We start from the raw sequence: 144,179 nt of genomic DNA on the forward strand, positions 1-144,179 counted from the left end.
CTCGAGTGTGTGGTTCCCGCTCTTCAATAGGGCCACCACACAAGTCTTACAAAGCAACTACAGTCAGTCGTCGATCATGAGAGCGAGAATAATAATATGTTGCAATGTTTATTGATATGAAAGCATAAAGCAATGAACATTCTATATTTCTGTTTTTTTTTCAGATCTGGAATTTATCGGCTAAATACTGACATGTATTACCCATACAAAACAGTCTAAATATTATCAACTCGGCAATTTAATTAACATAGATATCAGTCTTTATTGTTTTCAATACATTTTTATAAACTTCCACGTTTTTTATTACACATTTTATTGTTTGTTCTTTATGATTTACCAGTAACTCGGGTTATCATTGGCAGCTTTTATATCTCAGTGTTGGACATACGACTCTCTCAATTTATGCTATTCACCTCTTTCCCGTGCTAGACTTTTGTCGTCCTTCTTAACCCATCTGACCTTCTGATGTCCTATGCTTCGCTTGCCTTTTATAGGCTACTCTGTAAGCGTTGTACTCCACCTATCGTCCAGTATATCCAGCCCAATTCAATTTCAATTCCCGTACGTTTACAGTAACATTGATTTGGAGAATTTCTGATCTTTGTTAGTGAAATTCAAGTAGCATTAGACAGATATTTACATTGCGCTCCTTTTGCAATAAAGCACTATGGGTAACATACCAATACACAATTATGTAATTTTTTGTTAATGTTTCTTGTGTTGTTTTCTCCTATATATCATCGTGCACGTAGACTATCCATTGCACGTTATATTCTACCAGTGTACCAAATTTCATGACAATCCGTCACAGACTTTCGCATTTATGATATTAGCACGATTGTACTGGACGTAAAGTTGTAATTACGTGGCATATAATAGTAGTTGACACATCAAAGGTATTATTGCAAAGGTATTGTTTTATCAATCATCAGTTGTTTTTGCGGTGGCGTGATAAGATTGAAATCTAGAATCGTGAATATTATAAATAGTGATCGATCTAATGATTTGGTTGAATTGGCAGTGGGAAGTAAAATTGGTGGAAATGAAGTACACTCTTGCTTTGCTGTTTGTTTCTTTGGGTAAGTATTTTCGTAATGTAAATCTATTCATAAAACAAACTTTAAAATCGTAACATTATTTTAATATTGAATTTAAAATAAAATAATTTAAATCTTGCAATCATGCGAATACATGACTTTGGTTACTTTGTCAGCATCAAGAAGTATTTCGCAAAAGTATCAAGATTCACTTACTTCATTATGTAACTTTATCCATAACACCTATGTCAGATAGCATTCTGCGTATTCTTGTCAGTCAGAATACATAGATAGTGAAAGTACTTCTCAATTCGATATTTGTTATCTAGCTTACACAGCCCATGCTGTGCCCATCCAAGAAGCGACAGCACACTACCAAAGACACATCCAGTTCCCTGGAGATGATGGTCTGATGCATGATGTAGATTTGGAAGACGAGGTCGATGAGGAGTTACTTGTGGGCATTGCTGAACGTAACGCCTACTATTTGTTCACCAGGTAATTTCAATGATAGATTTTGTTTTCACCACTCTAACACGATTTCATTTGATCAGACTAAAGTTAATGGTTGTAAGGAATTCTCCCTTTGGTTCGAGATTAAAACCTTTTGTATATTTACTCCAGTTCAGACATTTTTTCTATTATTGTAATATCAAAGATAAGTATCATAGTATATTATAAAATAATTATATTCCAGACTCAACCCTGACTCCGCTCAAACTTTGGTCATCAACGACGCTGATTCCATCAGAAACTCAAACTTCAACCCAGCCCATAATACCGTAGTGGTTGTTCATGGCTGGCTTGGAAACCAGAACACCGGCATCAACGGCAGAATCCGAGATGGTATGTTTAGTAAATTTCTCCTGTGCCATTTGTTTATACACTGAGTCATCTGATTGCTGTCAGATGAAAAAACACATTAATCGACTTCGCTATGTTCCTCAGTGTGTTTATGATATTAAACTCTTAGTTATCGATAATAGTGATCATTATGTCAGAAAAAAACTACAATATAATTTTTCGTTATAATATTCGAAATATTATAATGGTCATCAACAAGAAGAAAAATGTTTGGCTGTTTCTTTGAGATAGATATATTCAGATTTAATGTAGCAATACTTGTATTATTTCAGCCTATCTTGGTAAGGGTGATGCCAACGTGATTGTTCTTGACTGGAGACGTCTGGCAAGGTCTAACTATGTCACCGCCGTCCGTGGTGTCCCAATTGTGGGCGTGGGATTGGGGCAGTTCGTCCGTTACCTTGTCGGTGTCACTGGAGCTAGCTACGATAGGATCCATCTAGTTGGCTTCAGCTTGGGTGGTCATTTAGTTGGTAACGCTGGAAGGGAATTGGAAGGAAGAGTAGCCCGGATTACAGGTTAGTCCTTTTTATTATTTTATACATATTTTTTCTCTCTATACATAGTAAGTTCATTCATACATGGGGTATCTAAAATGTAATTGCAATTTATCAATATATGACTCGTTCGCAACCCAGATAATTGAAATCAAGATCTTGATACGAGTAAATATAATCACGCCTGTTTCACGCGATGAAGGTCGGACACTATGAACTAACAAAGACTCTAAAATATATATTATTCATATGAAATATCCCTTCTGGACTACCTGAGTTGAATTCCAAAAGTGTCCATTTCCGAAAATCATGGCACATTTTTTTGAACAATGTCTATTTTATATTTCTACTTCTATTTATTATTGTCTATTTATATTTATATTTTTTTCTTTCAGCTCTAGACCCCGCTGGTCCCTTATGGGTCTTCAACTCCAACCGTATCAATTCAAACGACGGTAGATACGTTGAGGGTATTCACACTAATGGCGCACTCATCGGTCTCGGCTACGGCTCTGCCATAGGTCACGTGGATTTTTTCCCCAACGGAGGCGAATCCCAACCTGGCTGTCTCACCCCGATCTGCGACCACAACCGTGCCTGGGAATTCTTTGCCTCCACTGTATCTTACAACCATTTGGTTGGCAGAGAATGCTCAAACTCTCTCCAGATTAGTCTTAACACGTGCCGCGGGAATCAGTTCCCGATGGGCAATGACCATATGGATAAACACGGGTACGTTCATGCTGGAAACATTTTTTTTAAAATTTTGAATTGTAAAGAGAGCACTTAATAGCAATTGACAAGAACTACACCTAGTGTAGGTTTTTAAAAAATTTCTTTCATCAATTACTTTCTTTAGATTAATAGCGTTACTTGATTAACCTACTGAGACGTGAAGTTTATAAAAGTTTTTTTTTATTCAGAAAATTAAAAATTATTCGTTTTAGTCCTAATAGTACGATATAACTTGTTCGCGGGGGTGTTATGTTCTCAAACCACTTCCCGTTTTTACTTCGTTTCGCAGCATCTAGTTTTCGGAGCAACGATTTCGGAAACCAAATTAAAAACTATTTTAAAATTGGAGATATATAATGACTGTTCATACATTACAAGATAACCTATATAACTAATTGCATAACATTATTTTCAGGTCTGGAAGATACCGTGTCAACACCAAAAGGCGATACCCTTACTAAGCAACAATAAATAAATTGAACTGGAAATAAAAATGAATGAATTTAAATTAATATAAATTTGACTGGAAGCAATCCCTTTCTGGGATAAGTCTGCCTTTGTACTCATCTATTTCTTTATTTTACTTCTTTCTCTGTTTGAGTTTTCTTTCGGCAAAAAAGAGTTTACAAACAACAAACAATATATATTTCTCAATATTATGAATTTGTTTTATTTATCATCAGTTGTCACGAAGCTATACGATAATACCGGGAAAATGATAATTAGTCTTGAAAATTAGTCAGCTTACCAAACAACTCACTGATACACTATTTTTCTATGTTAGGTCTAGTCTAGGTATCCGTAGAAATAGTAAATTATTATTAACGTTCTTGGCGTTTATACATACGCCCATATTCAATCTAGTGCACGGCACCCGTAAGGCTTTCCCTGTAGATGTAGATATGGTGATATAATTTTATATAATTATTATAACTTTGTTGCATTACCTAAGTATTCTTAGTAAAAGTTCAAAGTTGGTCTCTCTTACAGTTGAGCATTGGGTCATACGGAGAACGCTATGTGGGTGCAAAGAAATAATAATAACATAACTCTTTCAAAATACAATTACATGTAATACATATTATATACATAATATACGAACACGTATATCGTGGATTTTGTGACAATTGTTATTAGATGTTAAACTATTCTCATCTAGTCAGAGATGCTCTCGAACTTTAGATATGAAAAATTAGGGCATTCTGTTCTATTTTATTTTCTAAGAGTTTACCAAAAGGTAATACATAGAGAAATAGTAAATTATATACCAACAGTAAATAATTTAATACGAGGTGAAACTATTCTCATTCGCCTATGGCTCGGCCAATTACTTCGTATTACTTCGTAATTACGTCACTTATAAGCTGATTAGACGAAAATTTTACGTTTTAATTTTATAGATCCAGAGGCAAAATATAAGACGTTTGTTAACCCGGAGCAGAGTTTTCCCCAAAGGATGTAGAAGAAGAGGTAAAACAAAATAGCAAAGCCTGTACTTTCAGCTAATGACAATACAGCATCTTTCATAACAAGTCTTGGAACGAGATATAGATAATCTTTATGGCTTCCAAACTGCTCAATAATACAGCTGACATATATTGATCTACTTTCTAATTTTTCGTTTCTAAATAAAACATGAAATTCACGCGGTCGTAGCTGCGAGAAAATGCTCTCACCATTCCGAAGTGAATTGTAAAAAAATGCAGGAGGTTCTACTAGATCCAATAAGCCAAATTAAATAGCTCTCCATGAATATAAAATACATACAAAATATTAAATGTATTGGAAAAGATATGAGAAACATTTTTATAATCAATATGATTATCAAAATTAATTATCTGATAACGATAAAGACTGAATTGTGTGTGTGTACATGCTTATGATACGAACTATATCACGCGATATTCTGACATCGTGAGATATAAATGTCTAGCCGCCATCTGAACACTTTGCAAATTTTCCTTTATAGGTCAATTTTATCAGAAACAGTTGTGGTCCAGTAGTTGATCTTATTGATGTGGTATTAGATTTTTTTAAGAAAAACGAAAGAAGCTACGATTACAATGTATTAGAAGTTTGTATGCACAAAATTATTTTATTTATTTATCAATATATGTACACAAGAAACTTAAAATATAGATTACATTATAAAAGGGAGTACAAGGGTGCTACTTATTTTAAATAAAATCTTTTATTCTTTATTATATACTACTAGCTTTTGCGGCTTCGCCCGCGTTAATGTCGATCCCTCATCGTACCCTTAACTACGTGTACCTATGCAAAATTTCATGAAGTTCGGTTGAGTAGCTGAAGCATGTTATAAATAAACAAACTTACTTTCGCATTTATAATATTAGTAAGGATAAGGATATATTTTTTAACCCATTCCATCCCATTGCTGGGCAAAGGTCTCGCCCAACTTTTTTACAAGCCGCCATTTTGTTTATACATTGGACACCTGGACGTTGAAGTAATGATTTGCGAACCTTTAAGAAATGAACTTAATATTAATAATCACACTTTTATGATATAAATTTAATGGTACCATATCATACAAATATAAATGAAAGTAAGATAATACAAGAATCGTCATATTTACGTCGCACATATGTTAGAATTGCTATATTACCAAACGAAAATTGTTTATTTTATAGCCATCCCTCTCTTATCTAAGCGTTTGTATCCTGAGCCTGTTGAATCCTGAGCCGACAAGCCAGCTGGAACCCGGGCAATTTTCCAATTGGTTGCTCTCAGTTTTTTATATGATTATACATATTTACAGCCATAACTAATATAGCAAGGTCAAATTTTTTATTGACATAGACGTCGCATCAATACAGACGTGAATGCAACCTCGTTTATCTGAGCGTTTTCCCGGTGACTTCCACGGCAATTGAACGTCAAAGCCGCAGGGTCTGCTTTTCTACGTTTTCACCTTTACTTCGCACATTTGTCGGCATTCCTAGTTGTTAGAAGCCGCCACTGCAATAGGGTAGTCAACATCTAATGAAATTAGATATTTTACCATGTGTCAAAAAAATTAATATGTAGGGCTTGTATAACTGCGTGGCTTGTAGGAACAAGTGACGCAAATCTTGGAGTCAAAAAGCCTTTCAATATACTTTGAAGAGAACTAAAAAATTCTAAAATAATATTTCTTAATGTAAATGCATTAACATATACATACACATATTAGTGCATTTTATTTTAACCACAGGCAACTGCCCTATTGTTTCTAAAACATTTCAAGATATTCTAAAATATTCCAAAATTTATGTCAAGATTATGTATCCGATTTCAAGAGCTTTTATTGGTTTTGTGCCAATTAAGTGACATTGCAATTCTAAATTATGTACATAAACATTTTATATGCGATTATACAAATCCGTATTTTGTTTGTGCAGATAATTGATAAGATTAAAAGATAGAATTAAAAGAAATATAAATAGCGATCGATCTTCTAAACGCCACAGTGGGTAAAAGATTAGTAATTATGAAGTTGACTCTTGCTTTGCTGTTTGTTTCTTTGGGTATGTATTTTTAAATCTATTTTCCATGAAAACAAATACTTTATTGCATTTTTGTATGAAAATATTTAAGTATAATTTTGATTATTTACTAAGTTTAATGATAATGACTTTGACACAGGAATGTTTGTGACCTCTAGTCTCGATATGCTAGGAAATATCCTTGACGTACGAACTATAATACAATTTATATATATTCTGTGTTGATTTGTCTAAGGAGATCGTAACAGAGGATGACTGAGCAATGGGGGCATGCCTCTAAGACACCATGCGCTGCTGTCACCTTCACCGCCTTTCAGCTCCATCTATGCACATAAAATAACCACTTATCTTTTCCTAGCTTACACAGCCTATGCTGTACCCATTGAAGAATCAGTCACCTACCCCAGACATATGCAATTCCCTGGAGGCGATGGTGTGATGCATGACATTGATTTGGATGGAGAGGTCGATGAAGAGTTGCTGATTGGCATTGCTGAACGCAATGTCTACATTTTGTTCACAAGGTTAGATCATATCATAAATACAATAAGTACAATATTTTTAGTGTTCAAGTCTATCTATATTTAAGTCTTTATACCTTGTAACTTAGCTCTAGAGCAGGCAAAATAATATAATTATTTCATGTTTAAGTGATAACTTGTAACCATAGATAAAAGAAATATAATGCTCGTAACTGTTTTTCTGAATAAATAAATTTTATTGGCAGAACATAAATGTTAAAATTCACAAAACTTGCCCATTTGCTGAAATATTTGCAAGTGTTAAATGCATTTTTTTAGTAATATTATATTAATTGTTATTAAATTAATAGTGGCAATGGTTTTCTAACATATTTCAATATGTTCAGACTCAATCCTACTGCTGGCCAAACTTTAGTCATCAACGACGCGGATTCCATCAGAAACTCCAATTTCAACCCTGCTCACAATACTGTGGTGATCTCCCACGGCTGGCTCAGTAACCAGAACACTGGAATCAACGGCCTAATCCGTGATGGTAACTATGTTTTTAAATTTACCTATATTAGAAGATAAATAGCAATTCTTGTCTTTGCAAATTCTTGAAGTCAACATTTTACAAAAGTGTTATTTTTTAAAGACCCTTCAAATGTGCTTTATCGGTTTTAACGGTATTTCTTCTAAATTCGTCTAATTTGAAAAAATTAAGTCACTTTTACTGTCAATTGATAAACCGTATGTTAGATATTTAGCATAATTAAAAGAAAAATATACATCCGGTTCTATAAAAGCCAGACTTCAAAAATAATCGAATTCAAAAGAATTGAATATTAAAAAGAAATATAATTATTCCAGCTTACCTCAACAAGGGAGATACCAACGTGATTGTCCTCGACTGGAGACGCCTAGCTATATCCAACTATGTTACTGCTGTACGAGGAGTACCCATCGTGGGTGTAGGCTTGGGGCAGTTCATTCGTTACCTGGTCGGTGTCACTGGTGCTAGCTATGACACCATCCACTTGGTTGGCTTCAGCTTGGGCGCTCATCTAGTCGGCAATGCTGGTCGGGAATTGGAAGGAAGATTAGCTCGTATTACTGGTTAGCAATGATTTATTATTTATTTTAAAGAAGTAATTAATACAAACAGATTAATCATGATTTATTACTGAACAACTAAGTTATCACAGTATAATTTTTGTAATTTTACAAAATTGTAATTAGTTTCTTTATCATTTAATCTATGAGAGATGTATGCATACTGTCTATATCAGTATATAAATGCGAAATTCTATCTTACTTTCACGCCTAAACGAATAGATATACCTAGTTACTGACCTGAGATCAAATAGTCTATTTGACGTCAGGGACCGGGGAGACAATGTCTAGCAAAAAGATATGAGCGAAAATATACATCTCTGGATTAAGATTTTAATAATTTTCATGTTAACGCCTGGTACTCGCGTTAGATGGAATGAACTGCCATGATCCTACTAAATCTCTATAGGTTAAATGGCTCATTAAAATGACTTAATTGAGTTATAAATGGAGTAATGTATTGAATGCGTTTATATTTAAGTAGCTATTCTATTCTAATCATGATTTATTGCAGCTAATACACAAACTATTTCTTCTTTATTTTCTGTTATGTTTTTAATTGTCCTCTTATATATGTTATTTAGTATATATGATTGTGTTAAAAATAAATAAATAATCTATTTACTTGTTTCTAGCTCTTGACCCCGCTGGTCCCCTATGGGTCTTCAACTCCAATCGCGTTAACTCAAAAGACGCGAAATATGTCGAGGGCATCCACACCAACGGCGGTCTCATCGGTCTCGGTTACGGTTCTCCCGTGGGTCACGTGGATTTCTTCCCCAACGGTGGGAGCTCCCAACCCAGCTGCCTCACCCCCATCTGTGACCACAACCGCGCCTGGGAACTCTTCGCTGCGTCTGTCAGCTACAATCATTTGATTGGCAGGAAGTGCTCGAATGATATCCAGATTACTCTGAACTCATGCCGTGGAGGCACATTCCCAATGGGCAACGACGACTTGCATAAACAAGGGTGGGTTTACACAGATATTTATTCTTCTTCTCAGTCTTTTATACCACACACACTTTTTAAATGATACCATCTTTGTCAGTCTTGGGCAATTTCCATCCCCCTTTTATCTGTTATAATTTATTTTAATAACAATTCTAATCGAGAAGGCAAGAATTGTATTTCAAGAATTTATTTACTACACCGATAATATCAGAGCATAGCTATTTTATATAATAGGAACAAAGGCGAACAAGAAAATGAGCAAACGGCGGTCTTATCGCTGTAAGTGATAATTGATTTTGGCAGAAAGATTAAAATTAATTCATTACCATTGTATGGTTATCAATCTTATGATAATACTATTAAATGTATATAAATAGCCACACACGAATTCACGCGGAACCTGGTATGCGTGTAGTCAAAGACATTCAAACATAGGCTTCTATTTTTGTATTTGAAATCAACCCCTAAAATTCTATAATAGGGGGTGAAAGTTTGTATGAAGCTCACGTTGAAAAGACGAACAAAAACGAATTAATTGGCTATCACACAAAAACATCGGTCCTAGAAATTATAATCGGACATGGGTAAAAACATTAATCACAAACAATATAATTATGCTGTCAGAAGTAACTATTCTAAGCTCACAAATTCGCGGGTAAACAGCTAGTGTCCATTATAATTTAAATTTTGTAAGTCAAAACAATATGTAAAATTCGGCTGTTATTTTATAGCCGGCCAATTCATTTTCCTTGGGAATGCTATCTTTACCCATCAACTGCCAAGACTGTATCCCGTAGTCGCCTCTTATGACATCCACGAGATGATAATGGAAACATATTTTCATCATATTTAAATATAGTACACAGTACCTATGTTTATTCAGAAAAATGTTTCCCTATTTAGAAATACCAAGTTTATTTGTTAGACCAATTAAAAAACATCCGGCTTTCAATATTCATTTCGCTACAACTTTTGAACGGCTAAACCGATATATATTTACATATCTAGGAACCACCGCATAAAAATTAGCTATCGAATAAAAAAATACGCATCTAAATCGGTTCACCCGTTCAGCTTCGGTGACACGTACACAGACAGACAGACAGACACAATTAGCGGTCAAAATTATAAAACCCTCTTCTGCGTCGGGTGTTAAAAATATGGAAAATATATTTTGTATTAATATTTATCTTTTTCACTTTCAGATCAGGAAAATACCGCGCTAACACCAGCGGCAAATACCCCTTCTAAGCGATACAAATAAATACTCAAATTTATAATTATATATTTCATTTATTTAAAATCATCATCATAGTATCATGCTAAGTATATGATACAATCAAAATTTGTTTTTACTTTCATTTGTGCTTTATCATTCTGAAGTTGTATTAAGTACAGGAATTTTTGTTTTCATGATAACTAGTGTAAAAACAGTTAATAACTGAAACTTTCCACCAGAATGTAAATGAGCTAGCTATGTCTGTACGTAGGAGATATTAAAGAAAAATAAATATGAGGGGTCGACTAATAGAACCCAAAACATTTTTATTTATTTTTTGTCTATCTGTCTGTGCATTTGTTTGCGCATCACGCAAAAACAGCTAGATGGAATTTGATGCGGTTTTCACAGTTGTATAGTATATGGTCTATCTTAAAATCTGGTATAGGTTCCAACGCGATAAGTTGCTTGGAACCCGAGATATTGACAAAAGTTAGTTCCGACCTTATGCACGTAATAAACGCGGGCGAAGCCGCGGGATAAAAGCTAGTCATGAATAAACTTATTGTTTACCTCTGATTTCATCGGGTGCACCTAAAAATACTTTGATATTCATATAGTGCATACTACAGTTTTAGGTACGTAGTTACCAACCTACATGCCGTAAGTGTTTTATACATAACAATAAATAAATTTGAAATACATACTTTTTATTAAATATACATATTAAAAGCAAAGTTCACGCGATAATTGCATAAGTAAGCGCAAATTTATATTGCATTCGATTCAGATGGTTTGTAGACAGTTTTCAGTATCGTAAAATATGACCACGAAGTGCTGATTATCTGGAAAAACAATACAAATATTAGTATGACTAATACATAATATTCCCATTTTACAGGGCGGTTTGATAAGTCCATGACTTAAGGTTAAATAAAAACTTTTTTCTTAATTTTTTTTTCACAATTGGTAACTCATAACAAAGTTCTTTTTTTGATGTTCTTTTTTCAAACTTGGCGCGAATATAAACTTTTTAGAATCAAAAAGGTTAGGTGGATAACTTTTGAATAGGTAGTTGTATCACACCACAAAGGATAAATATTTTATTATTTACCTTAGAGAAGCTGCCATAAGAAATCGTAGAAAATTTATAAGCTGTCAACTTTTGCGGTTTGTGAGCTCTGTAAAAATAAAAAAATAAATATTAAAAGAATCAGAGTTCAAAATGAATGTATTTATTGGTATGCATTATTTATTCTTTAGAAAGTCATAATAAATATTACTCACTGCATTAAAATAGTCTACAAAAGTATAAATCATTTTAATTATTTTCCAAATAAGGAGAACGTGCTTTTATTTAAATTATACAAAGCTGCCAAAATCATATAAATGAATGCCGAATGTAATAAACCACAGTACCTGGTTATTATGATTAAAATAAATTTTCTAGTCTTTGCATCAAATTTGTACCATTCACAGGAAAAAGCAGCGTCACCAATATTTTGACTCTGAAATTGTAGAAAATTAAATGTTAAAATATCTATTAAAATTCTGTTTCGCTAATTATAAAATGACGACAAATCAATAGATAAAACTAAATTAATACTGATTAATTTAAATTAAAACTAAATAAAGAAATATACTATAGTTACCTCTCGTATAAGATTTTCGCCGAAAACACTCATCATTAATATTTGAAGTAATACGGATGACAAAAATAACACACATCCTGGAATTTGAGTTAAACTCCCCATCTGCAAAATTATCCTACTATTATTATAAAATAATGATATGTGTCAGTATATAGATTATTTTTTATCCAGAAATTTCTACGGCATGTCCCAATGCGCAGCAAGTAAAAATATTGAATTATTTTCATGATTCTCATGATTTTTCAGGTTATAGGTGAAGTAGGAGTAATAACTTTTGCCCACTTACCTAGCAATGAAATTGACTGTATTTTTTCTCTAAACATATCAAAAAGTAAATGGTATAAGTATGACTACATAATTAAATATAATCACATAATATCACAAGAAGTCTAAACAGTAATGGGTTCAGTGTAGTTATTCCTACTAGCGGTCCGCTCCGGCTTCGTTTGGGCAAAACTATAATGTTAAGTAGCTTATGTCACTTCTGGAGATTACGTCTATCTTTGTACCAAATTTCTTCAAAATAGTAGTTTTTGAGTTTACTCATAGTGACTTCTGAAGATTACGTCTATCTTTGTGCCAAATTTCTTCAAAATAAGTCTAGTAATTTTTGAGTTTACTCATAACAAACAAAAAACAAAAATACAAATCTTTTCTCTTTATAATATTAGTTTGGATTGTGGGAAGAATGGCTCATAATTCACTCACACAATCTATATTATGAAGTCTATACGAGTATGATACCAGAATTAACCTAAATGTACTTTCTGGGTAACTTAGAAAAATCCGTGGTAACTAGGTATATAAATACGTACAGTCAAATTAAAACCAAGGGCGCAAATTTCAACGGACCCCACTAAAACGTTGAAGAGATTTGGTAAGTTGAAAATGTCTTCCAGTTCTTCGGAAAGCCTTAAACAAAACGATATTATTATTATGAAACGACTAAAACAACATGGTGGATGTGAAACAAGCTGAAAGGTCAGGTTAATCAAGGAAGCTTTGCAAAAAATGTGTACATACAAAACATTTAATGCCAGTAAAATTGTATCAATAAGTATACTTTACAATATTTAGTTTGAAAAATGAAATTAACTTACCGTATAATGTGCTGATGTTGCATAATAATATTTTTGACATTTGTCACGTTGTTTTTGTTGATTTTCAACAATTCCTTGGAAAGGATAGTAAAATTATTGCAAATTTGTGAAGATAGGATGCAATACAAGACATCGACAGTGGTAAAATATAAAACGCAGATAAAACCTGAAAAAAAAAACATTGTCTGAATGCGTTTTACCCATTTAGATTTTTTTCATCACCATCTAATTTATATCTACATAGAATAAAACTGTAAGTGGGCTGTCTGTACATAGGAGATATTCTAATATCTAAATCTAGCTAAATCATTATGAGGTGTCTTTGTAGGACTAATAGAAGCGAATAACAATATCTTATGATTGGGCACACGATATAAACGCGTACGAATCTCCGGGCAAAATCTAGTATGTAGATTAAATGTGCCTTACATTAAGGTGCATAATATTTGAATCGAAAAAATAAATAAGTATATTTTCTAAAAACCACTCACCACATAAAACAGAGTGAATATATATCACCAACCACGTTGCCCATGTATCTGTTCTGAATGGAACTATAACTTGATATGGTAATTTATAATTTACCTTTTGTGTCGTGATATAGTCATACAAAATAAAAATCGGCGTGGAAAAGTTATATACCGATACCAACACAACATTTAATACAAAGAAATATTTACTCAAAGTCGATACAACCTTCATGTTACCACTTATTACATCCTTCTTTTCTTTATCGTTTATTATATTCACGTATAAAACCTTTAAACTTTGCGTGAGACTAAATATTTTTTTCCTCTTAACTGTCAGACACACCATTTTTAATAGTGATAAAATTCCTATGCAACTGCACGGTGCAAGCTGTGTTATCACAAGCAAATCTTCGGTTGATATTTTAGACAGGATAAATAATACTTCTTCTGTGGCCATTAGTACAAGACTTATATACATGATGAAGTATCTTATATAAATTTTGGGGTCGTCATAAGGTATTCCGAGAAGCCAGAAGTTGTATTTTATTTGTTTTAAAAGATCATCGTATGACGGTACATCCATTTTATGTTGCTGTAAATGCTTGTTTAAATAACAATTTGATACGACTCGCAATTCTCGATAAAATAAAAATATTTTTCGGTATCCAATCGTTTTTAAATTCTGCTTGTTATTTTATACTAAATATTTGATTTTACATGTCGTCGGCGTAAACCAGTTATCAGTGAAATTGTACGTTTACAATGGTTATTAAAACTTAGTAATAACACGAATGTTACAATTCTTTTATTTTTACCTGTAAATAGTAATTTTAATTAATTATAACATGTAACTTGTAAATAGAATTCTTAAAATGTATGTATAACTCTTCCGTTACTGAGTGACTAACTGACAACCTACAGCCGAAACTTTTATATGAAAGTCTTACACCGCTGAAGTTAGTGACTTGAAAATTTGTATTTTTGTTGTTACAATAAATTAATGAATACGTGTTTCAGATTTTTCGTAAAATTAACCCTCAACCCCTTCAAAAGGGGGGGGTGAAAGATTGTATGGGACTTAATACAAATTTCAAGATAAATAGCTAAAAATTGGTAAACACAATCTCTGTAGTAAATTTAAAAATATGTACATATTTGTAAAATAAGCGAAGAAAAAGCGCTGTCGCGTTCATTAAAAGGCGCGATATTACCAAATTTGTTGCGGGTGAAGCCGCGGGTAAAAGCTAGTATAACATAAAATCCCAGCGCTTAAAACTTTGTTTTATACAAAATATTTGAATCTTCATTATTATTAGAGCCAGTAATTATCCACAATGAAATATGATAATGACTCTAAGATAATATACTTCAATACTTTCCCATTTTACTAATTTAACAATAATACTTTTGTAATTGCGAAATCTTGGGATAAGTCCGCCTTTATATGGATATCTTTTTTATATATCTCTCTATACCTATGTATTTTCATTGTACAATAAAAAAGTTTACATACTACTTAGCTGTTGAACGTGTTTGCTTAGATAATCTAAGAGATACTTCGACATAGATAAAAAAAGACAATATAATCACACCTGTAGGTTTTCTTTCGAAAAGGAGTAAAGATCTTATCCATCAAACAGACATGTGATCTCTGGTAATGCGGGCTAAAATATAGTTCGAACAAGAGCTGGTTGTGTACTTTACACTATTGGAACGGCTTATATAGCCCAGTCTACCTTTGATCTTTGATTTGAAAGCTGTGACAATTTCATTGATGAAATTACAGGTGTGAGAGGGCTGACATTCGCTCTCTTTGATTTTACTTGTATATCGTTTGAGGACGACATAATTTATAAGCCCGTTTGGGTATCTGGTAAATGACAGGATTTAATATTAATTATTTATATTGATTGAATATTGTATTTGTGATTGTATTGTATATCATAATGTACTTTTACCATATTTTGTAAAACTGTCATCCACAATCAAGTAAATAATTGATTGATTGATTTATTTATATATACGGTTAAACTAGTTTGCTTGTGATTTTGTAAGCGACTAAAAATACATTTTTTCCGCTCCTGTGGAATATCGAAAAATTCTCTTAGTTCTCTCCTAGTCACAGATTTTCTTGCTTGCTTGTCAGCTTTAGAAAGGACAAGAGACGATTAAAAAAACACAAAATCATTTATTTCAGGCATTGCAATGCAATTTTTTTTTTTACATATTATTAAATTAATCAAATATCAGCGATGGGATTTTTTTTTATAAATAATTAATTATAATTTTATCTCGATTATATTGAAATTGATTGTAATTAAAAATCGAACAAAATGCACAATTCGTTGATTTTATTCGATCTCACATCGGATTACACAGTTAATTTCAGATTAAGAACAAAATGTAACAACATTCGGATCTGAACACGTAAATGCATTTAAATTCCGCGTACATTGCATTTGCAGTCAAATTTAAGCATTTCCGATCCACACTCTGATATAAATGTATGACTGCAATGCAGAAAGATTGCGCAAGTAGCTAGCTCAGGTGGTCCTAACCTCCCACTTGAGTAATGACAGCTATAAAGAAACCGCTCGACGAATTACCCTGCTGACTTTTTTCATGTCGAGCACAAGAAAAAGTTCGTTTTATATGTAAATGTAAGAATAAGTAATAGGCTTAGAGATTGAACACGTTGAATCTACCAAAAGGTTTATTAAATTATGCGTATGTTTATATTATTAGGATAATAGGAAGGTTTCCCACGCATCAGATTTTTTTATGCAATATAACATAGTCGAGTTTTAATAATAATCCAAAATTCTCTTTCTTATTATTCCTACCATTAAGAAAAATTTTGATCAAATTCGTTTTGTTATTGGATGGAACTAAGGTACAGCTATTGTTTTATGACCATTAGAACCGTGAATTTTCTAAGAAAAAACATTATATGGCCTAATTATTTTAAATTGAAATGAACACAAAAGTCATTTTAACAGCTCGTTATAACTGTGCCTTATCTAGTATTCAACAAAGCAGAAAGTCGCAAGACGGAACTGCATTTAGCCCCATTACTCCAGTTGAACTAGCGAGAAAATAACGTTCTGTTCAGTTCGACTATAAAACTTTGAGATCTATAATGTCGTTTGTAAGTTCTGTAACGTTACATTAAACATGTTTAATTTTTTTTGTCTAATTTATGACCTGTAAAATCGGTCATCGAAAGCTATAGATTTTTCAAATCCATTCTTTTAAAAGCTAACACTAGAGTCAGATTAATCGCCTAAAGGCATCTGACATGATTTTTACGTCTGCCTACCGCGATCTAGTGACAAGTAGTGCCATACACACTAAAACGAAATAGGTAGTCTACCAGTGTGCAAGTATCCTCACGATGTTTTCCTTCACCGGAAGCAAGTAGACTGCCTATTTAGTTTTAGTGTGTATTTAGTTTTAGTGGTGGCCTATGAAAACTATTATTGTACATGAGTCGGATTGGTGTACAAACTCATGAGATACGAGTAGGATTCGAACCTGGAATCTTTCGGTTCACGTGAGCGTTTTAAGCGCTGGTCCACCACCGCTTCCAATTTAGTCAAAAACTCAATTCCAAAATTAAAGCATTATTTGCTTTTGTATACCACTTCAGATAAAAAGCCCATTTAGTTCCCATTCAAATATTCTCTAATAACATTGATGTGATCATAAATTCATAGAATTTGAAAAATCGAAAAAGGCGCTCTGCATTTTTAGATATTAACTATCGTAATATGAATTGCCTGTTCATGTGACACTCGTAAACACGTTGGCACATTAAATTTAATTTTCAGTCTAGTTTTCGGAAGTTTTCCTAAGTACCTACCATATGGTAGCTACTTCAGTCAATTGCTTCAGGTATTGCCGGTTATAACGGTATTTAAACAATTAATCATCATCAGGTACAAATTAATATTATATTTAAAAAAAACTGAATATAATGACACAGAATATAACCACACAAATTATGTTAGCCCCAAGGTTCGAGACTTATGGGACACTTACTCAACGTGACTATAGTTCATAGATATATAGTATATATAGATAAAGATCGAAGGTCCAGGTCAATCTAAAAAACATCATTTTCCATCTTAACCTGGCCTAATAGTACATAGTAATTTATCACTAAGCTAGACAAACTACTGTAATTTTGTTATGACCATTGCTGAGAAGAAATCCTGAAAGAGACTCATTTAAACAGTAGCAGTGATCTCACACTCATCTTGCCAGAATAAATACCCTTTTCGTACATGAGCGCTTCGCTGCCAGTCGGTACCAATAATTTAGCAAAGGTTCTTTTTCACTTTGAAAAAAAAATGGCAGAAAACGAATAGGAGAGTCATCTTATCATAGTAGGTATCCAGTTAAGTAATCGATTCTGTGAAAGAATCGCTGATTTTGCTGTAAACGGCGGCGCGGGTATACCGCGGCGCCCACTTATTCATAGTTAAGTGTCGGAGCCATTTTTCATTTGAAATTAGGTTCGATAATATAATATATTGTTTAGATATTGATATCTCGGATTGCCGAATATATGTCCTTTTGCATTGCATAAGGTTAGGACAGTCGGGTAAGATAAAACCTACAGCCAATGTAAGAACTTACTATAGTCGTGTCAGATGCATTTAGGTAACTTGAATAAAATTTGTCATCGGTGCTAGCAATTAACACACTCGAAAAGAAGAAGAAGTAACTTATTACCGCAGGGCCGTCAGATTTATCTGCCCTTGACTGTACATACCTACTTATGTAAGTTCAGCGAAATCATATTAAACCTTGACATGTTTTTAACATCTTGAAGGTAATATAAATAATTAACATTTTCGCGGACGAAATAATATTCAATTGTTATAACTCCTATGGTAGTCTTGTGTGGATCCACAATACATATTTTTTTATAAATATTTTTTTATTTAATGTAACACACGATGCAGCAGTAATAGATGGTTATCTCTAATTTACATTATTTTATGGCCAAAATTTCATTTCAAATAAATTATGTCACTGTTTTAATTACCGAAGAGAATTCGATTAAATTCAGTAAGCTGACGTAATAAATTTATAATATTAACATGCATATACACTTATTTTCAGCCATACGCACTTATTTTATTTAATCTAACCCTCAGGTTAAAGTTAAGCGGCGCTACCTACTCTTAGAATAAATAATAGATCAATATTTATTATTTTTTTGTCTTTACCATAACGAAACAGAAAACACCAAGACTATTTATTACTAGGCGTATTGCAAGCATGAAATACCCTCGCAATATTCTCCACTATGAATCAGCTTGAAAAATGCAGCACATACAAAGTTTATGCAAAGTGGTATAATGGTAGGAGTTTAATCGTCTGAACAAACATACGGCAGAGCCTCTTCTTTATAATATATGACGTGTAATACTTCAACGGCTTTATATTCGCCTAAAGTTGCGTCGAGTGGAAACATGAAAATAGCCGCCTTCGCATTTTAATACGTATATACATATAGTTACATCGTCCCGTCCCGGCTTCACTCAGGTAAAACCATAATAAAAAAGTATTTTAAGAAAGACAAGAATTAGTTGTCTGTCATTAAAATAGTGTTTTAGTTAGATATACTGTGTTAATATCAGTTTTATGTATGATTGATTTTGGAAATGATTTCCTCAAGAAAATTAGTGTATAATTTTGTACATATGTGTATAATTTTTAAGGAGAATTCTGTGGCCCTGGATGATATTTCAAAAGAACTGAATCCTAAAAACACAAGAGTTATCATCTATTTTCCATCTTTTAATAAGTTCAATATACGCACATTCTAGGAATTTTTCATATACCTTATTTGTTGTATTAGCATAATATTCGCCAGACATATAGTAATATATTATATGGGCTTATACTTATTAAAATATATTTTTAGATTACCGAGAAGAAAACACTACCATAGGCTAGCAAACACGCTCACAAATTGAGTGTCTAAATAATTTGGGAGTACGTTCATAGTACCTATTCTAGACAATTCAATTTCACCGAAAGCACAGTCTAGTTAGAGTAAAAATTACTTTATGGTGTCGACGCGGTAGGATCGCATTGCATAAGGAAGAAGATTATACTGTGATAATCTGCGGAGCAATATCAAAAGCGAGGATTGCACATAGGTATTATGCAAAATTTCCGATAAGAGAGCCGTTCAAGCCGCCAGCTATACTGTAGAATTAATATATGCAACACTATTACATAGTGACGTTGAGTACACGTTTTATACCTTACTGCGTTTGTAATAACAAACGCAGAAATCTTCACCGTTCAAACTAGTATAATTATACAAGTTTGAACGGATATTTTGGATATTTTGGATTGGCTTTCGTGAATATTTTGGAAGATTTGCCCTGTATTATTAGGTAAAAAAATCCATCAATATATCAGAAATGAAATGTTGATAAAGCGATATTTAATAAAATATAAAAATGTCCTTTTTTGGTCGCGGTTATCGTAATATATAAACTAATTATATTTAGTAAACTAAATACTAATTAGTAACTAATATAATTTGTAAAATAAATTGGAAAGCTTTTTAACTATAATGTTAATATCATTGTTATAAGAATGTTTTCATCTCAATATTATTTTAGAAATTTACAGATTATCAACAAATACGTAATGGTGAGAAATTCATACGAAATATTTATCAGTGACTTGCAATTTATTGGGAGTTTCCATTCGGAATTTCGATGGGTATCTGGAGGTATGGAGTTTACATCAATTTGTGGTACCTTGCGGTTTGTTACGTAACGGCAGGAATTTGAATAGAAGTTATCTTCTAATCGATATTCCACGAGTATATCTACCGGGAAATTCCTGCCTACCTTCATCAGATCTTATGATCTGATACAGTGACTGTGTCTCTATAATTTTTTGGTTCCGTACCACTAAAGCCAAAGCGGAACCATAAGATCATTCTATAAAGATCATTTCGGTGTCCGTCCTTTCTACTGTATAAATTTCGTAGGAAGCGTAATTGTATCAGGTTAAAGTTTATTTTTTATATTATATTAAATATGTATTGATTATATGAAAACGAGATCAAAATATACAGAGTATACATGTGATCTTTTTCTGTAGGTACCTACTCGTAGCCAGAGAAAACTATCTTTATATATATCTTTCATTTCGCTACAAGAAAGAGTGATTAATATTAGAAATATACGAGAAGAATCAGAATAGAGCGATAATATCTTTTGTCTCTCATCGCGTGCCCAGTTTTACAACGCCCAATCTTCCGCTTTGTATGAGATGGGCCGGCAAGTTGTATGAAAATGTTCTATCCCATTTGGCTACACTTGCACTTCGTCTTTAGTTTTATTTGTCTATAAAATATTTTTATTTTTTGCGAATGATCTAAATTAGTTTAAGAAATACGTGCATTAATTGTTCTTGTTAAGTTTAAATACTGAAAAGGCTTAGTGAACTGAAAGACGGTAATCAGCGTTTTAGGCGAATAAACATTTATGCGAGCAATAAAAACTTCCCACGTTATCTCGAGTGGAAGCCGAGTAGCACGTAAGAGCTTTTACTTCCAGCCGCTGGATATAGCAACTGAATACACTTTTTATAGCATCCGCTTTATTTACACTTAATAAACTTAAAAAATATATATAGGGTATCGTAAAACTAAGTGTCCGACCAAACCGGAACGACGAATGAAATAGTGACTTTATTTTTAGTGTTTGACTTTACTTTTATACAGTTAATAAACGTGATTTCATTCGCATTTCGCATTGGTTGGCTTGGCGATAGTTTCGGAAAAATTGGCTGAAACCGTAGTTAAGGCTGATTACATGACTGAAATATATTTTTTTTCTACACCAGTACAGGGTTGATTGTCGGTGTAGTGTTTGCTTACTACAGGTAAGTCGCATTCCTTTATGCTTTGAAAACATATACTCATACAAGAAATTAAAACCATTATTAACACAATTTAATACAAGGCCTTTATTATGATTTCAATAAATTAATTATCCAACTAAGAATATCTGTCTGGTGGTCTGTAAATTGTCTTTAGTATAGAAAAGTACGACCAAGACTTGCTTATTAACTGAAATAAAAAAAAAAATAAGGTTCTTCATTAATTATAAAATATTTCACAAAGAAAGAAAGACAATGTATTTTAACTTTATATATAGTTAAAATAAAATATAGTAGGCCTACAATTAAAAAAAAATAAAAACAACTTACAGTCGTGAAGCTCGCAAATGATATTTTTGAAAATTTATACGTTGTTAAATGCTGTGATTTCTGCGATCTGAAACATATTTAAATTAAATTAAACGGTGTACAAGTTAAACAAGAATTAAGTTAAAATAAATAACGTTACCTCAAAATTAAAACATGAATCATTTTTTTTGAATTCCCATCCATATTATACCAGTTACACTGAAAAGCCGCGTCTCCCACTCTCCTGCTCTGAATACAAATAGGATCAAATTATTGTACGGTTTCTAAAAAACGATTTATTAAAATTTAAGTACATTTTAACAATCTTGCACTATACCTCTGACATAATATTTTCTCCGAAATAGCTCATCATTAGTAGCTGTAGCAGGATTGAGCTTAATAAAAAAACTGACTGCGGAATTTGTGACCAAGTGCCCATCTAAAAAGACAAACATATTCAGCTAATTATTATATGTAAGTATTATAGTTCACATAATTAGATTTGAAAAAAAAAATGCTTACTTACCATTATAGTGAATCCGAGGAAACATATCTGAAGCGATCCTAATAACACGTTCAACAAATTTGGCACATCAAAAATGTCGTCTAATATTTCGGATAATCTAAAAATTTTACGTAAAAGTACATATCAAAATTATGATGGATTATTACGGTATCCTTCTGTTTGTTATGCTTTGTAAACTAATCGGCTGATTTTGATTAATATTGATAAAGATATTGCCAGAAATCGGAGGACAAACATAGGTTACCGTTTTAATGAGAAAGTAATGAAATTCATTCATAAATAATGTGTCATTGTATTACCTGATTATGTGTTGATGACACCTTGTTAAATCTTTTAAAGTCTCCATACATCTAGTACCACATGTTTTCTTTAACCTGTCACTAAGTATTGTGAAGTTGATGAACACTGTAGTGCTTAGAAGGAAATAAGCTGAATCAAATGAGACGAATAGTAAGACGCAATATAAACCTGAAATATTATAAACAATATGAATGAAAAAAATAGATTCTATTGAAGCAATTAAAAGCTATTAGCGAACCAGCACGGCTTCGCAAGGTCTGATTAGTCATTTTGTATGTTTAACCTTTTGTTGATCATTTGTCTAAACAACAGTGAAAATTGCGAGAAAAAGTGAAAAATCGTTGCATGGTTTAAAAAGTAAGCTTAGAAACAGACAAGCGACTTTGTATCATATGTACAGTCAACAGCACATAAACCTACACAATTTCATTGCAAACTCGTCATTTCATCGCAAAGTTCATACAGGGTAACTCGACGTGCTGTTGACTGTACTATCTAGCTTTATGACAAATACTCTAGTAATGAACTAATTGATTTCTGCGTAATATAATAGTACCTAATGTAATTTGTAAGTCTCATATATTATATTAATTAAAATTGGCTTGGTAAATCGATTTTTCATATCCAGCTACTGAGCATACAGGCCGAGACACGAGGCTATCAAATAATTATGAAACTTTTTTACACAAAAATAAAGGCTTTTGCCAATGGTGTAAAACAATGAGTGCCTAATGGCCGATTTTACCCCCAATACATGACATAGCATATTCCACCAGCCAAGGTAACCACCAATCCATCTCACAAGGCATCGCCACTGGAAATGGAACATCAAAAATCACCTCTCTTCTTCTCACATATACATAGACCATCAAAAATAAAGACGAAGTATTATAAACACAAATTAAAATCAGATTTAATACTGTCAAAGATTTTGTTAGTCTTTTTATAAACACCATTTCATTGCGCACTAAATTAATCTTCGTTTCATCTTCCAATATATTTTTGTAAGTATCTTGTAGACATAATGTTAGTTCATTGATTTCTTTCTTTTTAACAAATAGAACAGTGACTTTTGCAAACGTTGTAATACAAGTGCATGTACACGGTAACACTTGTGTTATTTTGAGAAAATTGTCGAATGATGCATTAGCCAGAAAATATATCACTTCCTGCAAAGCTACTATTGTCAGAATAGTCATGCCAATGTAAAATCTATAGCGTATTTTCGTGTTTTCGTAACTGATTCCAACAAACCATAGTTTTGTTTTAATTTGATGAAGAAGATCGTCGAAATTCGGAATCTCCATTACATGGTCAGTTGGAGAAGTATTGTAATTTCTGTTAGTTGTCTTTGGAGCCATAACACCGAATAATGCTGAAATATCTAATGGCTTTTGTGTAAGTTGTGTTTGCTGACTGTACCGTCAGAAACGCAATTTAATATTGCTTTATGGTAATCAAGTTCTTGAGTTTATATTCTAACGTCCCGTCCCGGCTTCGTTCGGGTAGTACTATAATAAACTATACAAGTAAATCTTTCTCAGGAATCACACTATCTATTGGTGAAAACCGCATTAAAATCCGGTTTTGAGTTTATTGCGAACAGACGCACACAGACAGATGCGGCAAAGGACTTTGTTTTTATTATGTAAGGATAGTATAAGATATAATATGTATTTTATTGAGTGTGATATGGTGTGTATGTCCGACTTCAGTTTATTTATTTATAATGTAAAACTGAAATTTAATAATGTTTTAAACATCGGCGGATATGTCTGAAAATTTGGATGTAGTGATGAGATGTGTGAAGTATGCCATGTGTTTACAAGAAGATCATGTATTTATTAAATAAATTATAAAATAATAGTTTTGTTGACGCTATCGCACGTATTACATAGTATTGGCCGATGGTATCAAGTACAGCAAAGCAGTTAATGTCAACAAAATTTATCTATTTCGCGGTATTATAAACACCTACTGTTTACTGTTTGTTCGAGCACGCGACAATTACTTGTTCTATATTAAATTGACATCATTTTTATGTGAAAAACTTTTTTTGGAACAAAATAGTTATAGGCCAGTAATATTTTTTTTTAATTCTCCCTGTTTTTTTCAATGCCCCCTTACGAGAGGCAGGCAATACTGCGTCGACAGAATAAAATTAAATCGCTGCTAGGTCGTCGCATTTTGTATATTACTAGCTTTTGCCCGCGGCTTCACCCACATGATTTTCATAGTAAATTCTCGTTCATTCTTTAAGAAAAATGATGAACATGTTTACCAATTTTCAGCTTTTTATTTTGAAATTTGTATTAAGTTCCATACAATCTTTCACCCCACTTACTATCACTTTTGAAGGGGTTGACGATTAATGTTCAGAAAAATCTGAAATACGTTTTCATTAATTTGTTGTAAACAACCAAAATCCAAATTTTCAAGTCACTAATTTCAACGATGTAGATCTTTTATATAAATAATCATATAAACTTTAATATAGGTAAATAAAAGTTTTTCACCCCTTTCACCCCCTTCGGGGTAGAATTTCCAAAAATCCTCTCCTAGTGTTCACCTACACTCTCCAGGAAATCTACATGCCAGATTTCACCTTCCTACGCCCAGTAGTTTCGGCCATACGTTGTCTGTCAGTCAGTCAGTCACTCAGTAACGGAAGAGTTTTATTTATATAGATTGTCAAATAATGGCTGCAAAACTGGACGGTATCCTAATGTTAATCTGTGTTTTACAACACAACTACGTAACTATCTACGATGAAATTATTTTATCGTAATTGTACCTATATTACCTATCTTCAATTTATGTACTTAACATTTACATCCCCAAAGGCACTCAAACTTCTCAATTAAGCCGTGCACTGACAGTAATATAGATTAATATGTGGGAGAAGCTAATAATCGTATATTATGACATTCGTAGTCTCAGGTGGCTAAGGTAGCCCGATTTAAGTTATGGCCACATAAAATAGAATTCTCGACGTATCGTTCACTCGCACTCGGAACTAGTGACAACCAATATTAGGAATCCATCTTTGGACTTTTTAAACGGCCCAAATTCAGCCCAATAGGTAACCGGAATCAATTTTAATTTTGATACACCTTTGATGCATCTCCCAAATGTAGAATAGAATATATAAATACAGATCATCGATGAAAAAAATCACTTTATTATCCATAGTATATCTCAAGATATAACAAAAAATAATTCACCTTTTTCGTCGATTTTTGGACTATTCTGTCCCCATACGTACCTTATGACATCGTCAGCAAGAAAGCCGACTCTACCCTAAAGTACGATCGCATATACATATAGATTAACTCAGGCTCAAACACAAGGTAGAAGTAGCAAAATGTGTATTATTGCATACTAGCGGCTCATTCCGGCTACGCTCGAATAAAATCATAATAAATTATACACGTGAAGGAATCTTCCACAGGAATCACACGTGAAAACCGTACTAAAATCCCTCCCGTAGTTTATATACGTTTATCGCGTTCATACAGCGTAGACCCAACAGGTAGATCTCTATTCATCTCTTTTCATCATTTCAATATGGATTTTTATGAATTCACGTAAGTTATATAATAAATCTGTGGTTCATATGAGGCACTGGCGTTTTTATAAGCGGCCGACCGTTGCCCATACGTCGTCAACCAATGGTTATGGTTGTGGTTGTGGTCATTGATTTCGCCCACCTCGCCATTTTGGCACTTTGGCACTAGTAGTAGATAGTAGGTAGTTTTCCTCTCATTTTTTTTATAAGCTTTTATTTAACTTGCAATGTAATATGTGTCCCTATTTCTCGAGTGAAATCTTGGAACTCAATTTTAAAGCAGATATCTTCAACAGATTGTGGTAAAATGTTGTACACACGTTAAGTTTGGATGACATTGTGTTATTGTGATAAGCATGACCTGATGATGCACCCAGGTACGCCTTCAGAGGTACCCCTCAACGGACATGATTCTTTGTCGTACATTGAATGTAATAAAGATCTCTCTGACAACAATAAATGTTAGTGGCAAAAATTATATTTTCGTAAAAAAATTAAGTTCAGATCAAATATTGTATACGCAGGGTATAGTCAACAACATATTTATATTAATTAGAAGCACTTTACCACACCACTTCACATTTTTTTTGTAATTTTGTGCTATAAACTTTTTAAATAAATCCCTATGAAAAATACTAGAAAGAGCAACATTATTTTTGAGATATATTTCTTCCATCTGAAATACATAGTACACCTATGAATTTCGTACTTGGATTTATACTAAACAAATCGGCTAAGTCAACGAGATTGCACCGTGGGGAGCTGAACTATTCGCTACAATTCACTAAAACGGCCAATCTGGGCCAATGGGGCTCAGCTGGCCAATGCTTCAGGTCAGGGTTGGATTAACTATTTACTGAAGCGCTCTTTTTTTACGTTTATCTGTCTAATTTCTTTGTTTACTACTTTGTTTCTACTAGATTCTACCTACTCTAAAGGTTAGTTGCAACAGTCAACTTTGACGTTAACTTTAACCTGCGCAGAAAAATATAGTGTTACGACATTTTAAACGACAGCGAAAAATTGGTTAAAGTTAACATCAAAATTGACTGGAAACACTTAAGGTGAGTTGTGCCATCAAATTTGACGTTGACTTTACGCCAGCGCGCGGCTGACGTTTATTTGTGTTTCTCTGCGTACGTCAAAGTTGACGGTGTAAACCACCCTTATTTTGTCCTACTACAAGATTCAAACAGAATGTCAGAAGCAAAAGATAAAAAACATGTTAAAAATATAAGCATGGAGAAGATTGTAATAAGTAATCATAATACTGATCAAATTACGCCAATAAAAAGTTTCCAGCGCAAAACTCGTTCTTATAATGACAAAGATGACGAAATAATGAACAAAATTTACAAACTGCCTTCCGAAAAGCAATTCAACGCACGACAAGAACTTTTCGATCGCATTATAAAACTCTTTCAATCAGTTAACAGAAGTTCATAAAAATTCGTCGAATTTTTCACGGCTCCGAAACTTTCTGAGTTCACGAAGCTATTTCGGATGTCAGTATCACGCCATCTTTATACGCTGTGGTATTGTCGAATTGTCAGAACCCCTGCCACCATTCTCAGGTGTATTCAATGACTTCGATTATCCGTTTACAAAAGTCTGGAGCTCAATTCTCACCAAACTTGTTTAATTAAAGTTTTCGCACTCTTTTTCCCTTAAGGCGGGGAAATAATCCCTTGTTCAGAACATAGGATGCCAAGAGTCGGTGGCATATTTTATAATTTAAAAGTTTCCTTTGTAACATTTAAACAAGTATGCTTTGAGTTGATGCACACAGTTTCTCGAAATATACAAAAAAAATTAATAGCATAAAAATCATTATCGTATTATTTTTATCGAACTAGATAATATTTTCGTTCGAAGTAACAATAATAAAGCAAGCGAAGAGTAAAAGTTTGCCCCATTTCTTTTAATTGTTTTTATTTATTTTATCTTCTTAAGAAATTTATGGCTAAAAAATATCAGTTCGCTTCCACAGCTTACTTGTCCACAGACGTTAGTCTAAGTTTTTGTACTCAGTATTTGCTTTCGGGATTCGGGTTGGAGTTCCAATATGGCGGAAAGTATTCCTGCATCCACATGTTCTCATGTTAAAACACTCGGGATAACTTTTACTGCGATCGGATACTAAATTCGTCTAGTCCGCAGGCAGAGTTATAATAATTTTGGATGTTTCTGAATTAGTTGCTTGAAATTTCAGTAGCTCTCTAGTGTTCTCATAAACAAACACGTACTTGGGCTGGCCCTGTACTTAGCGTAGGTGTTCACTCTGTTCAGTGCATTATTCAGTCGACGCTGTGGTGTTGTGGCTCCGTTGTTTTCTATAAGTTTTGAATCTGATATTTTGAATTATTCCATGTGTAAAATTAGTTTGAGTTTACTTCACACACACACACACGATGGCAATTACTGGCTTGAAAAAAATGTGTTGCATCTCCACTCTTCTCCGAAACCGTATAGACTTGTGATGTTTTTTTGACGACTTAGATGTAAATGTCATTTTACAGTTTCAATTTAAAAGCCTTAGGATGGGTTGCACCAGTCAACTTTAACGTTGACTTTAACCTGCTCATCGCCGACGTTTGGACAAAATGGCATACTTTGCATTTTTCTGCACAGGACCCTATACTTGGTATGGTATACAAAATGATACATTCAATTGTAAAAAAATCTGTGACCGTAGAATAAATCATTTCTACTGTGTTTTATATAATATGTTGTAGAAAATTTTCTACCATTTCTACTAAAAATACCGCGAGCACTATTTGCAATATTGAATTACTGCGTATACGCAACGTAAGGTAAGAAATATTCTTTTTTCATTCAAATTACTATTTTTATTTGCAAACGTTGTTGACATGAATTAGGTGACAATATTGTTTATCTATATACACTATTATGTAGTCCATCACTAGATGATAACTACTAGAAATTGATGATTTTTATCGACTGTATCAGATTTGATACAATGTCATGTAGCCTATATTTCCAGGTTTTATTTGATGTGTATCAGACTTGATACATTGCCAGGTAGGCTATATTTCCAGGGTTTATTTATCGTGTATCAGATTTGATTCATTACCATGTAGGTATGTATCTATCATATAAAACCTTTTTTCCGGCGGGCGAGCGGTAGGCTAGTAATTTAGAGTGATGATATTAGAGTCATTAATATTTTTTATTTACAGATACCACAACTAAAGCAGTCACAATATAACAGAGCACGTAGACTTGTTGCTGTTGTTCATAAATCGGGTGCCAAGTGAGACGTAGAAAAAAGTGAATCGACGGCTGATGAACTTCATTATCCAATTCGGCGGAGGAAAACTAATGCCGACAACAGCAGGCCCAGGAGACTTACCATTTCTTAACGCGACCCACTTTACGACCTAAACTGAACTGCATCGCAAATTTGCACCATCGACTTAATTTTTAGTATGAATGCCATTCATTTTAGGTGCCTAAATTGAACTGAGTTGCATTGGAATCGTTCTATTAAAGTTGATGGTAGGCCTGCAGTACTCATAATGTGTTATCACAAGGATTAGACAATTTATCGTACATCAATTAAGTACCGTCTCCTCAACCGATGAGTTCAATGTGGCGGTGGGCTTGCATCAGGAATCGGCATTTAGCCCATATCTGTATCTTCTTGTAATGGACGCTTTGACGTGGGATATACAGGAAGAGGCACCCTGGTGCATGCTCTTTGCGGACGACATAGTTCTCGTCGGTAAGAATGGTGACTCAAAGCAGGTTGGCAAAATGGCAGCAGAGACTGGAGAGCTTTGGTTTTAAAATAAGCCGAACCAAAACACAACTTTTTGTTGACTTTAATGGTACTTCCAGTTTCCATTCAGTTGTCTTAGATGGTGTATCCCTTCCGATCTGCTCCGATTTCCTCCAAAGCGATGGAAATATAGACCGTGATGTGAAAAGCAGAATTAGGTTGAACGAAGTGGTGGCAGGTCACAAGAGTCATCTGTGACTCTCGAATGCCACTCCAACTAAAGGGCAAGATCTACAAGACCGTGATCAGACCTGTTGTTTTGTATGGTTCGGAATGTTGGGCCACCAAGTTGACGGATGAAGGCATATTGCGGAGATGAGGAGGCTTCGATGGATATGTGGAGTGACAAGGATGGATAAGATAAGGGATAAATATGTGTCTCAAGAGGAAGTCTCAAGGTAGCATCAATGAGAAGGGAAGAAAATAATATTGTAAAAAAGGTTATGGATTTGAAATTGAATGGAAAAAGAAGTAGGAGCAGGCCGAATAAGAGGTGGATTGAGTGCATTCGGCAGGATATGGCTAAAAATGAAGTAACAGATCGGTTAACATCAGACAGGGAGAAGTGGAGGAGACTGACATACTGTACCGACCTCACATAAAGTGGTATAAGGGTGGGCTGATGATGCATAATACAAAAAATGCACCTGTGATTGTTAGAGGTTTGTTTGAGTTTATTGTTATGCTATTTTTATTTTTGATGTCCTTGATTGATTACAAATAACGTTTATATTTTTTTTTGTTTAAAAAATTACATCGAGAATGTGGTGGTGTAGCAAATTTAATACATCGATTTTGAGACGTTGATTATTGAGCATTTGGCACTGTGTCGTATGTGATACATTCAATAAATAAATAAATATAATATATGGATTTTTTATTTTATTTTTTTCTCCTTTATTTTGATACTAAAAATAAGTTTTGTGTTAAAAATCTACGAATTTTTAAAATAAAAAATCCTGCCAAGTATAGGGTTAAAGTTAAAGTCAGAGTTGACTCGTGCAACACAATCTTAAAATTCAATTTTTAAGGCTGAACCTCACAGCTATAATTCTATTTCGAAAATCCGGTTTGTTTTTAATTTTGTTTTGAAAAGTCAACGCTAACTCCCAACTACTTGTCTGAGCTGGATTCTGTTTAGATTAGCAAACTTTATTTCAAACTCGCCACGCCAAAGAGGGATGTAAGTATCTAGTAAATTGTGTTAATTTCGGCTAAAGAATTTATATGGCTTCCTTAAATTTACAGGAAATGACAATGTTAATGGAGAGTCGAAATAATGATTTTATATAGGATCTGTACACAAGCCTTTCAAAGGACCAGACGCTGCGAATTCCGTAAGAGGAGAAACATATAATAATTATTATTTAACAATAGTTATTAAAATACGAATAATTATTTATTTATATTAATATTATCCTTTTTTATGAGTTATTTGCTCACTTACGAGTACCTACATGAGCAGTTTATATATAAAATAATTTCAAAATAAAATCTATCAATAGGTATTTTCAATTTAAATCAATCTTGTCAACTCCTCATTTACTTAAAAAGAAGTTTTATTAGATAGTTAATGAAATTTATAAAAGATATAAAAGTGTTTGTTTTTTCAATAATTTCGCGATCTAAGTATAGCCAAATCAAAAGCCGATTCAAGGACAATCTATTTTCGATTACAACTTGTGACTGGAGTCCGCGGGAAGTTGTTCAAAACTCGTGTAACTTGAACAACTCTGTCTGTACGCAGAATACTCCAAAACTTTGATGTTGGCTTAACTTTTGAGAGAACTAGTTATCATAGAAAAGGTTATCAGCTAGCTATCCTTTTATGAGTATACCACTTTTAGTTTGACATTGCATAGGTTAATCTTGTTCTTACTGTTTACTGTTTTTTTTTTTGCTAACTGGGCAAAGGTCTCCCCCATCCCATTTCATTTCTCTCTATCTTGCGCAACGTCCGACCAGCTCTTTCTGAATGTCCTCAGATCGTCGCTCCATCTTGTTCGTGGTCTTTCTCTGTTTCTGTAGCCACGATGTGAATGCCATTTGGTAGCTACAAAAGCCCAGCGGTCATGGTGCATTCGGCAGACGTAACCCGCCCAGTTATATTTTATATATTTTCTTCTACATTGTAGTTGTAACCCACTGCTGGGCAAAGGTCCAATAGTTTAATTATGAGGAAATTTATTTACTTACTTATTTATATACTTATGTACTTTTACCATTGTATATCTTTCTATAGATGTCTTATTAGGCAAGGTGATTTTAAGAGATAACAATAGCATTTTCAAAGAAGATTGACATCAGGCGGCCGGTCTTAATTTCAGAGCGTAAAGAAGAGAGACAGAGAGCAACATTAAATAAATAAACTAAAATATCATTTAGACGGTTTTCGTTTTGAAATGTTTTTTGGGAAAGACAATTCTCAGAATATTCATTCGTGTGTATCAAAACTACCCTCAATATGCGAATACAAAACACAATAATGCTTGTCATGCTGTATGGAAATATTCAATCAATCAACCAGGTGTTATAAAGTTATGCCTATTGTAAAAAAAAAACTTTTTACTTAGTTTCCTATATGTAAATTATATATTTATGCTGTTATGTTGTGTATATAAATTAATTAAAAAAAAAAAACAACTTCCTCACTTTGATGAATTATAACAATAACAACTCATTTAAAATGAAAGCAAGAATTAAATAATACACGCTTTAATTCTTAAATTTTGTTTGTGTGAATAGAAATATGACGGGAAACAATGATAGGTTCGTGTCGAGTGAGAACCCACATCTGTTTTGAATAAACAATACATACACCAACGGGTATATTATCCTGTTATTGTGACCATCTTTCAGTTCTAAACAATATTTACTAATGTGTCCGTATGTCTGGTTATTCTGGCGTCTTTTATACTACTTACTAAGCAAGCAAACGAATGCGACTACAATCCTTAAAAATATATAGAAAATATTATTCCTTACATATCGATGGCATCTAACAGCTTCATGAAATTACACCAAACGCTTTTTCCCTAAATAGTGGTATATATTGAAAAATCATCGTAATCCATGACTCGTATCGCCCACACTGGCCGTATCGCTATCCTGTGATTGTTCGAATGTTCCACAAACAGAAACACGCATGCATTTGCAAATATGAATAACAATTGACCGAAAGCCGCGCAAACACTTCTCAATTGTTGTAACTACGTACGGCTTTAGCGTTTAATCTACAGTTTTAATATTACATATATTAAAACTGTAATTTGTTAGTCATTTCACATATATCACATTAATATATTATACTAGATTGTATGGGTGTTTTTCAGAGCGCTTCGGCCACGCTGTCATTACCATTTTTCAATTTTTTTTTAAATTAGTTTTGCTATCTGACTTTATAGTCTGTAATGTGGTACTGTCAATTTTATGAATGATTAATTTTGGAAAATATTTCAAGAAAATTGACAGATCGTAATGACAGCGCAGCCGCAGCGGTCGAAACGCTCTGCGACACACCCATAATCACATTAATTAAAATAGTTTTGTAAATGGATGGATGTATCTACATTTTATCTAAGTTATTCGTTCACGGAAAATTTACTGATTTTGAACAAATTTGATATATATAAAGATCTTATTCGTAAAGATCATGTTACTTTTTATCCAGATATTTTCACGGGATCTCTCTCATTAGTGAGAGGGATATGAAATTATAATATTATAAAGGCGGATGTTTATTTTTGGTTTGGCTCAGCAAAATTCTACATTTCATCGCTAATATAGTTCGTTTTGTCCTCGAAGTTTACTCTGAAAGTTTAAGTTTTTATCTGGAAAAAAAAAAAAAATATATATATATATATATTTTTTTTTCATTCAGAAAAAATATATATATAATTGATTTTTTTAAATATCTATATATATATATAATATATATATATATATATATATATATATATATATATATATATATATATATATATATATATATATATATATATATATATATATATATATATATATATATATATATATATATATATATATATATATATATATATATATTCATTTAAAAAAATCAATTTCATAAAAATTTGTCCAGCCGTTTGAGCGTGAAGAATTTTTATGTCCCTACTTACCTATATACATATATATATGAAATATATTCTCGTGGGATTATTCAAAAAGTCGTATTTTTTCATTATTATACACGATATTCATTTTATGTATTCATTTGGTAGATAGATTAAACATATTGGACATCTGTTTCGAGCAAAAATTACTGAGAAAGTTAGTGACTGATATTTAATACAATGAAACTATGGCACTCGAGTACTTCTAGTATAGCCTAGGCAAACCTCAGGTCGGACAAGAAGTCCAAACGTTTGACTAACAAATTTATGCTCAATCCCAGGAGAGACCCACTTGCATCGTAACTCAATACCGTCAAACTACAGATTGACCTGCCAAGTCTGAGATTGACCAGTCAAACCAAAATTAGCTAAAGGGATGTCTCTCTCATTTCGTAGCTCCCTCAGCTATATATCTATATATATATTATTTTTTATTTAGCCTAAAGCATGCTCAGTTCCAAGTTGCATGTAGCCTAAAGCGGATCAACGCATTTCGATTAGTTAACGAAAGAATATTCAGGCAATCAACATTTTTAGACATATTCTATCAGGCAAAAAAGTCAGTTAACCTACTCAAGGTTAACCACTCAACTTTGATATTGACTTTAATCTACTTTAGTCTACCACCATCGTTTAGACAAAATGACGTACTTTTAGTTTTTCTGCGCAGGTTATAATTAACGTCAATGTTGAATGGTGCAACCCACCCTAAGTGTACGGCATTTGATCATCTATAGCTAAATCAGCGTGTGTACGATCAAAATTGAGCAGCCTCATATTTTTAGATAATATGTAATTTTGTAATATGATGATACAAATATAATTCCTTATTTATCACAATAACACACATTTAGAGGTGAACACTGAAATCGTAATGAATATTAATGTAATCAATGTCCGGTAATAATCTTTGATTGAAACTGATGCGATATTCATAAAAGCAAGAGAATATTGGTGAGATTATTTGAATTAATAACAAAATCAGATCAGCTTGACTAAACATTTAGTAACTTGGTTGATAGTATTATGTCCAACATTTTATACTTAATTTTCTTTTTTGCTTGTATAATTCAGAGTCAAAGCATTTATCGATAAATTAGACCTTCACAGTTATCTTTCGTGTCAATTTTCTCAAAAATACTGACTGGCATTTCGGAACGATCACTGCTGAGAAAATTGTCGGAATAAACTCATTTAAACAGTGTTGTTCCCTATCATACCAGAAGGGCATACCATAATTGTTTTATAGATTTTTTTTTACTAGTAATATAACAAAGTATATGAAACACTTGGTCAAAAGGTATTAACATACATGTTAATACCTTATACATTGCTAAGGTACTTTTATAAACGCATTTACGGTACTATCCCTACCTATATCCCACTCTGGTTCTACTTGGTGTATTAAGTCTTAATTCTCTAAGAGGTCATAGGGATCATTATCAATTAGTAATGTGTTTGAAAGTACTCCGAGGTAATATCCATGCCACTGAACTTCATAATGAGTTATGTCTGTTGTATGTACCTAATAGAAGACTTTTACAACGCAATTGTCAACCACGCAAACTGTTCGCAACACCTCATACGCGTACTGTATCCCATGCACAGTCTCCGCTGTGCCGCATGCTAGCGGATCTCAACAACGCATTCCTGGGGGCCTACCATCAACAACGTTATACAATGATTCAAATGCAGGGCAGTTCAGTTGAGGAACCTAAAATGAATCACGTTATTTGGTACCACCAACTTAAAAAAGTCGCATTTGAATCGTAAGGAGAGAATGAAATCAATTAAAAAAATAAAAATTGACAGAAGCCAAATGTATGAAAGAGATAAGGCTATACGATGTCGATATATTTTATCTCGTTTCAAGAGTTGCGTTCCGATATCAAATTCTTACCATTTTGGGTAAACAATACGCACCATTTTGTTTAAAATTAAAATGTATTTATGTATGTGTATATGTTATGTGTATGTGTATATGTTACATGACTTTACTAAATACAAAACACAATAAAATAAAATATTTAAATTGAAATAAATGCAATATTATGCAGACTAAAAATTTGTCGGTCAAACATCTAAAGTTCGGTAAAAGTTCGAAACATAAAAAATGTACCACAAAATAGTTTCCGTGGCACTTAGGAACTATCAATAATAGATAGACATCGTTGTTTTCAGCGACAGTACCGCCACGTCAGTGGGACTTCTTTCGTGGAAACCTATCTGAAATAGTAACTTTTTTGAATCGCCAATTTTGACAGCTAAGCGATCCAGTTTACGTTCTCAATGCACATCATGGTACGGAATTGTACGCAAAATGAGTGAATGAAATCGAATTGGCGTATTGTTTTGGTCACTACCTATAATGGATCGTTATATTATCTTGATGGTACGAATTAGCGATGCAGATCAGTTTAGGTCCCGAACTGAATCGCATTAAGAGAATCATCTCTTACCATCAGGTAAGCCCCCTGAACCAGGAACCTGAGTGTGATGTGTTCGTGGATGGATTGAAGATGCTTGTCAGGAATTGTTTGCAGTTTTGTGAGATTGACGAATGTGAGTCAACGTGTTTAGGATGATAATATTTTGTTTCTCTAAGAAATTTTTTAAAGTGCCTATTTTTCCTTACTAAATACTTTAAAAGGATACATATTGTGTACCGTTGTATTTAGTTAAATAAATAAAACAAATGTTATGATTGAGATCGCGAGTTGATAAAAATATGAAGATATAAGTATAATATAATATATACATATCACCAAACAAAATATATGAGAATTTGGTCTACCTGGCAGCATCCCTCCACAGGTTGATGCATGGGTCAGCCATCGCGAAGCTCAACTATAATAGAGGGAGCAAGGAATTTATACCATGAAACTATATTCCGCTGATTTTGTAATGAAAAATAGACTTCCATATACCAAAATATGATTTAAACCTTTCGTAATATAAATTTTTTTACATTAGACTACAAATAAAAGCAAAATAATTAAAAAAATAATAAACCAACCTCTTTTAATCTTATTTGAAACTCCATCGGGAGCGCAATCGAAGGGCGCAGCAATTGAACTATTATAAAGTAGTAATGTCTTACTATCATAGGCTAATACGAACAGTTAGCAATACAAAATGGACTTGAGAAACTTTTAAACATCTGGAAGCTCTCCGTTGAAAGCTTATTTCCGAGTGTCAACAACAACTGGGTCTACAGAGAAATTTATTTTTCTAATAAATAGATTAAATTATGAAGAGCCTGAAGTTTTATTGTACTTTTATTGACTTCCTCTCGTTATTGTATTATGAATCTTTATTGGAATTATGTACATAAAAGTATTAGCTATTCACTTCATGATTCATGATCAGGTAAATATTTATCTGTTAGTTATATTTTGCAAGCTTGATATGAAGCTATTTTCAAGTAAAAAACAGGGCATGGAATTAAATAAAATACAATGCAATATATTTTATTCATAACAATATTATGCAACATTGTTATGAATAGAATCTTTTTTACCGGTTATCACAACAGCGTAATAACTGACTAACAAGATCAAGTGTGACAACATATTGTGTAAAACAATATACCCCTATTTATCACATTTAATGAAAATACGGACATTTTTATCACGAAATTCATAACATAACAAGGTAGCATGAATATGAATTTTCTTTCATACACGCTTAGTATCGCAAACATATTAATCATAAGCTTGGCGGTGGGCTATCAAGCCCAGTCGAATGTCCACAACAATAGTGTCCACCTCAAACAATGTAACGTTGTCTCCTATTCACATACACAATATACATGTGTGGTGATAGTACGCATGCGCGCAGCATCTGTGGCGCTTCCCGCAACACCCTATGTCAAATGGAGAAAACTTAAACCAATTTTGAACTTTATGTTCTTTTCATTAAGGTTGGAAATTGTTAAGGAGATATCCAGAGTAAAATTCAAATGCGAAGCGGCATCACTATGAGCTTCAGGATACAGATTTTTTTAGATGACTCCAGACCGCGTTGAGATCGGGACGTGTCGCCTATTTTCGGGAATTGCCGAATATAGTTACGTGTAAAACTCCTCATCCACAAAAAAGTACATTTTCAGTGACGGTATTTTTTTTTCGTGAGTGTTTTGTTTCGTGCCACAGTGTAATGTGAACGAGGTCCGTGAACACTTTGGGATTTAATTTGAAGGAAGTAAGTCGAAGTTTATTTACTTCCAGCAAAGTCTCCGAAGGAATGTTAATAAGATGTTTAATGTTAGTCTGTGACGGGCGGAATTTGAATCGCGATTTTAATTAATCTGAATAATTTATATAAATATTAATTATTACTTTGACTTTCAATGCTTTTTATTGGGTAAGTTGGGTGATTTTGTAAAACTCTTTTGGTACTTATTTTATAATTTTCTTTGACATTGGACCAGGCTAGGCACAATACCAAAACATATTGTTAATTAAGTCTTTAGAATTTTCTACCTAGAATTACGATTCGACCAATTAGAGCCAAATTTTTTGAAATTTTTTGACATTGTACAGAATATTTTCTAAATATTTCATTATTCATTTATTAACACAAAAAACAGATTTCAATTCAGCAAATCGATATTACAAGCAATTTACTAGAGTACATCGTGACATATAAGTACTTTTTAACCCGAATTTCCCACGGGAGCCGAGACCCGAGGTGGTGCAAGTGGTGTAAATGTTAATTACTATTTCTATCACTCTTTCTCTTTCTCTCTAATGAAAAAACAAATTCGCTCAGCATGGTCCCGGTTGCGATCGCAGCAAAGCTAGGGATCAGTGCAAAATAAATTCCTTAAAAGTTCTAAGATTCGTCTGTGATTTTAGGAACGGTCACCTGGCTGTTGTCAACACTCCTTGGGAATGCTATTGTTGTCTATCAGCTGCGTATGTTATGTGTCCCTTAGTTGCCTACGTGTACGATATCCACGTGAGCATATAGAGTGATCCCATTCTATTACTATCAGTGGGACATCGTAATTCCCTTTTTAATTAAAGCCCACTTGTTTTTACCCAGAACATTGTTCCCGTGGGCGTAATATAGTATTATAGATTATATTAATAACTAGAGCTAGTAATTGTACCCCGGGGCTATGCTCCTGTAGGATTTTAGGTGTGAAAAATCCACCATATGTCCTATTCCAGTATTGTATTTCACCGTGTACAAAATATCATCTTAATCTGTTGAGTATGATTAACAAACATCTTTACATAGGTTTTCACACAAATTATTCGCATTTATAAAGTTTCATTTCTAGATATACAGAGACAAAATATACCACGACTTTATCCTTTACAACGTTTACTGAGAAAAGAGTCGCGAGATAGCTGCTTATTCTTCTGCTTCTCACTTTCTAGGGCTTCTATCTTAGTAACAGTAGTAACCTGTCACTTCATACATAAATTTATATTTAAATAATGGTAAGCCCTTCTGGTATAATAAGGACCAACACTGTTGGAACGAGTATCTTTCGGCATTTCTTCTCAGCAGTGGTCGTTCCGAAATGCTAGTAGTTTGTACCTTTGGGAAATATCATTTAATTTAGAATAAGACGTGAAAAAGTGCCTGTGAGAAAAATCCCTAGTTTATTTACATTAAATGTTCTCTGAACTACAAAACCTCAGATCGAGCGAATCCAATATTGCACCTTTTCATGACGAATTAAACAATGCAGATAAATGCACATATTGTAACTTTTATCTCTCATTACAGTTGTAAAAGGTATAAGAAATGAAGTCCTCATTCAGATGGCGGATGCAATAAAAATCTCCAAAATGCGGCCCTAATTCACGACGAGCCCGGTTTTGCCAAATTGCGGCTGTTATGAGCCATTATTATGATTTTCCCGCTATAAATAAAGTTGTCCAACTTTTTTCTTTAATTTAAACACTTTAATTATTCGTTTTCGTAAAAGCATTTGAGAAATAAAGCACGAGAGGATAAGATAGGTAACCTTTATACTTATTGATGAAAATTATTTTCAGAACAAAATTTATTATGTTTAAACGATTTGAATATTTAAATGATTTGAATGATATGTTGAAATCAGATTCCTTCTTATAGGTTATCTTTTTTCTTTTGGGTAAAAAAAAATCTCACGGTATAAATTTAAGCAGATTTTCCTTTATTCACTGCATCCTCGGATTTTACTAAAAAGGCAGAACAAGTAAAGCAATGTTATTAACATAATAGGGGCCGAAAAGCATATTATTGAAATAATTTTTATTTTGTTAATTTAGTGGCAGTATTAATTTAAGAGATGATATGTGAAATACTTTGGTGCTTGATATGTGATTTTGGTGATTACAATTGAGAGATTCTTCAAACTTTTGTCTGTTTTTTTTTTGTTACCTCTATCCCTCAAGTATTTTAATTACTTTTGTATAATGTAGTTACTAGGTATACAAGAAAGAGTTATCTCTAACATAAAACGCTATCTTCAAAGCAACAAAAGAGCAATTATTTTAACTTTAGGTAGCTGTTTATAAATCACCCAGTCTCTGTGTTATCTCAATAAAATGTAACAGTAACTTAATATAAAGTGATGTTCAGACGTCTGTGAGTTGTGAAGAGAAGTACTAAGGTAATGTAAAAAAATGAAATTATTTCAGTTGTGAAAATTACAGGGAGGTTATGAAAGTGGTTAGCTTTTGCCCGCGGCTTCGCCCGCGTTAATTTCAGAGATATAATTTCTTGCAATATCTCGCGAATGTCGATCGAATAGAAGCTTGACTAGTCCAAATTAAATTCTTGAATATCATTTAATTATTCTGTAAATTTAAAATTACCATCATTATTCAATGTACAAATCATTCATTAATAATTTAGCATATTCATTAAATTAAATGTTTTTTAAACTAAATACATTTACGCGGTTTCCTTTTTCCATTATACACATATATTGTACAATGCTCAATATCAATTCATTAAATTATAATGTTGGTTAATTCTATTTAAAGTGCGGTTCAAAGCAAACATATCTTTGAAAGTTAGAATTAATTAATTTGCCGTATCAACAAAGGATTTAGCGGTTAGGAAGTTTTAATTGCTGAATCATTAAACCATTTTATGTACCCAACTCATACATTCAGTATGTTTATTAAAAAAATATATATTTATCACGCCCCTTATGCATCTTCTTTATGTCAATTTAATGATTCCGATTGTAGCTTTTAAGGCGATCTTCCATCACCAACTACTTAAACTAAGTTAGTTTAGCTTAGCTCGCATAATTGAGACAGATTTTCGTACATAAATAAATAAATGTGTATGGACATATCACACAGATTGAATTGGCCCCAAAGTAAGTTCGAGACTTGAAAGTTAGAATTATTGGATTCAATTGGATAAATGTCTTTGCTTTATATGAACTGGCGGCCCTTCCCGACTTCGCTTGGATAATAAATTATACACTGAAACTTTTCACTGGATCACACTATAAAATAAAAAGCCTGTATTAAAATCCGTTACGTAGTCTTCAAGATCTGAACGTACCTATGTACGTTGTCCCTACAGACAGCGGGAAGCGACTTTGTTTTATACTACCTATATGATAAATCTTTATTTTTCTCACTTATTATCATCATATCGAGTGTACTATTGAGATTTTATTCAAGTCGCCTAAAGGCATCTGACATGACTTTTACGACTACTTTCTACCTTCTGTTTCTTAGCTTCTGTGACAGGTAGTTGCATACACACTAGGGAACTTAACTGTCAACCAGTGTGTAGGTTTCCTCACGATGTTTTCCTTCACCGGAAGCAAGTGGTGATCTATGAAAACTAGTATATACGAATAAGATTGGTATACATACTCATATGGCCCGAGTAGGATACGAACCTGAGTCTTAACCATTACACCACCACCGCTTCACAATTTAACTGAAATTAATTTAAAAGATATAACATTCATGTATTCAAAATAAACTCAAATCATTACATCATTTTGTAATGTATTATTTACAAAAAGGGAATCCAATTTCGTGCCTAAATTTCGCTTCCCCATTTTTACTGGTTCTGAACAGGGACCACTTGTTTCGCGTAGGTAGGTATGGGTTATATTAGCGTCCGGAGCAACGCAAATACCTAAATTGTGCGGATTCCAAAAAATCCAATTTTCGTAAATGGTGAAAATGATTTGTTTTACAGCGATTCAAATACGAATGTCTATATTGCAAGCGTTGTATTTACACTGACCGCACTGTTTATTTGATGTCCGACTATTGGATTCGAGGTTCACAAATACGCTATTTTTTTTTCAAATCAGTCTTACGTATTTTTTTTTATGCCTGGTCAATGTGACTAATATCCAACAGAAAATTATGGCTCCCTGGCTAAGCCAGCATATACATTTTAAAAGTAAATAATAATATTATATTTTTTTGCAAAAACAAATAACCTTGTAAAGCCAAGTTGTTTTTGCCTTTTGTGTTTCTATGTTATTTCCTGCCGGTTGACTGGAAGAGATTCTTTCTGAGGATAAATCCGTCGTTGCTAGTGCTTTTTCTGTTTCTTGTGTCTTTGTGTTTTCTTATGCAATAAAGTTATTTCAAACAAACAAAAGTCTAAGTATGTAACGCTTTCAGATCTAGTCTATCTCTGCGCCAAATTTTATCAAAATCAGTCCAATCGTATTTCAGGAAAAAGGTCTAAAGGTCAGGAAAAGGCTATGTCACTTCAGTCAATAATGTAGCTAGTTGTATTTTTGGATATCGTTAAAGAAAAGCAATTAGGTATATAAGTTACTAATTACGCGTCTACTTCACATAATTTGTCTAATAAAAGGCAACAATTTCGGGTGAACATGTTGGATGGGTACAGTTTAACCTCTGTCAGAACTTTTTCAATTATGTTCAGAGATAACACACCTAATACCGGCAAACATATTTATGAGAAGTTTCTGTGCGTAACTTGAAGTGTTATTGAGGGCTTACTCGCCATTTCGCCCGCTTGGTGAATTTGCCAGAATGGGCGGACCGGCACCTCCAGTTTCTAAATCTTTTTTTGGTTTTATGTACTAGGAAAGTAGAATTCCATTAACAGCAACAATAAAAAAAAATAATAAAAATAAAACATGTAATTTTATATGTTGAAATATATTAACCTTTTGACTCTTAATAGGTGCAGTTGTGGAGTGAAACATGTGCCGAAACTGGAATTCGTTTTATTAGTTAGGTTATACTTACTTACCTATGTACTCAGCAGACTTAGCGTATTAATCTGCGCTATGGCTTGCTAGTTGACAGCTCTCAATTCACGCATAGACGTTACTCCAGCGGTATCTGGGACGTCCGACTTCTAGTTCTTATTCTACTTTATATACCTATAAAGGACGGAAAACATGCAATGACAAATTAAAGTAAAGCTCACAAGTGTATATACGACTACCTGCCAATAACTATTATAACTACCTAGTCGTAAAAGTTATGTCAGATGCCTTTGGGTAACTTGAATAAAAACCTGACACCAGCGTTAGAAAAAACACACTCGATAAGGAATAAGTAATTAATAGATATCCGCCCGGGCGAAAGCCAAGCGGGCAAAATGGCGAATATGCCTTGTACAGAAGTTGTGATGAGTAAGAAGGAAGGTCAACTGTTAAAGATATACCTATCTGCAAGACGTGTTGCAAAGTTGAGGAATTTAATAAAGTGAGCATGTGTCTTTTGAAAAGAGTGCCATTAACTTTAAGCTATAAATCCATCGTAGCTCTTCTGAGAACTTGGTGTACAAACATTATGCGGAGAAAACTAGTTTACTGAATATCGGTTTCTCGAATGAAATTAGTTTCATAAAAGTGATTGTACCTATTTGTAACAAAAGTTTTTATTTACATACATTTCTATTTAAATTATCTAATTGTACCTGAATTTGGAAGCAAGGCTTAAATTTTAGATTAATTGGAATCATAAGCTTACAAAATATTTAAGATTTTTTTTTTATTTATAAAATTTGGATTTCGAATGCGATCAAATCAAATATGCACGCTGTGTGCGCTTAAAAAAGGCTGGCAACTTTTTTTTTTCAATTTGTATGGTACCGAACCCGGGATGGGCTGCTAGTTATAATCTAAGTTATTTTGACGTGCAAAGTAATAACATTATTTATCAGGACAGACACAGCTGCATTGAATTTGTTTATTTAAATCTTTCCAGAGGCGAAACTTCAAGAAACAATATCCCGTGAAGTGAATTTGCCAGGGATTATACCGAGTGCTGGCTTCATTTTATTTCTATTTAAACCGCCGGAGGATTTGTAGAGTGTCGCATAATGCTTTAAATCCGTCCTGTTCCGCGAAGCAGACACAGATCTGTTTATTTTGGTACAAATTTAGACTCAAAATCAATATGGAGGAAGAGAAACTTAAAGAAAAACGATCGTTTTGTAATTTTGAACTTAATATACATACAATACGAGTTATTATGTCGTAGCCAGATATATTAATTGGCGAATGATATAACTGGCGATATCTCGATATATCGCGACCTCGGTGGCGCAGTGGTAAAGTGCTTGCCTTTGAATCGAGAGGTCCCGGCTTCGATCCCCGGTTGGGTCACGATGGAGAATGATCTTTTTCTTATAGGCCCTGGTCTTGGATGTTTATCTATATATGTATATGTTATAAAATATAGTATCGTTGAGTTAGTATCCCATAACACAAGTCTCGAATTTACTTTGGGGCTAGCTCAATCTGTGTAATTTGTCCTAATATATTAAGCTATATTTAAATTCAAATATAACATGATACTGGTTCCTAATTTGTAATAGATGCTTTCCTATTGTAACAAACTCAATTTAAATTGAACACAATATTTGTACCTCAGTGTAGATTTGTTTTTATTGAAACTCTTCAATATAATGAGGGCTGCTGTGAAGATCGTTTTGGAATAGTATAACAATAAAATTATACTCAAGATGTACTTCAATAAGAACGATAAACGTCGTTAGATCGGCAACCATTCCGAAGACTCGCTCACGTGAGTAAATATACCGACCGAGAGTTAGAAATATTTATTTTCAGTGGATACATCGATGCCCTTTCAACCGTTTTCATCACATAATTGAATGAATTGTGTTTCAATTCTTCGCGATTGAGGTATATAGTGGACTATTTTGAATATACATTTTTTTTAATACTTAAGGTCAATTGCACCAATCAACTTTGATTTTGGCTTTAAGGGGCGCGCCGCTGACGTTTAGACAAAATGGTGTACTTTTCATTTACGTTAAAGTTTACGGGAAATTTGACGGTGAACCACTCTTAAGATATTTTTCTTTATAGGAACGTTAATTAAACTTAAATACTAACAACGCGCAATGACATAGTCAAATACTATAAATAATCAAGTGAGCCGAGCGCTTGAGCATAATAAGTATTTGTATGCATTTGTACATGGTATAAATCTGTTTACTAAGACTCTGTTATACCTGTCAACTTAACGCTAACTTTGATTAGATAAAATGACGATATTTGCGTTGTTGAGCTCAGGTTAAAGTTTACGTCAAAGCTGATTCGTGCAATTGACACTAAGGTAACGCAGTCTCTGTTCCATTTTACTCATGTAGCCAGGGAGGCTCGGCGAGTAATTAAATTTATGATATCTTCCCCTTAATTAACCTAATTCTCATTATTCGATCCAATGAGACGAAATGCTTTCCGTATCAAATTAGAGATTTCGTTTTCCTTTCAAAATCAAATTGACACCCCACCTGGGTAGACCCAGGTGGGGTGTCAATTTGATTTTACGTATCGGCTTATCTTCTCGAAATGTTAAATTTTACGTAGGAGTGATTAGTTAAAATCTATAGGGAGTTTAGGAATGAATTATAAAAAAATATACTAATAATTGATTCATCGTAATTCATCCTCTCAGCCACAAGAAGTCCACTGCTGGACATAGTCCTCTCTCAAAGACTTCCACAAAGACCAATTGAAAGCAGCTTAATTGAATTTCGTTTGTCAAAATTCTATTGGTTTCGTTCGCGTATCCCATCCACCTGAGGCGATAGCATAGTACAGCAGACAACCACTAAAGTTCGTTCAAATTCTGATATCATTTGTAAAGTATTTATAAAAACATTCCTACACTCGATACTAGTAGAGACCATGCTCTAAGGAAAATATCATAAGAATATATTAACAAAATCGTCAAGTTTAAAATGGCCGCGTATTTAATGACTCCTCGTGTTAATGAAGCACCTGAGCGGACGCTCTTGAGTGTGCATTCTGTGGAGCAAGCACCTCTTTACAGGGACATCTTGGTACTTCAGGTAGTACTTTGAAAATACTCAGAAATCTGATTGTTCTAGGTAATAAAAAATATTTTTTTTATTCGGTCATTTAAGATGTTATAGTTTTGTACTAACATTTTTAAAAATATATTGAATAATATCGTGGAATGGAGCATAGAGCTCCATGCATGCAGTCATTGGTTTTAGGTTACTTTAAATATATTTTTACTCCATTTGATTATAGTCGAATATATATTTTTTTCTGTATTTTTATGTAGGTATTCTTTTATCACGATTTTATCTATTTTAATCATCATCTTTATGTTTAGAAATTATTTCAAATGATTTTTATATTTTATTTATTCACTAAGTATGTGATATTCCTTAACAGAATATTTATAAGAAGCCTAAAATGCGATGGATATGGGAGGAATATACAAGTGTCGGTGTTGGGTTGATGACTATGATGAAAAATAGGGAGTTCCTTTTTTCCAGAACATACCATTTACATAAAATAAATTCGTATATAACGTGATAATTTAATTTATCTAATAATTTACTTCGGTAACATGTTGTGATCGTTAATATACTATGCAGCGGATGGTATCTAAATCATATATTTTCAAAATTTATCAGCCACATCTAATAATTACACTGAAAGGTTCCTTTTTGAGCCGGAATAAATTGAATCCTGCCTCAAAGGGTGCGTGTACAAACTATCTGATTATTTATTTATATAATGTTAAGTGGTAAGGCTCCGAAAACGCTAATCTTCTATACTCGAGAGGCATGTCCGGATTTATACGTAAATAAATACGAACTGCTTAACATGCTATACAAAAATATATTGTTAAATTTAATTTATGTGAACAAAAATTAAAGTGAATGTTCGCCTTATTAGTATTTTATACTTAACCAAAGATATCGAAAAAATATTCTTTGATATTTCTGTCCATAAGTAAAACTATTAAATAGGTATTTATATAGATACCTATTGATACTTTATTTTCTTATATATAACAAAATGTCTTTGCAGCTTATATCTATAAAATCAAACCAGCTATCACATCATATTTAGATAAATGTTTTAATTGGATCTTAAGTTTTACTATTTCCACTAATAACTACTAAGAGAAGTAGCCCCAAGCCCCAAACACTATAATTTTCTAGAATATGTGTTACATTTAGTGGAAATGGTGAAACTTAAGATCCAATGAAACAATAAAAAATAATTAAATTTAAATATAATTTCGATGCAATATATTTGGCCTCCCCGTAACTACACCATTTTCTTCCTTTTCAACAAGAAGATCGCCCAAGTAAATAAAGTATTTAATAAATGATCATATAAATATTTAGTTGCCTTTGATGAAAGTAAAACATGATAATCCTAAGAATAATTTATAACACAGCGTTACGGCGAACTTTTGACAACACTGAAATGAAAAATCTTCATCACGATTTATTAATACTCAATTTATTCCGACAATTTAAAAAAATGTTACAAGCTCCAACAATTTCAAAATACAAATGACCACAACATTCTTTCTTAAAAAAAAAGAAACCAAGATGGCGCCTAGAGGCTGCAAAATTAGAAATTCAACTACCGTTGGTGTCTATAAATATATTATAGCGGAGCTGTAAACAGATGTCCCTCGCCATAAAGAGTTAATTATCTAAGAATACCGGCCCTGCTATCCCGACGATGCCAGAATAGCTCCCTAGGGAACGAGCGTTTCGCCTTTCTTTTTATTTCTGTGTTGCAACATGATATATTCGTGAGAATTCTCTAAAAGTGTTGAGTGATATCTTGATCTTCACATATCGTAATATAAATGACACAGAAAGTAGAGGTAAATTTTTAATGTTTATATTATTCCTGACTCTCATCCTCGCTTATTCCCGTTTGCAATCTCGGCTATGATAAATGTGTTTTGCCTGATGTCAACCCTCTTTGGGAATTATTTCCTAGCTATCGAGGCATTGATATTCCTTGGTCACCTCGTACGACAGGACGATATAGAGTGACATTAGCATATTGTTTTTTTATAATTCTTCTTCATTATTTTAAAAGAACAAGAAAGTTACATACAATTTTACTTCGTTCTTATAAAATTATCAAATGACTTTAAAACATCTAGTCATTTAGATCAAAATATGCCCGCTGGCTGATAAATAATGAGCTGATAAATAAGACTATAAATATGTAAATATAAAAAGTTATTCCTGTAAAAATATCATGAAATTTAACGATAACGACAGAAATGTGTTTACGTAAAGATCACTGTCAACAAGTATTACATGTTTACCTTTTTATCTTAAAAAAACTCCGGATAATAAAATCTGGCAAATGAACCGACGAAAATATTTTAAAATAATTTTTTTTTTTGGACGGAACCCTCACAGGATTGTAAGGGTTCCATCCGCTTTGTTGTCCGTCTGTCAATGTATTTTTCTCTGGAATGCGTACACGTATCAAGTTGAAACTTACATGAAATATCCAGGCCGATGGACACTTGAAAGAAGCTATGAAACTTGTAAGTCGACGCGATCAAAATATATGAGCATTTATGTTAAAAATTTTGCAATTTCATAGGTAACTCAAAATATACAGGTAATTCCTATTGACCTCGATGTAATAGTTTTATATGGTATATAAAATAATAAAATTTGACAAAAGGTTGACCTAACAATGCAGAAAGAATAATAAATCCTAAAGTTCGATCAAAAAACATGAGTTTCATGGAGCAAATTTTGAGATTTCACATTAAAATCGAAGCATGTAATCGGCCACTTTCGATGAAGGCAGATTCAAGCCTGTCCTTGGCAGAAAAAAAATGTTATGCAATCATTATGTGGGTAAGTCTTAATAAATATTCAGTATTTTTGTCGGTTATTTCCCTAATTAGTTCTTTCATGATCCACAGGGATTCTAATTCCTGAAAGAATTAATCTCCATATTCGTTGAATTACTTCTTAGGTATTTTTTCCTTTTTTCTACTAATTTATATATTTACATATTAAAATTCTTGCCTACCGGTTTTCGATGATCGGATGAAAACAGGAATCCTAAGTAAATTACGAAATCCTTACTAATCCATACTAATATGATCATTAATAAAAGAAATATAAATGTCGGTCTGTCCGCATGCACGACTAAAGCGCTCGTCTGATTTTGATGAAATTTGGTATGCATACAGTTAAAGACTCCCTCACATATAGGTTACTCTTTCAAAAATCAACCCCCAAATGATTATAATTGGGGGATGAATATACACGCGAGTTTAGCGGCGGGAAAAAAATGGTATTGTTATACTTACTTAATCTCAAAAAACATCTTGTATATACGATTACTTATTCCGTTCAGACAGTACAGAGAACAAAGAAAATGAGTTGAGACATCTAAAAGAAATAATTTTATAGTCACTTATTGTGCGCGTAAAGCGGTCATAAAATATCTTTTACTTGGCCGAAGTGAGGTGAGCGTTAGAGTTGAATACGACAGAAGCTTGTGCTAAGCTGTGCTAACTGAAACTAAATTTCGATCATCAGAAAGATATGAAATTCTATTAGTTTCTATAAGTGTTGTGTCGAAGTACAAAATTCCAGAGTACCGGTGGCCTAAACAAATACGTTTAGGCCACCGGTACTCCGGAATTTTGTAAGTTTTGACAAACGAAATTATATAGCTATATATAGCATTCGAATATTAGGTTCAAACAATCATGTTTGAACCTTAGCTTCAGTTACCACAGCGTTGCAGAGCACTAATCGAGTTCGGCCCTCACACTGGCTTCACAAGGAAATTAATAGCTATAGCTACTGATAATGATTTCAAAAATGAGTTGCATTTATAATGAACAAAAATAAAGAACTATAAATTCAATTTAAACAAAAAAAACAAATACCTCTTTTTCCATGTGACGCACGGCTTGCAGGAATCTCGGCTTTCAGACGTCATTTGTAGAGAATCCCATTAAGAGAGTAGGTCTACTGTCAGCGATATCATTTTATGTCCCACTACCATCTACATGTTTTTATTACTTAGCTTTATGTGGCTGCTTAAAGTTTCATATAGATTAAATGAAGTCGGCTCTAACAAAGGCTTTATATGTGTGTATACAAGACTTATTTTTTTAACTTACTATTTTTACCAATTTTTGAACAATAAAATCCATAACTCTTTAGATTTGTAAAATTACAGGGATTTTAACTTCTTTCATTGCGTAGCTAAGCTGAAGTAAACGCTATGTAAGGAAAACTTCGAAATTAATGATTTGATTACTTTCCCACATTTGATCAGCCTACTAATGATTTCAGCAATAAATGTTCTCAGCAATGATCGTTCCGAAACGCAAGTAGCATCCTTTGAGAAATCCTAAAAATATTAAGTATAAATGCGAAAATTTTTGGGGATATACATCCCATCCCCATCCGTGAATGTTTGATACTCTTTCACGCAAAATCTACTGGACAGATTGTTATGATATCACAAAATTCCCACAGGAGCAAAGACCCGGGGCGCATTACTTATACAATTTAAAATTTGTTTTGAAAAAGTGGCTTTAAAAGTTAAATTTCCCAATAAACGTTTTGAATTTATTTATTTTTGTTTCAGGTACATTTTAGCGAGTGGGGCAGTTCATCCGAAACAGCACTGTTTCGGATTAAATTTTGACGACAGATAAAGTAGCTATCGCCACTACGGCGAGTGTTGCCAGTTACGTATTGTCTTGCGAGAAGTGCCGCGTCTGTGATGTTGTTCGTAAAAGCCGATAATAGTGGATATTGCCGAGATGAGGATGGGCCGTAAAATTGATACCGGGAACGGACTCAACATGCTGAGAGTGGTCTATACTGCTTTGCTCTTATGGAGGTTCGACTGTGTTGTTGAGAGCACCAAAGGTAAGCGTTTATTTCAGAACTCACTGCTTACCAAAGTTAAAACACTTGAGAGCGAATCACGATAGCATGACATCGCCATATCGCAAATAAAGATTTTTTTCAGCGTGTGACATTTGAATTGTGACATTACAAATGTGACCGTCCAAATCAAAAGGGACCTTATGGCGGCTGGCACTTAGGTCTTTATTGCCGTTGTTCGAATACAAAACAACGGCAATAATGGCGTAAGTGCCAGGCGCCATAAGGTCCCTTTTGATTCGGACGACCACAAATATTCATATAAATATACATTCGTCCAAACTTATAAGATCCACTTTTTTATGTCTTTGGACAAAAGGCAGCGGTGAAATTTGTTGCGCCGCTTCTTCTTCACCTGCGCTTTAGGAGTCTAAAAGCGCTACGTCAATCTAAGTCGTTTGACGTAATTTTTTTACGACAAGTGATGTATGTCATCCTAAATTGAATAAAGAAATTCGAATGCTATATATAGCTAAAAGATATAATGCTGTAAATCGTATAACTGAGCATATTGAGAAACTAATGACCAAATATTTTACGTTTAAAGATGAATTCTGTTATAATGTTGTCAACTTTATATGCGTTAGTTCTAGAACTTACGTAAAACAAAGGAAATACAAACATTTTATCCTTAACCTGATACAATGTATTGAAACCCAACTCTAACATTAAAAAGAGCTTTTACTATATAAAGTTATTTTACTACACCTAGTAACTTTTACGTACAAAATAAACACAAAATAATAATATTAAAGGAAATTAAAGGAGATTATGCGGGAAGATTCTGAGATATATGTGAATATGACGTTCTCGAGTGTGTTAATTGCTAACACTGGTGTCAGATTTTATTTAAGTCACCTTAAAGCATCTGACATGACTTTACCGACTATATACCCAACCCTAGTAGAAAGTAATCGCAAGATATGACATTTGTAAAAGAGGAACGTAAATTAATTTAATATTTCGTAAAATTCATCGAATTTTTTCGTATTCTGTATTTTTACAAATGATTTTCGTTATAATAAAAATTGATTTTAAAAAAAAGCAATGAATTTTCAAACGAATATATACCTGAAACATTGAGAAATGTAGGGTCTTACGATGCCGACAGCTGGTCGGGGTCTTCTTAATTCAAGTGAAATTGTAAAGATACTAGATTCGTCCCTGGACTTTACTCCGGTGGGAATTGAGTTATGAAAGTTACACTGCAATTTAACTTAAGGCGCTTTCTCCTCGCATACCTACTTACTAGCGCCACATCACATTTTTATTGATTTATTTTATTTCTTCGCGAAAAATAAAAAATATATTATAACTGTGTTATGCCGCACTACATGTAGAATTTTAGAATAAAGTATTATAATATAAATAAATAATTGATTAAAAAAAACGGTTTTAGGAAAATCTACCTTTCGATTGCAGTTGACTTACGAAATGTAGTAAAAGTACTAACAACATTCAATGTAATATTACAAAATCTTATATAATAGCAAAAATTTAAATATAAAAAATCTTGCTTGAATCAATAAAATTATTATTATTTTATTTTCCACAAAATAGTACTTTCCCGATATAAAATCTAAATATGAGTTAATACATTCAGTACTAATTAAAATCCTATTAAACACATACAATACACATAGTATACATATTATTTACATACCTAATATATATTGAGAGTATGTCAAGTCATGAGATACCTTGAGGCTGCTTTACAAAAAACAATATAGCCCTTTTATTGCGAACACGGCAGTAAACCTCACGGATAGTGGGAACAAATCTGATATGTGTCGCATTTTCTTATACAACATTCATGTGGCTACATAGAGAGCTAACACGCTGGATACGACCAGAAAATGTAGATATTCAAAGTTAAAAAAACACAGTGAAGGACATCTAATCTAAACATTCCCTAAACATACCCTAAACAAATTTTGTAAATTAGTAGTAAGTGGAGAGAATAACAAACGATTTATTATTATTATTATTCCTAAAGAAAAAGTTATTATCAGGTCCGTGACATAGTTCATATGTTCATAGTTCTTTATGAAATAACTTCGCAAAATATTTCAATAAATAAATAAGAAAAGGCAACATACAAGAAAGGAAAGTATATGGACAATATTGCTTACATTATACCTTACGATAATATGAAGAGAATGTGACTGCAAAACATAAACAACAATATATATATTGTTTGTTATATTTTATTAACAAATTGTTGTATAAATCTCAACTGTGTATAAAAATTCCATGTACCTATGTTTACTAATGACCCGTGCCCACCGAATTTGTGTGCAGCACTTTCGCTGCACGGTTGTATCACAAAGTTACCTTGTATACGCGCGTGTAATTTTGCTGTGCTTTGCAATGCTGTGTAAAAATCTTTTTTTTTTTGCTGTAACGAATGTTCTTACATGTCAATTCGTGTTATTTAGTTCCATGTCAACCGTGTATGGCTACGAAGTACCCTAGGGGACAACAAAACGTAACGAAGCGCGCACCTACCATCCTCTTACATATTTGTGCTAGGAATAAAGTCCGGGATAGATTATGTATGTCGCTCACACTGTATGCTTTCGTAAACACTGATTGGGGATGTCACAGCCGTTAGTATTCTGTTAAAATATTGTACTCTGTAATATTTTTGTATTTGTTTGTCTTATGATTCTGAATTTTTGAAGCAAAAAAAAATTACACTAGAACAATAGGATCTTATACTTCCGTATAAGGCGACTAAAGGACATATAGCCTTAGCAGCTGATAGGCAACAATATTAATAACAATAAAAATATTCTCAAGGAGGGCTGAGGTCAGGTGGGTGGATAAAATCATTGCAGAATGTTTTTTAAACTTACACCAATGGAAAAGTAATTTCTCCAAGAGCAACTCAAGATGAGAGAGAGAGCGAGTAAATTTCATATGGGAACTGTTATTTTTCCGGTACAAAATGTACCCTATATCTTTCACTTCAAACTGTGTGCAAAATTTCAAGAATTAGTGGTAGAACATGGCCGATCGGATAGATCGTGCAGAGGTAACAAACAAATTTACTTTCAGGTTTATAATATTAGTTAGGATTAGGATTCTTAAAATATTAAATAAATGTAGAAAAAAACCTATGAAGAGAAATAAACAGTAATGCTATAAATAATGTTCCATTTTCACAGTAAATATTCTCAATTTCAATTAGATTATAGTTGATAGTAATAATGGAAACTGAAATGAACTAGGGGAGTTGTATGAGAGCATTCAAATCCCAAGCCAATTTAAGAAAGTTTGATTCCTAAATTAGTCTGGTCGGTATGTAATTTCCAAATTCGTAACCAAAAGCAATTAATTGCTTACCACGCAAAATTTCACTAATTTTCTAACTATATAGGTATGTAGTACAATGTACGTATATATTACGAAAATATGTTAATGTATACTTTTATCCCACTAATATTATAAAAACGTATAATGTTTGTTATTTCTTTAAACGGCGGCGACAATTCTCATGAAATTTGGTAGCGAGGAGAACATTTTTATCTCGAAAGTACCTAAGTACGCGCGGTTCCCTTCGGATGTGGTTAAAAGTCTGATAGTCAATAGCAATTTATAAAGTAGATCTTGCGTTACAGAGCGTAAAATCGTAAGTATTTTGTTTTAATAATTGATTATTTAAAATCCCTGAAATATATTTAAATTACATTTTCACTCCTTGTTGTAGATAACCTCAGTGACACTATTGTAAATAAATGTATGTGAGTTTAAACTTTAATCTGTCACGTTTTCAATAGGAAAGTATTATTTGAAATGGTTGGAATAAAAAGTGAGTCTGCGGGAAGTCTCACTAATTCCGAATTTAAATGCATGAGATCGAATGGCCCCGAACGGTGGATCCAGGACTGCTTTTGTTGATGCTTACGTATTTAAGGTAAAATATTGCTGAAATCATTGCAAAATTTGGACAGTAAATTGATTTGTTCATTCATTTTGAAGACCACAAGTAATGAGTTTTTATAACATTAATGAATTTTTTAAGATATTTGTCAAAGCGCACCTGTTTTGAAGCGCACGAGGTGACCAAAATTATATTGAGGTCCCGGTTGTATTTGCAGTCTTTATTACCCGCCAATCTGCAATAGGGGCCTAATGCAGATTGGCGGGTAATAAAGACTGCGTGCGTGCTGGGCAATGGCCCAAATCCGTATCCAACCGTAAGGAAGGCCGGTGTCCCAGCTTTGATCGATGATTAATAGAGATTTTAGTGCAACGTTTATTCATTCGTCAATCATATCATTTTTTACAGGTATCTTGAGATAAAGTCTATTTAGGGAACCAATTGCAGCAATACAAGTAAAGGCTCATTTAAATGTAATAGTTTCCATTATACATTTTTATTTTGAGTAATATTACATCAGACACAATTTCATAACGAACAGACACACAAAACGGAGCTAAGGAACTAATAGCGATTACGGTTACAATAACATTTCAGGAAATGGTTCATCAGCCGGGAGAATAGTTCCATCAAAGTTCAAAGTTGTTTTACTACTCACTCTCGGTTTGCTACACCACAATCCCCACTTCACCACATCGCAAAATATGGAGGGAACAGAAATTCTGAACAATCTCCTCGCCAATGAAAGCAGATTGATAGATGAAACAAATTGTTCACCGAGGAAATCCATTGTAAAATTACTTTTTATTTTTATATACAAATTGAACGATTATTTTTTATTTATTTAGGTATTTATGTTACACCTATATTCACATTAACATAAACATTCGAACTAATCAACTTTGACGTTAACTTTGACTTGCGCTAAAAACGCTAAGTAGGTAAGTACCAACACCATTTTGTATAAACGTCAGCGGTGCGCAGATCAACGTCAAAATCGATTGGAGCAATGGTACAACTCACCCTAATTGTGTATTCTGCACAAATCATACTATCAAACTGCCCAAATCAACTGAACACAGTGACCTGTTAGTTTCAGTTACACTTCTTGGCGCACTGTATTTTATGCTCATCCACAAAAGACGTTATCAAAATGTCTTCAAGAGATTTACGTTGCCGCGATACCCTTTCTTTGCATGTTTATATTTTATAGACCCCGCTCGAACACGAATAGAATTGGACTTTTTGTTCGTCGGTACGTGTACCGTTTTGTTAGATTGAAATACTCGATTCTCTTTGTTGGTATTTTAGGAGAACGTTATTTATAAACATACACATGATAAGATAATGCTCAATGTTAAGGAGAAACTGCTTTCTGTTTCTTGGAAATGAAAAAAAATTGGCCTAGTACAGTCAACAGCACATCAATCTACATAAACTCATTGCAAACTCGCCGCTGTTACCGCGCCAAAGATATTGATGCAGGGTAACTCGATGTGCTGTTGAGTATGTGTAGGGTGTGTAGGGCCTACACATGTCAAGATCATTTGCAACTGTTTTTCAAAAGTAACCATACTTTTATTCTTTATGGGAAATGACTAGTATGGGAAATGAGTAGTACTATAGTCTTATTATGCAAAATGACTTTAGTGCAAATGACAGGACCACTAAGTAAACGTTTGTAGAAACTAGAATAGATTAAACATTATATACATAAATCGACGATATTCTTCATTGAATAATGTCGTGTGTGTGTGAATAAGTCGTATGTAGAAACTCACAGCGCTGTATATATTATAAATAAAGAAATCATCATACCTATTCTTTGCAGTGTTTGTTAAAAACACTGCATGCACCCGACACATCATTAATATTTCCCATTACTCATTACAATATAATTTATCGACGGTGTGAAAGGAACAGATGTCTAGTGCAAAGATATATTTGCAGTGAATAGGGCTGTCGCCGACGCGAAGTGCTATTGTGGGTCTCTTGGGAGCAAAAAACTGTTCCTTCTAATTGTTTGCACATTTCGATCTCGCTGTATATAGGGTGTAAAATATCTAGAGCAAAAACAGTGGTTAAATATGTGTTATCTGTCAGTAAAAATGTTTTATTGTATTGATTTTTTATAATTATATATAATTAATAGCAGATTGACGGGAATGAAACGCGAACCCTGAGCTACGAGGCGTCACAGCTCCGAATGCAACCAGTAACACGCGAGGATGAATGATTGTGACACTTTGCCAACATGTTCTCATAATAAATGAAATATGTACATTATTTTTAGAGCGTGGAATAGTTCAAGTGATGTGTCATATAAAGCGTTTGATACGTTTATGTACAATGAATCCAAACATATTTTTCATTAATAAAGTTAAACATATTCTTCATCTGTCGATTTCTTGATTTTGTGTCGATCTCAGAACCCCAGTGGCGGTGTGAGGCGGAGACGATAAAATCAGCACACGTTATCGATTAATGTGATTTCTAATCTGTCGACATCGAATACTTACTTGTGACGTGATGACTTAATAATAAATAGGTTTATAACTGTATAACGTAGCTGTCTATCACAATTATGATTATTAAAAACTAGCGGCCCGACCCGGCTTCGCTCGGATAAAACCACAATAAAAAGTAGTAGTAGTCACTCCAGACGGTTTCGTCCATCTCTGTACAAAATTTCATCAAAATCAGCTATGAATTTTTTGAGTTTATTCGCACAAACAAAAAAATGAAAAAGGTTAGACCTTATCTCAGCTGAGCTTGCACAAACAACAGTTTCAAAAATTAAATATTAATATTTAATGTGGCTATTAAACTTCACTCACATCACTACTCCAAAGTGCATGGGCACATGTGTTAAACCATCGACGAACCCCAACCCTGCTGCACCCTAACCCTAACCCACACTGCAAAGTGGCAATCTCTTGATCATTTATTTTTTACAAAGCTTCGCCGAAAAGAGCTTTTGTTGTCCCTGCAAGCTGCCTTTAAGTTTTGAATATTCTGATAGCGATTTCAAACATAGTAAATTACGATTTTAAGCTAAACCGAGCTGTTTTATCATAGAGATCATTAATTATATATTAGCCTAACTTCGCTAAGGCTGTATTTTCTCATCCATCCATTTCTCATATTTTTTTAAGCGTTCTAAGTAATTTCTTCAATTTCAGAATTTTCTATCTTATGAAAACTTTCAAAAGTCAGAATAAAATATTTAGAATATAACAAAGGTTTGAATCTCATCTAATCCTTTTAAAATATTTTTTTTATATTATAATAGCAAAGAGAATTCTGCAAAACTAAATATTTTAGTAACAAGCTTGCTTTTTAAAGAGAATTTCTCGTTGCCCACCGTTTAAGTGGGCGGTGGTCCAATCTTATAAAGACCTTGAGAGTAAACGATCTTCCACTTGATTTTTCAAAGAGTTTACGAACCGTTTTAGTTAATTTTTGAAAAAGATTTTTGCATTTTTGTATTATTTTCTCTAAAGTCCATTTCACGAAAAGCAATTTATCGTAAACTAGCTACCTAGCCCGGATTCACGTGGTCTACTAGGTTGTTTAATATATAAACCATCGTTAATAAATTAAATAGCTTGGTAAGCTTAGAAACATAGTTTACACACCTTGTTTTATATTATGTAGTGATTATTAATCAAATTTTTCATGCGACTTTAGCAGTATAAAACGTAGTATTTATAGTTAAATAACCCCGAAATATACATAGTTATTATATATATATATAAAGGTCCCAAAGCCTGGGGCGGAAAAGGGTCTCATTATTTGCCCGTGGTTGTGTTGGGTTATTATTGTATTTGTTTATTTTCCATGATTGTGCCGCTCAGACCCTTAACAAAAGCATTATATATACGAACGAATTTTGGAATTATATTTGTTTATATAGTTTCAGTATGGTTTGTTCTTGTTGATATTTCAAAATTCCCTGAATTTATACCGTAATATAATTACGACTTATTGCAGCAAAACTAGTGTGAAATAAAACTGATGTCTCATTTAAATCTCATGAGATCTACGCATAAAAATTTACCTAGTTAACACAAAATAAAGTCTGGAAGCTGTAGATGTAGGAACATTGGTTATAGAACAAATAGTTAAAGACGATTTGTTCGAATAGTTTTGAAGATCTGTTTGGTTTTAATAAATGAATATATAGAGACCTATATCAGCTTTGTTTATCTATTGCTCGTATGTATTTTAGTTTTTATCGATTAATCTTCAATAAATCTAAAACACGTATCTTAACTAGTTTGAATAATAATTGCGTTGAAAATGCAATATAATGTGTACCTAGTCATAGCATTTTCATGTTTGAGAATAATACGCTGTTTGAGTTGCGTTACTGGATATATTAGAATATTTTCAATATAAATTTTTGAACTGACTGCTTGAGTACACTATAATTTATAACATAAAAATCCTGTATCAATTGTTTTGTTTCATAGGTTGCAAAAAATTGATACATTTCTTTTATTATGACTTTTAAAAATGAAAATTAATTTAACAAAGTTACTGTTTAAAAGAGTTTTTAAAGAAAAAAAAAAGCGCATTTTGTTAAATGGTACGTCATAATGCCTATTTCCTTCTGTTATAAAATTCTATCCAATATGTGACAACGTATCACACGTCGGAGATACGACGCCCTTATAATTTCAACATCATTTCAACACGCCATCAATGTGAAATAGAATATACAATTTCCCTTTAAAACCGATGACAAGAAAATTCAACCCCACATAATTAAATCGTCACATACAAACATGACAGAATTACCACCCTAGTGCGATGACAAACAAAGAAGTAATACTTCATTGATACACGGAATCTGTATAACAGCCATTTAAGGTGTGATAAATCACCCAGTCCCCTTGTATTGTATCATAGCTATTATCTGGGGCATCCGTGCGTATTGTCTCGAGGCATCAGGGGATAGAAGCCTGGGGGACAACATATGCGGGGTACAATTTGATTATGCCATTACTCTCGCAATCTTTAGACAAGGATGTTTAGTTTAGACGCATGCCTTGTTTGAGGCATAAATGTTCACTAAAAAGTATAGGTACATTAACTGTCCGCCTGTGTTATGTTCCATAATATCCTTGTCGGTTAAGCTCATTCTTCGAAACCACAGTTTTACCGATTTTGATACGATTTGCATTCGCTCTCGCGTTCATCTAGCTTTTTCTCGATTTCACACACAACCGTTAAATGTTGAAACACAGGCCTGCTTTCTTATCCATGCGTGCTTGTCACTCTCTTGACTAAACTTACATACTATGGGTTTAATACTGCTACCTACGTTACAATGGTTCTCTAGTTATTTGACTGATGGTTACCAAAAAGTAGAAGTATAAGAAATGGTACTACACTACCATGTGATAACAAGCATTTCATCAAAATTCCATGAATGAAAAAAATGTTTCTGAATTCAGAAACATTTTTTAACATTTTTATTTTTTAACAGATGAGAGAAAGAAAAATAGTTTATTTGGTACCATTGTACCAAATAAACTCATCTGATCGTATTTCCGTTTACTTTCGCAGCCATTGAGCGTCGTCGCCCAGGGTCCGTTTTCCTACTTTTTCGTCAACACTTCGTACGGTCGACTGCATCTCTAGTTGTCAGACCTTTGGCACGCATTTCATTCATGTCGACATATTTCTGGTCATCAACTGGCGGTTGTCACTTTTGTTCAGTATATTTTTGACCTTTCCTACCATAGATAATTAATTTTATCTATGTTTCCTACGCTACCCACACTGAGCCGAGTTTGGACTTTATTTAAGTAATAAAATATTTTCTTCAATTTATTACTTCTAGACTTGTTTATACTTAAATCGTCGAGAAGAATTTTAAACAGTAATATTCACTTTATGTCAATTAAACTTTTGAATCTTTATTAAACTTTCTCTTTGTACAGCCGTTCTTATCAATTAGTAAGTCAAAAGATTGCTATATAATATTAATTGGGTAACATCAAAGCCATTTCTCTTAGAAATCAGTTCTAAATGTATAATAATTTGCACAGATTAAGACCGATATGGTTATCAAAAACATTATTCATGATTCAAGGATTGTGATAATACGATTGTCGCAGTAAGATAAAAATATCCGTAATATATTTATGTACAGTAACATAGTTATAAGAAAATGTTTTATAACTATCATTCTAGGCATACCTTTAATTATAAAAAGTATTAAGTTTAATGATATGATTATATTACTCGATTAAATAAATGCATGGGTTTTTATTCTTATCACAAATACAACGTTTTGTAACATGCAATTATTTAAAATACTTTTAAGCAATAAGTATAATAAAGATAATTAATTGGCATTGAAAAACAGTTACAACTATAAAAAGGTTTTACTATATAATTAAGCTAAAGTCGTTCTTAGCCAACGCAATTTTTTTCAGAAAAAATGTCACGTGGCGTCGTTATTAAAAAGGTCAGGTTTTTATAAAATAGTCTGATTAGTAGTTGCGATCTAAGATTGCAATAGATATCTTTGTCCAGGGGCAAAATTGATAACACATACACACAAGTAAACTTACACTTTATGTACATATAAATAAGTCTAACATGAAAACTTTATAACATCATTATAACACAAGTAGTTACTCATTTCCGTGCGATTTGTGCTGAAAAGATAAGAGTGTAATTATATGTTCGTATAAATAACAAGTATCCTTCATTACCTAGAGATTCATTTATCTTCGCACGCCTGCTCCCCACGCAACCAGCTTATTTCAATCTATTCTATTTGTCGTATCACAAAACAATCCGAGAGCAGAAATACAGCCTTTTTTATTTTAATAGTTGCACTTCACTCTCATAGGGTTTTTGGATAAAAAGTAACTTAATTTTTATTGTGTCAAGGAATATTTGAGAAAATGACTTGATATTTTGTAATTTATAAGTTAATGATAATTTAATTTCAATTTAATTTTTAATAATTATGACTTTGTCTGTTGCACGTCAGAAATGACTAAATGTGTGAAACACTCCTGATATTTTCCACCATTGTATGTACCACATTTTATGCAATAAAAATTATTCATTCATTCATTCATATATTTGTGAAATTAGTAGCATTATCAAAGGTGTGAAAGCGATCGAGACTGACGATGTAAGAAATAAAACCAAAAGACTTATCCCTATGTCCAATTCTGATGAGCACGAAATATGATGTCAATTTTTCGAAATTATTGTCCTCACTCTACACTCCACTTACAATTTGTTGATCTCAAAATAGACCTGTAAAAACAATTGTTATATTCTTTGTGAACAAGAAAATGATGATTAATGAAAGTGGTACAAAATAATATTTTTTGCAGTTGCGGATTTTACAGTATATTTTCTCACAGAAGTCAATCCCCTGTGATCATATTGGCAATTAGGAGTCACAACCAGTTGCCAAAGAAGAACTAACATTTCATACCTCTCAAACAATTACCAAAGACGATACGAATTTCTTTTGTCGCAACTAGTTAGAATCAACCGAATAAGAATTACTTAACCATACATACACAGCATTCGTGAAGCGTTCTGTCACTTATCAAGAATGAGAAGACACATTTATCTAAACACATATTTGCTTGCTAAACACATATGGCAGCCCTGGCATTATGTTGATGCGGCAATCAGTGTCAAATAAAGGGTGTTTCAGTAATCGCCATGTTCATTACGAATGCGCTGGGCCTGAAATATCGCCTCATTGCCGCGGACTAACTGCTGTACTAAACTACTCGCCATTCTGACTAACGGCTCGCTCCACTTGTGTTGGTGAAAAATCGATAGTTTTGCGATGGTTAGCTTTGGAAACCATCCAGAATTCTATAATATCGACAATGCTATGGATAGTCGCGAGAACACTTACACACCAATTTCACATTTAATACAACATTAGGTATATCTAAAACATATATGCGTGAATAAAAAATAACAAAATGGATAAACATCCAAGACCTGGTTCGTGATTATTCCTAGATCGTCTCGACCACTGCGTGTCGTACTGGCATTACAATTTCAACAAAGACAAGAATAAATTTTACTATCCGACCTTAAAGTAATTCATCTGCAATGTAATTTTTAATAATGATCGATTTTGGAAACGTTTCCTTTCTCATGAAAATTTACGGATGGTAATGACAGAGCGGCCGCTGCGGTCGAAACACTGTAGGAACAAACCTTCAATTTGTTAAGATAATTTTCCATTTCACCTAACCGGAGATCGAACACTAATGGTCCGATATAAGCGGCATGAGGTCGTCGAACTAGATATTATATTATTAGCTTTTTCTTCATAAATAGGAATTAAAATGTTAATATTGTAGTTTCATATGTTCATTGAACAAGTATTAATAACAACGTATTTTTTTTTTTAAGTTTTTATTTAGTTTCACCAGTCTCGATGTTTGTGTCTGTCTGTAATAAAATGTTGCAAGTAAGATTTCTCATACTTCCAGTTGTCTTGTGGCAAAAACGATAATATATATTTTTTTAAATGTTAAATTTATATCTCGGAAATTAGCATCATATAGATCATTAGCATTATATGAAGACAAAAAGCAGCCACCCCACACATTGCTTTAGTAAGAATTACGAACGTTAATCAAAGCTTGATCTCCAAAAAACCTGGGGAAAAACCGGTAGTTGATAGCATTGGGTAATGAGTTTGCTCATTCTTTTGGCAAAAAACAGCAACTTGGTTGAGATTATAGGCCTGTCCGGATTTAGAAATGTAGATGCCCTCAGGCAATGAATTAGAAGTATCCCCTAATTATATTCCGAGATTTTTTACTGACAATTGTATCTATACTTGTATATAAAAATAGTGAAAGTGAAAATGCGTAAATAAACTGTGTTTTTTTTTACTTCAGCTATCAGGTCCCGCTGCTAGGCAAAAGTTACCCTTTCTGGTTCCAATCACATCTATCCCTCGTCAGTTGTTGTCTCATTGAAATACATTCATATTCGCTTGATTAATTCTAGCTATAATATCCTATTCGATAGTAGCTCCTTTAGCTATAATATCCTATTCGATAGTAGTTTAGGAGGAAAATAAAAACAGAGAATGTTCCACCTACGCATACTTTCAAAAAAGTAAACAAAGAGCTTTAAACTAGAGCTTCTTTTCTTATGAGCCATAACCACAGACTTTCAAGAACCTATCATTATTCGAACCAATAGAGTGCAATGTCAAACTTAAACTTCAAGATTTTTGTTCTATCTAGGGGATAAAGAATTGTCACAATGCTCTGTATTTATTGTAGGGGCCCCTCTCCCATGTATGGCCCAGGGCGGTAGTTTCGCTTACCCTATCCTAAATCCGTTCCTGTCTATCCTTAACGAGATTAAGGACGGGGAACTCACGCGGGAAAATGCACAAATCTACGGAACCATTTACCTATGTGAATTACTTTGTGGTCTCGGCGTCCTCACTGGCTGACAGAGCGCTGTAATGCGACGCTATAAATATATGAAGTTACAGCCACACTACAGGTAAACAAGTTAATAACACGTTTGTATTGTCGCATCGCGCTGCATCTTACCGGGAAACAGAAACCGGGAAAACGCTCAGATGAGAGAGAGAAGAGAGCCAGTTGCTTCTCCTCCAGTGCATATTGTAAAAGTCTATCAAGGGAAAGGGCTGTAAACTTGAAATTCCTCTCATAAGCGATGGGCTAACAACCTATCATTATTTAAATCTCTATTCCAGCAATAAGCCAGCTATACACATAATCATGGCCTTCTAGTTTCGCAACTTGGCTCTGTCTATCCCGTAACGAATAAAGAAGTGACATTGTATCTGTATAATATTCTGTGCATAACTGTTGTAACGTATCTCATTTACAAATCCAACAAGTAAACGGCCTATATACTGTTAGCAATAATTTTAGTCCCGTAACTAAATGCGTGGTCTAATTTGAATAAAGGCAATCGTTTGTGGAATAGCTCATTTAATACTACATACGAGTACATGTCACAATACTGAAATTCAAATTTTACCTAACTACTAAATGCAATGCGGTAGGATGATTTCACGTTTGGTTGTGTTATTGGAAATATCCATTAAAAATCAACTTATTTATGGCCTGTGGTTCCCGTAATAGAATGGATCACTCTAATATCTTCCCGTTTAAGTTGTAAGAGGCGACTAGAGGATATAAATCCAGCTAATACGCATTAACAGTAATTAGGATTGCTTTACATAAAATTTTACTATGCTCCAGGCTTTTTGAAGTTGTATGTAAAAACTTTTAAAAATTACTAATTCTTTTATTTATATTAGTGAACATTTGGACGGCGTTTAGAAATTAGATGTTTTCTGTAAGTCAAAAAGATAATCTGAAAATTATCAAATTTAATTCGCATGCAGTTTTCAGTCGTGTCGTAATTTTGTATGTTCATTACATTGCCGAAAGCCTCCCGGCTCGTGATAGATGGGCTGTTTATAGAGAATAATGGCCCATCTAGCACTTTCAAAATCGTTTTACCTCGTCCAATTACTGCTTGCACGTAATTTTCAGTCAGGTATAGTCAGTTAGGTATAGTACAGTATATCGCAATTATTTCATTAAAACGCACAAGATACAATTAGATAGGAACAGTACAAAAGGCGGACGTCATGCTAAAAGCATTATATAACGGTCAACAATTGGGTTCTGCAGAGAATGGTATGCGAGTTTAAAAAATAAAGAAAATCATGTCATGTCAATATACCCTATTTATGTCACGGTACGATAAAGGCGAATTTGCAGCGACTTTGGGTTGGTTCATGTGCTGTTGAGTCTTCAATTGCCTACTCTCTAAACTGCGGTTTTGATCCCACTAAAAGGGATCAAAAAGTGTTATAGTCAATGGCGCTTTATAAAATAGATGGAGCTAGGTACTGTACATAAAATTAAAAAAGTATGTTTTTTTAAATAAATATAACTGCGTGTAACACCGCGCGCATCTAGTTAAAATATAATTGTTATCGCAAACTTGTATATTAAATTCTTACGGTTTATGTCGCATATCTGGCGATTTCACACGGGAATTAAGAATGTTGGAGAGGATACTTTCCGTTGACGGAGATTATTTGACAAAAAGTGCGAACTGACTAAACATATATAGGAAAAAGAACCGAAATTAAATCATCGACAAAAAAATACAATTACAAATTAAGTGTATTGTATGTATTTTCGGATCAAATTTTGTAACTCAATTTGATGATTTGATCTTCAACCGATTGAACTGAATTTTTTTCACACGTTTAGTTTGGATGATAATGTCTTATTAAGGTAGACCTAGGAACGGCTCACGACGAGGGAACTCCTCAATAATTTGATTTTTTTGTCAAACATTGAATGTATTAACATCTCTCTGACAACAATAAAAGCTTGCGTCAAAAATTTCATTTTTGTAAAAAACTTATAAGATGGTTCTTTTTTCTTTCGTGTCCTATGTATTGATGCATTCAATGGATTTATTTTATTCATATGAATATTTTGATTTATATACTTACGTTTTTCGATATAAATTGCCTAAAAAGAATCCATTACTGAACGTTTGGTGTCATTTGTAAATGTCGGAGGATGTATTTCGTTTTGTATAGGTAACCTTTGCGCTCATAAATCATGTGGCCCATAGTTCTTCACCTAACCTTCCGGTTTACTGGTCACTTCACTTAGAAATAAATTGTTTTTCTTTTTTTTATTAACTTTCGTTATGGTAGCTGTAATTGAATTTTCTTTTAAGACGATTCCAGAATATTTTACTGGTTTTATCTCTGTTTATATAAAAATATCTCATTTGTTCTACAATTATAAAGTAAGAAATCAACCCCCAACTTGTATAATATAACTCTATATGAAAATAATTTTGAAAAGACGACCAAAGACTATCTGTCTGTTACATAAAATTGGTCCCAGAAATTAGTAATCTGGCATGGGTGATATAATTATTATGTCAGAAGTAACTATTATACACTGACAAAATCGTGAGCAATCAACTATTTTTCTGTTAATCACTAGAAAAACACATGCTTTATAAATTTCAATGATCCCACTTATTAAGGCAATATCGTAAAATGCACGTAACCCGGCCATTTACGAAAGGTCACAGGTTAATGAAATAACGTTGAAATCTGCTCGAAATGAACCCGTTAACTAACCGTGTATCCTGTACGAATATAATATAAAGTGTTCATACCAACTAATCCTACCTGGGTGTAATCCCGTCCCTTCATGTAATAGACTCAAACGAAGCTCTTATATCAATTTAATAAACCCCTTTAAATTAACTGAATGAAGGATGGTACGCACTGGCAGGTTCTTCCGGCTTTATCAAAATGTAACAATGGTCCAGTGGTTAAAACACTCTATGTTTCAAAGGTTCTAGGTTCGAATCCTATTTGTGCTACATGAGTTTGTATACCAATCTGACTCATGTACCTATTGCATTTTTTATAAACCAAGCTATAAGAAGAAGGGGAAAGGGAAAAAAGATGAGGGAAACATCGTAAATTACATGCAATATAATATCACTTAGATTTATGCGACTACGTGCCACCATATATGGTTAGGTGGGCGTAAAAATCATCTCGGATTCCTGCGACAGGTGCTAAATTAGAAAAAAATATCAAAATATCAGATTTTTTTTCTGAAATATTTAAACTCAACAAGATAAGAATGAAGAGAATTGACCCCAAGTAACGGGAGACAAGAAAGAAGAAGAAAAAAAAGACTTTAACAATGTTATATATGAGTAAAAAAGCTAGGAAATAAACAACATATACATGTACGCTACAAGTGATAAGTACACATACAAAAAGTTGATTGCAGGACACATAAAAGTGCTAGAAGGTTGGGAGCGGAATTGCCCACGAGAAAGTTTAGGTGTTCTCATTCATCTAGTGGAACGTAATGGTGTCGTAAAAATTGCGAGAAACGTCGAACAATCAGAGGTGGGATTAGAAGTCGACCCAAACATCGAGAGCACTCTGCCGAAACCGTTTTGGACGACGCCGATAAAAAAGGGGAAACAATTTATAAAGAGGAAGGGAATCACGAATTGGGCGATTCCTTTTTATCTACCATTAAATTTGTTATGAGATGTCCGATTGGACTTGCTCTCCTTACATATTATAAAACATGTGCCGCGTTTGTCTACCTGTTTCTCAAAAGTTCTCACCACTAGATAGCGTAATTCCTGAGAAAGATTTATGTGTATAATTTATTATGCTGATCGATAATAAATTCTATCAAGCTTCTGGATTTTTTCCTTGTTTACTAGTAACTAAGCAATTCCTTACTTATATTTTGTTCGCACGTTAGAATTAATTCTCTTTGTCTTGGTAGAAATTATTAATTTCCTTAGATTGAAACGAAATTAATTTGAAGTATCACCTGAGAGTTAACCAACTTCAAATTTAGAAATTTCGTAAAATTATTACTTGGAACTTGTTAATAGAATGAAATTAAGAGAACTAACACTGTAATAAGAGGCAAGAAATTTATATAAATAGGTAGGTAGATAGACATAACGCATAGGTAAATTACAAACGTTTTATGGCGAATCGAAATACACAAAAATAGAAGTATTCTTATGAGTCCTAAGATAGTCCTGAGTTAAGACACACAAGCTTACAAATTCTTGGTCTATATATATGTTTTGCACATAAGCTAAGTAATATAACATTGGCTATTTGCAATAACTTTTCAAGCTATTTTTATGAACGAATAATAAAATACATGTTTGAAAATATTGTTACCAAAATATTTCTTTGCTATTTCACTCGCCTCTAACAAGATAATCTAATAAAGAACAAAATCCTTTGGCAATATTGTAACAATACAAATACGATTGTGACAAGCTGGCACGATCGGTTTGCGCCGGGTAAATTTTCTTGCCCGGGCGCGAACCCATCTTGAAGTTGGGTTAACGCCTGGGCAAAAACTCGTCTAGGGGCATGACCCACGTTCATATTTGACTTATTGCCGTTCATGTAGAATATGTATATGAGATGAATCGACGTTTTCCGTGTCAGGTAAATGCTCGGGTTCCGTAAACAACTGCACCGGTTTGTAAACAAGGGTTGTTGGGATGTTACAGGGGTCAAAAGTAAATTACGTTATTTTATTGGAGGAATTAATAAAAGTTAAATGAATTACCTTAAAATGTTGCTTTATTAAACATTTCACGTTAGTTTATGAAGAAAATAAAGGAAAATCTACGAATTGTGTACGACAAGGTGTTTGGATTACACATCGGTACGACAAAGTATCTATTACTTATTTGTCTGATTCTGGTAGAAGAAGACATTCTGGGCCTACCCTAGTCGATGAATAGAAAATGAAACCTTATCCTAACATATTATAAAACAAACCGCCACTGCCGCATCGGTTCGTGATATACTCAAATACTGGTGCACGGATTTTCATGCGGTTTTCACCAATAGATAGTGTGATTTGAGAGGAAGGTTTTGATGTATAATTTATTATGTTTTTACACGAGCGAAGCCAGCATGGGCCGCTAATGATTATATCAATAATTTAGCCGCTCTCACACACAAAATAGGTTATCGTAACTAATTTCAAATGCAAGTACATTATTCTATAAATTAATTAAGCAATGATAAATTGTTTGAATTAAGCTTGAATTAAGGTGTTGACGGAACCCGAAAACGTTATAGATATTTTCACATTTTTTGCTTGGATTTACATATTTTGTGCTTAATCGTGCATCCGAAATCACATTACGCGTTATGAAATACGCGAAAAGGGGCAGCAACGAACTGGAAGCATATATAGTACGAAACATCGAAAGTATTGAAATAAAGTAACGTTCTTGTATTTATCTCCTTCTCTCATATCTTAGATACCTGTTACATCATGTTTAGATGACTATGTTATCTGTCAAAAATAGGATCATTAATATACAGATTTACGATTGACAAATATCGGATCATAATATTTATTTTTTTACATAATACACAAACATATTACAATCAAAGTAAGGTTTGAGTATAAGCATATAGTGTAAATAGACATTAGATTATATTCCAAATATAATGCGCATAGAGATACATACAGAAAATCACAACTTCTTTACAGTAGACAGAATTTTGTAAAAGGTATTTGACAAATAAAAAAATATCTAATAAACTTATAATAGTGTAATAGATGCTTTAGCGTATTCCCGAATACAGCCATTGCGTGTACGCAGTCGACAGGATCCGCTTTCCTACTCTTTCGACCTGATTTCATCCTAATCCTAACTGCTTAAATAAATGCAGAAGTTTTTGAGGTTACGCACTAAATTTGGTTTACGCGTAAATTATAACTTCGAGTAGCACATGTCACGGACATATATGGGTGAATTTCACGAGTGTTTTGAACTCCGCCGCGGGCTGTCATTAGTGTTTATTAAATTGTACAAAACACAGTAATCAATTTAATTATCCTATTTTATAAATAAGTAAAATACTAGTACAATGTTAATTTTATAAATGTTTAATTTTTAAAAAATGTTCCTCATTCAAAAATATCTGCGATACTAATGAAACGCTACACGCCGCGTTCACACACATAACTGTATCTTTGTACTTTCTATATTGGTGATCTGTGAGTACAATTTGAATAGGCTTGCGGGTCAGAGATTCAGGCTGAGGGATGGAAGTGTCACATAAATTACTACTTCCACGTCCGCTCACTATATCTCGTGTGGATGACCCGAGATAGGAGTTTCAAAAATGGCGATACGTGCCATGAGACAAAAGGACTGAACCTATCATTTGGTCCCTTTGTCCCGTGTCAGGAAGTATAAATAAGATGGCATGTAGTGGGAAAGGTCTAAGTAGGCCGTAAAGAATTTCTCGTATAATGTATATTATAACTCAAAAGATACCTACTAAACTTAGTTTTTAATGACAATTTTTTTTTAGGTTTTCTTACCAAATGGAACGGAGCCCTTTTAGAGCAATACTCTACCCTGCAATTTCTTGTAGCTTGTCATTCGAAATTGATTTATCAAAATTTTGATCAGCTATACTTCTATTTTAACAATATCAAATTGTGAATGTTTAAAATTAGAATTTAGTGTTGTCAAAATAAAAATGTCACTTAATATACGTAGAGCACAGGTATTATTTTTGTTGATCAAACAAAATGAACAAAAAAGAAAATCAGTTTATAACAAAAATGCCATTTTTAACAAAAGCTTTTATTGTTATCAGAGAAACCTTATTGATATACTTGATCTACATTTTACAGCACAAATAATATTCTGTTACAAGAGTTCGAGTGTGTTGAAAAACGTCGTTTATTACACGAGCGCATTTTTATCGCAAACATTTTACTAACTTTGTTGAATTGTAATAACCAACATTCATCTACGAAAGTAACTAACTAATATGCCTTTTATCTTGCCTTGTTACTCTGTAGACTATGTGTGGGTTGCACGAGTCAACTTTGGCGTTAACTTTAACCAACGCAAAACAATGCAATGGACGTCATTTTACCTAATCGGCGGAGGCTGTAAGTTAAAGTAAGCTGGCTCAAAGTTGACTGGTGCAACTGAAGCTAAATTTAGGAAGAAGTGATAGACAGACAGGATAATATCTCACTTTTTGTCTCGTTCTTATGGCGAGAGATATATATTAATGTCGTAAATTATCCTCTCTACTCGGAAAGAACATTTCTAAGAGTAGTCTACGTCATTTATTATTTCTCGCTCTGTTTAGAACCAGTCACACAATTATTTAATTTTGTAACAAATAGAATAAGTGATCAAATGTATTATTAGTACCTATTACGTTCAACAGCAGTATCAAATACTGTGTTTCAAAAACAAATGAATGTTTAACAATATAATTTGTAATGTTCTGAACACGCAACAATATTGTTTAAATCAGCATTTCGTCTCAGCAGTAGTCTGCTAGTAGTTTGTAGCTGTTGGAGAAATTTGTATGTATGATCGCTTATTCAGATACACGTGAAGTGAACTAAGGATTGGCAGCACCGTCAACTTTGACGTTAACTTTCAATTTTGAAGGTGAAACTCACCCTAATAGATCCATCCACCCATCGACACGCAAAGAAGAAAACTGATGATGAAAGATGAGTTAATTTCAACAAATGTTTTTTTTATAATTTCGGTGTATTTTGTTTAGGTTTCGATTTTTCGTCATTTCATCAACTTAGAAAAGTTGAAGCGCAAAAGATCCTCATTTTATATAATACCTATGTAAATATGTCATCATGTTCTTTGTTACAGTGGTAAAAAGCAGCATGCGGCATCAAACTACGTCGCCACTGAGCAGGGTCGGGCCCACGGTTTCCCTGCGCGATGCTGAGCCAGACTTCATCAAGCCCATACAGAATGTCACTGTTGCTCTAGGCAGAGAGGCTGTTCTTACCTGCTCAGTGTCCGACATTGGAGAGTATAAGGTATGTATTATTGCAATACTAGTTGTTTACAAACGACTACGTCAGCATAGAAAAGTTACTTCTGAGAGTAATTATATTTTTTGTAATTATTGTGTTCAGGAAAAGCTTCAATAAAATCTGTCCAGTGGTTTAGCCGAAAGATTTGACTTGATTTTCAAACTTCCATCCCCATTATAGTAATTTGAGGATTTTATAAAAAAGCCAATGTTAGAACGGGGTTCTTTAACTACTCTTCATAGTCGTATTCCTCATGGCTGAGGGTCGTGGTCGTTACGTGGAATGAAACACACATAACGACATTCTTGGCTTTCTTAATGGACTGGTTTGCCATTGCCTTCTCCATTTCACACACAAGTTGATAATCAACCAGAGTGCAGGATTCCTCATGATGTTTTCCTTCACCGGAAGCAAGCGTTGGTCGATGAAGACTAGGTACCTACCTTACCACACCTGAGTCAGATTAGTATACAAACTCATATGGCACGAGTAGGATTCGAACCTGGGACCTTTCGGTTCACAGGCGGGCGTCTAACCATTATATCACCTCCGCTTCTTTAACTACATGCATAAAAAAAAATTAAAAAATCGGTGACGGTGCAACACACCCTTAGCAATTAATTTATTTACATCGATGACATTTAATTGTAATTTTATTATCGATTCTGTTATACAGACTTGATTAATGGACTAACCCATTTCGTGAATATAAGGTAAGTATAGATTAATTGTTGAAAAAGTTGTTATCCTATAGGAATAAACAAAAACAAACTTCAATTTTCTCGTACGTATTGATAATATCGCTATTGAGACAACGTTATGTGCCTGTTATTTTAAAGAGTGTACAATTTTAAAAACATAAAATGTTATCGTACTAATTGCGATGCTGATATAATATTTTATTTTGAGAAGTTTACAGTGTTAATGAATGTCGTTCAGTACAGCTTAATAAAGTTTGCTTACATTAATTTTAAAATGTCCAGCGTTTGCTCAGGGGATTACCCGCAAGCCAACTTTTATGGTACTTATGCAAAATATACAAATTACAAGTGGCTTCGTGGCTTCATTCACTTGGTAACACAGAATTTCGATTATTAATGCGAATGTCATACAATTTCAACAAATGCCTAATAATCCATCAAATAGCTGCTAAGTGCTTAACATGCGGTGGTCCAGTGGTTGAGATCGTCCATCTGTGGATCGAAATCTGCTCGTGCCACGCAGACAAAATGGCGAACTTTGCGTTTTTCTGCGCACGTTAAAGTTAACGGTGCAACCCACTTTAAGTAAAGAATCATAATTATATACTTCATAGCGTATACTACCATGAAAATATTCAGAACCCCGTTTTTTTTCCTAATAAAGTAGCTTTGAATTTATCAAAAGTTTCACCAGCGTTAGTCCAAAGTCTGTTACGTATCCTTGTCGCCGGCTAAAGTTTTCGAAAATGTTTCGTTGTTAATGTACTTAATATTCGTATTTTAGGAAAATGGACAATAAAGCTGGCATAATCTTCTTTCGAAAGTCTAAGCACCAATTCAATGATCTATGTATGCATTTCATTATGTACTAGTTCTTGCCTGCGTTTATCGAGTTCTAAGCAACATGTATATACCTGACCACTTTTTAGTTAGACCATCAGCTAAACAACTGTGAACTGCATCAAATTTCATCCAGTAGTGTGTAGTAGTGTTTGTAAATTTGTAGGGTCTGTAGGCTATATGATTACTAGGGGATATACCGATACTTTTATATCAATATTCCATGTGAGCGAAATAACTCTTTATAAATCTAAATAGTCACACATAACAATGATTTTAGAAAAATAAAATCGGGTTCCACTCCGGCAGTGCCGGTAGAAGTGAAAACTTGAATATTAACGTTGTGCATCTTTGACATCTTACGAATTTTCGATCAGGGTCACGTGTCCTGACGCGAGTTTAACATTTTTTACCCATCACAAAAAGTGCACAACGCCGCTAAAGAAGTTTTCACTTCAAAAAATTAAAGTGATATTTTTTCGCCCCATTGGATGGCCAGAAAATCCTTTAGATATGAACCGGTTACTTAATACGAACCAATTAATTATATGAATTTGTACTAAAATACTATGAATAGAAATATTATATCAAAACTGCGGCCTATGTAGTACCCAACTTATCACCAAAACACGTCTAAAAGAAGAAAACAAAATGAATGACCTTTCAATTCGAGGCTTCACCAAACATCCTTTCTAAGGCTTTACTCTGCACGTATTTTCCGTTCACGGTTAGAAAGTGCTCCGTAAATAACATCGTTTTTGGGATCCATTTAGTGTCTTTATAACAGGGTTGCCACCCGTCCCGATTTTGCCGGGACAGTCGCGATTTTCATTAAAAAAAAATCAGATTATATAAAAGTATTAGATTGGAATTAAGGCTATATAAAAATCTATATTTTAAATTCGAATTTGAAGTACATTGCTTGTTGAAAAAAGAAGTCACAAACTACGCATAGTACATTGATTCGGAACTGAATTCGCCGATATAGTATCTTATCGTTATAATAATAATTTTGTAACAAATTCATCAATTCTAGATTTTGTGAAAGAAATGCAAGGCGGCACCATCAGGTAGAATCGCTTTTGTCCCGTGCATCAAAGCGAGGTAAGGCCGCAGCGAAGAGCGTTTTTCGCCATCCGATCGGATAGTCCCGATTTTTAATGTGCAAAGAACGTACTACCTACTTTATAACAAACGAGCCCTCTCCCGGGCGAATCGATCACGTTAATGATGTCTAAACATTGTCTTATCTGTTGAATGACTGGTCAAAAATTAATAGCTCGGGAAACAAAATGTACACTGATGATTTGTTTTTTGAGATTTTTTTTTGGGTGTAAGCAAGGGTAAAATATTTTTTTAATGATTTTGCTTTTCTTCTGCTAATTATGAAGTTAGACTAGTGTTAGACTAATTAAATGTTAGACTTGTGTTTCACAAAATAAAACTACATTTAAAATTTGTAATTATACCACCACAATATTTAATATATAAATTAATTTATTTAAAAAGTGGAATAAATTGATTCAGATTCCCATCCCAACTATATTTATTCGTGAAATATTTCATTGTTACTTTTGTACGTTTGTGTAGCTTTATCATCAATCTATCAAAATATTATAGTATTTTCTATAGCCGAGTAATAGACGAAACTGCTGGGCGCAAAAACGTTTGAATTGAAATGAAATTAAGTTTGCAGGCAACCAAGGCAGATAAACATGATAGGACAAAATTACCCATGTCTAGATTTAACACAACAAGCGTGTTGCACTAACAGTTGGCATGCAAATGTTTAAGGTCAATCGTTACATACAAGTGTGTTACCGTTGCAAATCTAAACTAAAATAAAAATACAATAATCTAGAAAATCGCGTCAATAGGTTTTGATTTGGTAATGTATAAGATTTCTTGGGCAAATGTATAGGGAAGCCCTACAAGTATTTCCCAAAAAAGAACTGAGTTTTTAAGTCTGACACTATATTGGATCTGTATCAGTTTGTTTCGATAATTTAGTAATATGAGTACTTACTCCAAATTGATGTACTGGAAAATTAACAATTGAATTTTGTAAATTGTAATCTATTATTATATATTATAGAAATTCATTTGAAGTCTCAAAAATAGTGGAATCACTATTATTGAGATTTCAAACATATTTCTCGTCTCGAAAAGAAATATCATTTCCGTAAATCGACAAAATAAAACAATATTCCGATAAATCTATTATCCCACAAGCGACAAATATGTCATTATGGTTATATCAAGGCCGATATTTTTATAATAAAAAACTTTCGAGCAATCCAAAGATAATACAAGGAAACAGTGTGATCGCTCAAAGTTGGATTAGGAAAAATGACAGCCACGCAGACTTTCCGAGATATTGTGTTTTTTTTGCGTGGAAACGGAAAGTTCCTTTGTGGCAGAAATAAATACCGAAAGCCATCAAGGAACCCCGATTTTAATCTTGCGTAGTGTTTTTATAATATTCTTTCTTCCTCGCTATATCTTTGTGATATTAATATTACTGATTGTCATCTTTTCGTCTCAGTCTGAGGTTTCATATTTTCTATTTTTTCCTCGTCACATAAATATTATAGATTTTGTTTGTTTTCGTAAGATGATTGTATTAAGCATACGTAAATTTCATTAAAGCATATTGTTATATCATTGCAGGAAATAAAAAAAAATCAAGATGGGTACCCTGCACATCGATCAAATATAGTTCTATAAATTGATTGATGATCTTGTATATGAAACAAAATAAATATCATATTTCATCAAGTAATAATTAGGGAACGCCTAAAGAAAATCATTATAATATAAAAACTTACGAATTTAAATTGAATACCGCTTCATATCCTCCCCTGGATGTGTGATGGAGGATTAACGTCAGGCTGTCGGCGTTTTGTAATATCACAGCCGCATCTCATAAGGTCATTTTTTCGCTGACTCGTGCTGTCGCAGCGTTACAATCCCAAACGCTACGGCAACATGTGAAGTTGAGTAAGAGTTTTCCGATATATGAAATTAAAAAAATAAAATAAATTGATATTTATACTCTGCCTCAAGGGCTTAACACATTATTCTATAAATTTACGACGATAATACGAAAACTATATTGCCAGACAAATACGAAACTTAATAGTCCTTTTCATTATTTGAGGATACTCAGTCGAACCCTCTCGTCTCACTTTAGCGACACGAAAAGGTTTGTTGACAAAGGGTTTTTTGTATTAACTCGAGCCCTTATCTTAACCCTGCCCTAATATTATCATAACACATGTTGAGTTTGAAACAAAATTAGCTTTTAGTTTGCCACTGGGTGCTTATGACAGAGATTTTTCATAATTTCATTTAACTTGAAGAAGTACAGCCAACAGCAAATCAAGCTACGTAAACTCGTCGCTTATTGTTATATAGATAGAGTATATAGTTATGCAGGGTACTATGTATATCTGTACTTTGAAGATATTATCTAAGTCTGTTAAATTATATAAAAGATGAACGGATACACAGACCGACTTTTTGGGTTAAGCAAACCATCTAAAAAGACTTTGAAATAACATATACCTATTTTTATTTAAAAAATATATTATACACCTAGTACTTTTAGTGTTACTCGATGTCTATTGTTACTGTTCGTAAGTCGAATTATTTGAAAAAATTCACCGATATCCGAATCGAACGTACAGCCAACATGATGTCAAGATGCACGCACCGCTACGCGGCGGTTATAAGTGAACAAATTTCCCATGAGTTTTAGTAGGCCACTGTAGAAATCTGTCCGCCCCAATTTGTTCCGAGGCCGCCCAGCCAGCCGTCAAATTCATTTGCCTTCCGTCGACGCGTTAACTTATTACGATTGCTGATTCCTTGTTGCGAACTCGTTAATAATTCATAAGACATCTTAAACAACGTCTTTATTATTATATATACACATTGATGTCTCTAATGACATCATAGCCATTTCACAATCACGCTCTCACGTGTTATGCCATCTCTACACCATCGCCGAACTCGGACACATGCCCGACATTGCATAGTTAGTATGAGCGCTTTTATTTACCGCAATGAAAAATCAGCAATATGTACCAAATCCGCCAAAGTTTGGCGAATGTTTGTAAGTATGTATGTGTATATATTTGTTATTCTTTCATGCAAAATCTACTGGACTAATCGATATGAAAAACTAATTAATTACCAATATTTTGAGTAAAAATTTAATACCAAGAATTTGGGGGAAAATTGTGTAACAAAGTATATTTTTTTCTGCAAAACTAAAACAGTTACTTACACAACAACAAAATATAATTTTTAATTTCGTCATCGTTCGTCGTCACCAAGAAAACATAAGAAAAAACGAAGAAAAATTGAAAACCACGATATGTCATTGTTTTCTGAATACCTCTATAGTGACAATTCAAACAGCTTAAAAATAAATCAAACAAATAACATTATTTTTTCGTGTATATCAGTATAATAAAATGATCCAGTGCATTATATAATCGACTAGCCTCCAATACATATTTATGGAATTCTTTATAAGGTTTTGTAAGCCAGCCTGTTGTTCGCAACTTTATGAAAGTCAAATTCTGAACCCGACATCTGAACCGCGGTTACGGCTTCTTTGATGTTGGGTTTTGACGTCAGTCTGTATTGAATGTTTGTGTATCTAATAAATGGATATATAGTCTCTCGTTCGGGAATTTTGAATGATATTCAAATACATTTTGATTGAAATATTAAACGTTTGTTTTTCGGCTATTCACTCGACGAAGCTTTTGTTATTCAGTATTCCAAGTAATAATAACATTGCAAAATGCATTTATTTATGTATAATTCAAACATAGTTTTTATGTTTACGTTTTTTACATTAGGCTATAGAAATTATGGATTCCCAAAATTCCTACTCATATAAGCTGGATTGGATATATTTATTTGAATATTTTCATAAATCTGGAACAATAGAATGTGTTTGTATTTGCGATATTCTCTATTAAAGTAAAAGTTCGTTATAAAGTTTTCAAGTGTATATTTTTTAAATAAGAATTTGTAAGACCTTCGGCATAAATATGCGATTTGCTATTTACTCTTATCACTACGCTTGCCCTATTTTCGCTTCGTGATCAGCTCTTTTCTTTCACGAAGTAACTGATGTATTCTCTGCCATCCATATAAAGAAATACTTGAAGGAGTTTTGGAACTGTCAGTCAAAACTGACAATATTTTTCCCGCATATTTTTTATAGAGTAAACAAAAATAAATTTTAAAAACGATTGACGAAATTTTCAACAATAAATAAATAATTTATTTATAAACAATATTGTCTAAATTTTTCTTTTCTGAAAAACTTGGTTCTTATTAATGAAATAAAAACCTTTAACGTTGATAAAGGTCAACCTTTATCAACGTTAAAGGTTGATCAACCTTTATCAGAATTTTTATAACCTAGAAAATTTGTCAGCTCAACACAACATTTACATGTCAGCTCAATACACATTAATAAGAACTAGGTTTTTCATTATAATAATCAGGGAACGGATTATTATAATGTTACCGTGTAATAAATATTTTATCATATAAACAATAATAATGGGAAAATTTTCGTGGAAAATCACAACACTCGGGACCTCTTCAGATTACGAATCCCCGAAAATCCCGTGGGAGCTCTCGGTGTGGGGAACTGCCGACATTAAGAAATGATAATAAGAAGAGAAAATTATGATAAAGGGCAGATTGAATAAAGGGTTCGTAGTAAAGTTACCTTGTGAGGAATACATAACTCGAAATACGATTGGATTGTTCTAAAATCTTCTGACAGAATAATTATATTTTTTGTGATTAATGTGTAAGATTGTAACTCATGTAATTTCCAGGACCGATATTTTAAGTGATAGACAATTAAGTCATCTTTTCAACATGATTTTCATACAAACATTCACTTTCCCATAGTCTACTAACTATTATTACTTATACTAACCCCCAAAAGGGGGTTAATTTTTGCATAAAAAAGTTTTGTCATTAAAATCGGTCCATCTGTTTATGCGAGAAAGCGGAGCAAACAGACAGTATCTCGCATTTATAATATAAGTATGGATTTAATAGCGTTTTCTAAATGTAACTCGGCATTTAGCACTCGTTTTAGATCTCAATTATTTTGCCCTGAGTCGACGACAACACAATACTTTTAACATCAAGTACCTACTCGTACTTGGATCTCCTTTCACGCTATGATTTTGATTGGAATTCTATTCTCTATAGAATTTTGTATATTTCGTCGAAATATAATTCCATATTACGCCACTTACTTCTCGGGATTGATTGTTCGTAGGTAATTCTATTTTCCTCATTATTTATTTATACCAATTAAATTTCATTGTTTCAGTGTTTCTATTGTAATAAATTCTTAAATTGAGAACGCAGGTAAATTGAAAAGAGTTTTTGTTTCAAACAAAATATTTTGTTGTACGTATATGGAAAACAATTTTTTTGTTGATCTATGCTTGTTATATATATAAAAAGTAATTACATAATATTATTAATTATTATCATTATTACTTAAAAATCATGTGTGACATGTCTGACAAAACCATTTAAATAACCATCTGAATTAAGCTAACCCCAAAGTAAGTTCGACTTTGTTAGGTGTATGTTGTATAAGTATACTATATTATATGAAATACATATAAATTCATACAACCAACACCTAGGTCAATGCCAAAAATATAATTTTCCATCTTGACCTGAGCGGAAATTGAACCAGTGTAGCCGTCTGGCATGATGACCAGAGAGGTCGTGCAATTATGTGCATAATATAGTGTAATAAGTGACCTATCAGTTTATCAAACGCTAGATCACTTCAAAGGTTGAATTTAATACATTTTATGCTTATTTCTGTTACCACGGTTTTGGTCGCAAAACCTCTCATTGGATTAAAATAAGCCCAAGAACAAAAATGATGTAAATTGAATAAATGTCCTTTTTGGAACATTCCCCAGTCTTTTATACATTTGAATTTAAGGTAATGCGATTCGCTTGATTTCTAACCAGCGTAATGGAAAAATTCACTTTAGTATTTTGTCGTTTTTTTGCGATGTGATATATAAAATGAATATATTTGTGCTCATAAATTGATTGTATAAATTTTTAGCAAACGTATTACTTATCTCGAGTAAGAAAATGTGCTGTACCTTTTCAACAAAGCACATGCTTTTTCTAAAAATTCACATTCTAAATTAGTTTAGTCAGACCGTATCTTTCTTTAATCAAATACTGTTGTTGATTACACTAATAAAATAATTCCGTCAGTCTAATGATGAGTGATATACTGGTAATATGCTAACAAGCAATAAAAGAATTTGAGATTTGTTTCCAATATCACAGACCATAAATCATAAAAGAATTGTAACATTTATAAAAAAATAATAGTTCGTTTATAATGTAAACTTTGAATATCGAACCCAGAGCGATTTGAAGTTGGTATTCCCGCCATCCCACGAGACCGTAGGCAATCTGAAAAGCGCGCATAGCCAGCGATAAAATAAAATTGTTACGGCAATTCACAATTTACATATTCTCATAATACTATAAAATTGAACGGCTTGTAGATAGATATCATACCAGTGACGATATTGTTACATGGTGCCGTGTATTTCACAAATTGTTCTTTTTAGTTTTCAGTATTTTAAATTGGATATTTGTATGCCGTTCTGGACACCAATTCGCTCGCTTTCAATTAGCACATATGGGATTGATTCATATTTTTAATTTACGATTTGAGGAAAATTAATGAAAAACAGATCTTTTTCATTTTATCCTTTAAACATTTTTTTTATTTTTTATTTAAAACTTGGATACAAAACATCACAAAAATAATGTATGAGGAGTATCATCAAAGTAGTCATCAAAATGCTGTGAAAGTACAAGAAAGGATGTATTTTTAATATTACTTCGGATGGCTAAGAGGGCACTGCCAACAAAATCAGTTATTCAAATTCAAAATTCTTTATTCAGTTTAGGATGATATATATCACTTATTGACGTCAAAAATTACTTAAACTAAGTCTACTGCCGGCTTCCAAAGCGCAGGTGAAGAAGAAGCGGCTTAACAAACTTCACGGCAGCCTTTTCTCCAAGGACGTCAATTAACAAATATAGGTCTTATACATATATTAAAAATTAGGAGGACGAATTTACATCATTATTAATGGCATATCAAGAATCCTTATCTAGTGTATTTATCTAATAATTATCTAGTGTAGCTCTGTAATATCTTATATTAAGTTAGTTTTCGATAATAATCAAAATATATTGATAGAAATTTGGTTGCTTGTTTGCGGGTTAGCCCAGTCTTATCAGGAAATTCCGATAGTGGTCTAGTGGTTAAACCCTGTGCCTATGATCGAAAAGTCCCAGGTTAGAATCCTACTTGTGCCACATGAGTTTGTATTCAATCTGATCCATGTATAGTAATTTTCAGTTTCAATTCACCTAGTGTGTATGCGACTACTTGACATATACCTATATGTCGGTAGGTGGTCGTAAAAGTCATGTCCATTGATTTGAATAAAAGCTGACACCAGTGTTAGCAATAACACCCTCGAAAAGAAGATTAGAAAATTTAAGTGTCCGTTTAATTTCAGGTAGCGTGGATTCGATCCGACGACCAGACAATATTAACCCTTCACACGCGGCTGGTGACCCATAGTTCACGGTACGCGGTCACGAACGACCCCCCCAACTCGTGGCAACTACACATACGGCCCCTAAAGGTGGAAGACAGAGGTTGTTATATGTGCCAGATTAATACTAGCACTATGAAGAAGCAAATTGGTTGTGTTGATGTTTTAGGTAAGTATCTGTTGTTATCTGCTTAATGTTTATATATATATTATATATTATATATATTATATATTATATATTATATATATATTAGAGGACAAACCACACAGATTGAGCTAGCCCCAAAGTAAGTTCGAAACTTGTGTTATTGGATACTAACTCAACGGTACTATATTTTATAACAAATACATATATATATAAACATCCAAGACCCGGGCCAATCAGAAAAAGATCGTTTTCCATCATGACCCGACCGGGTATCGAACCCGGGACCTCTCGGTTCAGTGGCAAGAACTTTACCACTGCGCCACCGAGGTCGTCAAGTTGTTGGCAACAATGTTTCCATCTTATATGTGAATGTTCTTGATTGCATTCGATTTTAAGAGACCGCAAATCACGGTATCAGCGTAAAAATAAAACTGAAAAATTTCCCGATTCGACTGTGGATTTACGACTGGCTGCCTGCCTGACGTCAGCCTTCTTCGCAACCTTAATGTTGCCTATCAGCTGTGTTCCTTAATCGTCTCGTACGAAATCGAAGGGAAGACATTCCAACTCAGATCCAACGCCAACGAATTTAGTCTCAAGATTAAAACATAAAAGAAATGGTTCGAGAAAAAGTTTTCCTAAAAATAGAAAAGCACTTAATATAAACTACATAAATTATTCTGTTAGATGGTTCCAAATTTTACTTAGTAGACGTTTAAGTTTTTCAGCTCTTTATTAGTTACTTAAATTAACTGAACCGCTTCCAGCCGTTGGCAGCCATCCTAATATTACCACAAGTTATGGTGATAGCCATTCTATTAGGTACAGTCGACAGAACATATCTCTCTCTTCCTCTCTCTCTCTCTCTCTGATTGCTATCAGACGATCTATTAAAAGAACGTTTGTTTCTAAAATTAAGATATGAAATACATACATAAATAAAACACATGTATTTCAATATGTATATTTAAATATTAAAATCCTTTTTGAGTTTTAAATATACATGTCACACATGCTTTTTTAACTAATTTTGAAAATAATGAGATGAAACAATTCTGGAATCGAGCGGAAATAGAACCCACTGTCCCAGCCCCTGTCTATCCGGGACAGTGCTCTTAACCACTGAGCTATCAAGACCATGCTTGGCGAGTTTGGCCGAATTAATTAATTTCTGTATGTCGACGTGCAGTGTTAATATTATAAGTGACTAGAAAATGTCACATAAAAGAAAATTGACTTGATAGCATCTATTATATATAATGGTTACGAACATTGTGATATAAATTATAACAAAATAGCATTCAGAACTATTAAATTCACTACGTTGAACTAATCTATTCAATACAATGAACACGTTATGAACAGTAATTTATATCATTCCCGTTTATTCCCAAATGTAATGAAAATTATGAAATGCCATCTGATATTTTTGCTATTAGCTTGCATACGCTTCTATAAATTGAACAACACTCACTTTTAATTTTAGGAATTCGTACATCGAAGGAAAAAAGCGAACCAGGATCACTTCGTTAACCGTATAGGCTATTCGTCCGTGAAGATTTTTAGACAAAAGTCGTAATTAAAAAAAAATTGCTACTTCAAGTTATTTTTTGGAGATAAAGTTCATACCCAAAATTTAATAGTTTTTCTATTTCTGTATTCTAAAAGGTTTTCGTTCCGTGAACTCTATGATTGATCCACCGTTTTAAAATTTGTTTTGATTTTAACATCTATTTTCAAAACCTTTTGTGCAATGATCATAATCAACCTATTTTCAAGTTAATTAAAAGAAATATTGTTGTTTACAGTAGTTGTATTTTAAGATACTGAAATATGAAAATATACCTAATCGCATCCACGATAACATATTTCTGTTTATTTCTTTGAAACCGAAAAAGGAAAACTTTAATTGGATATTGTTTTACACGCCAATAGTCGATTTGTTTATAGCTCAAGTATTTATTTTTTAAGGTATATATATTTATATGTAATGTATGTATGCCTTAAAATGATTACCGATACAAATAGTAAATTGTTAGATAAGGTTCGTTTCGTTTTAGACACGCGTTAAAGATATACGTTTGTCAGTTATAAAATATGTTTTCCATTGCAAGTTTTTACCGGTATATGTCCCAATTGTTCACTCAGTATTGTGTTAAGTGCCTACGCTTGAGACGTGGATGGATTAATAAAGTGTTTACCGATAGTGCCGCCAAACATCGTGGATGTGGGTACAAGCGGAGACCTGGTGGCGAAGGAGGGAGAAAACGCTAGTCTGTCCTGTAGAGCTGATGGTAGACCACAGCCGCGGATCCTATGGCGGCGAGAGGATGGCACCAACATACTGCTGAGGAACGAACTTGGAGAACTACATAAAGGTTTGTGCTTAACCACAGACATTGAATAATCAATCTTATACATATGTATTTTAATATAAAATTTTCACAAATCACGGCTTGCTTTCGGTGAAAGAAAACATCGTGAAACCTGCACACAGTAAACTGTTATGTTTACTTGTGTGTATACCTTTAAACGACTTAAATAAATTCAAATACCAGTATTATTAATAACACACTCTATATGAAAGATTTATTAGTTAGCCCTACAAGTAGGTATAAAAATATCAGAATATAAAATTGTGATACTTTATCGTGTTAATTTATATGACTAATTGACGATTCAACGCCATCATTATAGGCCGAATAGGCCATACGGCTGTTCCTGATTCAGAGGCCATTTCATCACCATCTCGGCTCGTCAAACTTTACGGCCGCCATCAAACGGTCAGATTGTTACGGCTCCCGTGACCATTATTTTGTTGCAAAACAATGATTGCAATCACGATCGAGTATTTATTGATACGTAATTTCGTTCAGGCCATAAATAAGCCAATAAGCAACTGACGGGAAGATGGGATGGTGATATGAGTTACGGCTTTATTTCCTCACAATCTGGAATATCCAATGTAAAGTGCAGCTTCCATTGAGAGCTACAGATATTATAATAGTATACTAGTTATGTTGTTTAAAAATATAAAATTAAAAAGTGAAGATAAAATTTAAAATCTAGACACAAGAATCATCAAAAACGACAGAACAGAGTCTACTTGTAACTCATGTTTGTTTCGTGGTTTATTAAGCACAAATATACTAGGGAATATTTGACGCGCAACATATCGTTCTTTCCATTTCATTACAATTTGCATGAGTGAGATCGACTATGTGCTATTTCACTCGAGTGAATGGTAATGCGTGAGACAGAGTGATATGTTGCGCGTCAAATGTAGCCCAGTGTATTCGTAGCTTTATGAATTTCTGTGCATGATTCGTAAAACAAGTTTAGGTAGTCCAATAAGTAACATTGTCACCAATGCTATAGCCGATAGCGTAGCTACAACTCGAGCGAACATATTATCTGCGCCTGTGGAGTTACAGACTAAGGTTGTTTGAATATGGGTCGGGTAATTTATTAGACTTTTTGTTGTGTGCAGATTTATTTTTTAGCAACTGAAATAAGTCAAACCTTATGCCACGACTGAATCAATATGCTTAAACTATTTATCATATCCGTATAACATTGCGGAGACATGTTATTTTTTTTTTTATTTTGATTCACTTTTAATTTTTTGTGGCTTCTCTTCTTAATCTATTATTGTCAATATCCAGGGTTCTAAGCAACGTGTCGCGATGAAACCTATAATAGATTTTAAGTTAGGTATACCATCAGAACAGAAGAACTACATGTGTTTATTAACTTCATTTTAGCCAACGCTTAAATCTGTTATCAAAATATTTGTTGCCACATAAAATTCAATCTATTTTTCTCTTGAAGGGATGTTTTTGAAGATTTATTCAGTAATCATATGATTTAAGATTATAATTGACTTATTAGTAGAGTAGTCGTTAGTAGAGTATTCGTTAACTTACTTAATTTAGTTTATTTTCTTTTGTAGTAACCGAATACGTAGGTAATTATATTCCCACGTTCAAGATTAAAATATTAGAGATAAATTAGTTTGAAAGCGCACGCTCTCCTTGAGACAACCTTTGAAAGTAGTTAATTAAATATTTATTTATAGTCTTGTAAAAAATAATTCATTTATCGATATCACAATATTTTTTCAAATTACTTTTCAATTTCTAAAGAGCAAAAAGTAAATGTGGACTTCAATAGGTGGAACTCCTTTAGGAAAATACGAAAGTTCGTATAACATGAAATCCATAAAATAACAGAAAAATAGTTTCCCAACATGAATATGTAAAGAATAGGTAAAAGGCAAATAGTGGGTGAGAGGGGGGTGAACAGGAAGTTTTTGTAAATGGCCCTGACAGTTTCGATTTACGTTCCCCGTTCGCCCCGGGCTACAGACTAGCTATTACTTTAATTTTCTCTTTGTCGGAACTACCGGTCTTGCTCTCACATATGTATTTTTAGCAAGCGCTGAAAGCTTGGAGATTTAAAGTCATCAATTTTCTGATGGAATCTTCAATGTCGCATTGGGTTGTTATTTTTAGAATTGTTAATCGAACGTCTATTTTTGAAATGTGATTTATTGAGCCTTGTAATCCGGAACCCAATTTATTTATTGATTACGATTGTCTCATTCCAATATGACTTCGGCTAGGATATTCTAACATATAGGTATTATATAGAACAATACAAATTGTTATATGAAACGATGTGACAGTCGCAGGCGTATGAGACGGACTCAATGATTTGAGCTAATCAAAATGAATTAAACAATTAGTAAGTAACGAGATCTACCAGAAACCACAATGATTTCCAATATTACGTACTTATTTTTATACTATTTCAAGTGTAATTTCAACACTAGACGTAAGAGTAAACATTCTCGGTAAATTGCGGAGGGTCTGTCGTATAAGTATTGGGTAATAGTCGATCAATCCAGCGTGTTAAAGATCTTGATAGAAACGAATTAATACCAAGAAATGTTCGTAAATGAATGATTGCTTATTTTGTCTAGAATAACCTACAACTATGTTTTTGACGAAGCTTCTTGCGGATTTTACTGTTGTATATTTTGACGAAGCTTGTGGCGGATACTTTTCTGTATACGTTTTGACGAAGCATATAGCAACTAATTATGTAATCATTTATAAAAACTATGTAACTATATCTGGATTTTAGTAATTAAGCAAGGAAAGGAAATTTTAATATAAGCTACCAACAAGCATAACAAATTTCTGTTACGATCAGAAATGTAAACATTGATATATAAAAGAACAGTAGAAAGTGTAGAAAACACTGAAATTTATAGTGATTATTTCTATGAAACCCAATGCACGTATTGTGTATCCCATTTGTTGCGACAAGTAATCTACATTACTAACTTTTGATAATTATTTTCAGTGGATATGTTTATGGGCCCCAACCTTAATCTTACGAAAGTGGAGCGCAGACAAATGGGCGCGTATCTTTGCATCGCGTCTAATGATGTCCCTCCGTCAGTCAGTAAACGGATCATGCTCAGTGTCAACTGTAAGTATATTAGTTAACTAATTTATTTCCAGTATTATGTTGAGGTAAAACTGAAGAAAAAGGTGCATCGCATACCTTTGCATTACAAGTAATAGGATTACGCTGTGCAATGCAAGCTTTAAGTGAAATAATAATAGGTATCTAAAGGCATTACCTTTAGATACCTATTAAACTAAATTATTAAAGTTAAGACGTAAAACATCATAGAAACGTCGGTGTTCTGGCCAGATAGATTGTTTTCTACATCTACAACGAATACTGCCTTATACCAAATAACTTGTGTCTGTATAGTATTTACTTTAATATTTACTGCAGAACTCTTTTCGGTCTTTTGCAGGAGTTTTGCAGTTGCAAATAAATCAGTGGATAATTTCGTTGTGTTTTTGGTTTACTCAAAAACAGTATATGTATTTAATTTCCTTTGCTACCTAATTCTCTGACAAAATCTAAAGCGTTGTAATTTTTACTGACTGTAACCTTTAGCAACATATATCTCATCTGAAGGTTTTAGTTGTAATTTTTTCCTCAGCTTCTTCCTATTTTTCACAATTTTTTATCTTTTATTTTTCAAGATAAATAATGATTTATGTTTATGACTATAGTTATCTAGTTTGTAGATTTGTTAATATAATATGTTGACCAAACAAAGATAAAATCAACATGTCAGACTCGAATACACGAAGCTCTGACAAGGTATATTCGTGGAAACAAAGGCAAATGTCAACGGACAGGTGTAAAGTTTACCCAGTTTACTCTCAAACTGTGACGGTAACTTTGTCCGTAAGTCCCCAGTCGCCTCCTCAATACTAACTACAACATAGTTCTACATAAACTGTGACGGTTGTAACAAATCTTCAAAGTTTGTGGCAGTGATGGCCTTTCTTGTTTTATTTTTGTGGATTATTCGGTACAAGAATTGTGGGTGGCAACAGTCAAATTTGACGTATGAACTTAACCTGCGCAGAACAACTCAAAGTATGCCATTTTATCTAATCGGCAGCAGCTCGCGTGAAAGTTGAGTGGACAGACTCACTTTCAAGGTCGATTTACGTTTTGGTTTTCGTATAAACGCCATGATACGGAAATTATATCAAAGTACATCACCTTCTTTAAAAAAATAGTCAAGACCCGTGCGTCACCCAAACGGCTGGGATCTCCACCTGGATGAAACACGTGGTACTTACATTATACATAAATATCAACTCAAATGGCAACAGTAATCAAGACAATGGTTCTTCTAATAATTGATGAAATGTAACAGTTTACCTTACTTAGTCCTTAGTCAGGTGTAAATTAACGTAAATTTTGTCCGCAGTTGCGCCCTCAATAGTGGTGTCGACCAAAGTGATAGGTGTCCCGACGAGCTCTCATACGAGACTGGAGTGTTTCGTCGAGGCGTACCCGCATGCGATCAACTACTGGCTCAAAGGAGGAGAAGAGATGATAATCTCGGAGTAAGTTTCTCTCTCTCCTGATTTCCGCATGCTACAAGTTGAATTTGTGGCTATAGCGCCATGAGTTCAAGGGTCAGCGTAAAAAATAAACCTTGTCTTATCTTTCTTTATATAATATCTTGTCTTTATCTTAGAAGTTTGTGCTAATTAGTTGCAAACAGGTCTCTACCCGGCATTGTTAATTTGAATGGTCCAATGAAGTATATGAGACAGTCCATCAAAATTTCACACGTTGTGCTTAAAATGATGGCGATGTTTGACCAATATTCTGTAAATTTTTCAATCGACTGAAAATTTAATACACCAATAAGTTTGTGCTCCTGATTACCATACTTTGTATTAATTTAAGTAGTAATATATGATAATATATGATATATGATAATATGAATAATATATGATAAAATGAGAGGATCATATTCGCTAAATGAACGTTTAACAAATATGAATAAAACAAAACTGAATGGCGATTTCAAAATACATCAACAGTTTTGGACAATTTATTTTGACGCCGATGATTTTAGAGGACAATCAAATTAGCGAAAATCGACTCCCGCAGTTGATGCAATTATTTTCAATTTGTCCAGATATCTGAATAATCCTGGAACGTTAATTTGAAAGGGAAAACAATTGACGGAGTAAAGTGATTCTCCCAATTTAATTATTGTAAATGACGACCAGCAATTTTAGTTTTAAAAGGTGCACATTTGAAGTTCAGATTTAATAATATTATGCTTTGAAATATTTCAAAATGTATTTTCAACATCACATAGATTCTTGGAATATCCAAAACCAGCAATTTCAATTATAAAATAATAACGGTTTTATGAATTTTAGCCACAAACACGAGACGGCAGAGGATCGAATTTCAACCTACCAAACGCGACTGAGCCTAACTATATCCGAGTTCAGTTCAGAGGATGCTGGTACATACACCTGCATCACCACAAATACTATGGGGAAAGCTGAAGGGACTATAAGACTGTATGGTAAGGATATCTCTTAGACTTCTACATCATTTTATCTCTATAATCAATCGAGTTCTGAAAGATTTTGGATTTCGTGTTGACAGAAATCTTAGAAAGAGATGACGGCGGCCTTTGCCCAATATTTAGCTAAGCTTCATAATTTTAAGTGTAGGTAAATAGCCTCCAATTTGTTTAAGCCAATATGTATGGTATTTTGAATACCTATGTTCATAAAATTTCAAGAAGTCGGCCCTCAGACCACACGCGCATGATAATAATATCGATTTACTGTGTCTATGACGTTATACATATCATATAATTTCATATGTTGACAAACTAAAGCAAATTAACATAAGTTAAAGAGCTAAAGCTGTTTATAAGTAGTTCAAAATAAATTGATAACACAATAATTACGTCTAACTACAACATTGTTTCACCGTCAAACAATTTTACTAAGATCATTTGTTTTTCTAGAAATCAAGGTTACGACAACAACAACGACGACGACGACGACAACAACCACCACCACCACGACAACAACAACGACTACAACTCCGCCTCCGACTACAACGGAGTATACGCCACCACCACGTAAATATTAATCTATTTTCTATAGACAAACCCCATTATTCATACAAAACTTAAAATATACTTTAAGTTAAAATATGTTTTTTTTGCTATCGCACTTTACAGTATTTGCGATTGACAGAATGAGAAATAATTTAGCTTAAAGTGTGTCTTAACTTTTTTATGAATAACAGGTAGATTATTTACAAGCGTTAACGATTCTATTCACATTCCAGTGTTGTCGACATTTCACCTCATCACCCCACCTCTCGATTCGCCTTATTTTTCGTGCAAACCATAAAAGTTTGGTATTCACTTACCCACTCTACCCTCTCCCCCCCCTCGCGGTTTCCCGAATTCTATAAATAAATCATTATCCTAGGCATTTTTAGAGATTCCGTTTTTTACCTTTTAAAATTGAGATAACACAACTCAAATCACTAATAACAAAAAAAATACTTGAAAGGGTATTAATGTTATGCAATATTTCACTATAATCCTAATAGCCAAAACTAGCAATAGAGAGAGAGAAATCATTTTTGACATAAGTTTAATTTGTCATCATACATTCGTATCCAAACTGATCGTGTATATGGAATTTCAGGACAGTCCGCTGAAGAAATATGCTTCAAAATCAATTGGCATATGTTCAACTCTCAAAATTACATATGCTTATCACAATACAAAAACTACTATAATTTCTTTATATTACGATTTCTTTATAATAATTAGAATACGAAATAGAATTATTCTTACTTACTCAAAATCTTTTTCACATTTGTATAAAACTTTTATATCTAAATCCTTTCACACATGAATAAAACTGCTTAATCTAGTTAAATCTCTCATAATTCTGTTTTCAACATAAGCTACTTATTATTTCCACAATGATAGAGTCTTTATTTCTTCAAACAACACAGTCAGCGGGAAACTTTCGTAGTAAATCTGACAAGTTGGCATTAAATAATTTTATTTTTACAGTGCTGCAAACCTGAGATGGGTTTGCGACCAGTATTCTGTCACTATCTTCCCAAACAGTCCGGCGCGAACCTATCTAGTAGTTGGGTTTACGCCAGACTTATTTGGAATGAACTGGGAATATATACTAGGAGTATACCATTTATGACTGCAACTATTTTTGTAGGATTTGTGGTGCCACTGCAGCCAGCAGAACAAAAGTTCTTCACGCCAGATGTTACGACATACGGTGAGCGATATTTTCAAACCTTTTATATTTTATAGGTATAAGTTTTCGATACAATCACAGACACGTTTTTGATTCTCGGTTCAGGTCAAATTATTCTTTCGAGATCAAGACTCCCTGTAAATGTTGCAATAAGTTGAGTTGGAGTTTGTCTACCTATCGATATCTTATAGATTTTCCCTACAGGGTAGGACTATAGAATAAATAAAAAGACAAATAAGTATAACATTACTAACACTGTTGTCATATAATATCATCTGGCATCTGTCATAACTTTACGACTTATGTAATCCTAGTATAAATAATCTACCATTCATAAGCAATCTACCATACAAACTCATGATGTTTTCTGTCCCCGGGAAAAAATGGTGGTTAAATATATCTATTTTACACGAGCATTGCTATACCATTTAATATGGATGGGCAAAACTCTAATTTAACCCCTTTCGATTGGCTATTCCAATGGGTAAAAATAAAATTTATGAAGGTATGCAAATAATCAAACACGATATTTAAATGTCACTTTAATTGATCAGGTCATAGGTCTCATTAAAGTGAAATGCTCTTTGAGTCCAAAATCCATTACGTCACAATGCATTACTCTCATACAAGCTCCATATAACATTTTGTTTTTGACGTTATAAAAAAAAGTCTGATGTGACAAATAACGGAAACAAATTAAAGAATACTAATTTAATTTAGGTGGTTGCCAGTTTGTACGTAATCAGCTCTTGTAATAAATATTTATGATATATTTTTTTGTGCAGATACGATGCAAAATGTAATAGAACAGTCCGTCCTGGACAACCATTGGCTGCCGACTGCAGAATCGACGGGGTCCAGCGGCTATCAAGCCTTGCCTCTCCCCACTCTCGCTCTAATCTCAGTGTTGCCACACCTATCAAACGTATTTACTACTATAAGTACCCTCCTAAATACTTTTAGAAATATTGAATTATTTGCACAATGTAAAAGATGATAGGTTTATATATGTTTTATGTTTATGTTTTATTAAAATTTATGACGGCAATGCCTACATCGATTATGCAAATCCAGTTGGATGCTTTTAAAATATTGTAATTATATTCAGTACAAGTAAAATATTGACTGTGACAAGAGACATGATGATGAAAACGGGTAAATTTTACTTTTTATGACTTCCAAAATTCCAAATTAGATTTCATTTCCAATTTTTTTTTATTTGATTAATAGTTTAAATCTGTCGATTTTTAAAGTTACGTGGGGGAATCACTCATATTACATAATCCATATTACTTATAAAATTTTATTTCTTTTTTAATAAGTTATATTTATAAGTTAGTAATCGGTAAATTTAATTCATACAATTGCAAAATTACTTTTTTCTTTCATTCAATGGCACTAAATTGTTAAATCGACCCGTCAAATTATATCCCGAACTGGTTGTATGAAGTAAATAAGTAATCTAAAATAGTTTAACTACAATACAGGCCGTTTTTTATTGTTTCGGTACTTAAATATGTTCATTTTGTACACACCATAGTTTTCAGTATTGTATTAACTTTATAATAATGAATTAATTAATCATACAAAAGCATATCAAAAATGTATAAATAGACGCCGCAGTGTAAATATAATGGACGTAAACATAATAAGAGCCAATTAAAGATTGATTAACATTTTAGACTATACTTTATAAAATATAACTTGAGTCCTATGACAGCAGGATGAACCGGTACATTCGAAATGGGAGCGACAGAGACAGATGTATTATTTTCATATTATTTGACATCTGTCATGGGAATCAAATTGTTCACTTTCTTAAGTCTTCGTGTTGCAAGGGTCAACAGACGATTTTTATAGAAAGCCGTGCTGTGGCGCCTTGTGAGAATAGCTTAAATCGGTTTTGTTTGGAATATTAATTTGTTGCATATAAATATGATATAGCTAAAGTATGGCAAAATAGGTTAAGTGCGTGAAATTAAATCTAGCAGTGGTTGTAATAATTTATTCAGTCGTAATTTAGGTAGGAATTGTTTTGTAAATTAACCCAGATTGATACCTATCTGATAGGAATTATGATTACTTTAATACAAAATTGACGATAATTTTAAGCATAGTTTACTTAAAAAGAATCTCGCATTTTTTTAATAACTGAAAAGATAAAATAATTCCTATCCCGCTTTTGTTACGTGAACAACAAACGCGACAAGTCATACGACACACATAAAATGGCGTAAATTCGCAACGTGCAGCACTTCGTCGCTTATCTAGGACGCTGGGGTACAAAATCACATACCCTTCCGGTCTACTTTTTCTGTCACATTTGTATATTTTTCCTTAATACTGGACCTAACATCGTAAATATTAACGCATCTTTTGCATCTTTTGTAAATACTAGTTGTTTTAGGGGGGTTGCACCGTCAGCTTTGACGATAACTTTAGCGTACGCAGAAAAATGCAAAGTTCGCCATTTGACGGTGCAACTCACTTTTAGTCATATAAAATCTTATTCCAGAATAAGGCTCTGCCGATTTTTGTTGTTTTAAGCGTTATTTAGTTTTAGGAAGTGTTATGTAAATATTGCTGGTAAAAAAAATAATGAATAATAACTTTATTACAACGTAATTAGTTAGGCACTATTTATTAATTATATAAATATGTCATGAAATTAATGTACATAATAATATTATCATTAAACAGACGATTTGTAATTACTTGGTTCGTTTTATTGTAAATCCCTACAAGCCATACGTTGTGGAAACCAGGGGGTCGGCAGCGGAGAGAGAGATCAAGAACGAGGTGGCGCTACGACATCCACCGCTTCTTCCAGAATACCGGGAAACCGTATTGAATCGAGAGTTATGAGAGCAGAAAGCGAAGGTTGTATAGGGCGAGTCCAGGAGAGTTGATTAAAACGACCGAATGTCGAGATGAGACTGACTTTATTATAATAAGAATTGGTTATATATATCGATTACATATTAAAGACATCCTTATTAATATGTTAAATTCTTATACTACTACACCATCCATCCAAAAACGAAAAAAAAAAAAAAAAGTTATATTTTTACTTTTTTTTTGTTATTAAAATATCTTAGTTATACAATTCTCAGTAAAATAAACATGGTTTTACATAAAAAAAATATATAGTAAGTACTACGAGTACAAATACAACTTACAAAGAATAATAATAATTTTATATAATAGTTAGTTGAAATACAATTTTGTGCGGTTCTTATGCACTAATTCATTTTTTCCGTTTTTTATTATTTCTACGTTTGGTGGTCTATCTTTAACTACTTTATATGGACCTGAGTAAATAGAACTTAATTTATTACCTGTTTCATTTTTCACTAAGACTAAATCATTCACATTATAGCTTATAGGGTTAGTATATTTATCATATATAATTTTCCTATTCTGTTTAGTTTCTATTAAATTTTTTCTTGCCTCTTTTTGTGACATTTGTAAACGATATTTAAGTTCACATGGATAATTCTCATAGTTGTAAAGTGGTTCTAGTTCTAAAGTCAAACTACTGGGAAGTTATGAACATTTCTTTAGAACAATTATTTGAGAAATTAAAAGAAATTAGAACATATCTGATAAAAATCGGACCGAGTAGACGTGTAGGAAATATATTGAAAGTTAAGCTCAAAGAGGCAAATGATATGTTTAATGAATATTCTAGTTGGTCATTGAATTTTAGAAAAAACGTAAGTGAAGGTAAAATTAAATCTAAGGACGTACCGTTTTATGAAAACTATTGTAAGAACTTTGAAGTATTATTTAAGGATATTTTAAATTTGTGTCAGACAGAAAGTATTGAAACTGTGTCTCATTGCAATATGGCTACTTTTGAATTGAAGACAGCTTTGATTTTATTACCTGTAATGTCCAATGATGAAACAAGTGTAAAGCAGTTAATAGATAATATTAAATATTATGATTCCTTATTAACAAAACAGGAGTGTAAAAGAAATTTAATTAATTTTGTTTTAAAAAGCAGAATAACTCAAGCTGCTAAGTTGCGTCTTCGAGACGATTATGCTGACGTTGATGCTTTGATAAGTGATATGAATAAAGAATTGTTGCCGAGAAAGGGTGCAACTGCAATTCAGAATAAATTGCAAAAGTTAAGGCAAAATGAGCTCTCCATTTCTGACTACGGAAAGCAAATAACGGAATTATTTGAGGACCTTACGATATCGCAGGCCAATGGAAACTCTGAATGTTATAATATTCTAAAACCTATCAATGAAAAACAAGCAATAAAACAGTTTTCCGATGGCTTACGGAATCGTAGGCTCAGTACTATAATTTCAGCTAGAAATTACAGCTACTTAAAAGACGCAATACAGGCCGCCCAAGATGAAAACGAAATTGCTCAATTCCAGCCTGGTTACTGCCCACTGCATTCTGCACAATCACCGTTTCTTCTTTAGATTGGGATTTGCCCATATTTTCTAAAATTAAATTTCTTCGAATTTATGTAAAACACGTATACACCGTAGCGCTGATGAAAGTAGAACGCCATTATTTAATTATAATATTATTAAATCTAATGTAACTATTCGTGTCGTTGCACCGCACAAAAAGTTCCACACCATAAACGGGGGTGTCTCATATTCGCGACACAAATTCCATCCTGGCAGGGTCGCCATATAGGGCGAGTCCAGGAGAGTTGATTAAAACGACCGAATGTCGAGATGAGACTGACTTTATTATAATAAGAATTGGTTATATATATCGATTACATATTAAAGACATCCTTATTAATATGTTAAATTCTTATACTACTACAGTTGGAAGGAGGTTTGCCCAGCAATGGGATACAAAATAGGCTTATAAAAATATAATATTAGAGTGGGTTGCACCAGACAATTTTGACGTTAACTTTAACCTGCGCAGAAAAGCGCAAAGTAGGTATTTTAGTCGACAATTAAGCGGCGCACAGGCCAACAGGTTGACTGATGCACGTGAAGAAGTATTAAAAATGTGAAAAATTAGATGAGTGAGAGAGAATGTGGGATGTTTGTGATTCAATCACAATCACGCAAAATCTACAAGATCTGCATTATGTACTATCATAATTTAAACTATTATAATTTTTTTAGAATATATCCTTAAAAAAATGTCCACGGAAGCCAAGTCTCGGGCAATATAATCCTAACTAATGTTATCAATTCGAAAGTAAGATTAATTGGTTGACTGTTATCTCCTTCCAATCTACTGTAGTAAGTATTCTGTTTCACTTTTTTTTATTTTAATATTTTTTTTTATTTTTTCTTTTTTTTCTTTTTTGTTTGTAATTATTTATGGCATCCGTGGAAGACCAGCGGATGCATATGCTGAGCGGAGATCATTTTGTTTCAAGCATTATATCTGTTGTACTGTGCTGTATGTACTAATATGTTTAAGCAAATAAACGTTTTTTCTTTCTTTATATTATATATATAGTGTGAACTTCCGTTATCCAAACTTCATAACCCAATATCAAATTTTATATTTTTATCCTCAATTTCTTAAGATAATAAATGTACATACATTTATTATCTTAAGAAATTGATTATACTCTAGTTTTTTGCGTTTAGCTATCTGCGTTTGTACGCAGATAGCTAATATAACGCTCAAAATATTCGGATTTTGTAACGTCTTCTTTATTATCAGCTGAATAAGGTTACCCAAATTTTACAGCTCACTTGACTACATAATTAAAGAATATCTGAACAGTAGATGCGTCGTTCTGGACCCTCTGTCATAGAATATGTAAACGTTCTAAGGCATACAGAAGGTTCACTTTCGAATATATTTATGTATGAGTGAAATGTTCAATTCAGTCATGTTCATTTATTTTTTAGACCAACCAGCTCTTTTGAAGTAATTTACAAATTTATCCTTGAATTGGAAACTGGAATATTTTAGTTGATAGGCTGTCGACGCTTTCATGATCGATGTTGATCATAACATGCACGATAGGTATGCCAATTTGTATATATTAATTTTATAGCATGATAATTATGGTAATTATAAATACCCCTTTATATTGGATCCACCACAGAAATCAGTTATTTTTTTACGTTTTCCTGAAGCATGACCTGATGTGGGGTTCCAACGGTCGTCGTATCTATTCGAAAGTGAAGTGTCCTGCCTCTTTGTGCCCTTATTTATTGTCCTGTCTCACCCATGTATCGCATGCCTTCCCACTCTTTGTAATGCAAATTCAAGCCTCGGAGATAATTTACATGCTAATTCATTTATTTGTGCATAAAATCGCGGGGTCTATTCAGCTGACCGTAAAAGTGAGGTTGCCGTTTAGAAATCTGTTTTGTGGCATTTAGTTAAGTAAATTTGTTAGGGAGATTGCTCATTAGATAATAATCCCTGAATTCAAACTCAAAATTAACAACGTGAAAATAAGTTTTATTTTTTTTTTAGAAAACTAGCTGTTGCCACTCATTACTTTAAGGACTGCTGCCATCTAATGGCAAGTAGTCAACCCATAGACAAAAGAAATATTGGCAAATAGTGGTCTATAAAAATCAATAAGTATACATGAGTCAGACTGGTATATAAAATCATTTACCATCGAACCTGGGGCCTTTCGATAACATGCATTAGCTTTAACCACTGAACCACGTCTTCGTATCACAATACATTAACTAATTTATAATAAGTACTACACTGTACAGTACAGTTTTCCAAATAAAATAAAAAAGAGCGACTAACAAAGTAAGCAATTTGCCACTTAATCGTAACTTATAATATCATTAATATTATCGTAATTAATATTAATTATCTTATTCATTAATTATAATCGTAAATAATATTTAATGAATAATTGTGCATATGTGGAAGTCGGTGTCAGATCGAACATAATAACCTCCCCCTTTTCAGAATTCTTTCTAGTATATTGGCTTAAAAGACAAAATATTATCATCAAATTTGAATTAAGTACATAGACATCAGTCTTTTTGTTTTTGCCGATAGCTTAATAAAGTTCGCTCCAAAGAAAGCAAACAACAAAGATTTAACGAACAACGATTTATAATAAACAATAACGTCAGAGTTGTCATTCTCAATTCTTTGTTCAGGAAATCATCAAGGAATCCATTAAATTAATTGCTTTGTATTCTCTGGGTTTGTTTTAGTTTACTACACAGGGTAATGTTTTTATACAATGAACAAATTTTGAGAACAGATACGGATGGTGCAATTAAGTCAATATCAAAAAATATATTTTTCAGATTGATTTGGGTCTTGGATATTTATTTATGTAATTATATCTTAATATTATAAAATATTTGATCGGTCATTATTATTACACCATACCATTAATCAATTATTGGATTTGTGGCGTGTGGTTCCGCCCTAGAATAGGACCACTCCATATGGACCTTATACCTTACCTTAGTCACCTCATATGGATGCCGTATGAGGCACCAATAAGGATTGACGTTAGGCAGACAGCTAGTTGTAAAATCATAGCCAAAACCTTAAAATTGTAAGGTTATTTGTGATGCTGAAGCTGAAGCCTTCGTGGCGGCGGCGTCACAGCTCCGAGCGAAACCAAGAACTTGCGGAGATGAGAGGGAGTATCGGGAAATAAATTCATGAAAGAATCTACTTCACATAGTAAAATTTTTGACAGTTTATAATTCGATGGATTTGTTTTCATCACGCCGCCATATATTCCAATAACCACTACTGTTTACCAAGATTGACAATACACGAGACACACTCATATTAAGTTTGTTGTAGGCAGTGTAGGCAAATGAAGTCGTATTACGTGTCTACATTCAAATCACGATCCGTTTACATTTATCCGAGTCTGAACGAGCAAGATGGGAACCATTCCGAGAACAAACGCATTGATGTATGTTGCACAGAGTTAACTTGGATGTTTTTATTTACTAAGTACTAAAGTTAATTACTGCATCTTTCGTATCGCAGAGCAAGGTCCACTGCAAAAAATGTTTTTATATAAAACTTTCGTCATCTTATCTTAAAATGTATTAATAACTTCGAATATTTAACTATACTATATTTTACTATACGTAACTATAAAAGTAAATAGAAGAAAAGCTTCAAAAACGACAATAAATAAAATACGATTTATATAAATTAAAGAACGTTGAATAAACAGCACTCCACACCACAATAAAAAAAATAAGTTTGACATCATTTTTTTATTTTATTAAAACTGATGTAATAAGTGACTTACATATTTACAGATCATGATATGCTGGAATATTCTTCGACTTTAAACTATGTTACGGTTCTAATGATGTCGTCTCCATAACAATCAGAAACACCTCAGTGGCACACAATTTTGCCGTGCCTTCAGCACCGCATGTATTACGTAATAACTAATGGCCATCAGATTACTCAGGAATTTAGATTTAGTCCGCCTATACTATGTCAGAATTGCCTTCTAAGTGTAAGGTTGGATTGTACCAGTTAACTTTGAAGTTAACTTTAACCTGCGCAGAAAAACGCTAAGTACACAATTTTATCTAAGCGACTGCGGGCGCAGGTTGAAATTAACTTCAAATTAACTCACTATATTGACAGGGATATGACGTCATAGCTTTAACCTTTACGTCAAACCTGGAAGTACAATTTGAGGGTATATTGTCATGCTCTCTTGGTGGGTCTTGGTTATTTCTCTTATACAACTGTTATGTAAGTAATGACTTCATATAAACGGAAAATATATTATTTCTACTTCCTACTCCATAAAAAGTAACACGTTAAATTGTATTAACATGTTACTTTTTACAAGTCAAGATAAAATACACAAAAATCCACTTGAAAGTCTAAACGGAACTTCACCAATTTAATAAATCAAATATTTCATATTCGAAATTCAAATAACTCGAATGAAAAATTTGAAACGAACTCGAAACGAAAATAAAAATCACAACGACGGCTGTCTGACGAACAGTTGTTTTTAAATCGTACGCACTCACCGGACACCTGGGCTTTTTGCGTCAATAATAAATACACGTCCACCGCAAAGGGAAGGATAATTGTTCTATTTGTTGGGCTCGAGTGACCCTCTTCAACCCTTGGCCAATGGTAATTTATTTATCGAGAGGACTGACGTCACGGTTGTCCCCGACTCTCGACAAATGTCACGTGATTAGGGGAAAATTTATTAATAGTTTTCAACATCCTTGTCTCGTATTTGGTGTCGGTTTCATTTTACAATTCTTGTGTAATAACGTTTTTTATTTGTGACTGATGTGTAGTAACGTTTTTTGTTTATGCTTTGATGTTATTTTAAGAATGTTATTAGTTACTGCACGTGTCAGGTTAACTTTTCTAATAAGAGTAAAATCAAGAGTGAAATTGTGAAATAGTATTTTATTTAATTACATTCCTTTGGCGTTACAAAAATCTTATTGAGTAGTATCAATGTTTCAACACACGCGCACTAATGCAAATCACTTGGAAACTATCGAATATTTTGTATTTGTGTAACACAAGCCAACAAAGTAAATTGGATCGTTACGTTACAATGCGTCAATATAATTAGTAGAGTGCGTTGCACGGCGAAAAGATTGGACAGCAAAATGTGAATCGCAAACTCGCACTATGACCCTTGGAAATCCAAAGTATTAAACTAACCGTAGTAGTCTGGAGTTTACGAGATTTACTATCTGTTTTATTAGAAAAGCTATTTCTGCAACAACCGTGGATATTTTATAAGCGACTCCAGTGAATTAAACAGTCGCATTTTCTTTTAAGGAAATAAATTAAAATGCCACCGGTGCTGGCAGCTAACTTAATAAGTTATTTTACAAAAAATGTCATTTTTGTTTTAGTTTTGCTTTTATTGTTGTCAGAGAGATATAGTCCAATAAATCTACTTGGGGCAAAAATACATTTTTTTTTATTATTTTTGTATGTATGTTTATAACTTTCGAACTGTTAGTCTGATTTTGATGAAATTTAAAAGGTATGTAGGAACTGTCAATATAATTTTTAAGTTGTTGAGGCAACAAAATCTGTTGAGTCGTTTTTAAAATATTCACAATTTTACAAAACTCAAGAAACATTTATAGTGCTCGCACTATGTTCGCGGCGAACAACAGCTAGTTATTCTGAATATTTTTTCTTTTTATTATAAACATTTACAACCCATAACGGAGAACGATAAAAATCGTTTATATAAATTAGGATAACCTAATTTTAAAAGATTTAAAATGAATTAGTTTGCTATTTTATGAAGAAATAACTCAATTTTGTTAAAGTATTTAAGTTTTTTGGTACGGTATTTAGCGTAACATAGCGCTTACCAACGGGCGCAGGCCGACAGTAACATGCAAGACGTGTTAATACCGTTCTCAGTAAATTCTCATTATTTTCTGTAAAATGAACGCGTTTTTAATTCACACTGCAATTTTTAATGCATTTATAGCATGCATACTCTGTTCCTTTTTGTGTAGTTTTATATCAGTTTAAAAACATCAACAAAACTGTTTTAATATGGTTAAGTATATACTAAAATCGCCAGGACGGTACGTACACGTCATCTAAAGATTGTAATGTATATGTGTACAGTTTTTAAACTCAATTATTTAAAAAAGGTACTAATTAATTTTAATGATAAATACTTCAAATATTTATCTCCAAATTATATATAAATAAATGAAATATATATATTATTATACTTAGACAAAGTTATATTGTTGTAATATTAATGTTCTGAGTATGTATGTTTATTCAATAATGTCTTCAAAGCTTAGCTTTTTAGGGACGCACAGTCAAATTCCGCAATGGGATTTTGCGTGAACAAAATAGAGAGTACAACTACAATTTTTCTAGTTTTTTTTTTTAATAAGAAAGCCTTATTATGATATATTTAACACTAAATCATAAATTTACCACTGATACGCCGAATAGGTCGATTTCGTACAGACTAATTATTCACCAAATGTTTCATTTTAATAATTATGATGATGCGATAAGTGTTTCTTCTAATTAATGCGAATGTGCAGCGCCTAGATAAACCATTACATGATTTTAGGTGCTATAGTGTATTTCGTTTGATAAATAAATAAAATAACAATGAGAAGTTTCATATTAAATTTTAATAAACTCTTATGTGTCTTGTGGTTTTATTTTAATATTTTTTGACGACGACATTTCTATAGAAAAAAGGCTACGTTTCTAAATCACTTTCTACTACTATTCAAAATAATAAAAAAATTCAAACTGAAAGGTTTTCAATATTAATAAAAAACAAGCAATAGCAAAACGAGTACCGAGCAACACAAAAGCAACACTCTTACAAATCATTCGCTATTTCGTTCATAACCTGCATCTGTGTTCGTGCAGCAACAAACTTCCTCTCCGAATAAATGATATTGCAATTTTCTCAATGCTTTCGTGACATAATTTTATTTTTTCTCACTTTTGCGGTCTCGACGTCTCGCCCTCCTCTAACCGTTTTGTCCATATTTTTCCATAAATATTATTACCAAGTTTTAGCTGTAATGCTACTCAATTTTATTTATTAGGGTTTCATAATAGTAATGTAATAAAATGTGACTTTTTATTTGTGACTATAAAATATTAGTTTTCAAGATACCTCGTTGTATAACTCTATATTATAGTGATAGGTATTGTAAGTATTGTAGATTTTGGATGTCATCATAACTTTTAATCATTACATAATGAGTAAAAGTTATGTCACTGAGTATTTATCCAGTAAAAACATATTGGTTACATTTCAGACATAAAATATCAGTATTTTTAATAATATTACATTTCTTTTCATATTATTTTTTTTTTCTTTCTTTAACAGATGATCGATAACCAATACTAATAGACTTATTTTTATAATTCGACTATTTTCATAAGCTGACGCTAATGCAACCAAATTGAGCAGGTTAATTGACTCACATGTTAAAAAGAAGTGTTGTAATTTACACGAGTAAGTATATTGATTGTGACAAACAAACGAGTTCATTTACTTTGGCGCGAAATACGCGTGACGTAATTTATCTTATTCGCTTGTGATGCGTGACTTGACTTTAACATTTCAAGGTTGAGTTGCACCGTCGAATTTTACGTTGATCTTAACCGACGCGCCGCTGAAATTTAGAAAAAATAGCGTATTTTGCGTTTTACTGCGCAGGTTAAAGGTAACGTCAAAGTTGACGGTGCAGCCTACCCTAAAATGACTTGTGGTTGAAGGTCTCTTCACCAAGCTGATAAATGAGAAAAGGTGAATTATGACTGAAGCAACAAATAGAATCTCAAAAAGTTTTAACACAACGAAGTGGGAAATCTCTCTCATTATTTAGATAATCGTGAGGCATACATCAAAATTATATTAAATAGGCTCTGTAATTTTACAATCTCACAATAATGTAAGTATTTACAAATAACATTTTTTTATTAGTCAGACAATAAATTTAAAATCCAAATTAAACTTTATTTATGACATACTTACATAATTTTTAAATTTATATATTTGTCAGTCCTAATAATTTTCGCATATTAAAATTTGTTTAATTTGACTAGTGTATTTAAAACAATATTTCATCGTTAAACTCACAGGTTTCAAACCTATTACGAATACTGAAAAGTTGGGAAGTCTGAAATATAATTTACCTAATCTAAAAACTTGGAAGCCATAACCGCAAAGTTAGGGTTGAAATAATTATTTTACGATAGATTCCTCTGAAGTTGGCGAGGTAATCTGTGTTGCAACAGCAGTTGGGGTTGGGGTTAATTCACGTTAGTCTTAAGTTTACTTGGGCGCAAGCTTGTATTTACAGCCCTAATGATCTTTGTATTTTGCAATGAGCACTGTAGTCTAGTAATTACACTCTCGGGAAAAAACATTTTTTAGAAAGTGTACCATAAAAAATGTATGTACCTATGAGTTGACCTAACAGCGCCGGAAACTTATAGATAAAATCATAGTAAAATATATCTTTTGAAAATAACCCAAGATTCATTAACTCAATCGATCGATTCATTAAATCGATCAAGAGGTTTTTCTTCTGGGTTTTATTTTTCCTAAAAACTTTAGTAATAACAAATTTAATGTACCTCTTAAAACATCTGTCTGTTTTCTCAGCCGTTGGTGATCAAGGGAGGAAAGTGAATTAGGTTGGCAAGCATACGAGTACATTCCTTTGACGTCATGAAGCCAGCATTTTCTGGATTGCCCCTTCTGCCACAACCGGCCGGAGATGGCAGAGCCAGTCATTGGCCAGTGAAAATACATGGATACACAATTCAGCTTTCACATATTACCAAATGTTAATTAGTTGATTGAATCCAAATTAGCAATTTTTACACGGCTAGTGTAGAATGTAGTAATGTGCTAGATTTTAAACAAGTAACATCGCATACTATAGACGGTGATCATCTCACTTTATCTTGAACGTTGAGAAACTGCTATTTATAGAGGTTTTATATTTCTTTCTATGATAATAACAAGCAAAGTCTGCTATTAGACTAAGACAGAAATATCCAGTTGTGAAGTTGGTAATTTTCTATCATAAGAATCTTTTAGTTCGTCCCGGTCGGATCATGATGGAAAATATTCTTTTTCTGATTGACCCGGGTCTTGGATGTTTATCTATATATGTATTATTTGTTATAAAATATAGTATTGTTGAGTTAGTATCCCATAACACAAGTCTCGAACTTACTTTGGGGCTAGCTCAATTTGTGTGATTTGTCCTAATATATTTTTTATTTATTTATGCTTGTCATCTTGTTAAAGTTAGCCGGGGTATTAAGTAATATTTTTTAATTATAGGTACAGCTATCTGGCCATACATAAAATTATTTTATCTTAAAAATTTTATCAAAAAAAAACAAAAACTGAAGATCTCAAATCACTTAACACTTACTATTCAGCGTGTCCCGATTGCGATACAAAGAGTGGACAGTCTCGAGCGTCCTATTAGGACACCCTCTGTCCTGAAGGACACTCGATTCTTCACAAACCCGGATTTCATCGCACCAGTGACTTTCAGCTCTCGACGCCATCTTGTTAACCAATGTTTTTGTTATTATTTCCATATAAAAAATGCTTCGAGTGCATTTTTTTCACAACGTCTCATTAATATAAAAGTGTTGTTAATATATAGATAAGTTTTAAAAAGTGAAATTCTAATTTATCAAGGTAAAAACTGAGCGGAGCCTCCTGGTCGAGATAAGTTCTAATATATGCATTGTTAAAAGGCGATTAGTCCCTTCACACTAGCTCTTCACATTGTTCTCACACTTTACACATAATTTATTTCTTAGCGAAAACTAAAAAAAAATTCTAACAAATTATGCCACACTGGACAAAGAATTATAGTATAAATTATTATAGTTTTCCATTGCATAATGTAGTCACAGTTGAGTAAATCGAAAACGGTGGCCACTACATTCTTTTAGTCTACTGTGACTGTGACCACATTGTATTATAGAAAAATATAGCAAGAACTGGAAAACGGAGCGTAGGACATCCGGCGGCTAGATGGTTCGACGATGTAAAAGAAATTGCTGGCAACAACTGGATGGGGACAGAAGGAGGCCTATGCCCAGCAGTGGGTCACGGAGGGCTGCAGATGACGATGATGATGATAAGACTGTATGCGGGGTGTAATCGCCTGAACACGTGGAGTTACTTAGTCATTATGATAAAAGGCAATCGCGACACATGTTCGCGTTTTTTTAATAAGATATTGAAGAAAAACAATAAATACTTGTTTAAATACGACTAAATTAATAAACTATTTCACTAAGGTTTCTTCATCTATGTATTTGTAAACCAGCCTACGCATTTGGGCCTCTATTGTTTTGAATTATACAATCTAAATATGTTTACTTCAGACAAGGAGTGTGCTTAAATTTATGCTGGCAACATTTCAATGTAAACAAAAGCAGTGGGTTTTCTATTTAAATGGAATATCTAATATCTAGACAAATATTGGCAAAAATATAGATAAACATTTTATACTAGAAAATTATAATTATTCTGCGTAAAAAAGCAAAGATTAAAGAAAAATTCTCGATACTAGTACCAGCACAATTATCATTATTTATCATTACGTAGTATAAAACAAAGTCGCGTCCAGCTGTCTGTACCTATATATTCTTAGCTCTTTAAAACTACGCAACGGATTTTGATGCGGGTATTTTAAATAGATAGAGTGATTCAACTGGAAGGTTTGTAGGTAGGAAGGTTTACATGCATATTGCATCTGTGTGAAGCCGGTATAAGATTAAACCACAAATATTTGTGATTTCGTGTATAGAATACCAATATACCTTAAAAACCCTTAATATTATAGAAAAAAGTCCACTGACATGTCTGTCGGTCTGTTCGCGATTAACTCAAAAAGTGATGCGTGGACTTTCATGCGGATTTCACCAATAGATAGTGTGATTCCAGAGAAAGGTTCAGCTGTATAATTTATTATGTTTTTAAACGTGCAAAGCCGGGACAGGCTGCCAGTAATAATATATAAGTAAATACAAAAATGTTGCAGATAGTTTAATACATTATGCCAAAACCAAAAGGAACCCGTTATACGAGTATGATATAGTGTATGTATGTATAAGTCGTTCAGTTTCCAGTGCAAAGTGCGAATTTGTGAATGCAAATAATAAAGTCTGGGTTGGCGCCGTGCCACTGCGCTGGCCTCTTCCCTAATCATCTTATAACTGTTTCCAACTTATAGCTGACAAAGTACGTACTTTACGAGTTAAGTATAGGTTAATACACAAGGTCTGCGATATCTTATACTACTTGTATGTATAATATTTGTACTCGCGTTTTCGGAAACTACTGTTTTGTTGAAAATTTTTATTATGTTCACATGCCAAAATATCGATCTAGCTAGGCATTAGCCTAGCTAACGTTAATTATAACGTTATGAATGAACTCAAAAACTTCTGGACCTATTTAGATTAGCACAGTTCGGAAAATAGGCTACTTTTTTTTTATAGTTATTGCGTAAATATAATAAAGTCCATACGACCGTAATTTGTTGTCAGTTTTGTGTATCCAACCATAAGTCGTTTAATTTGTTTTGTTTTAATAAAAACATTTGCTTAAAAAATACAAGAAAATATAAATTCGTAATGTCTTACCCCAAAAATAGCAAACGGAAGTAGCATTTAACTAAAGAACGCAATAACCGAGATGATATCGCAATTTGGCGGGAATCTGCAGATATCATTATAATGTTTTCATTCCTCGGCAATTTAACACGCAAAAATGATTTAGGACCCGGAAAATTAATAATTTTGCGAGTGTCAAGATGCAGACAGAAGTTGCTTGTTATTTTGATGCAATTTTTTATATCTATTTATTCGAAAAATATATCAAGAAGCATACTAAGTTTTAAATTTACGATTTTTGTGTTTGAACGTTTTAAAATTAAAAAGGTGTCGGAACCCAGCTGGATTACGCCCCAGTTTATTTCCAAAAAGTCCGTCAAAATCCATCTATGTAGGATTTGCGCCGTATTTTATATGAAAAAATCTGGAAAATTGTAGGCATAAAATCATCTCCAATCACACAAGCGCAACACTGATAAGGCAACACCGGATTAGATGGTTCCTAATATTACGTACAGACGGCGCCTATGGTATAATTGACAAGACTGGATCGCGGTATTGACATTCGCAAGATTGGATGCATAATACATATACAACCTCCGACATTACACCATCAAAGCCTCGGTTTCCCAGGTATAATACAAAACTATAAAACTATATTTTTATTAATAAGAATTTTGTTCTTAAGTTAGTTAGTTAATAGATTTTATATCGAAAAAACAATTAAATCAATACCGTCATGTATTGAGAGCAGGGTAAACGTACCATAAAATGAACGTTGCAAAATACCACTAAAAGCAAGACAAAAGTTGAAAATACCCACCAGTCTGTAGTAAGAAACTTGCGGTACAGTGCGGTACCCTTTAATCGAATTTCAAAGGAACTTCTCTGTGTAAGTTTTGAAACAGAGGACTTTTTCAGTTTCGTAGTGCACGAACCGTACATAATATGATTTCACAGAAGCTTTTAAGCTGCTAAATGCTAGATTTTCTGACGTTACTCTAGTTTTTAGCTCGTATCATTAACTTAATTGGAATAAAAACATAATATATGTAATGCTATTCACATTGTTTTGTTTATACTTGAACATAACGTAAAATAATAAAAATCTTGGAATTCGTTGATTGAATCACCTTTAGAAATATTTCTAATCCGCACTATTTTCCAATAATTATTAAATCACAATATAAATTATGTAATTTTAATAATTTGGAGATTGTTGCCAAGAAAAATTTACGAACGCGATTTTCTTAGAGGTAAAAAAATAATCAGAAAAATATTACGAAACAAGAACTTGTGATAATTAATTTTTAACATATTTTATTGAACAATTTTATAACCTGTTGAAAATTGAAATTAACTTTTCTTAAATCGTGAAATTTATGTGATTAGAAAACTACCACAGCATGCTCAAAAAGTCTTCTTTTTTAGTGTGTAATTACAGTGGTTATAATTTATCACTTGCTTGTCAGGGTGCATCATAAACAACTTAACTTCTTTTAGGACACTCGATTAGACCTTATAGTAGTCAAATCTGTGACGTTGGTGTTATAGAGCAGATCTCAATAGACATAGGTTCTTAAAGTGTCCTAAAATAAAAAGATAGTGAACACATTTAGCAAATTTATTAATTTCCGTTGTAATGACGCTCCTTATTGGCTTCGAACAACCGCGTTGTTAAATACCTCCTTCTCTTTGTAGTCAAAGCAGTGTTTGCGCTGGGAAATTATTCATTAGCTTGCAAACGAGCCATGATACTGTCGGTAGGGTAAACAACTATTTATTTAAATTTAAATTTACGAAATTTTCATTATATTTTTTTTACCTTTCAAATAATGCAACCATTTGAGATACAGAAAGTTTTCGTGGATATACAATGTGACTAAAGGATATATAGCCCTGGCTGATAGGCAACGATAGCATTCCCAAGGACGTCAGGCAGACGGCCAGGGGTGGTGTAAAATCACAGACGAATCCTTAATGTTAGGTTAATTTTTACACTGACTCCGAGCTTTGTAGGGTCACTCCACGTCGTTATTCCACAGGATAAGAGAGTTCCAGTGGTCAACTTTCTCGATACCGCTTGAGAAAAGAAATGCTATATTTACATCTTCTTTTACTTATTTTTAAGAATTATAAACATTATAAAGCCAAAATCTCTAATATTTCAATAAACAACGTATTTTTAATACCCATTTCAAAAGAGAATAAAATATCTATAAAATGGAAATCGATAACTTGGAACGTAAAAACTTGGAATGAATTCACTGCATTCTTCGCATTTGCAACCAAATGGATATTGGGTAGTAAACCTGTTTGTTCTCCTCTGCTATTGTACAGGGGCCTTAACGGAATATTGTGACGAATTTATCAATGGTGTGTGCTAGTATCCTTTTTTTTATTGACAGAAAATAACCAATAAGAACATCAATTGTCCAAATTCTCAGTTATTACTACTTAAAGGTCCATGCGTCTGGATCATGTGATGATGATAATCTAACCAGACATCTTAAATGTTAAGAGAGGGTTGCACCACTTTGCACTGGTTGCAATAACTTTGATGTTAACTTTAACCTGCGCGTCGCCAAAATGGCGTATAAAATGGGTTTTCTGCACAGGTTAAAGTCGACGATAAAGTTAACAGAATGCTTACCCTAAGTATTATTCTCAAGAATCTAATTTACCTATGAATAAAAACTCTCTTCTTCGATTGTTCCCGGTTACATTCAAAGCTGTGACGCCCCAAAGCCAAGGGATCGCCAGCATAACCACAAAAAAAGATTTGGCTATCATTTTACAACCGGCTTCCTACCTGACATCAATTAACTTTATAAATGGTATTGTTGCCTATCAGCTGTTAAAGCTATATATCCTTTAGCCGCCTAGTACGACATCCACGGGAAGATATGGAATGGTCATATTCTAGGACAGGCTAGTATGAGACCTCATGGTCAAGGGGCGGCGGATATTTAAATTATAATTTAATTTCTATTTCAGATAGGGGTTTGCCTGAAGACTGGCCATGCGATTGGAACAATGGCGTTATACCGTACGCCTTCAATTTCTATTCGCAGAGTCAGTATCCTTTATTATAGTGTTTTCGATCTCAGAAAATAGTATCATATCCTCTTAGTACTTTCACGCTTATCGCTTTATCACAAATATTTTTAATTAGGAGTAATTAATTACTCAATTAAATATAACCGCGCTAAAACGGGTCTTTTCACGATTGGTACCGCAATATATTCAAACCGGTTCGTGTAGTGGTCCCCATTCCCAAAGACCATCCCAATATGAGAACATTTGTCTAATTTGTCAATTGGGTTGAAGAATAAGAATATGTAGTTTTATTACACATTCCCTATTTGTATTTTTTCCCGTATTAGATACCACGGGAAAATATATCTATTCGGACAGCTCCAACTACTGCGTTCTCAATGAAGGTATTCACATATAATACTTATAATAATTTCACTTACCGATTATCCGCAATCCTGATATTTTGCAGTCCCAATCAATCCGCCAAAACGGGTAGCTTCTATTTCATTTCATGAAACTTGTGATAATTTTCATTACAACTTGGCTCCACTAGAGAGAAAGCGATCAGTAACACTAATTTCACAGAAAAGTGAACCAATTAACTCAGACATAAATCTCCGTAGCCAAACTGTTTTGCTACAACAATCAAAATTTTACTACCCTGATAACGTAACGAAAACAAACTTTGAAAGTAACAATAACTTTGATGTTCCTTGGCTTTGAATGATCCAATTTGTTTTGTTCAATTGAATTTTTAAAAACGCTTGGAAATATTGAGTCGTATTTATTGTAATTTTTTGCTGTAATACCTAAATTAAGAAAAAAAATCCTAAAAGACAAGATAACTATAGTAAAGATATTTTAAATTAAAAAATAATAATAATTAGGTATATTATTTAAATATACCTAAATATACGGAACTTGGATTTTTTGGATTTTTTGTGCATTCAGTCAGCATATTATTACTATTTATGACAGATTACGTACGTTTTGTACATTTAACTTTTTATTTATTTATTTATTCATTTGGATGACAATTTTCATTAATTTTATTGGAAATACAACTTTTTTATTTTATTTATTCATTTCAATTTTGACATTTTTAATAATAATGTAAATTCGTCCTCTTAACTTTTAATATATGTATAAGACCTATATTTGTTAATTGACGTCCTTGGAGAAAAGGCTGCGGTGAAGTTTATTGCGCCGCTTCTTCTTCACCTGCGCTTTGGAAGTCGGCAGTAGACTTAGTTTAAGTAATTTTTTGACGTCAATAAGTCAATCCTAAATTGAATAAAGAATTTTGAATTTTAATTTTAATTTGAACATACTATATTTATCCTATAATAGTAAATTTTCTGTAGTAAGTAAAATTTAAACCTTGTTATTCACAAAAAAAGTTAAAGCATGCTCCAAGAAAAAATATTATTATTTACAATATTTGACATTGATAACACATGACAAAACTTAGTTAACTTTTTTATGAATAAGAATTATAATAAGCTCATATACGCCATATTATTACAAATCATTTTTAGGTCCAAAACGCTTAATTGGACTAGTGAAAAAGGGTCATGAGCATTTGGAAAAGCTATCGTGTCTGAAATTCAAGGAATACAATCCAGTTACACTAGCGAACTCGCCCAATGTAACGTACCTTTACTATACCTACTCGGGCGTTCTGGAAAACTGCTGTCTCGACTTCTACACAAACTATATCGGTCGCAGGGTACGTAATATTACAAAGACAAAGAAAACCAAAGACAACGAGCTAGCGTAACCAAATGAGATAGAAAATTTCCATACAATTTCCGGCCTGTCCCGTATAAAGCGGCAAGATAAGACGCTCCAAAACTGGGCACTCGATGAGGGACAAAAGATCGTTCTCTTTCGCGTTTCTCTTCTTTGTATGCGGGAAATGAAACATAATAACATTGTCTATAGTTTTCTCTGGATACTTTTTTTTATTTATTTATAAATCTTTAAAAAATCCTTATTCGTTTTTAAATAGGTCTGCTAGTATTTTTTTATAAGGATATACCTAGTTATATTTGATATTACATATGTACATCTTAAGTAAAAGCGCATAATTATATCAAAATAATTATGTTGGTAGGCTATTTTAACAATTTAAGTTATCGGAATAATTCGTTCGTTCTCATTAGTTTTACCGAAAAGATGAACATAGAATATTCAGAATTTTAATCCTCACTGGTGCGTTTTAGAATAAAACATAACAACTAAACTTAAACTTCTAAGTAATGCCACAAAATCTGCGACAAGCGTGTGATACTCCTGGAGTTACAGGCGTTCAACCTGCAACTACAGGGGTGTCACACGGGTGTTGCACTTGACTGCCCGTGAGCGCCTTCCATCCCGCACCATTCATTCATTCACCGTTTATTATGACGTAGCTGGTGCTGCTAACTCCAATGTGTACCATGGGCCTTGAAGTAGCCCATGTCACTCTGCACGGGATGGGCCTCTGGCACCGAAGACTGAAGGCTTTCTCCGACGCCCAGGCTAAGGCCGTATTATTCCCTATCGATTGCAACAACATCGTTGACAAAGTCCATGGTTACGAGAAAGGGAGAATACGAATTTTATAAAATTAATTGTATTGTCTTCACAACTAAAGGTAGGTATCAATCTTCAGAAGAGAGTTAAATTTATGATACCAAAGACCCAAAGAAGTAAATAAACAGTTTAATAAATAATCATTGCTTGTTTTTCATTTTCCAAGCCTTGGGTTGGATTATACAAGTTACACTGTTGGCGCAATCTCAAGCTGAGCGAAGAAGATTTCTTGTTTAAGGATGCTTCATTGAGTGTATACTTATATCGTCACGGTCAACAGATATAAAAACAAACACATTAGAATCACAAACAGCAAGATAAATAAATAAATTATCTGATTGTAGATTGTTTCTATTTCATAATAGGAAGCAAACATCTCTACCTTATTAATCAATTATTAATCTTTCGTAGACAACATTTAAAGCTCTTACATGCAGGTCCGCAACTTTTACTTTCGGACATAAGGCAGTCATACTGGGCTCTAGGTGGTAGGAATCTGGCTAGGTTTATCGTTAAAAAATGCGTCACATGTTTTAGGCACAAAAGTCAAACTTTACAGCCCATCATGGGCCAATTACCTGTGTCTAGAACCAAATTAGAATTTCCTTTTCTTCACTGTGCAGTTGACTATGCCGGGCCAATTTTGATAGCCGATCGAAAAGGTCGTGGTTGCAAGTTAATTAAATCATACCTGTGTATTTTTGTATGCTTAGCAGTGAAGGCAGTTCACTTGGAGCTCGTCACGGACCTGACTAAAGATTCTTATTTAGCTGCTTTGCGCCGTTTTATTAGTCGTCGCGGCAAACCCAAAACGATAACCTCAGATAATGGGACCAATTTCGTAGGCGCATGCAATGAATTAGAAAGTTTTCTTTCTCAACGTAACCTTACTGAGGATTTAGCCGATGAAGGTATTACTTTCTTTTTTACACCTGCATATTCCCCTCATTTCAATGGGATGGCTGAAGCTGCTGTCCGATCGACGAAGCATCATTTACGTCGAATACTGAATTTAACTCATTTAACCTATGAAGAAATGTCAACTTGTCTCACTCAAGTCGAAGCGATATTAAACTCGCGGCCTTTAATCCCTCTTTCCTCAGAAACTAATGACTTTTCTGTCCTGACTCCTTCACATTTTTTGATTGGACGAACTCTGACTTCCGTGCCATATCCACAAATCGCCGACAACGTGAATATCACATTGCTGCAACGTCATAAGCGAGTCGAAGCTATAAAACAACATTTTTGGAATAGATTTACCAATGAATATATCTGCACTCTTCAACAGAAGACAAAATGGAAACAAACTAAGAATGATATCGAGATGAACTCGCTTGTTTTGATCAAAGACAAGTCAACGCCGCCTCTGCTCTGGTCTCTCGGTCGTGTCATTCAAGTCTATCCTGGAGCGGATGGTATTAACCGTGTCGCCGAAGTAAAAACCATGAAAGGGACTATAAGAAGAGGCTGGAATAACCTATGTGCTCTTCCTCTAGATGATGACCTGATGTAACTTTGAAGCTTCATATGCTTATCAGGTCCTTGAGACCTTCATTCAGATGATCTTCAACCCGGGGAGTGCTGTCTACGCGCATGCGCTGTGACGACGAGCTCGCGCCTGCGCGATGTTTCTTTTCTTTAAAAAACAAATGCTGTCATGGACGATTCTTGGCTGTTGGAGTTTGAAATGTATTGCTCGTAATTTACCAGCCCTTAAATAAAATAATCTTTGTCAAAAACCGAGTTATAATTATTTATAAATATATACTCAGACAAGATCCTACAGTTTGAACCTGACCCTGCCTAAGAATAATAAATAAAGATTCACGTATTTCATCTGAAGTTAAACACTCTTTGCATTTGTTATTTTTATTTTTACAATTTTTTATAAACCGCTGTATGTAAGCGAGAGTATGAATAAGACGAGTGAGATTTGAATGTTTGTGTATAAGTGAAGACACAATATTCGTATTCTCTATATCAGAATTGGACTCCTGACTTAGATGACAGACTACGTCTGGTAGATCTCGTGTCTCACTTGAGTTAGGTATTTTTGGCCATAACTCCTCATTACAGGTTAAAAACTGGGGGCCAAACCACCACAGTGACAAATTGCTGACAAGATCAGCCTTCACATGCTATTCTATAAGAGATGCTATTAGAATGCCTGCAGCGATACTGGTAAAAGCCAGGGTAGTCTGGTCTCCCACGTCCCTCTGTATCGGCGCTATTTCTTAGTGATTCGAGGCAATAGAATAGAAGGCAGGAGGTAATTTAAAGTGGTACTTGTATTGTCTGGTCTTATTGCATTTGCTAGGTCGATAAGATCGCTTTGTTTGCACTTATATCTTTCTCCAGTGGACTGTGAAGTACTGAAATCGACTGCACTTAAACCTTTACTAGTAGAAATGTGAGTTGTTTTATGAATATGAAATGAAACTATAAATATTGTTCCAATATAATGAACAGCGAAAATTGATAAATCTACATTCAAACTTTCAAATTATTCTATATTCAAAGTTTCATCTGAAAAGTACTTAATAAATCCCTTTCTGGGATAAGTCCGCCTTTGTACGCGTGTCTTTTTTTAATGCTTTCTTTGTTTTTGTTGAATTCTATGTGCAATAAAAAGTTTACAAACAAACAATACTACAGTACATAACTCGGCTTCGGCTATCGAGGCTTGTGGTTACTTTCCTAGAAATAGTCCTACCTCCATAACTGAGGTAGATATCGTGTAAGGCGATCAAAAAATATACAGCTGACAATAGCATTCGCAAAGAGGGCTAACATCATGCAGACGACCAGTCATACAATCAGTATAGAAACTTCGAACTTGAGTTGTTGATTTTTAGGTGTCCATATTACAGCAGCGAATGTAATCAAAAAACATTGCAGAATGAAAAAAAGGAAACTTTTAACATTATGTATTATTCGACATGTAACTTCCTTGTTAAACTTATTCAACAGTAAACTTGGTTCAGGTACAAATGTACAATACTTTGTCAGAACGGGTAAAGTTTCAATCCAGAAGGATTCCAGAGTTGTCAGCGTTTGAAACAATCCAAATTTTTGGCAACACTCAGTCTTAAGAGCTAGAAATAAGTTTTTCCCAACTGCTCTTTATTTTCTCGCGGAAATTCAACAGGATTTTTGATAACGAGTCTATTCAATACAAAAAAATTGGCTCAAATTGGAAAACCATTGAACGGAATAACTGAGAAAAATATATTTCTTTTATATTGGCGTCATAGTACGATTGGCTGATTTCGAGAAATTTTCTCATCACAGCTGATAATTCACTTAGTTATATTTGAAGTACATAATAAGTAAGCGTAAAACATATTTTATGTATATTATAATAAGTTGTTTGTATGGATATCTGTTTACTTACTTTTTTAAAAGTTTTGACACCGTAATCTCGCCAAAATGTTCGCAATCAATGCCTTCATAGTCATCATTTAATTGAAAAATGAAAGTTCATAAAATATGTAGACGACGTTTACCTTATATTGAAATAGACAATGTGCTACTTAGAGTAGGTACCAATAAAAACACATGCATATATCGATATATAAGATATAGCACTAGCCCGGTTAGTCAGGTGCGTGGGTTCGATTCCCGCCTGAGTCCATATTCAATTTAAGATAGATTCTAATTTAAACAGCAGATGCTGATTACGACAGATTAGCTTAATTTAAATCTTCATGTAATTGCATTAGTTTTTTTTTGCTTAATCAATGACAAAAATTATGAAAAAAATAACTAATTTACTGCATTTATCGGAAAACTTCGAATATGGAAATAATATTACATCGATATATAAAGATTCAACCATCACTATCGTATCGTGGCATTCTCCCTTTACTTTAATTACGTTTTTTCTACATAATTCTTACGCAAGAAAATATTAACTAATACAACCTGTTTAATGTAATATGGTGACCCAAAACAGGTGGGATGTGAATTTTGAACTGTATGATCTCAATCATACAGTTCAAAAATATCAATATGTGCATAAGCACAGATAATAGTAATAATTATAATAGTTATCTAGATATGTATTATAGCAAAGATAAACTAGGTAACACAAACATAAAAACATGGAACTTGGAAAAGAAAGAAATAAGCAAATTCAATCATAAATGTTTGAAGTGAAAATGGAGAAAAATCCTTCGTCTACACGATTCAACAAACAAAATTAAGATCAGTCGAAACCGGGACCGACAGACAGATGTTTGATCTGTACAAATAGATTAGATTTCAGTAAAGTCGAAAACACCTGGCGTAATTCCTACGCCGAACGAACAGAAACGCCTGGCGTATCAATTGCGCTCGATGCGTGAAATGGAACGCAGACATGCACTAACTGCCTCTAAGGCTCTTCTCACACTAAGCTCCTTAAAAACGACTGAGAATTCGGAGGCCTTAGTTTTGAACTGAAAGTTCCAATTAACTATAAAATTATAAATTTACTTTTAGACGAGATGCAACTAACGATTTTGGTTTTGAGTTTATATTTCATTGTATTTTTATTTCAGTTTTAGGTTTAATGATAATATACACAATTTAAATTCTTTGACATTCTTTATCGTGACCGAATAAATTAAAAAACAAGTTATAGGTACAATATTCGCGCCAGGATGCAGTCAACCAGTCACAGTGCCATTGTGAATTTCTGACGTAACGATAACAAGTAAATGTCAAATTCAAATACAAGCATACTGAATACGCATAAGCACTCTTTAATGCCCTACCGCACATTACGGCCACCATCACGTTTTTGTCTATTTCTAGTATATAACTAATAGCGATAATGTTCTTAAAAAATTATGCTCTTTTACGGTGAAGCATAATTTGTGAAAATTGTTTTCGCTAATAAATAAATTGACACAAATGTAATGGGACCCTTACATGCGTGAATGTAGTTAAATGGTATTATTTTCTAAATTACAAATTGTAGTTCAAAGAATATTTTTCAATAAAAAGACAACTTAAAAACAACAACAACAATCGTTATAGTAATCATGATTGTTGATCTTTTTAAAGTACTAAAACAAACAGGTTATTAAATCGTGAAGGTCCATGTGATGAAGACCTTAAGATCATGCAACTGCATGACCTTAGCTCAAGTAGAGCATATAGTTAGCGATCAAGCGCAAATCAGTACAACAATTATTTGTATTATAATTATTTATTGCGTTTATATAAGTGTTATTCAAATTTTCGTTGTATACGAACTCAATTTAGAAATATATTAAGCAAATATTTAGAACAAATTATCATTGTCACTTTAGTCTTCATGCATATTCTTCGCGGCTTCATTAAATATTTTTCTAATACTGTTTCATTATTGGACGGAAATGATAATGTCATCAACACGCAACAAAGTACATAAAGCCGGTCGATACAAAGGATGCCTGAACAAAAACTAAGATATAAGGGGGTCCTGGGCTCCGATGTTTAATGGATGAGAAAGAAACCGGGAAAACGCTCAAAGTGAGATTTCCTATCTTGAATGCGGAAGTCGAGCTTAATAAGTACTATAAAATACGAAGCAACACCGACTCTGATTTGAAGGAAGTATATGTAGCATCATCTCAAAAGCCAGCGATAAGATCCAAGCTATTTTAGCCATTATGGCTGCTATAATAAGAGCCTATAGTGATAAAACAGTGCTGTGTACATAATTACATTAATGTTTAGGCCTCTAATAAAAAGCAATGAGTCGGTCTGGCAATATGAAGACCCGAATCGTTTTATTTTACTGTTATATGCCATTTTATTTCTTTTCTGGTCAATAAGTTTATTATTAACAGTAACATTACAGTAAATAAGGGTAAGATGGGCCTTTTACCTGCATGTTTTATGTAAACACAGAAAAAAAACCGGTCTGTCTACTTAATCTTAATCTGTGACGTAAGTTTTTCTATTTTAGTTCTTTTTTATATGCAAATTATTTTCCTAATACTCTTGCATTTCAAGTTACTCTGCATGGAACTCTATGCAACGGTAACACGGTCGAATTCACAATTTATTCAGGTTGATGTGCTGTTGGATGATATACGTGCAAATAATAACTAAGAATGCCATTATGTATTATATATTATATGTATTAACAAGATTATGTATTATATATGTTTCTTCTGATGATCAATTTTATCTATGCTAAATTTTATAGAACATCGGTACGATTTTTAAGTTTTTCGTTACAAACAAACAGTAAATATTTTATTAGTCTGGAAGAATGAAGTATGGATAAGAAAGACATCAAAGACCTCTATTTATTATAAGTAGTTATTCATAACTATCGAACTTTCCCGTTTAAACTAAGTATAGTTCATTTAAAGTTTTGACTTGTGGCGTCATAGTTAGACAATAGTTTTCGAACACAACAATACAAACACTGTAATCCCACTTGAACCCGACTCGGTAACAAATTGGGGAACCGTTTCACGGTTTGTGTAAATCTTTTACCTGTATCTAAACTGGGTTGGCCGGTAAAAGGGTGGAATTGAATTCATTATTGATTCAAAAAGGTCAGCGTTGCTGATATTCAATCCGGGTAGTTGAGGAAGTGGCTATTAAAGGGCTGTTGTATAAGGAAATTGCTTGTTTTTGTTTTCAAGTTTTATAGGTCTCCATTTTATTTGCTCTTCAATTTGAAAATTTTAAAGGTTCCCTTTGTTCAATGCCAGTTACTCTATGTGCTAAATAAAAATAGGCTTTCTTACTGGACTTCACAATTCTATTGTATATCTTATACAAAACTACAAATTATTAGTATTTCGGAACTCAAACAATATAAAAGATATATATAACAAGATAAAAGAAATATCAGTCATCAAGATTCTTTCAGCCGAGTCGAAAAATAGATTTCAAAATAAATTTTGTCTTACGTTTCTGAATCAATATACCTCGACAGCATATAGGTACGTTATACGGAAATAAGGAATACGGAATATTCATACAGTATTTAGCATGCAGGGCACACCGGCCGGTGTTGCCAAACTAAAATTTATTTACAGCTCAAAAAGAAAAAGCGATTATATTCCAATAACAAACCGATACAATACACGTACGATGAATAAAAAGTCGAAAATATATTTACCTCCCGAAATGAACTATTGTGAAGGGCTTACAACGTTTTCCCTCACATTTATGAAATAACACATAACGCATGCAAATAGCCAAATTTAGTTTTGCTTGTACGAATTCGCTTGTTTATTCTGCTCGTGGTTTGATACGAAAGAAATGAATTGCGGTTCAAAGGATGGATAAATAATAAGGTATTATCTTATTTGTATTGAAATTTATCGGATATTTTATTTTCGGGTTTAATACGATTTCTCTTGATATATTCTGACGGTAACAAGCAGATGATTAACAGAAGTTCATCGGTATATCCTCGACATGCTTCGTTTAAAGATTTTTTATCAGCCTGTTGATGTGTCCCACTGCTAGTCAACGGCCTAAAAAATATTATTATCATACTGTGATGTTCAATTGCAACATTGTATTGTTATTACATCATCATAGAGATTCTTAATCTATTTGGATTTCTTGAAACATGGTTGAAACATAATGTCTAATTTTAGGACTGTGTTTTAACGCAACTAAGTTTAATTATACTAGAAAAGTCAGAACCTAGACATCTTCTTAGCTTAGCTGTAGCTAAAGTATTTAAACCCACAAAATCACGCAAATGTATTAAAACAGCAGCAATTATCAAAGCACACATAATTCGGGACGCGCATTCGATCCGGATACATACACACATACATACATTATGTAAATAGAAGCGTTAGCTTCCTGCAGATTATCATGACAAACGAGCTGCTGCGATGACGCGTGGGTACAGTGTAAGCAGTCGAAGCGAGTACTCGACTTTTCATAAAGGTTGGCAAGGGAATGGATGACCTGTGTCGCTTTGGGCACCGACAGATATCGCCAGAGGCAATACAATATTTTATTTCACAAATACAAGTTTATTTGTGAGACAAATTAAAAAAAACTTGACTTTCAATAGTTATTTCGCTACAACTTTTAAACGGCTAAACCGTTTTTGATCAAACATATCTATGAACAACCGCATAAAAATTACTATCAAATAAATAAACCGCATCCAAGTCAGTTTACCTGTTGATGAGCTACGGTGACACGTACACAGACAGACAGACACACTTAGCGGTCAAACTTATAACACCCCTCTTTTTGCGTCGGGGTTTAAAAAAATAACATACTTATTTTTCTTTTTTTTATTCACTTATCTAGTAATTTAGTTTATTTTTATGTAGCTTTAGTTATTCATATTTTATTTTTTTATTTTTCTATTATTGTTTATATAAGACACCTACCATGCGTCATTTTTGTCGGCGCTGAAATTTCATCCAGCGATATTGGTCAAGCATCGCTTTAGACAAGACCAAGAGAACTCAAAGGCGGGAAATATTTGAAAGCAGAAGGGCAAATAAATTGAAAAAATAATAATAATCTCATAGAAATAATAATAAATAAAAATAATTTATTGACTTTACAACACAAAAAACACCGTTACGTACAGAGAGATATCAAAGTAGTTATGTATCTACCCACACTTGGCAGGTTATAACTAAATAGAACTATCATTTGAAATCTAGATACAAGCTAAAATTAAATACAAGATTTTTATATAGGAAAGAGCACTTAGGTAATTAAAACATTTCTTTTGTACGAATTTTACGGAAACATTTTACAAAAATGTTGCCAGTACTTGGACTGTACAACCGCTGAACTATGTTCGATTTACATAATTCCTGCTTATATTATGATTTTGCTAATAGACAGCGAATCATTGTGGGCTTTGTTGGCTGTTCGCAATTTTGGATCATCCTGTATGTTGTCTATGCTAATGTAGTCATAGATAACTGGTTTGTTAGTTTGGTAAACATAGGTGGCACATGTGATAAAATATTGTCATTCGCGGCAAAGGTGTATTTTAATATGCAAACAAATGTATTATGTGCACTATTTGTGTTTGTTTATAATAACATTATTGTATGAAGATAAGTACATACATTAAATATAAATTTATATTTTTGAAAATAATATTGACATGTAAATATTCTGGAATCGAGCGAGAATTGAAACCGCGCCCCTGTCTATCCGGGACAGTCTTCGTCTCATTATTATTATCAAAAATAAGTTAAAAAGCATGTATAATAAATCCATTTAAATTTATGTTATTAGACAACAATGAATTCAGTATGTTATACAAAAAATCGAGTTCAATCATAATGTTGCTTGTAAACTGTAATCTCACCAATAGGACACGATATTTGGAGGACATCCATTTCGATAGAGCAGCGTCCTTTCATTACCAGGAAACGATTGCTTCCTCTGTCTATGGACAGGCATAAGGTGGACATTATCACCTTCTCTCAGCCTCTTCTAATATATCTATCTCGTTTTAACCGCCGACACAAGCAGAGGAGGTTGTAATTGTATATCTGTTTGTCTGCACGTTGCTCCCAAATACATAAACTTAAAAATTTGTTTTTATTTATTTCAGATTTTAAATTGTTTGTCCTTGCAGCTCTTTTTAAGAATTTACTATATCTATTCTGTCCCTTTTAAATATTATAGTGTGTTAGTTCCTTTGTTTGTCCTTCTTACACGTCCAAACGGAGCAACAGATTAATGTGATTTTTGGTGTGGAGATAGTTGTGAGTAAAATTAAATGCAAAAAACAATAACAAGAAAATTCTATGTATTTTCATTCCGTACAGTAATCACGATTCTCAACCATGAGGAATATGACTAAATGATATTGTAGGCAATTCATTCACTTATTCAATAATACACTGTATTAGTGTAGTAGAACAATGTGAACAGCAGTCAAGATTTTAGATAGATAAAATTGTTAAAGGCAACAGCTGGTTGTTTATAATTACAGACGCGAAAGTTTAAAGTTAAACACAGTTATGGAAAATTGATGATTGTCTTATTATTTGAAGCTGTCAACACGATCCTCCCTAATACAGACGAATGAATAGTAACTTTTCTTGAGAAAAATACGGCTGTCTTCTCACTTCGGGATTATTAATCAAAGGCGTTTGATAGGAGAAAAATATGATTTTCCTTTAATAGAACGTCGCTCTGTTTAAGTGATGTTTTCTGTGCATAATCAAAATAAATGAATTCTCACCACGTCTAGGGAAATGTTATTACAATCATTGTTTTCTTGTTTATTTTATTAGTTATATATTTATGAATATAAACGTAGATTTCAAAACGCCTGGATAAGCCGAGGGTTCCGTCAAATTACCGTCAATTTTTCATACCAACATATAACAGTTTTCAGATTTGAGCCAGAAGAAAATGATTCTTGCCACATTTCACGGTACTAGGCTACGTCACCTAAAATGGATGGAAACTACGGTACTCTATTTTTTTTTTTTGCAGGGCGACATTTATTTTTATACATTGGCATCATTTTGTCTACATTCTCAGTCCCATGATATTATTTTTTTTGTATGAGAGTAAACGACTGAACACATAGACAAAATAATGCCAAATGTATAAAAAGTCAACCTGTATAATTTTTAAACTGTCCTTGTAATATGATACCGTCAAATATATTTTATCAAGTAGATCCTATCTTGCACTCAGCTGCTATTTGAATAAATTAATATGAGCAATAATTGTTAGCAAAGACAATTAGTACATATAATAACAGTTATTTTTTCCTATGTAAATAAAGCAGGGTGCCTTACATTTTATGTTGTAGTGTGACGACGACCTCGGTGGTGCAGTGGTAAAGTTCTTGCCACTGAACCGAGGGGTCCCGGGTCCGATCCCCGGTCGGGTCATGATGGACATTGATCTTTTTCTGATTGGCCCGGGTCTTGGATGTTTATCTATATATGTATTTGTTATAAAATATAGTATCGTTGAGTTAATATCCCATAACACAAGGCTCGAACTTACTTTGGGGCTAGCTCAATCTGTGTGACTTGTCCTAATATATATTTATATTTATTTATTAATGTATATGTAGAATTATTATTATTACCCTGATAAAAAAAATATAATAATAATTGTATAGTAAGAAGACATAACTAATGATAAAACCGAAAGATCCTATTACTGGGCCGTGATTATGCTTTGTAATAATTACATTAATAATTATTAGGCGCTCAGTTTCAAAGAAAATGTTTAATAAATGAAAATTGTAACGCGACCCTGTTTCTGAACATCATTATTAAGAGAATGAAGATGATTACTTTAAAAATTCATAAGTAAAGTAACTTGCTTTTAAGTTGATTATTTATTACGTAATTATACTGTTCGGTGTTGTCCCCGGGGATTTGATGGAGCCCAAGAAAAATATATTATGCAATACAAGGTACTTTTATGTGTTTTAGTGATCAATTAGCTCGTTGTTTATGAGACGCTATAGCCTTTCACCCGACCAATTTCCCAAGTAAAATTAGATTGATTCCTAAATAATAGTCTTTAGCCTAACTAAAGATACTATGAAACAAACTGAATGTCTCTATTGAATTATTAGTTGGGACCGGATTCCGATTTGTCACCAATATTTTTCTGAATTAAAAAAAAAAACTATGATACTAAAATAAAAAAATCTGTGAATAATAAATGTTTCAAGGCAAATTATCATATCAAATATAGTTTAGACAGACTTTTCTATAAAACAATAAAAAAATCGTGTCCAATCGTTGATTAGTATTAGCTTATACAAAACTTCCGCCAATTCCTGCTCTCCAATTTATTACCAACAATAAAATCGAATACATTATTCTACGTTATATCTAAATGAAATAGGTACATAACTATTGGCGTAAAAGTGTAAACTCGTTTATGTTTTAAAAAGTTATGACTTTCTTGTAAATGTTACATGAAAGAGTTCATTTATCTATCTACTTTCCCCCATTTACACTTAGCAATTACCAAAAACAAAATTGTATATTTAACATTTTTATAGCGGGACAATGGGAATAATAAAATTAAAGTACTCCACGTCTAGAGCGAGATGACAAATGCCCCCAGGGGCCGAGAACTTTCGAGAACAGAGAACACCAAATGCCCACAAACTTATTTCTTCCATCCGTTATGTTTCATTTGGGTCGGGTATAATGAAAACTGTGCTTTGTCTGGCATTCGCCTTAACAGCGGGGCGTCTGAGATTACAAACAAAAAGTAGAACAATATATTACATTTTAACACTTTAAACTGTGTGGTTTACTCTATATATCTCTTTCTCGTCCTTGATAAGTCGCTTATGTAACACATTAAGTACTCTGATTTTATGACCGATCGCCTCCTGACTTCAACCCTCTTTGGGAATGCTTTCGTTACCTATCAGCTCTCGAGGTTTCATGATCTCCTAGGTCGAAGTCCACGGGTAGTGGTATTTCTAGGACTCCCGTCTTAAGACAAGCCTCCAAACCAAGCGGTTTACTGACAAATCGTGACAAAAAGTCATGTCTTTGCTATAGTAGGTAGTACTATCTGGATTAACATCTAAATTGAAACAACATAGAAAACTTTAACCAGTTGATACTTTGGGGCTAGCTCAGTCTGTGTGATTTGTCCTTATATAATTTTATATTTATTTATTAGTGCATATATATGTATTACCCTGATAAAAAATAGTAATTAATATAATAATAATTGTATATGGATAGTAAGAAGACATAACTAATGATGAAAATGAAAGATCCTATTACTGGGCCGTGATTATGCTTTGTAATAATTATTTATAACCACGCCAATAGTTATGTACCTATTTCATTTAGATATAACGTAGAATAATGTATTCGATTTTATTGTTGGTAATAAATCGGAGAGCAGGAATTGGCGGAAGTTTTGTATAAGCTAATACTAATCAACGATTGGACACGATTTTTTTATTGTTTTATAGAAAAGTCTGTCTAAACTATATTTGATATGATAATTTGTCTTGAAACATTTATTATTCACAGATTTTTTTGTTTTAGTAAATAGTTATTTTTTTTTTAATTAAAAAAAATATTGGTGACAAATCGGAATCCGGTCCCAACTAATAATTCAATAGAGACATTCAGTTTGTTTCATAGTATCTTTAGTTAGGAGTAGGCTAAAGACTATTATCTAGGAATCAATCTAATTTTACTTGGGAAATTGGTCGGGGGAAAGGCTATAGCGTCTCTTACTCATCCTACTGATGTAGGAATTAATGAAATTACAAGATCAGATTACAGATATCAGGGATCAGGGACAGGTGTTGACAAATAAAATGTAAATATAAAAAAATATATCATTCCCTTTTCACCGCTTCAGGTAAACTTCGTAAATGTTTTCAATGTTCCAGAACAAGTTTGCATTCCACAACTCCAGAGGGCGCCACTTTCATCAGATTAATGAAAAAAAATTCATCAACGTAAAATAAGATAAAACTCGGCGGTTACTGCGGGAATCCATTTCCAAGTTAAACAGATCTTGCCGCGTTTTTTTTTCTTTGAATACGAAAAGTTTGGTCCTTACTTTATTCTTTTGCATTTTCACAATGATGCCCGAAAGTGTTTTATCAGTAGGTATTGTTATTTGGAATATTGGGCGAGTAGACTCGCCTAGACTCCCCTTAAACCATAGTCCAACTATCTAGTATCACATAACTTAACAATGCGTGAAGAATTCTGCACACTAGTCGACAGTTTAGTTCACTATTTAGTGTCGTGTCCCAAAAACACTAATAAACTACCAACATCTAGATGTTGGTAGGTAGTGATAAAGGTCAAGTCAGATGCCTTTTGGTGACTTGATTAAAATCTGACACCAATGTTAGTAATAACATACTCGATAAGAAAGTAGTTTTACTCAGAATTTTTTCCTTCACCTCGAAAGAAAGTCTTGCTATTTATAGGAGTTAGATTAGGATACAAACGCGGCACGAGTCCTGGGACCTTTATCAAAGGCAACCACTGGTATACCACCGCTTCACTGTTCTGTAACTTCTCATTATTTGTGAGACGAAATGACAGTCAAAATTATATAGTTAATGTCCAAAAGTTGGCGACAGCAATCGCCACGCCATCTCATTGAGATGTGTACCCCTACTGTGTAGGAGGAGGGACATTTTAGACATGACAAAAGATGAGCCCTGTTTTATAAAGCTCCACAGATACATAGCCAAGGAACATACATTCTGTTTTCTGCACTTCTGAAACCACTATGTTGGGCCAAAAATGGTACAGAGGAGGACATTTTCGAGCCATGATCTAAACAAGCCGTTTCTTCATTGTAGTTCTCAAGTTCGTTGTAATTTTACCTTTGGGATGTACAAAGGCCTCTGTAATTAAGCTCAGTACATGAGCTTAATTACAGCAAACGAGTTTGCGTTGTATATAGCTTAAATTCTATTAAGTTCACAAAGGTATATATGTAACGTATCTACGTTCAGAATGAGCTGCATCAAATTGCATTTAAACTTTCAATTCTCGCCGGCCCGATCTGAGGCGATCGTATTGTTGTTCAATTGTTTTTTATCTTCAGGATCGAAATGTTATCAATTTCGATACAACTACGATTCAATCCCGAAAACCAGCATAATTCCAATTCGATTATTTATTGACTACCCTTTTAAAGGAAGGACGGGATCCCCGTCCGATCCTTTAAAAAAAGATTTATCTCAAACCTATCGATTTTGATTGAAGTTTAATATATCACATTTACTTTTTGTATCTGTTAATGTATAAAATTAAAAACGTTAAACACATAATGTTAACAAAGATGATTATTATGCTAATCAAATAACTAGCAAGTGCAATAAAATACGAATAGCCCACTTGAATCACGTCTTGCGAAATATTTCATTATGCAAACTCGTGTAGAGGCGTAGCAATTTCCTATAAAAGGGTAGAGATCTCCGTTTTTCACATTGCAAGACATGTCTCGACTACTCACTACTACAAGTCTACACGACTTGTAGTAAGTAAGTGGAGCCTTTCGATTTTTTAATAAACTTCTGATGGAGCTAAAAGATTTATTGTATAGGAGTGAGTAGTTCAGTAAAATTAAAAGATTATCTTTTGTAAAATATTACTATTCATTGAAGTAGTATTTGACCAGGATTTTGTGACAGATTTAATGTATTATTTTTTTGATTATTTTTTTTATTGTCTTTTAATATTTTCACAAATATTGTTTTCTGAAATAAATAAATATAAATGAATATAAATATGTAGCTCAAAAACTGAAATACCCAAATTAATAGAAAATAGATAAATTGCTACTTTAAGCAGATTGGTTGAATCGAGGAGAATACATATTGGTTGTATTCTCCTTGGGTTGAGTAGATAAAGCATAAAGAGATAACAAAGTTACATTAAATTTTTTAATTATTATATAGGGAGGATTAGGATAGTTAGGATAAAATATAGCCACTTCAGCTTACAAATATATACTTCATTCACTTAGTTCACAAAACTCAACGTACACTAATGTCTCATGAGATACGTGATATCTTACTTGTGAGATACAAGTACAAAAGCTCAATTTAATCCTGAAATAGAGATTAGTTTCTATGGCGTTTGTTTTAAATATTTATTATACTTATTTATAAAATGGAGTGTGAGAATGCCACGAGAAAAAGTGAGCTTAAAGAACCATAACGTTGTTATTTCTCATGAAAGTAGACTAAAAATTTTATTGATTATATACGGGAAAATAATAGGCACCTACTGTGGGTCTTAAAATAAAAAATAAGAGTATATATTTTTATTTTAAGACCCACAGTAGGTAATCGGTAATCGTCGTCAAAACGAGTCTTAAACCAACCAGACAGGCCATACACTCGTTCCAATCACCAATAGGGAAACAATCCTCGTCGAGCAGTCGGTCGTAGTTTGACCAAGTTTTTAAAAAGACCTTTGAAAAAGGCATAAGGCCGACAAATCATAAAAACGTATGATCATTATCTTCAGTAATTTAATAATGAATAAAAAGAATAATGTCCTTACGGTTGGGACAATATACAAATTAAATATTGCGTGTATGAACTCACACGACAACATCGCAATGAATATGCCAGACTTGTATGCATATAAATTTGTGCTCGCGAGCTCTCCTGTTGGTTTAATACTGAAACCCTTCAAGTCATATAAAGGCACGTATCTGGCCTACTTTGATGGCATCTACGTTGATGGCCGAAACACATTAGATCTATATTGACCTAGCCACTTATCGCGCAATAAAAACTATTGGACCAATAAAACTATTAATATGTTTGGTAAAAATACAACTTTGTGAGTTTTACGACGAGATTTCCGTGGTTTATTGCTATGAGAAAGCTTTCGGTGTGTGACTTCGTAGATTGGAATAACTTTTGATTTATTTTATTACCAGCTGTTTCTCCTTTCGCGACAAAAAGAAGCATAATGACATTTTGTCACTTCACCTTTCCGATGTTTCCATACAGAAAATCACCTTAATCCAATGATCCATTTTGACGAGAAAGAAGGACGAAACATGCAATATGTATTAGGATTACTATTAGCTAAAGCGGGTTATCGGAATAAAAAACGAGAATTTCTAAAAATGTATTGTGAATGACATCTTTGCATCCTATAATATATAAAATTATGATTTGGTACAAAAAAAACATTATTTATGTACACAGCAATATTAATATAATATTTTCTATTACATTGAACTATAGCTAAAGGATACACATTATAAAAAAACAGCAAAAAACAAAGACAAAATAGCTGGAGTCATGTGTGCTTTGGGAACACAAATATGTTCCAACTAATTCAGTATCATATGACTTTCTATATAGTCGCCAGTTTGTGGAGTACAGTATCTACGAAATGTATGTCTAAGCTATCTCATCCCTATCGACCCTGCCGTTCCCGGATTGTCGGTAAACTTTGCACTTTTTGGAACCGAAGTTACGACAGCGGCCAAATTTATATCGAAACAAAAGATTCGAGTTTCCACTTTGGCAAGACGTTACGTGTATGTGTATCCTACATTTTATGCTTATTTAGAGATACTTCTAAGGATGATTCTTATATATTACCATTATTAATAGTAAATAAAAACTAAATGAATAAACATTATACAAAGGCTATTATTAACAAAATGCGTTAATCTTTCTGATAATAAATAGTTCAACAAAATTAAAATCTCCACAATTTTGGGGCTGGAATTGAACTAATATTTATTGTAAAATGTATGTTATTTAGGGATAAATGGGAGGCCTAAACCTAGCACTGAGTTGGTGTCTGAAAATTATGATAACGTTGGTAAATTATGATAATATTGGTATTGACTTTAAACTTTGCTTGAACATCAACCCAAGGTATTGTAACATACTCGTGCTACTTCATATATGTATAGCTATTTTGTTGCACCCTATCTATAGATAGATATACAGGGTGTACCTTCCACAATCCTATAATTAGGTATTTTTTGTGGTCTTGGTTTGGCCATTTCTGCGCCCCTCCAGGGTCTGCGCCCTGTGCCTCGACGCCGTTTGGCACACCTCTATTTACGGCGCAGCTGCCGTATTAACAGTCATCCGATCTGTTTTAACATAAATCCATTAACGTGCAATTGAAACGAGTTATTCGACGATTACACGAAATCCCAGTGTAACGCATCGGATTACGAGAGATATAAAATGCGCATTTAAAACCAGAGGACAACTTTGAAAAACATAATTTTAAAACATTGATGAAATGTTTTTAAGTATGAGTTAAACTAGTCGACTTTTACCCCATTTTATCTAATCGGCGTCGGCGCGCAGGTTAAACTTAACGTCAAAATTGACCGGTGCAACTAAGCCCAATTTTTTTATTGAGGCGTTTTTTATTACTTAACTTTAATAAGTTATTGCATATTTACTTACGAGAAGAATGTATAGTGTTATTTGAACCTTGTTCCCAATGACCAAGTAATGACTCTGCATCGGTTCATTTAGGATAGCAGCGCATTAGTCAGAATTTCACTAGTTAAGTAAATTCACACAAGAACAAAGTAAGTAATTCTATAAAAAAGAAATAACATTAAATTCAGTCATTTTCTTTTAACAACGTTTATCTATATTAAATAATGAAATACAATTTTTGATTTATTTTTAGCAAAGCTAATATTTTTACGTGCACTAGGGTAGTATCTATAAAGTCAAATTAGATACTTTTGTCCATGTGGGCTTATATGACAGCGGGGCAAGAGACGACAAACGAAACAAGTGATGTCATAAAAATAAAATAAAATCTCGAATTCAAACAGCGATTCCATTATACTTTAATTAGAACTAAAAATACGAAATCTTTCTATAAATAAAATTGATCCAACACATTGTTTCAAAACTTAATAGGTAATTTTAGCTAATCACGGCGCTTACAAGAAGTTATTATAGAAACGTTATTATCGTTACCCCTTAGTCATACCTGAAGGTACAGTCGGCATAATTAAAAACTCTTACAACCATGTACATATTCAAGAACAAGAACAAGAACCACATTATACCTCAGCGTTTCATTGACCCAAAATTATATTTACCCTACTGCCTCATACGTCTCATACGTCTGCCTTACCTCTGTAATTTAAGGATCAGAGCGAGAACGAAAAAAGGCTTGAAACATTAAAATAGTTTTATTTGTACACGTACACAGCCATTCGCCATTACAACAATACGAGTAAAGAAGACAAAGACAAGGACACTGACAAAAAAGAGTGTACTCGTTTAAATGAGTTTCTTTCGGCATTTCTTCTTTAGTTTGTAGCTTTGGCATATATCATTTAATTTAGAATATGATGTGAAAAAGTGCCTGTGAAGGCCTGATTTCTGAACAAATGATTTGATTTTGATTTAGTTATAGACAATTCTCCAACAGAAATTAGTCCCACAAAAATCATGCAGTAATTACACGAAACGTGTCGCTATAAATACGGCTGAGTATACACAACATCGTGAGGGGGAAATAAATTAGCTATCAAGGATAAATTGAATCTTTCATTTTGCCAGATTGTTACCTCGGGCCTCGAGCTCGCATTACCGGATAGGTTTACGTATCGTATGTTTGCTGCTTACAAATAGGTGAGTACTCACACTCTCTCTCTTTCTCTCTCTCGTGTAGATAAGAGAGAGAGTGTATGTTCCCGGTTGCGAGCGGGGCTGTGACGCAGAGAAGCCTGGGGTTAGTGTAACTATATACTTATATATAAACAACAATTATAACTTTGGTTAGAGATATAATACTATAATAATGATAACTAAATTGCAACGCCCTTGCATTGGGCCTCATTTGTGCACTACATATACCAAATGGTAGCAATAATTAACTATGAACTACTTAAATTGTTGCAGATTCGGCTGTTACTTTAAAACCAGCAGCCTGCCTACTGTCAACCTCCTTAGGAATGTTGTTGCATATCGGCTGCCTAAGTAAGTATCTAGAATCCTTACATATTATAAAACAAAGTCCTTTACCGCGTCTGTCTGTCTGTCTATTCGCGATAAAGTCAAAAACTACTGCACGGATTTTGATGCTGTTTTCACCAATAAATAGAGTGATTCGTGAGGAAGGTTTAGGGGTATAATTTATTATGTTTTTCTTCTAGCGAAGCCGGTACGGGCCGCTAGTTAATAGTAAAAATTATATTTATCAAGTATTTACTGTTCATTGTTCTGATTAACTAAATATCACGCAAAATATATTTAAAAACATTACAAATAAGTAATAAGAAAGTTTAATAACAAACAAAAGCAGTTTTTTTAAGTCAAACTTCAACATTTACTTTCATGCGTGGATTTTGACGAAATAAGGATAGAGAGAAAAGTGAAAACTATAAAAGACAGGGATGTATACGGATTTCTTCCTCAATTAGATACTAAAAATATTTTGATACACCTTCACAAAATGTATAGTTTTTTGTCTATGAATGGAGTTTTGAGAGACCGGCTGTGAAAGCCATAGAGCAGCGGCGGATTATCTCCAGTTAGTTCCTGCTTCAATGTTTACTTTCAGCAGTAATCGGATTTCGCTGCGGTCTTTAATAAAAAATGATATGCCTTTTATTCCCGCCATTTTGTCGCTTTAGTTTCTTCTTTTATCGCGGAAAAGTTCGCCTTACTTTGACGGATTCGGCATACAATGCTGATTTTTAATTACGTTAAATAAAAGCACTCATACTAACTAAATAATGTTCATGCATTCGCGTCGGCTTTCGACGATAGTGTGAAGCTGGCATTAAATATTTTAATACATTTTCTGAACACATCACTCTAATACCCCGCATCAAAGAAATGGTGATTGCTTACAAAAATCGATGTATAAGATTTTTAGCCACGTGGCCAGCACCTAAGGCATAGGGTCAAAATCAAATCATTTATTCTGAAATACCTTTACAGTCACTTTTTCATTTAAAATTTTGAAATAGTATGCATTTCGAAACGACCACTGCTGGGGGGAATTGCCAAAAGAAACTCATTTGACAGCGTCCCTATCATTCCAGTAGGGATTACCGTTATTTATTTTTACGTTTTTACGTTACGATTTTTGGGTTATGGGGCACCGACAAATCCACTCGATTATGAAATTCAAATGACAGAGTTGTTGTCCAAATACAAAAATGCAGCTCTTGTTTAACTAATTCAAAGCTGTCTTGAATGACTTGAACTATAAAATCTGGGCATGACACAATTCGTAATTGAATAAAATATTTTGGTGCACGGAAAGTTCTTTAATATATAATTCTAATTAAATAAAAAATACAGTGAAATAAAATTATTTCCGGTAACTAAAACTAACAAACTATTATATAATATTCATGATAAAATTAACTTCATAAATTCACTTACATAAATCTGCCTCAAGCTTCATCAAAAACGCATCGTAAAAATAAATTAAATAATCTATTTCAATTCCCGCTCCATTCCAGAATTTTTTTCTCATAATTATTTTTAAAAATAAGGTAAAAAGCATGCGTGACATGTATAACAAATCAATTTTGAATTTAATATTTTTTTCCACGATCCAGTAAAATCTATAAAACCCGTCTCTTCATTTTATTGGCACCACAGATTGGCACGGACCTCGGGTTGGTCGATGTCAAGTGTCAAATCCAGGCGGGATATTAAAAAAACAAATCGAACACTTGTTCTAGGTTGATGAGGGTTCCATAAATTGATGTTTATGTGAGGAACGTATAATGTAAATTTTCTGTATGTAATATAATTGAAAGTATAGACGTACCAAAAAGTTACAACGATACCAACATTGCTTATTTTCGTGCTTTATCTTTTTCTCTTGTATTCAAGTCTGTCATTGTTCGGACAACGTCAGACTTGAATAAGAAAAAAGGAAAATACACTCGGGTGTATTTTCCTTTTTTCTTATTAGTAAATATAAACAATTATTACTCTAATAGTGTGTTATTCTTACAGTAATGTAATATAAAATCACTAAACTAAAACTCTCTCTTTCTCTCAACTCCGCATGTTCTCGGTTGCATTCGGGGCTATGACACCAGAGATGTGCTTAAAATATAAATTAAAAATGTTGATGATTCGGCTGTGATTTTACAATGCCGGTTGCCTGACGTTAACTATGGAAATGCTAATGTTGTATCTTGATAAACAGATAATTTACAAAAATCTAATTTAAAAAGTTGACTACATCAATGCTACTTCTGTTGCACTAAGAACGTAATTATTTCAATTCGTCATCGTCATATATTTATTACTGGTCTCGACACGCTAAGAAGAAAAAGAAAATAAAAAGAAATTTGGCTGGTGTTTACAAAGCCAGCCCTGTATATATCATGGTACGAAACTCTTGGTCAGTGAATTCGACTCGCACTTGTTTAGTTGTTGTAGTAAACTATTATGTCATGTCTTCATTGAAGAACATCGGCCCAGATCCAGCCTACGTGAGTACAAGACACGTTCAATTTGTAATGAACAAAGGATTCTTCATCTAAGGGAGCCGGTGGCCCAAACTGGCCAGACTGCATACTAAATGGGCCGGCGATTCCAAATAATGATCCAGCAAATATAGTCAAAGATAGATAGTAGAAGGCCTACTACGCAACATACAAACCCGTAAAACTTTACTAAAGTCCACATGCTGTCTCTTATCGTATAAAAAAGAGAGAACGCGTGACGTGCTACGTGTTTTATGTTTCATGTTATCCCGTAGAAGTAAGTATGCTCGATGACTCCCATAATACGTACGAGTTTCACTTTCACCACGCAATCAGTAGATCATCTGCTCGCCTGTCCCGAGTGCCCAAACACAATCGGGCTGACTTGATAGCAACTTCCGATGAAGCCATCGAAGTGACTCGGTTCTAGCTAGAAAATTTATGTATAGCGATTATAGACCATCGACACGCGAAGAAAAATATCTATGTGGAAGAAATAATATTCACGACTAAACAATAACAAAATAATAAAGGCCCATTTAAAATTTCCAAGTAATAGGCAAAAGTCGAGCTACCGTACAAATTTTTTGGCTAAACCCCTGTCGAGTTCTAAACCCATTTATGTATCTTTGAGCCTTTAACGAAAAAAGTTTCATCATAATTCCGTTCTAAGTAAAAAAGTAAACAAACAGAGTAAGAAGGCAATCAAAAGTTGCGTAAACAACTTTTCGGCGCTTACATCGCAAAATATTGAATACACGGAAACTGTGATCAAGTCAAATACGTCTTCATCATCATCAAAATCAAAGAGTTATGCTCTTGGATCCTTCATTTTTGTCTTTTCTATACCTGTCTCAACAAGACAATCGAGTATGTATAACTTACAAGCTGATGCCCGCTCGCGTTAGCTTCTTTCTGACCGCTGTTCTCTAACTATATATATTACAAATTTCTTTAAAATCGGATCAGCGTTTTACCCGTGGAATCGTGACAAACAGAAAGATAGACATATTACCATACTTATAGTACGTAGTATCGATGAGTGTATAAGTATTATGTCAAGATTTATTAGCTTGATGTAGAGACCAAATACGAGAATATCATTGTTGAATTGTTCTTGAATTCATAAGTATATGTTACTAACTATATGGTCTAAATGAAGCATTATTCTCCATACAAGCTACTTTATTTTTCCATACTGGACAAATTTCTGTACTCTCGATGATTTTCCCTTTTCTACGCGAAGAGGGTGGTTCCAAATACATATAATATTATGTTAAATCGTGGGCCTCGAGGCACACACTACTCGATGCGCATTTCCTTAATATATCACGACATTCAGAATTTTGAGGGCTGGAACGATAAAGGAAATTTGAGGTTTTCTTTGCAACGAAAATACGTAAAAGTTACGTCTAGGGATAGTTCTGTTAATATATAAGTCTGTGGTTCTGTCTACGTCTCAAAATGAGACAGACAGTCCTTTGAAGTTAGAATTTTTTGAGATGTGTCTTACTTATTGAAATTCTTATATACTTTACCTGTGATATATTTGTTTTGTATACTAGCGGGCCGGCTTTGCTCGGTTAAATACGTAATAAATTGTACACCTTCAGGAATCATCCTATCTATTGATGAAAACCGCATGAAATTCGTGCGGTTTTTTAGTTTGTCTCAAACAGACAGACAAACGCGGTAGAGGACTTTATAATGAACTTCTGAAATGGCGAGTTTACAAATTAATCAATGGCATATTCCCCGAAAATAAATCACAAAAGATACTACCAATAATTTCACTGAATGCAGAAGTATTATTTTATAAACTTGAAGATAAATTCTGGTTTGTTCGGTAAAACAGAGGGCGCTGCTTTAATTACAAAGGGAGATATTTGCAATTTTCCCTTTCTCGGGAATATAAATAAGTGTTTTGATTGAAAGTAGAACATTTTAATATTCAACGTCATAATTTAATTCTGCCAAAAGGTTTACAAGATAGGAATGCGCAGATTTATCGTTGTTTGCTTTTGGTGGACTGACTTTAATATCTTTTGTGTAATTCTGACAAATTTTTTTATAAGATTTTTTTTTATTAAATCATGCATAAAGTACTTAATTATAATATACACTTAATAATGATTTACGTTGTTTTAAACACACTATCTCATTGATACTTGATATAAAAAAACATTAAAGAAGTGATTAGGTAGGTATAAATAAAGATACTAGCTGCGCCCCGGGGCTTCGCTCCCGTGGTGACTTCGGAATAAAAAATACCCTGTCTATTATTCCAGGTTATATTCTACCAGTGTACCAAATTTCATAACATTCCGCCCAGTACAAAGAATACCTACGCAGAAGTTTGCGTGAAAGAGTTACAAACATACTTACACAAATACATCCTCACAAACTTTGGCATTTATAATATAAATAGAATGTAAAAACTGTTTAATAAACTTTAATTTTATAATTGATTGTTATTAATCGCTCGGGTTTCCAAACATACAAGTGGTACGAGTATGTAATTTAATTCGTGCTATCGAAGTGCGTTGCTTATATTAAATGTCAAAATAAATTTACTTACAGAGTAAAAACCGATAAACCCCAGTGATTCGAAATTAATTTGCATAAATGTTTACAGACAAAGAGGTGCCTTTAGTTACATGATTTTAATTATTGTGTTAATTAGCCGTCATAATCAGGCCTCTGGAGTTCTGTTGAGTTCACACTTCACATGCGGTCGGCCATTTTTGAAATTATTTTCATAACATACATACATAAGTTTTAATTAGTAAGCTGAAACAATTTTCTCGTGTTTGCATTTCAGTTTGAATCGAAGCGGTGGTGGTTCAGTGGTTCAGACGCCAGCCTGTGAATCAAAAGGTCCCAGATATCCTACTCGTGGCGTTTGTGTATAGTAGTTTTATAGGCCACTTGCCCCTAAATGAAGGAAAACACCATGGGGGTTTCCCCATGATGTAACCGGTAGTAGTAGTTGTAAAAGTCATGTCAGATGCCTTTAGGCGACTTGAATGAAACACCTAAGTTAGCAACTTAGGAAATCATCATTAGGAAACATCGTTCCCTTCTGTTATTTTCCCGGGAAAATCACATCCTCCCTGTTTCTTCCCGGATTTATGTTTTCGTTTCTTCCCAAAAGCCTTGATTGAAATTGAATTCTAAATTTGTTTTTGGCCTTTTATTATGAGATGCTTCGTAAAGTATAAAAGAACATCAATTTTGTATTTCACGGCGATAAGTAGATTAATAAAGTAGGTAATTAAAGTGTTGCCTACTATTAAGATTTATTTTAATTATCTTGATATGAGAGATTTTTGATCCTTATGATTGGCCCAGTAGTTTAATGTAATATAAATACAGAGTTTAAAATGAGTTAAATACAGTGTGTATTTCTCAAAATATCTACGTGTATCTAAACGTCAGCGACACGTATGTCAAAGTCAAAGTCAAAGTTGACCGGTGCAACTCATCCTTCGTAATTATTTTTCTACGAATTACAATCACATTTTATGTTTGAAATTTTTCGAAAAAACCTTTATACCTATATGGATATGAATATGACGGAAATACATTTTAATTGCACATGTGTATCTGTGGATTGATTACCATACGTCCGAACCACGCGCCCATAAAACTTGAAATTATTGTCATCGAGTTGATGAAAACGGTCCGTTTTTACGACACACTAAAATCGGAATACAAACGTTCAATGTCGATAACAATCCTATTGAAATTCAAATAACTTATAACTTATACGTTTTAACTTTAATCAGCGTACAATAACAAAATGTCTAATCGGCGGTCGCGCGCAGGTTAAACTTAACATTAAAGTGCAATGAGGCTTAATTCCATACATTCTGCTCAAAATTTGAAAATAGAACTTTTTACTAGATATGCCTAAGCGTTTTAACAACCAATGCAATTTCGTTAAATTCGATTTGGATCGCTTCCTAATTTGAATGTTGAAATTCTATTGACTAAAACCATAGACGATGTAACGTAATAATAGTGTTTTAGTCAAGTTCTTGATACTAGGTGAAATTTAAATTTAAAATACCTACGATCAATAAGGTTTTCACAAAAATAACATTTTTGACCCAAGCTTTTATTGTTGTCAGAGATATCTTAATGCATTCAACGCGTTAGAAAATAACTATGACTGTAATTAGTAAACCGTAGAGGAGTTCCCTCGTCTGGAGCCTTTACTAGATGCACAATCAGGTCTTATTGAACTGAAATTATATACGCACGTTTAGTTTGGATGACAATGAATGACAATGAATGTCATCCAAACTAAACGTGCGTATATAATTTCTGTTCAATAACACTTACACTTACATACATTGCAAGTAAAATATATGTTATATGCTTGAATTTGAATAGTATCGGTTATAGGTATTCCAATAATTATAAATACCTATGCAAATGACATTACCTAATAATGCTAAATTAGTTTCCTGGTTATTGTGATTCATCGGACTAAAGTTTCACAGAAAGGCCAATGAATGTAATAATTTAATAAAATGCTTTCAATTATTGTATTAGATCAATGAAAAAAAATATTTTATTAAATAAACTTTTTTCTCTGAATTCCTTTGGTTTTTTTTTGCAGTTCCACCATCAAACAGACAAAAAAATAAAACATTAACTTTCGTGGACGCACGACTGCTATGAAAAATATAAAAATAGCAGTTAAAAAAATTTAACTTTTTTACGTACGATCGAGCGTCCTCGAAAGAGATAATTGGCTACTTGAATAGATATCTATTTAAATATCTAAATACAATAATTGAATGTTATATTAATATATCAATTTTATTAATTACGTAATTTAGTATTTGTTTATTCTCATCAAAGTATATTAGGGATGCATTTTGACTCTAAAAATCGCGTCGTCATAACACATCACAGCACATCAATGCCATAAAAGCTTGTGTAAATAAACTAGTACCTAATTAATTTAATAAAATACTTATAGGTACCTACTTGCGCAAACATCGCGACAAGCTTTTATGATCACATAAATTGTGTATAATGAGGTTATATAACCTCATGACAACTTATATATATAAGTTGATAGTTAAAATTTGAAATGAAAATTTTATTTTCTTCTTTTTGGAGCGTTTAAATAAATGCTTTTTTTTTAGTTTTTTCTTTTAATTTTTTATTTCCCAGACGTTTCGGACCTCGTTACAAAGGTCCGTGGCGTTTAATTCCTGTTCTTTAGTATATAATTTTGCAACGCGAAAGTTTAAAAGTAGTGACAATAATTATTATCGTGTTTGATTATAGAAATACTTTCATACATTTTATTTTTAACTCAGTCAAATGGCCAATTGAAAAGTAACCAATTCGCAACATTTGACTAATAACTAAGATATTGTCCCTGTGTTTACCCACAATAACCACTAGTTATGGCTGGTTAGCTCACACCATTAACTTATTAGTTCAGAACTTGCAGACCAACTTCCGAAGGCGATGCTAGAAGGCTTAACTTATTGATTATAGTTAAGTTATTCGCAAAATTTAAATTAAATGCCAATACGAGTCCGCTCTCAATAGAATGGACTATAGCTAACTTCGGATTAACTTTTGATGAAGTACTTTAAACTTTGCGAAACGAGTATTGGTATTTTTGAAGCTAATTAGGTTATTATGTAGCTTCTGAGGGTGAAAACTGAAAAACAGCGTCGTTTTTTACTAATTCAGTGCAAAAACATCACTGAGTTATGACCTATTCGAATTTTTTGTTGAATCATTATTGTTGTCATTTTGTTCATTTGTTAATTTACGATAACATTATACTTAAAAATAAATTACTTATGTAATAAATACTCTTCAATTTAAGTAGGATAAAAATATATTTTGACTAATTTAATAAGAAAACGATATTCAAGGATCATAAGGTCCTTTGAAATAGAAATTTAATAAGAGAAAAACAAAATCTATTTTTATAGATATAAAATAATTCGAAATGAATAATGATACTTAGAAACATGTTGAAAAGGAAATACGGGGTGAAACGCCGTTTTTGTAACATCGCTTCTACAAAAAATGTCAAATATATTTTTGTTCGCCCATTATTTCAAAAATCTTAATTTAATTGGATCTTATATGAATTCTAAATAAAAATATGAAGGGACAATTAAATTGTCCATCTCACTTGATTTAGTACATTAAACTGGATAGATTGGTGACAAAAGGCGAGAGCTCAGAGTGAGTTGCCCAAGTAAACTTTGACGTTAAATTTAACCTACGTGGTACTCCATTTTGTCTAAACGGCGGCGGTGCACAGATTAAAGTTACCGTCAAATTTGACTGGTGCAACTCGCCCTGAGTAGATTTGTCAGTTCTATTGTTTTACGATTTGACATCATGTCCATAAATGACCTCTTTTAACACTTTTAATGACCACTTTAGAATTTCATTGTTTAAAAATAATAAGCGAACAAAAATCAGGCAAAGACGTAATGTTAGCCTGATCTAGATAATATTCGTCTTGGCTTGCATATATATTTCTCTCTTGGCTTTACCAAAGCTGTAATAAATTATAAAGTGCCCTACGGCTTCGCTCCCGTGGGAATTTCATGACTACAACTCAACTACTCATACAAAGTGAAAGAGTAACAAACATACACACATACATCTTCACAAACATTCGCAATTATAATATTAGTAGGATGTTAACGGAATTAATAAAATCTTTAAAACCTAAAATGAAAACATAGAATATTCCCAACAAAATTTCAATTTGAAAATGGGTTACAACATATCATAAACAACAACTGCCGAACTAAATTGAATAGACGAGCAAAGGTCGAGTGTGGCGCAAAATTATTGACACACAAAAAAAAATACGACCGAAAAGTGCTCATCGAAGTATTTCTGTTTAACGTTACGACATCATAAAAGGCGGGAAATTTTGTCTGAATTATCTTCGACCGAAATTTTCTTTGTCATTTCGTAGATGGAAATGATAAATAATTCATCATTCGAGCCTTACTTAGACTAAGTACACCATATTTCACATCGCCAGGGCCTTCTGTGGATGCGACGTAAAATACAGCCAGGGTAATCCTATACCTATCCATCCATGATTTATATCAAGGAAGGGTCAATGTAGAAAATTTCATAAGCAGTATATCACTGCTTCACATGCAGGACTGTTTAAAGGCACCGTTCGTAGGGTCCTATCAACTAATTTACACTCGAACGGCTTTAGATAAAGATTTTTTCCTTTCTGCTAAAGAAAGCTTTATGTAGATCTAAATTTCAACCATGTTGATATGGGTTGTTCCGTATTCAACTCTTTAAATTTGGATCATCTGTTGATCCAAATATATCAACAATATATTTAAGTTTATCTATCACTGTACAATCAATTATAATCAACGATATTGTTAATATTGTTGTACAATTTGTACCTTGATATTTTTTGCAACATTGTAAAATTTGACCATATTTTTTTTATTGGGTCAGAAGATCAACTAACACTTACTTTTGGATTATATAGGAAGAGGCCAGAAAGCCTGGATTTAGCGCAAATAAACCATTAATATTTTCAAAACTTGGTTGTGATTTTAAAACCAGCAGTCTGCTAGACATAAACCCTCCTTCGGAATGCTATTGTTACCTACTGATAAGTTGCCATCGTTTGAATGGTCCTATTCTAGCGTGAACCACCCGCCACCATTAACAGTTATATTAGCAGTGATTATAGAGGGGTTATATTCGCATTAGTAACGGAATCTTAAGAAAATAAATTCAAAATCTTCAAATATGAAATCGAT

At 33.2% G+C, this 144,179-nt stretch overlaps 7 protein-coding genes and 1 long non-coding RNA gene across 9 annotated transcripts; 6 read left to right on the top strand and 2 right to left on the bottom strand.

Annotated features, from left to right (window-relative positions):
• Positions 1 to 925: 925 nt before the first annotated feature.
• Positions 926 to 3,792, top strand: LOC128675799 (pancreatic lipase-related protein 2-like). Its single transcript, XM_053755481.1, has 6 exons — positions 926 to 1,079; positions 1,367 to 1,535; positions 1,735 to 1,883; positions 2,174 to 2,419; positions 2,794 to 3,130; positions 3,549 to 3,792. The coding sequence occupies exons 1-6, from the start codon at positions 1,001 to 1,003 to the stop codon at positions 3,592 to 3,594; spliced, it is 1,026 nt and encodes a 341-aa protein (XP_053611456.1). The 5' UTR covers positions 926 to 1,000; the 3' UTR covers positions 3,595 to 3,792.
• A 2,731-nt stretch (positions 3,793 to 6,523) lies between these two features.
• LOC128675802 (phospholipase A1 member A-like) lies at positions 6,524 to 10,534 on the top strand. The gene is made up of 6 exons (XM_053755485.1): positions 6,524 to 6,663; positions 7,001 to 7,166; positions 7,511 to 7,659; positions 7,977 to 8,222; positions 8,855 to 9,191; positions 10,379 to 10,534. Exons 1-6 carry the CDS (start codon positions 6,627 to 6,629, stop codon positions 10,422 to 10,424), a joined length of 981 nt encoding a protein of 326 aa, XP_053611460.1. The 5' UTR covers positions 6,524 to 6,626; the 3' UTR covers positions 10,425 to 10,534.
• A 483-nt stretch (positions 10,535 to 11,017) lies between these two features.
• LOC128675801 (odorant receptor 13a) lies at positions 11,018 to 112,492 on the bottom strand. 2 transcript variants are annotated; one of them, XM_053755483.2, is made up of 8 exons: positions 15,207 to 15,395; positions 13,636 to 14,429; positions 13,145 to 13,310; positions 12,860 to 12,956; positions 12,045 to 12,146; positions 11,812 to 11,900; positions 11,507 to 11,573; positions 11,018 to 11,237 (listed from the first exon to the last, which is right to left on the bottom strand). In XM_053755483.2, the coding sequence occupies exons 2-8, from the start codon at positions 14,195 to 14,197 to the stop codon at positions 11,163 to 11,165; spliced, it is 1,158 nt and encodes a 385-aa protein (XP_053611458.1). In that variant the 5' UTR covers positions 14,198 to 14,429; positions 15,207 to 15,395; the 3' UTR covers positions 11,018 to 11,162. The 2 variants fall into 2 exon arrangements, with proteins under 2 accessions (XP_053611458.1, XP_053611459.1); XM_053755484.1 differs by lacking the exons at positions 13,636 to 14,429; positions 15,207 to 15,395 and adding an exon at positions 112,320 to 112,492.
• On the bottom strand, positions 21,605 to 22,835 carry LOC128675805 (odorant receptor 67c-like). Its single transcript, XM_053755488.2, has 6 exons — positions 22,672 to 22,835; positions 22,373 to 22,469; positions 22,184 to 22,285; positions 22,007 to 22,095; positions 21,868 to 21,934; positions 21,605 to 21,727 (listed from the first exon to the last, which is right to left on the bottom strand). The coding sequence occupies exons 1-6, from the start codon at positions 22,716 to 22,718 to the stop codon at positions 21,656 to 21,658; spliced, it is 474 nt and encodes a 157-aa protein (XP_053611463.1). The 5' UTR covers positions 22,719 to 22,835; the 3' UTR covers positions 21,605 to 21,655.
• Positions 38,199 to 94,858, top strand: LOC128675800 (protein amalgam-like). The gene is made up of 11 exons (XM_053755482.1): positions 38,199 to 38,378; positions 51,058 to 51,344; positions 72,544 to 72,716; positions 82,894 to 83,101; positions 85,288 to 85,458; positions 88,451 to 88,579; positions 89,895 to 90,033; positions 90,868 to 91,019; positions 91,473 to 91,589; positions 92,710 to 92,772; positions 93,537 to 94,858. Exons 2-11 carry the CDS (start codon positions 51,236 to 51,238, stop codon positions 93,746 to 93,748), a joined length of 1,473 nt encoding a protein of 490 aa, XP_053611457.1. The 5' UTR covers positions 38,199 to 38,378; positions 51,058 to 51,235; the 3' UTR covers positions 93,749 to 94,858.
• On the top strand, positions 96,297 to 97,196 carry LOC128676086 (uncharacterized). Its single transcript, XM_053756024.1, has one exon. It carries the CDS (start codon positions 96,300 to 96,302, stop codon positions 97,194 to 97,196), a length of 897 nt encoding a protein of 298 aa, XP_053611999.1. The 5' UTR covers positions 96,297 to 96,299.
• On the top strand, positions 104,338 to 106,252 carry LOC128675806 (uncharacterized). The gene is made up of 3 exons (XR_008405332.1): positions 104,338 to 104,386; positions 104,567 to 104,695; positions 105,851 to 106,252. It is a non-coding gene; the product is annotated as an uncharacterized LOC128675806 (long non-coding RNA).
• On the top strand, positions 111,048 to 114,599 carry LOC128675803 (uncharacterized). The gene is made up of 4 exons (XM_053755486.2): positions 111,048 to 111,216; positions 111,838 to 111,915; positions 113,418 to 113,608; positions 114,294 to 114,599. The coding sequence occupies exons 1-4, from the start codon at positions 111,099 to 111,101 to the stop codon at positions 114,486 to 114,488; spliced, it is 582 nt and encodes a 193-aa protein (XP_053611461.1). The 5' UTR covers positions 111,048 to 111,098; the 3' UTR covers positions 114,489 to 114,599.
• Positions 114,600 to 144,179: the final 29,580 nt, after the last annotated feature.

Source organism: Plodia interpunctella, chromosome 15 (assembly GCF_027563975.2).
Source record: "Plodia interpunctella isolate USDA-ARS_2022_Savannah chromosome 15, ilPloInte3.2, whole genome shotgun sequence".
NCBI classification, from domain to species: Eukaryota; Metazoa; Arthropoda; class Insecta; order Lepidoptera; family Pyralidae; genus Plodia; species Plodia interpunctella.

What these genes read in the sequence shown, in the direction of transcription:
- LOC128675799 (XM_053755481.1), top strand. Translation starts at nt 1,001, where the DNA reads ATGATTTGGTTGAATTGGCAGTGGGAAGTAAAATTGGTGGAAATGAAG. An exon ending in GCCTACTATTTGTTCACCAG is followed by an intron (nt 1,536 to 1,734) that starts GTAATTTCAATG and finishes ATTATATTCCAG; the next exon opens with ACTCAACCCTGACTCCGCTC. An exon ending in GACCATATGGATAAACACGG is followed by an intron (nt 3,131 to 3,548) that starts GTACGTTCATGC and finishes CATTATTTTCAG; the next exon opens with GTCTGGAAGATACCGTGTCA.
- LOC128675802 (XM_053755485.1), top strand. Translation starts at nt 6,627, where the DNA reads ATGAAGTTGACTCTTGCTTTGCTGTTTGTTTCTTTGG. An exon ending in TTTGCTGTTTGTTTCTTTGG is followed by an intron (nt 6,664 to 7,000) that starts GTATGTATTTTT and finishes ATCTTTTCCTAG; the next exon opens with CTTACACAGCCTATGCTGTA. An exon ending in GTCTACATTTTGTTCACAAG is followed by an intron (nt 7,167 to 7,510) that starts GTTAGATCATAT and finishes CAATATGTTCAG; the next exon opens with ACTCAATCCTACTGCTGGCC.
- LOC128675801 (XM_053755483.2), bottom strand. Translation starts at nt 14,197, where the DNA reads ATGGATGTACCGTCATACGATGATCTTTTAAAACAAATAAAATACAAC. An exon ending in CAACATCAGCACATTATACG is followed by an intron (nt 12,957 to 13,144) that starts GTAAGTTAATTT and finishes GTTTTGTTTAAG; the next exon opens with GCTTTCCGAAGAACTGGAAG. An exon ending in CCCTTGGTTTTAATTTGACT is followed by an intron (nt 12,147 to 12,859) that starts GTACGTATTTAT and finishes ATAATTTTGCAG; the next exon opens with ATGGGGAGTTTAACTCAAAT.
- LOC128675805 (XM_053755488.2), bottom strand. Translation starts at nt 22,718, where the DNA reads ATGGAGACTTTAAAAGATTTAACAAGGTGTCATCAACACATAATCAG. An exon ending in GAGAAAATATTATGTCAGAG is followed by an intron (nt 22,096 to 22,183) that starts GTATAGTGCAAG and finishes ATTTGTATTCAG; the next exon opens with AGCAGGAGAGTGGGAGACGC. An exon ending in CATTTGCGAGCTTCACGACT is followed by an intron (nt 21,728 to 21,867) that starts GTAAGTTGTTTT and finishes TTTTTATTTCAG; the next exon opens with TTAATAAGCAAGTCTTGGTC.
- LOC128675800 (XM_053755482.1), top strand. Translation starts at nt 51,236, where the DNA reads ATGAGGATGGGCCGTAAAATTGATACCGGGAACGGACTCAACATGCTG. An exon ending in TGTTGTTGAGAGCACCAAAG is followed by an intron (nt 51,345 to 72,543) that starts GTAAGCGTTTAT and finishes TCTTTGTTACAG; the next exon opens with TGGTAAAAAGCAGCATGCGG. An exon ending in GAAGAGATGATAATCTCGGA is followed by an intron (nt 90,034 to 90,867) that starts GTAAGTTTCTCT and finishes TATGAATTTTAG; the next exon opens with CCACAAACACGAGACGGCAG.
- LOC128676086 (XM_053756024.1), top strand. Translation starts at nt 96,300, where the DNA reads ATGAACATTTCTTTAGAACAATTATTTGAGAAATTAAAAGAAATTAGA.
- LOC128675803 (XM_053755486.2), top strand. Translation starts at nt 111,099, where the DNA reads ATGAATTCACTGCATTCTTCGCATTTGCAACCAAATGGATATTGGGTA. An exon ending in CTTCAATTTCTATTCGCAGA is followed by an intron (nt 111,916 to 113,417) that starts GTCAGTATCCTT and finishes AATCATTTTTAG; the next exon opens with GTCCAAAACGCTTAATTGGA. An exon ending in CAAACTATATCGGTCGCAGG is followed by an intron (nt 113,609 to 114,293) that starts GTACGTAATATT and finishes ATTATGACGTAG; the next exon opens with CTGGTGCTGCTAACTCCAAT.